This window comes from Helicoverpa armigera, chromosome 13, assembly GCF_030705265.1.
Source record: "Helicoverpa armigera isolate CAAS_96S chromosome 13, ASM3070526v1, whole genome shotgun sequence".
Taxonomy (NCBI): Eukaryota; Metazoa; Arthropoda; class Insecta; order Lepidoptera; family Noctuidae; genus Helicoverpa; species Helicoverpa armigera.
The window spans coordinates 4,621,639-4,754,006 of NC_087132.1; the positions used below are offsets into that span (position 1 = coordinate 4,621,639).

The 132,368-nt window shown below is 34.4% G+C and overlaps 5 protein-coding genes across 7 annotated transcripts; 2 read left to right on the plus strand and 3 right to left on the minus strand.

Annotated features, from left to right (window-relative positions):
- Positions 1-83: 83 nt before the first annotated feature.
- On the minus strand, positions 84-4,586 carry LOC110371656 (uncharacterized). The gene is made up of 2 exons (XM_021328004.3): positions 4,333-4,586; positions 84-602 (listed from the first exon to the last, which is right to left on the minus strand). The coding sequence occupies exons 1-2, from the start codon at positions 4,535-4,537 to the stop codon at positions 331-333; spliced, it is 477 nt and encodes a 158-aa protein (XP_021183679.1). The 5' UTR covers positions 4,538-4,586; the 3' UTR covers positions 84-330.
- A 6,799-nt stretch (positions 4,587-11,385) lies between these two features.
- Positions 11,386-18,725, minus strand: LOC110371653 (protein apnoia). Its single transcript, XM_021328001.3, has 3 exons — positions 18,529-18,725; positions 12,662-12,834; positions 11,386-12,106 (listed from the first exon to the last, which is right to left on the minus strand). Exons 1-3 carry the CDS (start codon positions 18,626-18,628, stop codon positions 11,939-11,941), a joined length of 441 nt encoding a protein of 146 aa, XP_021183676.3. The 5' UTR covers positions 18,629-18,725; the 3' UTR covers positions 11,386-11,938.
- A 6,828-nt stretch (positions 18,726-25,553) lies between these two features.
- On the plus strand, positions 25,554-27,276 carry LOC110371643 (uncharacterized). Its single transcript, XM_021327991.3, has 2 exons — positions 25,554-26,073; positions 26,475-27,276. Exons 1-2 carry the CDS (start codon positions 25,632-25,634, stop codon positions 26,972-26,974), a joined length of 942 nt encoding a protein of 313 aa, XP_021183666.3. The 5' UTR covers positions 25,554-25,631; the 3' UTR covers positions 26,975-27,276.
- Positions 27,277-28,974: 1,698 nt separating this feature from the next.
- LOC110371639 (acyl-CoA Delta-9 desaturase) lies at positions 28,975-54,534 on the minus strand. 2 transcript variants are annotated; one of them, XM_021327985.3, is made up of 8 exons: positions 54,370-54,534; positions 40,264-40,385; positions 35,361-35,473; positions 34,726-34,888; positions 33,088-33,261; positions 32,112-32,297; positions 30,671-30,831; positions 28,975-30,067 (listed from the first exon to the last, which is right to left on the minus strand). In XM_021327985.3, exons 2-8 carry the CDS (start codon positions 40,377-40,379, stop codon positions 29,862-29,864), a joined length of 1,119 nt encoding a protein of 372 aa, XP_021183660.2. In that variant the 5' UTR covers positions 40,380-40,385; positions 54,370-54,534; the 3' UTR covers positions 28,975-29,861. The 2 variants fall into 2 exon arrangements, with proteins under 2 accessions (XP_021183660.2, XP_049696470.2); XM_049840513.2 differs by lacking the exon at positions 54,370-54,534 and adding an exon at positions 47,737-47,860.
- A 16,046-nt stretch (positions 54,535-70,580) lies between these two features.
- LOC110371614 ((11Z)-hexadec-11-enoyl-CoA conjugase) lies at positions 70,581-113,366 on the plus strand. 2 transcript variants are annotated; one of them, XM_049840512.2, is made up of 7 exons: positions 70,581-70,873; positions 93,554-93,862; positions 94,467-94,597; positions 101,551-101,762; positions 104,948-105,133; positions 109,846-110,015; positions 112,461-113,366. In XM_049840512.2, exons 2-7 carry the CDS (start codon positions 93,556-93,558, stop codon positions 112,571-112,573), a joined length of 1,119 nt encoding a protein of 372 aa, XP_049696469.2. In that variant the 5' UTR covers positions 70,581-70,873; positions 93,554-93,555; the 3' UTR covers positions 112,574-113,366. The 2 variants fall into 2 exon arrangements, with proteins under 2 accessions (XP_049696469.2, XP_049696468.2); XM_049840511.2 differs by lacking the exon at positions 70,581-70,873 and adding an exon at positions 93,266-93,421.
- The last annotated feature ends 19,002 nt before the right edge of the window (positions 113,367-132,368 follow it).

A 132,368-nucleotide genomic window follows, 5' to 3' on the forward strand; every position in this document is an offset into this window, starting at 1 on the left:
AACACCTACGTACAGCTTAATAAATATGCAGATAATATTACATAGTAGATACATGAATATTATAATAAACTGACTTTTGACTGAAGTTGAAGTTTTTGATCTGATATCAATAAAAACGAATTTGTTAAAAAAACTTATTCATATCGAACACTATCTGGACTTTTAATAAAATATTAATATGATTTTTTTATATGTTTACAATTAATCATATACCTATTCACATTCGATTTAACTGTACCTACGCGCAATTAACACGTCTAACTGAAAAAACAGCCATTCCTATGTTTTACGCCATTCCAATAAGATTTTCATCTTAATAATCTTGATTTATCAATTTAAGTATGAAGTGTAGTGTTCTATCCCGTTGTCATGGTAACCATAATGTGCACTGGCCATTTCAGCGTCTCTTCCCTTGAAGGAATTGTGATTCTTGAAGGCGTTGATCATTATGAGCGTTAGCGCCAACTTTCCAACCAGGAATGACTTCACCAGCATGAACTTTAGCATGCCCATTACAAGGGGCATAATCGCCGATTGTAGGACGAAAGGCAAAATAAACATCGGTAGGATTCTCTGCATTATATTTTTCTTCTTGCCACGACCTGGAAAAAACAAAAGAACAATTTGAAAAGAGAATAAGTATTCAGTTTTTTTTTCACAGACTGCCAGTAGCTTTATCTAGTTTCCTTTATGAGTACGATAAAGTTTTTATCACTAGAACTGGCTGACTGTTATACCAGAACGATAAACTTTTTAATACATAGAGCCATGTCGCAGTTCTCAGTTTATAAGGCACTTAGGTACTTAGATTTTTAACTTTGTTTGAATATTGGACAAAAACTTGAATTCTAGCTCTTTTTGGATTTAAAATTGCATTTTCGGACATTCCGGTGATTGAAATAAAACTGGATCATCGCCTAACTACGGCTATATGCAGAACAAAAACTACATTTCTAGAGAACTATTGCATTACTTGATACAGAGTGAAAATATGCGAGCACTAGACGCTCGAGTGATTATATTTTTTTCTTTGCTAACCGTTATGATTGTCAGCAAAGTATTGTTTTTATAAATCGAACTCAGCGTTTGAACGATTCTTACAACAAAATAAAGGTTCGTTTTTCTTAAAACTGACATTACTTTGAAAATAGGACGTGAAAATTCATTCTGAACAGTTTTTAAGAAAACTGTAGTTTATATTGTCAAAGTAAACAGCGTTTTTGTCGTCGGTGAATTTGAGCCTTAGTGACATAAAGTTACTTCTGCGTGAGATTATGCAGTTGCACTCAGATTAACTTTCACGATAAAACTGTTCACAGTAAATAAACTGTTATATTTTATTTGAATAATCTCGCAGTTAGAAGCAAATAGTTTTCTCGACAGTTAATTTTATTTCAGTTAAAGAATTGCATTTATTTAAATAAAAATTCGAAGACAAGTTTGAAAGTTTTTATTATATTAATTACCATAGCTTTATTCAAATCGACTAATTTGAAAAATAAAGCATTTACTCAGCTTATAAATAGGTTCATTTATTATAATTTATTAATTATATTTTCTATTCCTTTTTAATTTTGACTTAATACTTACTTATTTGAACTTTAATATTGTAGGTAGGTACCTACTTATTCCATAATTTTTAAAACATTATTAGTCTTTACCGTAGAATTTTTCAAAAGAGAGTTTGTCTTGTTACACATGCATGCCGAGTTTTTTAAGGGAGAGTTTGTTTTTTTACACTTCATGCAAGTGTAGTAAAATAATTAACACCTTTTTATAAATTGACATTCATTTTCATACATTTGTTTATAAATCTTGCTCAAGCAAAATTAATAAAATCATTTCCGATATCCTTTCTCAGACAGTTAAATATAAACCCATTAAAACTTGTGGTCTTCCAAAACCGGTTTTTTCGTACATTGACCGCACTTTCAAGTGCACCAGTTATTTCGGTAACTTCACTATATAATCGAATATTCACATCACTAAGCTATCGATAAACAAAACGCTCTGATTATTACGAATTTGTATGTCGAACGCATTTCACGGTGCTTTCTAGATACGATACTTGAACGGTAAATGCCTATGAATTGATATTACCATTCCGGTAACATTGTCGTTCCTACGATATGTTTAATTTGTCATTGTTCTATATATGCTTATGTCTTTTTATTTCGGTCTGGTACGTGAGGTGTTTTCTTTTCGTTTTTATTTTCACCAAGTTCTTCACGAACCAAAATTACGCTTGGATTGCTTTTTATGATTATGTACTTTACACTTTTGTGCACAGGAAGAAAAATAACAAAATTTTAATTGTTTCAGCTTTACGCATTGTAAATTACTACTAAGAAGTCATTTAAATAAAATTCAGAAAGAAAAAAAAACGAAATTGTCAGAATCCTTTTAAAAGGATGGGGCTAACTTAAAACTGAATCAAGTCGTCTAGACGAAGACGTATTTCGTAGACAAATCCAGGGTTTAATGAATGTCTTAACTGCTATATCTTAATTTGTCAACAGTCAAGCATGTAAATAAATTAATTCGTAGAAATAATCTAAAAATAAGTTAATTTGAATAGCGAAATGTAATAATGAGTCAACGCCACAGCTTAAAATAAATCTTACTTCCCAACAAAAACATCTTATGTAATTGATCGTGGAAAATAACCATTTCTTATTGGTCATATATAACAGTAGATAGCTGCCTAAGTAAATTAATATGTTTATACACTTGATTTTCTTCGCGAATAAAATAACATTAATTACCTACTATGCCGTGTCAGCAATGATTAAGTTTATGCCGTTCATAAAAGCCGTGAAAAAAATATTATTGAAAAGTAATGAAGGATTGACTATCATTCATTTCATCAAAAAACATAGAAATATTATACATATATAGGTAACTACGTTCATAACATTCAACTAAGAATCTTTCTCTCCAAAATATTTGAATTAAGAGTCTCCTACTTTTTGGAAAATCGGTTGAAAATAGGTCTGAACTCCAATGATACTTCTCCTAATCGGAGACTTAGGTAATGGGTACTAATTATTAGCGTATGGTATGTATATCCTTTTGAGGAAAATATGATAAGGTGACATGTTAGCTTATTCTACTATCTTAAATATGCAACACATATTTTCTTAGTACGCAAGGTTCAAAATTAGACAATTCAAAATTAGAAATTAATTGATGAAATTACAAATAATGCATTTCAATTCAAATAATGTGGTTGCAACCAGACTCAAACCTTATGCATCTAATTCGGATCGTCCTCATGTGAAACTACCACCTAAACTCCTAGAGTCGGGTTTGACTTGTTACTTGAATACCAATGTGCCATCTTCAGAGCTGCTCATACCTTCGTCAAGTGACGGAAATTTCAACAGAACCTACTCAGTTATAATCGTGACTATTTTTGTAATGTAATTGTCATATCATATCCTTTAAGTAACTCTTATTTTTGTTGTGGAATTGAGGTGAAAAGCTGAAAATACTTTCTGTTATTATAAAAGTAAAAGTCATATAAACACGGCGGAATATATTTATATGAAATATGGTTCAATAAATAGCTGAAAATGACGAAAACATAAACGACACTTATCCTTAACTGTTGAATTAACTAAGAAAAGTTTCGAAGTAAACAGAGGTTTTACGAAAAACGGACTTTTATGTTGTGCTTACCAAAGTTCGACGACGTTCGAGTTAACGTGTAGGTATTAAATTAAAGATTGTATGCGAGGATCTCTGATAGGTAGATTCGTAGACATTTCTTCTTCTATATGAAGATACGAAGCTAATAAAATGATTGAAGATCATGATAAATGATGAATAGGTAACACGTTTTTGCTAATGGTTTTTGCATAACGCAACACTGTGTGGGTTGTCTAAAAATAATATTCCTTTATGTTAGGCTGTCAATTTTATCGACATTTTATTGAACATCCTTTACAATCATTTATTTTTGTTGCTGTTGCTGTGAAGAATTGATTAAGAATGTACAAGATAAATCTAATTTTCTCTTTGAAGTTCTGCTTTTGTGGATAATTAAGAAAATTATGAAAACCGAAAAACTAACTTACTATTTTACTATCAAACTTGAATTTCTTAATTTTGTATTCAAAGCTTACTTAAGTTTTAAGTTTACAAATGTCTGATTTGTTTTGATGAATATTTTTTGTTAATTTCGACTGATTAGTAAAAGGAGTACCGAATAATAAATAACTGAACATGGACCTCTTTTTAGCCGTTTCATACATGACTTGTATTTTTTTTACTGTTATGCAGGTGTATCTGATACTAATAAAATTACAATAAAAAAATACGATTCCTTACCTTCAACCACGCTCCTGTCAGTATCCAATTCGACGGAAAACAACCGTCCGGAATCATTATCCTTTGGTATGGTCACATAAACACCGTCGTACACCTCAAGCTTTTGGTCGTCCACGTGTTTGGGCACATCATGCGCCAGCGCCGAGCTAGCTACGTGGAACAGCGCGAGAAGGCACAGAATCCGCATCGGGCGCGGTGCGTCCATGCTGCCGGTTGTTTGGCCAGTGCAGCTGAGCAAGCGCGCCCCACTCACCGTACCCCTAAACTGATTTTATTCAACCTCGTCCATGTTTTCCACGATCGCACTCTCGATAATCAATTTCACTTGTTCGTGTAATTAGCTCGAATTTTGTAATTATGTGTACGGGAAGGAAAGTTTTGTTTACGTCGCTCGTTTCATAGCAAAATTATGATCACTGTCACAATTGTTACAATCCAATAAGTAATAATTAGTAGGTGCATTCAATTTCATTCACAAAAAAGTTATACCTACAAGTATGCTATACGTAAGGTCCTGATAAAATGTTTAAAACATAAATATTTCGGTCTCCTTGATACTAGTAGGATTCATTAACAACCGCAAATACATTCCGCACGCCAAAATGACCTCTAAAGTGAATCGTATCGTAAAGTTCTGGGAATAATTTTGAGGATTAATCTCATTTGTAATTTACTGCAATATCCATTAACTTTATTTTGGGAATCGAAAACGGAATTACGTTATTACAGAAAAGTTTTTGGTTACAGAATGCTCAATTGGATCCAGTTTTGGTCAGGCAAAGATTTCCTGTGATTATTTTTTGTTCGGCATTACAGTTGAAAAATAACTAGAGAAAGGACTTTATTGCACAAAAATTAAAAATAAATATAATTTTTCCTTATATCTAAGGGGGAGGCCTATGTTCAGCAGTGGACGTCCTATGGCTGAGATGATGATGAATTTTAGCTAAAGTAAACAAGGTAAATACTCTTTATTGATGCCTAAATACAATATTATGAGACCTAACCCGTCTAGATGTGCAACCGGCGGGTAACGGTGCAAGTGGAGCAGATCGGCAGACCACTTACCGCACTGAAGCGCGAACAAAACTTGATCTGCAATGTTGCCAACTCTTTCTGATCCATTACACTTGTGTTTATGGTTCATATTATCAAACGAGCCCTAAGCTAAACCGTCATGCCGTATATGCAACCGTAGGTCCGCAGACAGTAACTACAGGATCCGTCAAATAACTTTTCCCCTCTAAATAAATAAGTTTGGTCTGTCTTAAAGTTATATGTAGAGAACTGTAACTAAAAGACTTTTTAATTAAGTATTTGGGTAAGTTCTCTATACTGATGTCTAAGTTTACCGCGCAGAGTAGGAGTAACTTTGGAGGGTCCTGCGTGTCTATTTAGCATCCTCGATGTGTCCGCTGACTGGGATGAAGTCATTACATAGCTACAAAAATGAGGAACTGCAAAATATAATATGCAAGGACTCCGATATTAGCCAAAATAAATCTGACATTAGTGAGTACATTCAAAAACTTGTCAGTCTATAGGTGAAAAACTCAAGTAACTGAGAATAGCATAGGAGAAAGCGTCGCCACTTTGTCAAAGTAAGTTAATTACATCATTTATAAGTGGCAAGCGTAAATAAAATGTAAACCATTAAGAATAATACCTAATCTGTGCAAGTGTGAGAGCTACTTTAAAAGCCGCTCAATTGTTTTTACTCGACAGCTTTCAAAATTAGGTATGTACCTAGTCAATGTCAGAATTGGATGATGTAATATTACATTTCAAAGATGTTAAATTAAATCTTCGCTTTGTAATAAAGGCTACTTCAAAGCTCTTACTGAGATTTTGCGTCAATCATTTTGCTAAATTCTGGGGCCTTATATGAAAGTCTTCTTATATTTTATTTCGTTAAGTACCTTTGTCGTTACGTTTTACCAATTTGTTTTGGTTATTTTTCTATTATATATAGGCAAAATCCACTTCAATGTTACTCTCTTTGGCAAAACCTAAGGACTTACCTACAGTTTTATTATTACGAGTTCGATGACTTTTCCAACAAGCAACTAGTTCTGTTAATCCTAAACAAATGCTACAATACCATTATGTAGACTATTGTTCCATAATATTCCTAGTTTTCTTCATAATAGGCGTTAGTTACTGTACTTGTTAAACGGTATAATAACAACAATGGAACACAATAACTGCTACTAGTGTTGCTACGAGTATAGTTAACGTTAACCTGTTTTCCCTCACTTGTCTCACCATACAAGTGGATGACATTTATCTGACATACTCCTACTATTTCTACGAAGTTACACATATTTTTTCTTTCCCACAAAAAAGGAACTGGTATTGTATTGCTTATGGGACAAATAAACATCAATTGTAATATTATTTATTGCGCTCGAAAACTATTGCATACTCGTGTAGATCGCTGGACCTATTATTGTATCTTAATCTTGTTGGTATCCAAGATAATGATGTACAAAATTTACCTACTTAGGAAAATTTATTGACTGTATATAAAAAAGCACCATAATATTGAACTATTTAAGTACACATCAAGAAAACATAGGAGACAATGGAAAAGCACAAATAAATAAAACAAGAATTTGTAAGGGAAGTTCGAGGAATGTTCGGTAAACGAATTCTACTATTTCTTATGGGTGACAAGGTTTTATTTATTTAAGTATTATTCCACTCTGTTCCCGAGAGTCGCTTATTAAAATCTCGCGAATTCGGTCGTATAGGGTGGCAAGCAAACAATTGACAACTGGTTCAAATTAAAACACATTATGTGACACCGCACGATGGGATGCACGGAAAAAACCTGAAAAAACCTAACGTAAATCTGCTAGTGTGAAACCACGGTAATACTCGTAGTTCTTTCTTGAATAGAAATTACAAATGACTTGCAATTAGGTATCACTTGTCTGAAAAAAGTAAATAATGTTTCCCTAAAAAATAAATAAAAAATATACGTATAATATCAATCCAACGCTAAGAGACGTAAAGAAAAATAACCATTTACGAACTGTGTGCCGACCTACTGACCTATGTAAATTTAACAAAAACGAGTTAAGTATATCGAATTTCAAGCTCTTGTGTAATTTGGTCCCTAAAAGAAACGAAAGGCTGAAAAGCTTACAGTGAAATCAAATTATATTTCAAATCAATCACCTGGTGTGTGATTTACTGGAGCTATAGCAGAATGATTGACGTAAAATTATTTTACGCGTCACTCAGTAACCGGAAAATCAATCAACCTCTAGTTTACCGCTGAAATACATGCAATAAGTACTCAACTCTTTTTCTCCGGAATTTATAGCCATGTTACTCTGAACAGAATTTCCGGACTAGTAATTCCTGCTTTTGACACGATCCAACAAACAAACCAACATAAGTAATACTAGCCGATTTCCTACGTTTTATCCTGCGCCCCGTGAGAACTACTGTAGCCAATTTTACTAGGGAAGGCTGTAGCTTTCCAATAGTGAAAGATTTTTTCAAATCGGTTTTATAGTTTCGGGGCCTTTTGGGTACAAACTAACGGAAAAAAAATATCTCCTTATTATATTAGTAAGTATACTCGTACCTACTAGCTAGAGTAAACAGACTCTTCTGCTTTATAATTTTAGTATGGCTGTCTAAGTATGAAAAGATGAGTAAGTACGTAAGTTTTTTAACCGATCTACTGGTAAACGCAGATACTAGATACAGTTAGGTACTTTTAGCAACAGGTTTGATACAGCTATAATATTGTTTGTAGGCGTGGAGCCGGGTGGATACTCCACGTAATGCAAGTAGAGAATGCACATTAATTCAGTCAATAGACCTGTATAAAACTGGTTAGAAACTCTGGGTTAGTTGCCGTCTAGTCTAGATAGATTTTGTACGTATTTGTAGGTGTAAATTCTTACTTACTTACCCTTTGTTTTCATACACATTCTCAAATAGTAAAAGCAAATTAAAGTGCATGTATATTGTTTCAATGTATGTACTTTCTAAGTATATCTTAGACACCATTGACTGTGTTTCGGATGGCACGTTAAACTGTAGGTCCCGGCTGTCATTGAACATCCTTGGCAGTCGTTACGGGTAGTCAGAAGCCAGTAAGTCTGACACCAGTCTAACCAAGGGGTATCGGGTTGCCCGGGTAACTGGGTTGAGGAGGTCAGATAGGCAGTCGCTTCTTGTAAAGCACTGGTACTCGGCTGAATCCGATTAGACCGGAAGCCGACCCCAACATAATTGGGAAAAGGCTCGGAGGATGATGTATATTGTTTCAATAAAATCCTAGGGAAAGTAATTTTTTTGTAAGAATTTTTAGCATCCGGGAAAAACGATAGAGGTAAAAGATTTCCCAAATGAAACCAATATTACGAACAGAGGCAGATAGAATACACTAGGAGTAAAAACACGCAGTTATCCCTATTTCACGCATCGCGTAAAAACTTGATATTCGTATGTATGTCGGATGATACTACAAAACAGTGAAGGTTTGAATCTGACGTTTTGGTGTGTAACAACTTCTAAGAGTAGGTATGTTATGACTGCCAAGTGGCAGGCTTAGCAATAAAGGCAAAATACAATTTAGGGAACTTCTTAACATCTCAGAAACTCATGTAAGTACCTAGGTACCTACTTCGAAACTCAGTCTAATTTAAGCCATACTTTGAACCGTGTCAAGGGAAGATTATCGAGGCGATGAGCTTAATGCATCCACAGAGAATATAAGTTCCTAATACTTAGTAAAAGCTTTTAATCCAGTTTCGATCATCTCGGAAACATTGGTTGACGTTCATTTTTCATTCACGTTCATTCACGTTCTGCGAGTTTTGCTCACCTGATTAAATTCCGCTTAAGATTTATCAAAATTAATTAATTTATGGCACGTGGAATAGCTACTTAATAATATTTTTAGAATTTCGGGGCTCCAAATTTCAAATGGTGAACGCAGGTTCAATGAAATCGGCTAAGCTAAATGTGCGAGGCCTCCCTAGAATTTTGTTTTATATTCGTTGGGCGTATTTGGCTCTGATAGATATGCGGTTACCATAACAAGCAACATACACTAACAACGCCAATATACACTAACACAATGATCTCGTCTCATTCATATCCAAACTTTGTACTCCAACAAAGGCACAAGTCCTATGAAATGCAAACTATAACTATCCGCTACCTCTTCACCAAATAAATACCCGAGTTTCGTTTGTTTTTGATATTGAAACATCAGTTGCGAACTATTTGTTTATGTATAGATCGAGTTCTGTGAATAGTCCTATGGAAACTACAGCTTTGATTGAACTTGATAACAGCGAATCTATCAGTCGTTAGTTTAAACAATTACTTACATAATTAATGCCATATAAGTTTCTCATAACGACCTTGACAACAATTGTCTTTTGTGAAGACATGAATAGATATAATAATGTACCTGCGTCGGATGACATCATGTAAAACGGGGTACCAAAAAAACCCTGTTGGAAAGCTACATTCTTCCCAAGTAACATAGGTTATATTTTATCCCGGCACGGGCAATAGCTTAGGTTAGTAGTAATGGATGCGGGTGAAACCGCGGGAAAACGCCTAGTGTGGAATAAAAGTTATGTTTCAATTTTCATGCCTGGTTCAAATTAATGCATTTCCAGGATCGTTCGGATTTCGGCTTTAATCATTAAATACGTGGTATGCAGATATTCAATGATTACGCTTTCCGATTCGTCGTATTGACATACAATATGGCAGGATATCTACGTTAATACTGTCGAAATGTCGCATCGTCACCAACTCTATATTCATAATTATTTCAATAAGTAACACGTTTTCGAATAAATTAATAATAGGTATCGATAAGTATTTCATTACTACTTAATTGGTTAAACAGAAGACAATGACAGAGTTTACCGATGTGCATCGAGACGAATCGAAATAAAGCATCGCATGTGTGCTGAGAAATTAAGAAATATCTAATTTATTACTTAAAAGCGATAATTTGGCTCTATTAAAGTAGCTATTACGATACACTGACATATTTCGATACAACGATAGCCCGCGGTTTTGGTAATCTTATGTAAGAAAATAGTACTTCCTATATTCATATCTACAGACAATATTTCCGGACACTGCTTTGAACCTATGCACTTCATCAGTGCGTCCTCACCTATTTCGTTATCAATCACAGGTCGAAAAAAAGTAACGTAATAGAGTAGTTTAAGCCAAGGCCTGTCAATGTATAAAATAAAATTACAGTTTTGTCCCGTAGCTTAGTCTCGATTTTTGTTACGTTTAATATGGTCCCTAAAATAAGGAAAGAAAATATCACTTATGTATTATAAATTGCCTATTTTTACAGATTTGAATCAAACTGGATATCATAGATTTTTTGGCTTATTACCTTCGCTATTAATTACATTTTCACGCGAATATACTTTAATTACACATAATTGGAACTGTAACTTAGACATCATGTTTGACGTCTAAGAATTTGGATTAATAACGTGTCATAATAGATCAATATCATTCTTAGCACGACGTAACACGCAATTTTACAGCGAGTATCAGTGAACATTCAACGCAAAAATGTTTGCAAGTCAAGTAAAAAATAAACTGAGTTTAATGTACTGACTTCGCTAAACTGGTTCAGGTTTTAACAGCTTTTACTTTCAAAGCTGTTGTTCTCATTGTCTCTGTGTAAAGCATCCTTTGTACGGTCCTTGTTGACCACAGTTATTTCTGTAGGATAGAGTGCAACGAAATGAAACGGTTTTGTTTATTTGTTGTAATTAAATTAACGTTACACACCCAGTTTTGTCTAGATATCCACCAAGCGTATTACTGTACTACATTCTTTACACCTAACCTACTTCTGAATTGTAATTGTTCCATTCTCAAAAACAACAACAAACAAAAAAAGGACGTGATGTTCTAGAAATTACATGAGAAAGCAGGCCATTATAGTAGCCATTATGTTATGCATGCTATGAGACATGCAGCCATTTTAATTTCATTTCTCGCCTTATGAAAGTACAGTGAAAGAACATCGCATTGCTTGAATCATTTATTGAATAAATACTTAAAATTAGTTTCGATCGTCTATCTTTCACAAAATCTCACAGTTTTCGCGAGAGGCAGACGAAGCTATGACATCGATAAAAGTTAATTACTTTTTTGAGATGAAAGTAAATCTATAAAAATAAATTAATTCTTAAACAATTAAATAAATGCATGTTAAATTAACTGATTCGCTCAGTCGTTGAGGTAGCCGTAGCGATCACTCGATTGGTGGGTTTTCGATTGTGAGTCATCAGGAAACGTGCCATCTAAATTATATAAATCTTTCCAATAAATAAGAAGGAATGGAGCACCGATGTTTATGAGAATGACCTTTGTCGGTCATTAACGAACTATGGCATGTATGGGTAAAACCCAAAGGTCTTACTGACCGGTCATACCGACTTCGGTATTCGACCCAAAACAAAATCGTTTCGCAAATGACAATTATGTTGTGCACAGCATATTTTTGCAAGTTTCTGTGCTCTATATTCCTTCATGACTTTCTTCATACATTCCTAGCAGGCACTGGAGTTATATAGATAATCTAGTCAGAGATAGGGGCGTCGTTGTCAGATCTGGCCCAGGGCGACAGTAGAGGGCCGGGTGCTGGCCAGGGGGCGGGGATGGCGGGCGCTGGCAGCAGCTCAGCCCGAGGGTGTAGGTGAACCAAGGAGGCCGGCGATGCGGCCGATAAGAACAGCCTGGATACAGCCTGGTGAGCAAAATTATCTGATTAGTTAAAGTCTAATTTACTTATTTAAATGTGTTTTCTAACTCAATCACATAGCACGGTTTTATTTTGGTATTTTTAACATAAGTCGAGTGATATAAGCACCGTTTATTTCAAAGCATTGACGCCATAGATATCGAATTTATAAGTAAAATTGTCAATTAAAAAAAGTTTTCTTTAAAAATAAGGAATTGTACTAAATGACGTACAAATTTTTACGATAACAGCAATTTTCCTCTTCCTTTGAGAAATATTTTCATCAAAAATATTTTCAAAGGGAATTTGGTCATTTCCTTTTTGGACTTAACGCTTGTTCCAGAAGGGAGGATTAAAGCATCTTTCTGACATTTGACAACGAAATTAATAAGTGATAGATACTTATATTTAAACGTTTTACCAAGCATTCACACGTCGTCTTTTATTTTTGACCGAAGTCTGATTGAATTTCAATAATTCGCAGATAGAATGTATATGAGATTCTCGACATATTCATAAAACCGCGAATGTATTTTCTAAAATATTGCATAACATGCTTACCTGACTGACAGCCACGATAAGCAGCATTACTCCAATGGCTAAGTTCTTCACAGAGATGACGGCGAGTGCCATCAGGAGTGTGGAGATGACACCCAGAGTGAACATCACGGGTAAGAAGATGAACGACAGGCGTTTGAGAGCATTGTGACCAAACGTACGGCCGACGCTTGTGCCTGAAAAAAACAATTAGTTGGTAAGTACCTCGATTTTCTAGATTACCTACGCTTATATTAAAATATTTACAAATACATAGTTTAAAGAAACAGACTGTCTACTTCTAATATTCAAGCACCAAATCCTCTCTGCTAACCTATGAATTATTGAATTTCAGCGAAACCTAAACATCCCACATGAATAGGATACTCGGCGAATATGTAGTTGTATCAAATTCTGACGTTTCAGTGGTTTCACGGAAAGCTGTCTTGTGTATCTTCATAGGAACCGAGAGTCAAGCAAGAAATACTTTACAAAATTCTTTATAAATTATTCCCTGTTCCTTGCTGCACATTCATTCTTTGCGAAAAATGCAAGCGGAATACAAAATTCTACGTCATAGAATCGGAAGAGTTTTATGCCTTCAGACGTAGACATTTACCTCTTGAAATTGTATTTGTATTTATAGAACGAGTATCGTACAAGTTATAAGTTAGGGACAATTTACGTAACACCTGCTAGCTGTAGGTAACACTAGTTTACAAATTTTTATTTTTTTTATATACCCCTCACAAAATCTATACCAGTACTCTCCGACACCTTTGTACATTCTAAAAGTAACAACATAAAAATTCTATCACGTCACATTTTTTTTCTACCCTCAAATATTGGTTTTTAGGAATCAATCTTAACTACCTATCTTTAGTGTTACCTTACTTGTTTAGTTTAAGAGATATTTTTGTTTAATTCAAATAAAATGTCGCGTAGACAGTGTAAACAAAGTATTGATCGCTTTTGTAAGGTTTCTGGACAATTTAAATTTATATAAAAGAAAACACATATGACAGAATCGTTGAAAATTGCATATCTTCATTATTTCGGATTCCTGTGGCAAATCAAGAAAAAAACTGGACTCACTATGTGTTTTGTGAGAGCTGTAGAATCACTGTACTGTGATAGTCATCCGGCGAAAACATTCACCTGTCATTTGTTACACCAATGTTGTGCAGGGAACCAACTAATCACGAAAATGTCTGTTACTTTTTTGTTACGAAGACTTCGGGTTTTAATAGGAAAACTAAGTCGGGTATTGTGTATGCATATGTCACTGAAAGAGGGGGTGTTTGGCGTCCCAGAAGTACACAAAATCATAAGTGATTTTAAGTTTGATACTCTTTTATCTACGACTGAAAGAGTTGTTTGGAATTCCTTCGAAACTGTTGTTAGAGACTTTTTAAGAAATAAGAAAAGTGAAAAAAATAAAGAGATAGTGAGAGATTCATTACAAAATTATCATAAGATGGGTGTTAACATGTCAAAAGATTCATTTTCTAAATTCCCACTTGGACTTTTTCCCGGAAAACTTAGGAAGCATGAGCGACGTACAAGGAGAGCATTTTCACCAGGATTTGAAGGCTTTTGAAGATCGTCATCAAGGCTATTTGGACGAAAATATGTTGGGAGACCACTCCTGGTCTATATTAAAAGAAACCGGTACCGAAACCTACAAAAAGAAGTGCAAAATCAAATTTTTTTGTTGTTTATGGTCCGTTTTCTCGTGTTTTTTTAAACTAAATATAATTCCAAATGTGGACGTGATAGAATTTTTTAAATATTTTTCCTAGACTACCTATAGATAGATAGATAAAATTCAACAACTTTCATCTGGGGTATAAAAACCGTGTAAACTAGTGTAATTGATACCAACATGTTATTATGCAATTAAGTAAAATCTATATTTAGGTAGGAAGGTTTTCGAATAAGGCAATACATTTCGGAGAACATTTCCTTTCATACTTGGCAGCACCATTCAATTATTACCGGGAAGAGCAGAATTGTGATCCACCTTCGTTATATACATGTCGGCGCGTTGATAACATTAAAGTTATGAGCGGGTAACCCCGAATAGAGTAGTAAGTGTCACGATGAGTGATGGCAGCAGTCATTCTGGTGACAGGTGCCAACTGAATTGTGCACATACTAACCTATTGGCTCGAAATCTCATTCCATCTTACTGATTGTGTGTTTTTGTGAATAAAATGGTGAGGAAACCAAATAATGGAACGGTGGACTACACAAGCGTGCCTTTATTTTTGAATTCCAGTCGTTACAACGCCCGAGATGCAACGTGACAGCCATGACCGCCGCGAGGCTCCTTCTGACGCTCCCACATCAGAAGTGGGATGCAATCCGAATGCCCACATGTGTTAAGGATTGCCCTGCTACGCGTTCAAAAGAGTGAAAAGGCTAGTAGCCAAAAAAAAATGATGTCTGATACGATACTGCTATCACAAGGAAGAATTATGTGTGGAAAACATCTCGTACTGCAACATGATGTTCATGGAGCTGTCTATGTAGAACAAGAAGGTTGTGAACAGATTGGTTTCGGGAGAATTTGCCACGTGAAGATAAACTTCATGTTTTGCAATCCTTATAGTGCCAAATAATTACCCAATAAAAAAATGGAACGTCAATTATTTACAATGGAGTTTTTAGAAGAAGATTTATTAAGAATTTCAGGGAAGGCACAACTATGGTAACCACGTTTATGGTAATGGTATCGGTTTCAATTTTTACAAGTCAAGCTATTTATCGAAGGTATGCTCGAAAATTAACCGATTTTTTCTCATTTTCATATTTCAACAATGGTGATTATTGTGCAATATGGCGACAAAATTACGATCGCGAATGGAGCATCTCAGCAGACTGCGGAGCTTGACGTGTCGTCGTGAGTTTAGAGTATCGGTGCTCGTGCATCTCCGTGGTGCCTGCGAACGTGAAGCCGCTGTACTGCGCGCCATAGCGATGTGCGCATCGTCACGCACTTTGAGTGGAAACCCGGTGAGACCGATCCATTTTTGCTGTATGTTGAGGTTATTTGTCATACGACATTTATAAACTTGAGAGGCAGTTTCAATCGCGTTAAAAATTAAAACCCGAAGTTACAATATTTCAGTTTTTGCGTCATTGATTGATTAAATGTGCATCAGACTATAGATTTTTGGTAACACTTGGCGCTAAGTTGTACCAATGACGGATACCGGGGTGACTTGAAAAAGACCCGTTGGCCTCGTGATGGCATTGGGGTCACCAGGAAGAGACCTGTGTAAAGTCTGCGGTACTGTTGTTTTTATTGTATTAAGCTGTACCTATGATGGGTATCGGGGTGACTTGGAAGAGACTCGTTGACCTGTGTGACGGCATCAGGGTGACCAGGAAGAGACCCGTATACATCGGTGGTACAGTTGGTAACATGTGTCTGATAGCTTGGCTAAGGGAAACCTGTGTGACAGCTACTAGCCTGTCGTGTCATGACTAGCCTGTGTGGCAACGACTAGCCTGTATGGCAATGACTAGCCTGTGTGGCAATAACTAGCCTGTGTGGCAATAACTGGCCTGTGTGGCAATGACTAGCCTGTGTGGCAATACCTGGCCTGTGTGGCAATGACTAGCCTGTGTGGCAATAACTAGCCTGTGTGGCAACGACTATCCTGTGTGGCAACGACTAGCCTGTGTGGCAACGACTAGCCTGTGTGACAATAAGTAGCCTGTGTGGAAATGACTAGCCTGCGTGGCAATGAGTACCTTGCATGGCAATGATTCGCCTCTGTGGCAATGACTAACCTGTGTGGCAGCAAATGGCCCGTGTGGCATTGACTTACGGAAATGTTTGACTTTAGGGAAACATTTTGTTTCGTTTGGACTTCAAACTTGTAACCACTGTAAGTTGTTGTATAACATGAGCAAAGGGAGTTATTTGAGGGGTCAGGGTGACCGAACGGAGTAGACTGTAAGATGAAACGGTACACACGAGGACGTGTGATAATGCAGGACGGCCGTGTCGGCGCGTTGATAACATTAAAGTTATGAGCGGGTAACCCCGAATAAGGTAGTAAGTGTCACGATGAGTGATGGCAGCAGTCATTCTGGTGACAGGTGCCAACTGAATTGTGCACATACTAACCTATTGGCTCGAAATCTCATTCCATCTTACTGATTGTGTGTTTTTGTGAATAAAATGGTGAGGAAACCAAATAATGGAACGGTGGACTACACAAGCGTGCCTTTATTTTTGAATTCCAGTCGTTACAACGCCCGAGATGCAACGTGACAGCCATGACCGCCGCGAGGCTCCTTCTGACGCTCCCACATACATATGTATGCAAGAGAGCAAACTTGACTAACTGTGTAATAATGAAATCCAGCGAATCTTGTAATTCCGAAGAAATCAGATTTATGAAAATATCGATACCTATCGTAATTTCAATCTTTTGACCGCTCTTTAATCTTTTCTGATAGGCACTGCTACCGAAATCTGTCCGAGAAATATTGAAAATAGGGACGCAATTTTTGAGAAGTGGAGAGACGATTTTAAGCTGTTTATTTTTATCTATACATAGATAAATAAATAATATAAACATATTCTTCAGTCGTGAGTATTTTGAATTGAAAACTGATATTAATATAATAAACCTAAAGCTGTTTTAAAGCCGAAAGCTGAAAATCGATCTCAGTGGCGTGCACTTGGAGAGGCCTATGTCCAGCAGGGGACTGCGATAGGCTGATGATGATGATGAAAGCTGTTTTAATAAAATTGCAATAGGATTAAGTACTGTAAAATCAAAAACTACATACGATGCGTTTTTAAGATTTAACCACACACTAAAAAGTATTTATACCTACGTGCATACGTATATATATTCTACACACGTGTCTGTTCTGAAATAAGTAAGAATTGTATCCTTCCTCCATGGAATTGTACAAATCAAATTTCCATTTATCGATTGGATAATGAGTATAGTTGTCTTCAGCTTTTGAAGAACATTCGTGAAAACGTGATGTAAACAAATGTACACGTGTACTTATTACCGGTACCTACTACTTAACTGTTTACATATAAAATTTTCCTTTCTTTGTTTACTTATATCTTCAAACAAATTAGACAGTGTTTTGTTTTGTCGAGGTATTATGAGATTGTTTTCTATAAATATCTGTTTTGATTTATTAATTATTTAGATATTAACATATTTAACTTAGAAGATTACATAAGCCTGCATAACTTGGTAACGAAGTCTAGATATCGAAACTTGTGGTTTAAAAATAGTCTAATAATAACTGTTATTTTCTACATAACTTGAATTTTAATGTTTATTTCATTTAGAAAGTAATATTAACTACTTAATACAAGTTTTGAATTAAGTTTTAAATGATGTAACATTTGAAAGCAAATTAATACTAGGCGATCCTTTGTCAAAAACATCCGTTCGAACGTAATTACTCGGCTGGCCAGTCAGTCCCGTGGCCATCTGATTGATTAATGGGTAATCTTTCCACAGCATTTATGTAAGGGAAGAATTTTCAATTTAATTTAATCAAAACATTTGAGATAAGTGCGTCATGATTTGTTGACCTTTTGGGCTTTTGGGCTTTCATCTTCACAATGTATATAACTGCGACATAAATGTTTTAAGAAAACCATCCATTTATATACCTACAAAGAAAAACTTTATACTCGGGTACTATGTACTCTTACTGTTTCTTACTCATGAGAGGGAACTCTGGCCTTTGTGCACATAACCTAGTGGGAGCTTTTTATCTTCACCATGCCATGGGGCATTGTGTTTTTAATTAAGTACTGCTAATCCTAACATTGATCTCAGATAGTATGCTTAGTAATACTTGTCTGAGGCTCTGATTAATTAAAACATAATTACCTTCGCTAAAGAAATCCTTGGTTTCAACGCTATCACACTGCACTACCGAGACGAACACGACGACGTACGTCAGAGTCAAGAGGGTGAGTTTGTTGCACATTTTGGCTAACACTTAATAATTTCGGAAAAACAATTAGCTGGTGATCTCCAGACGCCTGCTGGTGTATGACTGATTGGCTGCCTGTCTGTATGCCAGGATATAAAGTGTCCTGTCAAAGACAATGGCCGGCGAGACCAAAGAATCACGACAAAAGAAAGCGCAGGACAACGTGACTGCACGGTAGAAATGTCGGCCCAGATATCTACTGCGCCGCTTAAGGACTAATGTCGATTCATTAACGGTGTGTATGCTCCCCTTGGACATTGTTCCGATCGTTATCGAAACAAATGAAAGGTGAAAGTGATGATTGCTTCCTTCTCATCCGTACAGGGTGTGGCTATTCCGACATTGTATTCACGCGCCTAGCTTACGGGAATTTACGTCAATGTTTATGACGCAAAGTAAACAAACAGTCGATATTTATTCTATGTAGACACTAAATAGTAGCATTGTGAATAATTCATGCATTCTTAACTTAATTAACAGTGGAATCCATTCGTTTCATACTTCGCCGTCTACATTTGAACATCTTTGATTTTCATAGCGTGATAAACAATTAAAGTCATAACGCAGACTAATAAAGAGTTCACAAACCCAATTTATATTCGCTCTGAAAACAATGTAAATCAATCAGCCTTGACGTCTCCTGTAAGTTTTGCTTTCATTTCATTGCGAGTCGTGTAAGAATAATTAGCGAAATTATGATATGCGTGTGTGGCGCATAATTAGTGGGCATTAATCAGGAATCTTGTCACGTATAGTAGAGAAATTTATCGTGAGGCAGCGGCGCGCGACACTGTGAGCGCTGCAGTCGCTCGTGTCCGTGACCGCTCGTATGCAAATCATGTACACTATGTTTGGCAATATAGGCCATTTCCTGTCAACACGGCATACCGAAAAAACGACAGCATATCGGACATACACCTAGAATATCGGACCAAAATTAGTGCTTTCACACGCTTCTCATTTCTTGTTGTGACAGATTGTTAACGCTGATTTTATTATTCGAGACGTGGACTTTTCAATTTATTCATGTCTCGGAATCTGTGGCTGTTTACACTGCAGACTTGGTCTTTTATAAATAATTTATACTGTTAATGTAGTTTCATAACAATAGCTATAAATAGTCATAAATAACATGTACTTATCAATCATGACTATTCTATGATCAGAATAGATCTATGAGATCTATTAGTTCTATGAGATAACAGTCGATCATAATTTTTTGCACATACCATCTGGGAAAATAACGTGTCAAACCTCTATTGTTATTTCTCCCGTGACACAATATATGTCACAGAGCTTGGGAAATAAAAATCGAAATCACAATACTGAAAACAATTGACAATCGACGCATTCAGTTCGCAATACCGTTTGCGTTTAATCTAAAAACGCTTTTACTTAAATGCTAAAAACGAGTGTGTTACATCTAATGCATTCCAAGACAATGGTTACGCATCTTGTCTAATAGTTGGCTATTAAAAAACGCTTTATATTGTCAAACGATTATAAAAACGATAAAATCGCGTAACTCTTACATTCTCTAATATTGATTGTTTAGCTTTGATATCAGTCGGCGGCACGCGGCTTCGCTCATAAAAACCGCATAAATTACCTACGGGGCATTTGAATCTATTCAACAATTTAGCCGATATTGAATAGGTATTACTGATGTCTAGACATTGCTTTATTGGCTGCAACTTTCCATTGCAGCGTATTACAATAAAAAAAAACTCTTTTTTTTTGGTTGTGGTTGCTTTCATTTGTAACCGTCAGTCATATAAAGCCACGTAGCGTGTACAGCTGTTCATTGTAGAATACAATTTATATGCACATCCTAGTCAGTAGTCACTAATTAGCTATTTTAAAAATGCTTATGTTTAAGTATCACGCGAATATTACACCGGCGTGACACGAAAAGGCGCATCACGTCTTAAATTGCTGTTGATGGAGACATTAAATACACATTTTGAATAATTAACTGTAGGTAATTCCACGAATATGTTTTTAATTTATTTAATCTAAGTTAAGAATTATAACAGCTGTGCACATGACATTTATAATTGTCTATACTTATTTGTAAGTTTCAGAGGTTTATTATTTAAGCTGCGGGAGGCAAGCGTGCTTATTAACCATTTGACCCCCAATAAAACGCTCTCTAGTTCAAATTATCTTATAAACCCACTTTGCAAAGTATGAAACTTTGTTAGAAAATATTAAATATCGCTTGCGAATTCCTAATAACTAAAATTGACTCTTAAGTTTTGTTCATGGTATGAAAATACATTGCGCGTTCCATCTAAGCACCCACAATTATTCGCGTAGGAGGAAGCTAATGTAGATTAAAACCACTACCGCAGATACAGACTGAACTATGTTCTTATACTTATCTACTCCACATACCCAAACGTCTAATGCTAAGTAATTAATTTGCACACGCTACACTAGTTTGTGAGCAAATGCATTTCTTGTATAAATTAGGTTTATTTATTCTATTTGAATTGTCAACCATCTGTATCTAATTTAATAGTTTAAAGCTGAGAAGTTTGTCTGAGGAACTCATCATCATCCTCCTGCCCTTATCCCAATTTTATTTGGGGTCGGCGCAGCATGTTTTCTTCTTTCATACTCTTCTATCTGCCGTCATCTCACAAGTAACATTCTTTATTGTCTTAGGAAATACTAGTCCAATTTAAATGCACTGTCAGAAATTCCATTTACCAAAGAAATCTTACTTTTTACCCGATTAAATGATGTTATTCCCTCAGGATGCGAGTGTAACCACAAATGGAATCTAGTATGTTACTACACGTTTAGCCACAGTTGCAATGATCAATGTTTGTGAATGAAGTTTCCATTTCCTAGAAATAACTTTGAACAGATGAAGTCTGGTTCCCGTTCTGATTGGTTGCAATAATGTAAAACTACTGAACGGACGAAAAATACTGAAAAATTTTCAGAATGGACGGGTACTAATATTTTCAAAACTAGTTTTTAATTTGCAATTTTGTAGGATGTGTGCTAGGCGATCTGAGGCATTCACTTTTAACTGTGTTGGGGAAGCGATAATCCAACAGTTAAGGCGCCACAGTTAAGTGTGACGGAAGTGTAAACAGACCGAATAACTTTGTGACCGACAATGCGACTGAATACTAAAATTATAATAATGAATGAAGAGGCAGTATAATATATATTTATGCAAAATGGTTTAGGTCTATATTAACATTTTCATATCTTTGATATTTTCTCTAGAGAAATGTTATTATAATATCTTGAAAGGTTATCAATATCTTCTAAAACCTGCCTCCTAATATCCTGAGAACACGTGTTTCGTAGAAGCCGCAATTGCTCCAACTAGGATGTACAAGCGGTCTGTTCTCTGTCAATCCTAAGTATCTAGTAAGGTAAACGCGGGTGAAGTCGTCATGCCCCAATAGTCGTCAATTAATCTTAAAACTTTTATTATTATTTTCTACTGAACTTAAAATGGGTCGGTTTATATATCAACATATTCTTGAAAATATATTGCACAATTTAAATAACAATACGGGGTTTTAACTGTTACGGCTTCTAAGATATGTTATTTGAAACGTGTGTGCCCTAACAAAAACGTTTTTTCGTGAAGTTCAGCTGTCAAAAGTGAAACTCAGCACGTGGTTTTGTGTTTTGATTTGCATAACTCCAGTGGGGTCTGTGGTATGTTTCTTTGTTTAATTAGATAGTTAAGTTTATTTGCTAGCGATGTAATATGCAATTTGGAATACTTTTAACATAGAAGATATATTTTTTTAATGTGACATCTATTGGTACTTCAAAACTCCCATTTGACCCAAAACCCGTCAATTTTACAATTATTATGACGACTACTGGGACATGCTCAAAAGTTGCACCTAAACTCGTCATAATGAGGATATTTTGTGTTTACAGTACAAAATGCGAATAAATAGCTAATATCGGGACTTTTACAAAATTGATAACTGTCTAGAACAAACATATTTTAGGTTTAGACTACATTTGTTCATAAAACTGCGTTTCTTTTAAGCTTTTTCTTAGGGGTAAATTTTACTCTGCTGGTTCTAGATGCACGTACACAGTCATGTTATTCGATTCAATTCATATGTTTCTTAATTTTTAAATCCCCTGTTTTCTATAAGTATGCACTTTCTACGAGTGTTTTTTCAGGTATATGTATATTGGCCGCTGAGGGCCTCCGCCATTCGATTAAGATTTACTGCTTTGGGTACAAGTAGGTCTAGCACTAGCCTTTGTTTCTACTACGCTTGTATTACAATTTGTGGCAAACAAAAATTGACTGTTCTTACACTATGCTTTTTATTCGAAATAACTGCATTTCGTCACGCGTATTGTACCGCGTCTTCCTAACGTGCCTTAATAGCGCCTGTATAAAAATTATGTCATTCAACTAGTTTTGACGCAAAAAAATATTAAAATCAGTTTTAAAGATGACATAGCTTCCATCGCTGTTACTTCTTTGCTTGTCGTATTCGATATTGATGGGTAAAGAGTAATCTTAAGTAAGATTTTTTTATTTAAAATTCTCTGTATTTAGTGATTGCATGATCCTAATTTTAATAGCAGATCATGACTGAAAGAAACTACAAGCAAGAGGGCCTTTTAAAAGTCATACAAACTGTAAATCAAGGGCCCACACACAACATCAGATGCAGCAAAAAAAATTTAAAACGCCCTTTTGAGACAATTTGAATGAAATGGTGACACAAAACCGACGATTATCCCTGTATACACTATAGAAATGAACCCAAGGACAATCTCCGGTTCTGTGCTAAAGTATTGCTAACTATGGAGGAAAACTAAAGCCAGTAAATCTCACACCAGTCTAACCACGGGGTATTGGGTTGCCTGGGTAACTGGGTTGAGGAGGTCAGATAGGCAGTCGCTTCTTGTAAAGTACTGGTACTCAGCTGAATCCGGGTTGACTGGAAGCTGACCCCAACATAGTTGGGAAAAAAGGCTTGGAGGATGATGATGATGAGGAACTATGGCACCTGCCGATGACAATGTATAAAATACATGTTGAAATGGCAGGCCGGAAGATGAAGGCAAGCCAAGAGGCGGAAGACCTATCCCCCGTTATGCTTCACTCCGGCAGGCTGGAGGTGGGGGACAGTATACTCTCCCTGGAGCACTCGGATATATAGCCCCGCGGGGTCGCTACTCCACGTCATCCGCCTCAGATGCCCTGCATGGCTATTATTATTATTATTGGGTTTGAACGGTTAGTTGTACCTAATCATATTTTATTTTTCGATTGATACCTACTGTCTAGTAGACAGTTTAAACTGTCTATAGAGATTTTTGCAAATGGTACTTAGCATGCGCTAAGCAGTTCAGAAGTTTTGATGAATGACAACCTTACCTACATATCTAAGAATGTTAGTAATTATTTCGCGGAAAGCTATATAAATGAATGTGGCTTTTATTTTTTGTGAATACTAATTATTTTATTTTACAATTTAAATATTTTAAAAGTAATTATTTTACTCGTGCTACATTTGCACATGACTGCATCGTTATTATGATTAAGAAATTTAACATACTAGCTTCTGCCAGCGGTTTTACCCACATCCTGTGGGAACTACTTCCCGTACCGGGATAAAAAGTAGCCTATAGCCTTCCTCGATAAATGGGCTATCTAACACTGAAATAAATTTTCAAATCGGACCAGTAGTTCCTGAGTTAGCGCGTTCAAACAAACAAACAAACTCTTCAGCTTTATAATATTAGTATAGATATTTTATACCTAGACTGGTTTTGTGATTCCAGGCGTTTGATAGATAGGAATATAAATTAAAATGCAACCATGTATCTGTTTTATTGAATACCTGCTCTTCTAACAGATATGACCTGCTATTCCAAATAGGAATTTGGTTTTTATCTATCTACCTGCCTAATGTTTCAAAAGCACAAGTATGCTTATCAAATTCAAGCACAAAAAATTTACATAACTTGAACCTTGTGTTCAAGAGCAGAGAGTTTACATTAGCATTAAAAGTTGACGAGTACTGGGAATATTTGACGAGTATCCGTACAAATCAGACGACTATTGGTACAAATCGCCCTTTTTTTACTTTTGCCTTAATAAGTATATAAACCCATCAAAATGATTAAAAAAACATGAGTTACTTAGAATAATGAATAAATACTCTATCACGTCATGCAAAAATTTTCATTTTTTATTGAATATTTAACACACAGTAGCGCTTCAAAGTCAGTGATTTCCGAAATCCGGCGACTATTGGTACGTTTACCTTAATTGTCAGTTGAAACTAAACTAGTTTGTAGCGCGTCGCCGTTGGCGCGGCGGTTTGAAGCTCGGCGTGATCAAAGGACCTGGCTAGAGGTTCAAGGATATATACGTAAGTAGTTTAACTTTTGCATAACTGCGGAAGACTGAAACAACATTATAATATAGTACAATGACATAATATGGTTTAATCAAGTTACGAAATAGTTGTTTACTTCGTGTGTTTACGCTCGATTTAGCCTAAATAAACAAAGTAACCAATATCCATGAAAGGCGGGAAAGTTATATCCAGAGAAAGTGACATTAGATGAATTATTATCAGTAAAGATGATGATCGGCCGTCTAGCACTACGTTAGACCGAGCAAATAAATAATTACGACAACAGTATTGATGGATTATTGGTTAGAAATTTAACGATTTTCGGTTCCCGACTCCTCAGTCAACCTGCTTTTGTTATCTAAGAATGAAAACAACAGCATTACTTCTTTACGAAATAACTTTCGTTTTCTGTCGGATGTACATCACATAAATCATGTTATAGAATGCAACTTCCACCATTCCGGATATGAATCTAACCAAGGAAATCATGGTTAATCCACAATAAAAAAATCACACACATCCAAACTTCGCTTTCGCCGATGCGGCGATGCACTTAGCATTTGGAGCGAGTAGCGAGTAGTGAGGGAACCTGGTTTGGCGTCAGTTGAACCGCAGCGATGCGCCCGCTCACCGCACTGCTAGTACTGGCCGCGAGCCACTGCGCATACGCATACCAGCCGCAAACGCCGCGCGAGCGTCTCGACAACACGTTACATTCATTACTCGGAGAACATTACAACCCCGTACAACGCATATTATCCTGCACATACGTTCTAGGAACCACAAAATGTCTCAGTGCTCTAAGTACGTGGCGTGCAGAACGCGCTATCGCAGCCTACGCCAAAGATCCCGCCACCCGGTTCAACCTGACTGAGGATGTGGAACAGTTCCCATGGCTGAAGTACAGTAACATCTCCGACGAACAGTTATATTCACAGCTCTATGATGATACCAGGAATTTGTTACGGTATCGACCCCTGGACTTGCACTTGATACCCGGTTATAACTTGCATTTGGGCTCTAAAGGCAATGGAACAGTGAACCTTGATATTTATACAAGTAAGTCTTTTCTTTCGAGCTTATTCAATTTGTCAATCAGTTGATTCAATTCCTAATGTAAACATAACCAATGAGGAGCAGGCTTTATGATAAAGAGAAACTGAAATAGTCAAACATCTTTCATTCGATTTAGTAATTTCCGATTCACTTCGATATGTAAAGATTCAAAATTATTATTGGCAATGTTGAGTTGAATGACTTAAATATTATTGACATTAACTTCATAAAAAAATATAGCACCAGCTCATGGTAATTATCATTATATTATAAAAATTATACAACTGGTTCCAAATAATTACATCAATCAAGTCTTTGAAAGTGGACCGATATCGGTACTTTGCATCAATAACGAATTTTAATATAAATTTAAACTTTTTAATATAAATACTTTTCACTTTCAGGTGACAACTCCGAAACAGGCCGAAGCAGCATGAAGAAGTTAAAGAAGTATTTTTACAGATTCGCACCACTTATGTTAGTACCAGGGCTGGTGATGTCAGCTATCTTCCCTTTTATCTTGCCAGGCTTGAAGATGATGACCCTGATGGTCGGAATGATGAACAACATGGCCTTAATGGGTGCTATATTCACCATACTGAGGAACAATGCCTTCAATGACAAGTATGAGCACAAAGTGGTCTATGTCAACAGCGGGTATGACAATGAGAAGTATTTTTCTGCATCAAACGCTGAAGAGCATATACACACGGATCATATAGGAGAACTCTTCGATGATACTAAGCGACCTCTAAGACATGAAGACCATGGCTATGGAGAAGATTTTGACAATATTGAAGAGCTACCGGCTATATCTGTGAACCCAGAATGGTTGAAAGCATACGCCAATGGGAAAATGTTAGCTCTAATAGGGAAGGATCAGCATAATAAGAAAAAACATTAGAATATCAAATTATGTTAAATATTTTCCCTACATAATGATCACTTGCCAGTTTAAAAACTATTTAGTGTAAGGACTGAAGCTTGGAATTTCAATGCTTTAATGTGACGAAGGGCACGTCCAGTAGGTAATTTACTTCAGTTCTTAGGTATTATTTATTTAATTTATATTAGAAAAATAAGCGTTTATGCCAACACAACCATTTTATTAGTCTCGATAACAAGCTCTGTACTGAAATATAATAGTTTAGTGTTCATTATTAATTTAAGCTTTATATTTATTAAAGTTTGCCTCCATTTTAGTTTCAAGAATGTTACTATACAGCAGCTATTAATTCTGGTCACAAGTTAATTATTATATCTTATAATGTTAGCTTAGTAAAGAAAAAAACTCAAATGTCTGGATTTTTAGGGCCCATGTTGTCTTGGAAATAAATGTAAGGGTTTTTTTTTCGTTAACCTATTTTGTTACAGACCTTTATGACCTGGTGTAGTGCTGTTAATTGCCACTTTTTGCTATCTTATTTGTAGCTACATACTTCTAGTCTTTACCACTTGTTAAATTATATTATAGCTAATTTATTTGTTATTATATTTGTTGTGTATCATTTTTGTAAAACCATTTTATCATTTATTTAACCGTATATCAATATTATTAATCACCGAAGGGGTTACCCCGTAATACACAAACGTTACTTAACTCGTAAGTCCTCCTTAAAAGTCTTTTTTTTGTAGCAATTTACGTAAATAACTCAAACTCAAAATGTTTAAATTCAAATTAAGCTGATTAATCAGCACTTTTCGAACGTAAAAACAAAAGACAGCCCTTCACCACTTCCTGTGTTTTTGCTGGGAAGAAGAAACAAACTCCCCAGCAACACATGTCTGTCTATTAGGTTCGTATTAGGTCGTATATAAAAAGTATGGCAAAGACAAAATTCTATTTGAACCGCACATAAAATTGGGTAAAGTTTCAGTATTCGTTCGGCCGTAGGTACCTACATATATGTATTAGAATTCGATTAAGGGCCAGACAAACGACAGCCGTAGGTACGAGGAATTTCCAATATTTGTTTTAATAATCAACTTGTCAAAAGTTAAACGTTTTAGGTCCACAAAGTCAAGGATATTACTTACATGGAATCGTTGGGTAAATATAATTGAGGTCTCTTGTTTCATAATTTAGGGTTGACCTTCAAATAGGTTACAGTTACTGTTTCTATTTGCTCAAAGCAAGTACCTAATGGGTATTCGATGGTTTTAGGTTTTCGACTTTATGTTCTGATCAAATTAATAATAGAGTACTTACGCACACAGAATTGATGGTTACTATGTTGTTAAGAAGCAACTACTGCTTATGTTACTGCGTATTGGCGTGTGTTATACTTAGGTACAAATACTTCGTATCCACAGAATTTTTGAAACAGTTTTATACATTTTTGAAACGATTGAAAAGATGACAACCAGGTTGTATTAAGTATAACTGATTAGTTACAAAACTGTTTCAAAAGTAAGTAACAAGGTAAGGTAACTAATAAGTGAGATTACTTGTATACTTCTGAAGATCGAAACATTCATATCGTTTAATTTTTAATAACAATTATTTATAAGACACTTAATGCCCAATTCAAATTCAATTGCTTTCCAACACAATCTTTGGTGTGGATTACTTACTTACCTATATGTTAGGCCTACTCACAGTTTCACCGCAGTACCGGAATGTATCGATATTTGCTATAATTCTATATCTCACGCAGTCTCCGGCTCTCGTTAGTACTTACTTATCTTGTTTGTTGCTGCCAGTTCTACTCACTTCTCAGCGACCCGCTGTGGCAGGTGCCTAACCGGATAGTTAGGACTTGTAAAGTTTGAAACTTGTAAGAGTTCTATTAAGACTCAGAACTCAAAACGCCCCCTATCTCGAAAATAGTTGAACTCCCAGCATACGTAAGTTTATGTATGAATGAAGGGTATAATTAATAATTTAAATAAAAACAGGAAAAAGACGTTTTACGATTTATTAAAATATTAAAGTTTTTACATTAATATTATGTACTTAATGCCCGCACCCATTTACTTCCATTAACTTTAAGTTACCATTCGAGATTGCGGAGTGCAGGCGTATTTACCCTTACTTAAAGCAATGTCGCAATCCGCATGTTTTGCTACAAAATAAATTAAAACTTAATCAAGTTTGTGTATAGTTTCACTAAGAGCCTGACAAATCTAAAAATAAACGTCGTTTAAAAAAGTTTGTAAAACTATTTCACTTTGAACTTACTTAACTACTAAAATGACGCTATCAGGCTCTTAATAAAGGAATAAATTAAATAATAAATATCTTTAACAGTCACCACAAAACAGAACAAATATCACATACAAAGTGTACGAAATATACTATATACTAACATAGTATTAGATACATAAGTAGATTCAGTCACTTATGAATAATACCTACCCACAAATCTCTCGTGTTTATTATTTACCTTAAATAAACTACCACAAGCCACATCGGCCTAACTTCCTTCTTTTACTAATATACAAGGTGAGAGAGAATGTAATTCTGCTAAGGACATGTCGCATCGTCACAACAAAATCTGGGAAGTTTGTAAATATTGATATGTGCGTACTTAATATTTAAAGTAGTTTTGTATCCACAATTTGTTATTTACAATAATTGGAACTTATTTTGTTTAACTCTTTCATTGGATCCATGTACGAGCAACACAGTCTTATACTTATCTAAAAGTTGAGCAATTTCAGTTAAAGTTAAGTTTTAATTTTTGTTTAAATGTCCTTATTAAAACGTTAACATTCGAATACCAGGAAAGTTTTAGGACATTCATTTCGTAGAGGAGAAAAATTAAAACAAATTCCATTACTAGAGGAACCTATTCAGTTTTTCTGTGAACGATTTCTGCAAATTGTTTCTCTTCTTCGGTCATGTCCGTATCTTCCCAGCCCCACACTGGGTTCTCTGGGTGATAGTGGTCACCCTCTACTTTTCCCTTTGTCCATGGGTGGGAGCCGTCTCCGGTCCTGTTGACTCTCTTTCTGATCATCTCGGCTGACACTGTCTTCAAGTCATACGCGTAACCTGTGAAAGAGATTAACCATTGAATAAGTTTTATGTTTTAAAACATCAAATTCGTGATTGCGTGTAAACATTCACTATATTTTATAATGCTCTGAGTAATAAAACAGTAGGTAGGTGTGGTTATTCTTCTATATTTATAATGGTCGTTAACCGCGTATAGGTCAATAACCTACTATTGTTCTGCCGTTGACACCTGCCAATGCTGATACCCACAGTACCTGAGTTAGGTCTTGTTTGGAGCCTATGTATTTACTAGCTAAATAGCTACATTACCTACATTTTTCAATATAGAAAGCATTTTTAATGTAAATAAGGGACTTTATGCTTTGGATGCACTGACAATTAGTTTATATCAACTAGCCAAACTCACTTGAGTATCAAAATCACTACATAGTACAAAACAAAGTCGCTTTTCCCTTCTGTCTCTATGTCTCTATAGCCCGATGTCTCTTTGTACGCTTAAATCTTCAAAACTACGAAACCGATTTTCATGTGGAAGAACAACATACATTAAATAGTGGGAAAAACTGTTATCCCGTGCGAAGCCGGAGCGGGTCGCTAGTACCTATTAACTAAATCATTTAAGTTTTAAGGCCGCCTTACCGTGCTTAGCAGCGAAGTCAATCAGGGCAGTAGATAGGTTAGTGCTGTAGTCTCCGAGTTCAGCCGCTTTGTAGTCCCACGGGAAGACGTGGTGGTAGTTGTGCCAACCCTCGCCGAACGCACAGATAGCCACCATCTTGTTGTCAGTAGCGCCTATGTTTCTGAAATAGCAATAAGTTACATAGGTTATTGACACGTAAAGTACGGCTTATTTTTATGTAGGCGCTTCTTTGAATTTAATACTTAGAATGTCTAGAGAAATAAGAATTCAGTTTCTGCGAATGATTCTTCTGAAATCGTAGAGGCCTGCGTTACATCTACTTACCTAATGACTACAAAATAGTCATACTTACAAGAATATAGTAGGTAATAGATTACAATGCTGAGCAAATATTGCCTCTGAAGACCTTGATTCACACTTTATGCATAGGGTTTTAGTGTTCAAGCTTCATTAGGTATCAATACAGCAAAATCCGATCCATTAGAGAAAACGATTTACACACAAATCATTACATACAGATTACATTATAATTTTCAGAAGCAATATTCTTAAATTTCACTTTTTTACGGACGATAGGTATCGTGATTATTTATTATATTTTTCATTGCACTTCGCAAGGAACATAAATAATAAAAGTCGATTGTGAAATACTGTAACTGAGTTAATAAATTGACTGAAACACCAGGATGTTGCTAGTTAGTTCGCTGCGTTACATAACAGACAATCACGCGATACATACAACCACTACTCGAAGTGGTTTGCACGTGAGCTGAAATTCATGTGCCAATGGACGTTAATATTGGACTTTCCCGATTTCAAAGTTACGATACAATTTCAGCAGTAAATATTATCCTTGAACAGTACCTACTTATTACTAAATAACTATAAGTTAGATCAAAATCACTTCATCAGTAATTTTAAGAACGAATATTTTTTAACGTTCTTAGAATTTATATCCAAAACGTTAGAAGTAAAAGCATTTCTCGTTATTTGCTAGGTACCAACATTTAACAACACGTGTTAAACGAATTTTAAACTGTACGTACAGTATTAATTTTAAATAATTTTGCACTGTAACTTGATTCTTTGATTTCTAGGAACACACACCGTCGCTCCCGAAATTGTATTTAATAAATTCGTTTACGGATATTTACCAAGTGGGAATACGTACACGGTGTAATTAATTCAATCACAACTTATGACTAATAGTAATGCCTATGGGAATATATACATATGTTATTATGAGAATACGGTATAACATCAAACTATCAAAATTAACTATACAACAAATACTAAAGTTAACAAATATTTTGTTCAATAGGTAATCTGAAGCCAAGTGAGCCGTAACCGGGTCAAGAATTCGTTGCATTTTTTCTCAACTTTCACCGAATGCTCGTACAACTTAATGAAGAAGCAAAAAGTGAAATGTGGGTCACTTACTTATCGTAGGGCCTGTTGCCCCAAATGTGCGCTGCTGAGTTCACGAGCCAAGTGAAGTGAAGGGCTACTGTGTATCTGGTGATGGCTGCGGTATACCATGAGGTCCAGGGGTTCTCGTCCCAGAAGTGGACGGGGATCCACGCCGGGATGATGAAGCAGAGGATTGGCATCACCACGAGATATGTCCTGAAAATTTACGTGGTACTTTAAGTTTTGGGTACTTCTGTGCTGAAAACCGTGTACATTACAATTTACAACTAGCGTGTGTGATAGTTTAGGTAACTTGTAAAGAGAATAACTTTTCGATGCTTATAGAATAGTAGATAACACGTCAGGGTGAGTACTTAAATGAGTATCATGTTATTCTTTACCAGAATTTTAATTTTCCTTTTAAATACTAACATAGGCTCACAATTAATTTAAAACTAAGAGAGTATTTTTTTGATAAAAAGAAATATACTACCCTTAGATATTTAGTCCCTAATTCAGCTCTATTTACAAGTAACGATCTCAAAAGGCCAAAAGGAAATCTAGTATTAACGAAGGCCCATCAGTTGTCTAACTTAGCAGAGCTTTAGAACTTCGTTAGGCGTTGTTTTGAGGCTGGTAATGAGTTAAGACGTCGGTTACGGACCCCTACATAGACGCTAAAAAGAAACAGTTTTAGATTAAGTTTAGTAAAAGATTTTCTGTTATTCTCTTTGTCATGTCATGATGTTAGAAAAAGTAACTTTTATTTTTAGCGTTCAAAATACTGTGCTATATCAACCCTTCAGATTTAAAGACGGATATCATAAAAAAATAAAATTAAAGAAACGGTCAGACAATACAGTTACCTACTACAGACAGACACATGTGTGACAGCAAAAACACATAGGAAGTGGTGAAAGGTGGGTTTTGGGGGCTGTTTTTTGTAAATTTTGACGTTCAGAAAGTGCTGTTTAACAGTTAAGTTAGAGAAATGCTTTGAACTTACTTCTTCTGAAACATAACGATGGGATCTTGCTCCAAGTCGGACATGTCGACGGTGGCGCCCTTCTCGAACACATCCTTGTGTTTACGCACCATCAGCCAGCCGATGTGCGAGAAGAAGAAACCTCGCTTCGCGTTGTGAGGATCCGCATCAGTCTCCGTGAACTTGTGGTGAACTCTGTTAATGTAGATATTTGTCATTAGCTATGACTGTATTCCGGATGACACGTTAAACTGTAGGTCCCGGCTGTCATTGAACATCCTTGGCAGTCATTACGGGTAGTCAGAATCCAATAACACCAGTCTAACCAAGGGGCATTGGGTTGCCTGGGTAACTGGCTTCAGGAGGTCAGATAGGCAATCGCTCATTGTAAAACACTGGTACTCGGCCGCATTCGGTTAGGCTGGAAGCCAACCTCAACATAGTTGGGTAAAGACTTGAGAGATGAGAATTCGTCATTAGCCAATTGATTAATTAACTATAATAACAGTCCATGTTTCTTCAAGATGTTTCACATCACCAAATTATTTGGTGTAGTTATTAGTATTTGGTAGTTTATTGACTGACTTGGAATTGAACCCGCACACTAGTGCAGGATACCAAGAAAAACTTTAAAACAAAAGCTAATAATTGACTTCAAGCAAAAAGTATTCAAATGAAAAGGCATTGTGTTTCACATTTACGGAGTAACAGCACATAACGCTCAATATTAACTTAGCTCACTTCTAGGGAATTTAATATGTATTTATCTAGAAACTAGAATTTACACTGAAAATGAATAAAGGCAGTATTTCAGTATTTGACTAATGTTTGCTTCATCAAAAGCAGAGAATACCTATGTATTTACATTGTTTCGGCACTGTAATGGAATTCTGGGTATTTGACTGATTTATTCCAAAATGCTTTTTATGGGTTCAACATTTATGCAGTTGGTACCAGACGGTATTTTTGTGTCAGTTGATATAAGTTATTTGCATCATTTGAGTGTGTATTCGTGTAATGAAATTCGAAAATAAATCGAAGTTTTCCAATTGTTTAAAATTAACGTGTCAGTAAATTGCGTACATCAAGCAAACAATCAAATATTTCAGTTTTGTAAGTAACATTAGCATATATTATAGCATAAATTATTCTCATCAAACAATTTAAGCAAATTATTACAAACAGGTTGGTGTGTTTCTTGACAGAAATAAGCTAAGCTACTTGACGTAACTGAGAATCCTGATATTCAAAAATTCCCTGTGTTACAAAAGCCGTTCCCTCCTCTTTAAACGATTTAACTAGTCAATTATTCTTCTCGGAATTTCGGCAGCCACTAGACTCGAATTACGCGCGAAAATATCGTAGTGGTGTTCGAAAACGAAAATTTAATTATAGATCAAGGGTTATCTTCAGTGGTTGGATTTCAAAATAATAAAGAGTCTGTAGTTATATTTAATCATTGACAAAAATTAAGGTTTTTTCAATCGTCTTTTTAGTCTTGTAACATTTACTGCCTATTTTTAGGTACCTACATATATGTAGTGTTTTACAGTCGGCAACTAAACATGTTGCAACTTGGTTGTTTTAAATATTCGATGATCTATGACTTTTGTATTGTACAATAAAGTTTCATAATTAGTTCGTTAAAAAAAAACTGACCTGTGATCTCGCACCCATTCGTAGATGTGATTCTGGAAAGCCATGGTCTGCATCAGCGCAAGGAACACTCGCAGTGGCCAGCGCGCCTTGTACGAGCGATGCGCCCACAGTCGGTGGGCCCCGGCCGTCACGCCCATTCCTGACATGATCGCAAACAATAATCCTGAAAATATAAAAGAATACTTTTTTTAGACATGCATTATTTTAAATCCATCTCATATTATATGAACCAGCTCATACCTAATAGGTATTTGGGATCGTATGAAACTTAGAGAAGAATGCAAAGACTGAATGCATATTTCATTTTTTTTAATATAACGAAGAGTGGAACCGGCTTGATTCAATGGATTTGGGGTAATTCAAGAGCATTTTCTGTAGTTTGATAAAAGCAATATTTTGTCCACATTCCACCATTTTAAATACACGTATAAGCTTGGGTAATTCAGCGTGAAAACACTTCTTCTCGTTCAACTGTAATTAACTACAACGACTTTGTTAGTACCTACATAGTTGCTGTTGCTACCCATTGAATCTAGGTAGGTAATTGTAGTTTTATATTCATTGAGCGTCAACTAATAAGATTATTAAAAAGCAATAGCAAAAGCTAGTAGCAAAAAGGATTGATAGTCACTTACCGAACAGAATGGTATACAACTTGACTTTGCCAGTGAACATCAAATATAATCCGTAGACCGCAGAAACGTGTAAGTATACAAACGCTAACACGTTTCTCCACACCACTTGCCACCTGCAATTAAAAAGATTACCATTAATATAACAGTTGCCGTTTTTATTGTTATTATAATTCAGGGTAATTAGATAGGTAACGGTGTGACTTGCAAATGCAATACGGTAATTGCTACATTATTTTTTAATTGGTGTTTCCTTTACTGTTTTTTTTAATGATTTGTGATACTTTCTGGAATTAAAATATATGCATACTTTATTCTGTCTTTAATTTTACTACAACTAAAAATATTATAACGCTCAAGTTAGCACAATAGTGTTAGCTGAAATTAAACTATTATGTTAATAATAAAATTAGTCAAAATTACCTAAATGTTTTTATTTTAAACTGGCTTCCGCCCGCGGCTTCGCCCGCGTGGTAGGTATGTTGATAAAAAGTATCCTATGTTCATTCTAGTACCACCAAAAATATATGTACAAAGTTTCATGATGATCGGTTAAGTACTTTTTGCGATAAACCGTAGCAAACAAACGGACTTTCGCATTTATAATATTAGTAGCATAAGTATTTGTAGACGTTGTATGATAAGGTCCCCTTAGTTGCGCGGTTAAAAAACCGTAGTCCAATTGAAAAGAAAAAGAGCCGGCAAGAAACTCCAACAATATTAGTTTATCACATCGTATATCTTTGTTACCAGTTGTAGATCTGCATTGATATTTTATGAGAGAAATTAGAGAAAGTTGCTGAACACAAAAGGCTGTAAATACACAATTAAACGAATCATAAAACTTCGCTTTCTATTGATTGAAAACTTATCCTTATTATGAGCCTATCTAATAATCTTATCATAAAATGCGAAAGTGAATTTGTTGTATTGTGGAGCTTTCACGCTTAAGAGCGTGTACGTCAACCGCGCGCCATTTGGCCTAAAATGGTACTTTTCAAACCACTGTTTCTCAGTAACTACTTATCCTATAACTATGTTATTTTTTAATAACGCAAGGTAATTTCACTGTCTATATAGTTAATTGAACATAAATTTCAATTTGTGTAGTTTAAATACTTAAAACCCCTATAACGTAACAGATGTTTTATAAAATTCCCGTTCAGCGTCTATTTCGAAGCTTAAATTCATGTGAAAACAGTGGCAAATCTAATAATATTTATTTTTTTACTCATAGACGAAATCCCCATGCCTATAGTTAGTTGAAAACATTTTTTGATTTAGGTCTCTATCTTTCAGAAAAAAATATTTTAACAATGTGAAAAATTGTGAATTTCAAATGCTTTTTTTACCTATCTATCTTACTTAATTTAATATAACAATTATTTACTATAGTAATATAACTCTTTCTTTAAAACATAAACTTTATATTATAATTTAATCTCTCGTTTTTATTTTTTTATAAATTATTTAAAAACTACTATAAAACGCTGCACACGAGTCAACTCAAACCAGACCGCCGCAAGGCTTCACAGAGAGAGGACGTGTCGCTCCGTCACATCGCGTAGGGTGAATAACCTCTGCCGTGGATACCGAGAATAGAGTACATTTCAAGCGCGACCAACAAATCTTGATACATTACTATTTTATTTAAAGCTCAATTTTGAAGCATATTTTTTTTATCGATTGAGTTGAAATTTTGTTTGAATGTTCAGTTTTAATGACAATGTATGATTCTATATCCAATATGGCGGTATACATAAGATGGAGAAAAAAATGTTTTTAATGCATTCCTACGATATGGGTATCAAATGAAAGGGCTTGCTATGAATAACTCGAAAAAAAATGTGTCGCGAGTCTAAATCCAATATGGCGGACTCCTTAGGCTAGAAATCACTTATTGCAAATGTCTGTTACCAATCGAGCTATAATTTTTTTTTTTCATTTTGATGTACCCAAATTTTGACCTTTGATCTCGAATAACTTTTGAAGCATATAGGATAGATAACTTAAAACTTTATATGCAATGGTAAACCCAAGCTCTTCACCAATATTTGGCTTTCCGGCAATTGTTGTTATTTGACCACAATTTTTCGGTCTGGATGGACTGGACCATTCATATAAACAATCAATTTTTCAAATCGGTCCAGGCGTCTTTGAGAAATCGAGAACAATCAAATTGAGAACAATCACAAAACAATCTAATTGAAACCTCCTCCTTTCTTTTTTTGAAATCGGTTAAAATACAGAAACTCTTAACATTGTCATTAATCATCAGTCGACTATTTAGTACTGTTGAAAATTGTATGTAATATACAGAAAGTCCTCAAAACCAAGGTTTTCATAGGTGCCCGATTTTTTTGCAAAGAGTGTAAGTATTAACGACTTATTTTCATGCTTTTATATTTTAGACATCCATAGACTTACACTATTTTCCCGCTATTAACAATTTACTAAATAATATATTTTTTGTTCTACCAATTTCACTCGAAAGGATCAAAATGGTTTGGATCACTATACGTGAAGTATGATAGGCACGCACACAGCCGCGACGCTAGTCTGCGCGGTTTTTTGCGTTGAATTACCTAAAGTTGACATCGCGCGCCGAGCGTACACGCTCTTAAGGCGAGGAAGTGGTCAACAATAATTCCATAACCGGCACGCGCATCTAAGGCGCCAAAAGGGGTCGGAGCGTCTGAGCGGGGCGAGGATAACAATACGCGCGCTAGCTTATAACTAAAAGTCGTAAGCGACAAAATGGTTTTGTAATTTTAATATTTAGAAATGATAATTTAATAAAAATTCCTACTACCATTTTAAAGAGTATGTATATACTCAACTACTAAAAAAGTTAAGAGGCTTAAATCGGTCCCGTTTGCCCATAATATGTGAATCTCTTTTTAAAAAGAGGTATGTTTGATATATTTTTCTCTGTTATAAAAGTTACCTAATCATGTTTCTACAACTAACAAAATAAGGCTTATATCATGAACTTTCAGATAACCAAGTTGTATTTTGATCCGTTTTGTATTTACTGAGAAAAATTGACATCCTTGGCGCCAAAAATTCCAATTCGTCCTCTTAATTAGCTGAACCGATTGAGATGACATTCGGCATGAAGATATGTATAAATTCGGGTCGGTACCATACTGTATCCGAGTAAAGAAAGAAGTTCCGGACGCAGGTAAATAGCTGTAAACTTATAATAGTGACGTTGTTACTAGAAATTGGAAATTTCACGCCAAGCTATGATTACGTTTTTCATGGAATTCATTCAAACAATTCGTCATTGTTTCATGTTTTTTCATGGAATATATATTTTATGAGTGTTCACTTCACTATTGTTTACAAAACTAAATTCAAAGTTGTATTTCTCAAACATATTTAGTGTGCGTTATGTTATTTCCTTTACATTACATTTTCAGGGTAACTTCAAATATGAATTGAGGTTTGTTTTTTCTGAAGCTTTGGTTCATAAACATCGCAGCCTAAAAGACATAATAATTCCATTAAATGCACTCTTAATTAATTATTGTGAAAGTACGGTTTTTTTCAGCAGTAAAGAATAGGAGCTTACTCTACAAAGAATGTACTAATGACATCAAACGGTACGCTCGTTTGATGTGAACTCGTAAGTACATTCTTTTACTTTATTCTCTAAGAATTTACTGGCTAAAAGAAACTGCAGACACTAAATCTCCACCTTTATTGTAACTCGTAATTATGCTTGAAAAAATAAAATATTTGTGAATTATAGTCAATTTAGAAAATGAGGAAATAAACATCTATTTTTTAAATATCTACCTAAATTCAGATATATGTCATTTTCTTCAGAATGTATGGATCCAGATTTTCAGGGAAAATAAAGGGTGATTTTTTTGCTGGTATCTTTTTGGCAACACTGTTTTTTACAGATCACGCGTGAATCGTGTCTTGTGTTATTGTCAAACTTGTTCAGTTTGGTCTATAATTTAATCATGAATCTACTTACGAACGTACAACGCTTGCAAATGATTGAATTTTACTATCAAAATACGTGCTCGGTTAAGAGAGTACATCGCGCACTTCTTCCAATTTATGATTTTTTTTGCCCAAAATGGAAGAATTGGACATGCCTGACATGTGGTTTCAACAAGACGGTGCCACATGCCACACGGCACGCGAAACAATGGCCCAATTGAGAGCCGCCTTCGGTGAATAGTTTTGGGCCCGTCAATTGGCCGCCTAGATCGTGTGATCTAACGCCTTTGGACTATTTCTTGTGGCTTAATGTTAAGGCTCATGTCCATAGGGATAAACCAGCAACGATTGACACACTGGGAGCCAATATTGAAGCTGATATGTTGGAGAGAGTGTGCCGAAATTGGGCCTTGCGAATGGGCCATCTAAACCGGAGCCGCGGCCAGCATTTGCATGAAATCATCTTCAAACATTAAATTATATTGATCGTTCTATCGATTCCAATAAAGATTTCATCAAATTTTTCAGATTTTTTGTGTTTTTTTTTTTGAAAATCAAATCCTATACCTCTTAAAAAATCACCCGTTATAAATAGGAATTAAACTAAAATGATATTTCGTATGGCAGCTAAAAATATTTAAGTGAACTGTATTTTATTTCTTTTCGGACATTTTTAACACAACTAAAGTCAATAAGGGTTGCTGCACGAGTGCATGCGGGCCAAAGTCCACAACCACAAAGCGCTGCCACCGGAGCATTTCCTTTCGTTTTCATCCGATTAAAGGTATTCAGGCGGCCGGCGTCAGCCGTGTTCGGCGAGTCTATTTGTATAAAATGTATGAACTACAGAACATAAGTACGACGTTGTGGCACTCCATCTCCCGAGCCTTTTCCCTTTTTCTAGTTTCAAAATATTGTACGATAATAACATATAACAACCACTTACTCATAATCTCTGTTGGGTTTCCTAGGTTCAGCATATCGGAGATCGTCATGGTCCTGCAGTTTGCTCGACAGCATCGTGTTGGCCAAGAGCAGAGGAGTGCTCGACATCGCCGCCATTCCTCACTGGAAATATGTAAAAGAAATAAAATATTTATCATAAAGAAAACTATAATTATTTACTTTCACTTTAAGGGAAACTAATGAAATAAGGGATGTTAGATGTCCATTGAAATAAAAAAGTAACTTAGAAAAAATATTATTGGAATAGAGATGAAATAACTCACTCCATGAATAAGTTACAACACTGAATCTATGTAAGTAGGTATAGGTACTAAGTGATTGAAAAATAATATTTTTGTTTATTTGTTTGCGTCTCAAGCATAAAAGTGAGCAATAATATCACGCTACACATATGAGTGGCAATATACTTTTCAACTGTAAAATACGTATTTTTATTGATGCTTTCTTGACGAAGTGGATTCAACTGAGGGCCATGATCCAGTTCAAAAGTAATACTTTTAATAAATCTTTGAAGACATATCTATAAATCGGTCGAGTTCTTTTCAATATTCTCGCTGGAAATACTCCAAGTAAAAAATAGAGTTCATAATATTAGTTTATTTTCATCTTAGATTTAGATACATTGTCTGGAGAACATTTGTTGTTGTACCAGAATTAGAAATAAAACAATAAAAATATCTCTTGGTATTTTATAAGTTCCTTTAAAAGTGTAAGCTAGGCTCGAATTGTAGCTAAATTCAATGGTCTTAGCGACGTAGTAGGTTTAAAAATGTGACAAAATAAGTTCGTAATAGACCTACATTTCATGATTTAAGAGTAGTTATGCACTTTATTTTAATAAGTTGTGGCCGTTCGAGTACCTGGAGTAATTATGATAGGTTGTGCTTAAGTTATGTTTTGTTCATAGAAAGTAAGAAGTAAGTTCTCAAGTGTTGCCATCATATTAAGTTGTAAGTGCGTGTAGAAAGCCAACATAATACCTATTTTTTATTGAACACCTCATTACGAAGATTGTGAGGTTGCCATATACCTACACATCATATTTCATATGAGAAAATATTACCTCAGCTGTCACTTTCTCTATTAATATTAATAAAGAACACTTTATAGTTTTTGTAACAATGGAACGTAAATAATTTATAAGCAGTTTGGTACTTGCTATTTAACCTAAGAACTAACATCCATTCTTGCGAAACTAATATCCTCTTCTTTTATTGTTATTTGCTATTGTACCGGTAATATAGAATTTTGAACAAGCTTACGTAAATTGCCTATGTAGGGACTAAAATACAAATTTATCTTAAAAATGGTAGTTACGAAAAGTTAAAAAGAAAATAAGTATCGGTACCACAGTCGGTACTATTCCTCATTTTGATTGTAAGTCGCGATCATGCTTCAGTACAAAGTATAAGTATTCTTTTCAGGAAATAGATAAATACTTATTCATGTATTTACATAGAACAAACACACTTATACCTACTTTTAAACACACTGGCATATACGCACGTGATTATAAAGACATAATGAACCTAGATACTCATTTCCCTTGTGAAAAGGTCTGAATAAGTGCGCTCGCACACGATCAGTTAAAGCGATCCGAACCTTGGCATAGGTCGGGAAATCGATGGCCTTGGCAGGTCATTATTACGTTTGAGTAATAATAGCGAAATAATGCGAAATACGCACGATTATCTAATAAACATCTGCTCATTTTAATATCGATTAATGATAGCACCAACAATTTGGTATTTCATAAATCTTAATTCTGCAATTTGATTTAGAACCTGTGGTAATTGTTCAGTGTATACATTTCAGCCTCAATAGCTTCGTGCCAGGAGTTAACTAATAATTAAAAAAAAATACTATGTTTTTATTTTGATCGAAGTCTTTCCAGTAAAGAGTACTTTGCGAGAAAAGTTTAGAGAAGATATAATGGAACAATGACACCTTTCACGTAACACTCACACAGCGTGTTATAATGATAACAATTGTCTGCATATTTCATGCTTCTTGGGCGGAATGAAAGAGTTGAAGTTACAAAGATCCCTTTATGTAATGACAATTAAACGTATCTAACACATTATGACATAATTATGTTGATTTCACCCGTACATTTCACCGATATACTTCCTTAGTTCTTCGAAAAAATGACGTATTTTGAGGATAAAGTTGAACTCAACAACTGCTACGAGCGGAAGATTTTTTGAGTAGGTAAATAAGCAATCTACAAATATGGAAATGAAAATAATAAAACAAGCAAATACCTTTCCCCTCTTGAACTCCTTTGTTTGTTAAATAGGAAAAAGAAATAACAAAAATATCACTTTCGTAACAAAGGAATACGTACACTGATTCAAATCTATTCCTACCTATATATTTCGGGCTGTTTAGGTATTTTATTTTGTTTTTAACTAGCTTTTATTCCCTATTATGCGTTACTTAGACATATTGTATTAATCTAGGTATTAGAAACGGATTTTTAAATCTTCCTAAATAGATTTTCCATTCTTCAATTTTAAGTGTCCCATATCCATACCGGATCTCCAATTCCCTTTTACCCTTGTAAGGAACCAAGAATTTAACATACAGACATCGGACAGGAATTTAACGTATATACGTTAAATTCCTAACGAATTCTACTGCTGTTTTATCTTATATAAGATAAAACAGCAGTAGAATTCGTCACTTCTGCTTAACCTCTCGAAAAAAAAACAATCATAAACCTTAAATTATTCATAGAAATAACAATTGATGTCTCGACATTCACTATTTTTCTCCAAACAGTTACTTGTTATTAGCGATTCCTTTGATTGCGTTCTCTCACGTCCCACATCGTTCAATGTCATCATGTGATGGGATTTCTCGAGGACGAGTGAGCTCCGGAACCTTTTTGCTACACTCTTGAATCAATTTGTTATAGAAATCTCTTACACGAGTATACTCTTATACGTCCAATTTGTTTTTGTAATAAAAGAATTATTATTAAAAAAACAAAATACCCGACTGCACACTAAAAAAAGAGTAAAACAAGCCCCACAATAATATTGATCAATCAAATGCTAAATATTGATGGAAAGCATCGCAGGCGGGGACCAACAGAGGCTTATTTATAGTCATTTCGGTTGTGCACCATTTAGCAGAATTTTCGTTGGTGGCGGTCAAGGTGGTCCCCGCCTGCGATGCTTTCCATCAATATTTAGCATTTGATTGATCAATATTATTGTGGGGCTTGTTTTACTCTTTTTTTAGTGTGCAGTCGGGTATTTTGTTTTTAATAATAATTCTTTATTTATAACTTTTAGCTGTTTTATTTAACGAAAATGTTGTAGATGTAGAAGACTATGTATATGTAAGTACCATTTTAAATTATTTCGACGACATTTGGCTTTAGATTACGAGTGATGTTACTTATGATTATCGGCTGTATACTCGAGCATATCCCCCTCCGCACCGCGCCGCGCGCCGCATGCCAGGCCACGCCCTATCTTTTTGCTTGCTAACGCATGAGTTGCTTTGCGTTGACGCAGAATTAACATGTTCCCGTGGGAATTTTGAGAAAAAACGTATCCTATATTAATTATTACTCCCGTGATTGAAATGAATCTAATGATACCGCATACATATTTTTTTAAAGGGAAATTTAGAAAAAATATCCCGTGGGACTTTTAGGATAAAATGTATCCTATGACACTCCCGTAATCAAGACAAATCTAACGATACCTCATACATCAAAATCCATCAAGCCGTTTAGGCTACAGGAGGTCACAAAGGAACAGACATACATACATACATACATACTTACATACACTCGAAAAACATTACCCTCCTTCTTTGGCAGTCGGGTAAATACAACTGAATTTTACCCCCGTTTTCCATTAAAAGTAATGTTTGCTTATCTACAATAATTTTCACTTCTATCCGCAGTTATTTTGTTTCACGTTTAGTGAATACGATTTTGGATGAGTTCTTCTTCCAGGGTTAACACATTTTTTGACTATATCTTTTTTATAATAATACATTTAATCATTTACTATTAACTTTCAGGCGCAAAAGCTATACCAACATCTTCACAAATCAATGAGAATATGTATATATAAAACTACAATACCAGAATAAGGAATGCACCTATTATAAAATATCTACAAAATGTGAAAAGTGAAAATGGTATTCACATAATCATCGTTCGATAGGCTAATTGAATGAGACTTTTTATGGCGTCCAATACTGCGGTCCTAATTGAGTAGCCAAAAATTTCACGAAAACCAGTTAACAGGTGCTTATAAGACGTCAATGCCTGTAGTCAGTCACGTATGAAAGCTTGAATGATCTTGAACCGGTGCGTACGCCTCTCTATGTGCCTAATAATTTATACACCATACCGATTATCCAAACAAAAGAGAAACTTCCATAGTGATAGTTTCCTGTTCGCAAGCTTTTGATAGACCGGTATTTTATTAGAGATTAGATATCATGCGAGTCGGTGACGTGCGTCCGACTTTATTATTATTTGTATTTATGTTTTATTACTTTTTACGTCAGTGAGAGTCTTGCTAATTGGCCCAGACGAATTAGTGAAAGAGATATGGTGCATTGATGTAGGCTTAACTAGCGAATCTACTCTGCCACCACTGATAACTTGTAATTTTATATCTTTATGTGCGTCATAATTCAATTTCTATAGGCTTCGAAAGTAAATCCATGGAAATCAGAATGCATTTACAATCATATGCCTACAGGCTCTAAAAAACATATGTTTTTGTAATAAAAACAAGCATATACATTTTCAAAACTTTAGCCTGCACATATTGGGTTTTATCGAAACATTTTTAACGTGACTTCTTAGAATCCTTATCTGCAGCACTAACGTAAACAACAAAAACGTGATCTTGAAATAAAAGCATTCATGTTTATTTCACGGCCATTTAAGCTGCATAGATTTACCTTTTCCAGGGGAAAATTCGATGGGAATTGAATTTTTCCATCAGTCCTTTGCTGGACTTTTTCCGGAACTGATTCAGTTCCAATCGGTCACTAGGATAATTGGGAATTATTCCAACGTCCTTTTTCAGTTGTTTGTCACATGCAGTTGTGTTCCACAGAAATGTCTTTTTTATATCGGCCGTCAATCTTACTTCAGGCAATAGGTTGTATCTAGACTTTGCAAAATTTGATATTTAGTGATACAAATATTTAGCTGTTTCGAGCAATATACTGAACAAGCCGAATAATTAACCTGTAACGAGTGCTTTTTAAGTAATTATAATGCGTTGGTGCTATATATTTATTCGCACCGCGAATCAATTCATTTACGCTGAAAGTCCAACCAATGTATCGGAAATGCTAATTAGCTGTATCTTATATATATATATATATATATAACTTGATGTGATTCGTGTTTTCGTCAGTAATTGCAATTAGTACACAATTGGCACAGATTAATTAATTAGTACTGAGTGTGTTTTGATATTGATCAAATATTATCTGGCCAGCATCATCACATGGATAATATCAGTGATGATCAAAGAAAGGCACTCTAGCGTTAAAAGGAGTATTAGTACACACTTCTCTGAAACTTTTTGATAAACCTGCCAAGTACCTTTTCAAATCTAGACTTGACTTAAACAATTACCAGTAAAGTACTATTGGCACAATGATTGCAAAGAGATATTTTAAACACCACATCATATCGAAATAATGTGATAAGTCAAGACGTAATTACCTTATTCGTTTTACTTTATAACGTGTATGTAACCACCTTGTATTTAGCATGTACGCTATTATTAATACAAATTGCCTTTCATTCTTAATAATAGCTTTAAGAGAAGACATCACTGAATTTCATCTTATGTATGTCTTGTTAACATGAACCCGACCATAACTGATAGATCCACGGACGATTCTGTCTAATTAGGCGTTCTGTTATCTTTGATGCGCGAGAGTGAACACACAATTAATGGCTACGGAATAGGTGTAGCGTATGTACTTGAACCAGATATTATTTTCAATCATCTTGATGATTTGGCTAACAATTTTAAATGTAAATATCAACACTAAATAATGCCAACTAAGAAGTAAATTATTGAATGAGTTAAAATGTGTTCAGTTTTTAAATGTATTTATATTTTCCTTGTTTTATATAAATTATTTAATAAAGTAGGTACCTACTCGTATAATAATTAAATACAGTCAAAGCATCATAATTGCATTAACACATACGTATATAGCAATAAAATTAGACAAAAAAGGACAATAAGTTCCGTGTGAAGACAGAAGACCTACATGGCAACGTCTTGTTTTATGGCTTTGTGTTGTTAATTCCTCGAACACGCCATCTCGAAAGATAAATGTTTATTTTCTAATAGCAAACGACGTTCGAAAGTCATATCATTGAGAAAATGAAGGAAAGGTGACAAGAGCGAACTTTCACAACTGCTTCATAGCAAGTGGCTTTTGACGTGCATTATACCATGTGGTCTGTGTGACTGTGAGTACGTCGCTCGATCGTTGACTAATAACTTAAGATCTGCACAAGCTAAGAGTAATATCAATCAGAAGTTAGAAAATGTAAGTGAACTGAATTTTTTAAATCTTTTAAGGAATTTGGAAAAAAAAATATTTATTTTTTTATTTAGAACGAGGTGTATGGGGTACCTAAAGAGATAAACTAAGTACCTACCGCATTGTAATGAATCGAACAGCGGACAGAAACTATCATTCCTAAGTAAATATTTTTGATGCCTTTAAGAGACCCGTGTGCCGAATTGAACTGAAGTTGTTCAAGTAAATAAAGTATCCGAGCACAGCTTTTTAGGGAATAATCAAACTATCAAACATGATCGGCCTCGTCCCCAAATAAGAGCTTAAGTGGATCCAAAAAAAGATCAGAGGATCTATTTGTCAATTGGCTCTCATAACAGCGTAAAAAGGATGTTTATATTTTTTCGTCTCCTTTAGGCCTTTGCTGACATCCGCTGTTCATTTAAAGGTTTTCACGACCTTATCTTGTTTGCAGGTGTCCAAAGTTAACCTTGAACTAAATACAAACAAACACGCCTTTGAAGCCTGTCAAACAACAAAATACAAAATTCGCAATTTCTGGGAAAGAAAATGAAAATATGATAAATCTGCTGTTTTCTTTGTGAATACTGGTTATTTATGTTGTAAGAACTGACGGACGCAAACGGGTTGGTAAGATGCATGCTTGCAATCTGTGGACTCTATAAGTACTGACCGAGTTTGTAGGGGTGCAGTGGCTATCATTCTAAGTCCTATCGGTAAGAAAATACCTATGTCTGCATTCTTTCTAGCCCTCAGCTACAGTAGTTTGATAGGTGGTAGTGCGATAGGGCTACAATACTGTGGATCCATGTGAACTAAAGTATCATGATAGGTATACCTTTAAATACCAATATGCATCATTCAAAGTGTATTGAATTACCAAATTGTGACCAACCTGCAATTTAAACTGTAGTCTCTAAACCTACTTTCTTGTGGTTCGACCGGTCTATATTATGCACCGTCAGATGACGTCTGTCAGTAAAATTCCACTGGCAATTGACACATAGACACGATTACTTTTGTCTATACACTCCCATCCATAAATTTCGAACACAATGGACATCGTACATCAAGTTTCTTTTATGAATATTCGTTAAAGAGATGTGAAAAGCACACATCGTTTTAAAAAGTTAAGCGGCACGGACATATTTAATGGCACACAGCCGTTGGCAAAACTCATTGACCAAAAAGGTTCGCTAACTTTTACTTGCTCTTACAGCAAAGTAAATAATGGGAACGAAACTTGTTGTGCGCTTGACCTCAAGTTGGCTGCAGTGAATAAGATTGCGTGGAGATCGCCGGACACTTTCACCGGTGCGGGCGCATGACGCGACGTACTTGTGGAACCGGTAGAGAGTGACCACGTGCGAGTCGACCGGCCGGCGTGCCTTCCGAGCTTACAGAGCTCAAAGCTTTATTCAATAAAATGTACGTCAGTTAGCAACTCCGTCTATTTAAGCTATCTATTAAATAGTAGCTATATCCGTTAATTAAAATACTCCATGAAGAGTATACAAGGCCAAACTTGTGAGGGAATGGATGTGAATGGTGCGTAAAAAAGCCTACTGGCCCACATTTTATGGCACAAGTGTTAATAACAAAAAAAAAGATTTGATGAGTGATGATAATAAAAAATGAATTGACATTTTTGTAGAGAAAACTGTTTTCTTTTTACACTCTGTACAATTCGCAAAAATGATGGGCAGAATCCCAGTTTTTTCCTTAAGTTACAAGAGTCACATAACATTTGAAATGTCTATAATAAGTCTAACAAGTAGTTTGAAGTAGGTAGGTAGGTATACATAGAGAATTATTTAATTATTCTTTATTTTATTATTTTTTATTAATGAAGGCCTTCATCAAATGCTATTGTTACAGTATTCCATTCAAAAATACGAAGCTTTATTTAATACATTGAAAGAATTTTTTTTGTGTGTCTATGCCACCGTAGTGACTGTGTAATGTGTAATGGCCTTCTCTATGTTTGTTTTGGCGAGACAAATTGACGCACTTTTGAGATATTATCTTATTCAAATTCGCGGGAGTTCATCTACGGTGATAAAAATGCAAGTTTCGTAATTAAGCACAAAAATATTATTATCGGTAGCAATTTATCAGTAGACAAGCAAACATTTTAACAATTATTGTGTCTATGATCCTTGAATGTGTATATTTTTCTGGCTACTTATTCTCATATTACTTTAGTTGGATTTATAACCTTATAGAGAATTGATATACTTGTTTGTATATTGATGTAATGTAATTAATTATCATGGCTCTGTTAAAACAGCTTACAAGGTAACATTCACTTTTGACATCTAATTTTCTATAGCGAAAGTAGCTGTCACACTGGTAGGTACCCTAAATCCATTTTTAAATAAGAAAGCTTTATCTAGTAAAACTTGCATACAAGTTCAAGTAATTGAATTTGCAAAGAAAATATAAGGATAAAAAATACATCGATGTTAAATTTTATGTTTTGAAATGCATAACATTATAAATTATAATTTCCTGAAGAGCCTTGAAAAATAAAAAAAAAACCTGTTTTACAGCTTAATATGACGATTAATTTTATTTTATTCATATTAAATATAAACTCCTATGACTAAAATAATAAACGGGGTAATATTTTTTATAACTTTTTTGAACACCTTCAAAAATGTATGCCTAACTAACTACCTTTTTCACATACTTCAAATTTTTTGGAAGACTCTACGTCATATTTAAAAACGTCCTACGTCCTAAAAATTATTATGTTAAATTCTAACTTTCAGTTACTTACTCATTTTAGGGTATTAATGACGTTTTTTTTTTTTGCTAGTATATTAAAAAACGTTTTGATAAATGATTCGAAGGCTAAATACGATAATTTCACATTTCGAACAGTGACGTGATGCGGTTCAGCTTTAAACGTAACTTAACCGTAAGTAGATCAGAGATAACTGACCTTGATGGTTACCCTAATCTTAAAAACCGTACACTTTTTACCGTTAATAACACTTGTGTAGCGTAAAATAAGAATCGGAACAATTACAGACCTCTTTTATTGAACATTTTACCTTTCGCGTCCAGTGGGAACTACCAAAACGTAACGGAATGAAATATAGTCTATGGAACTCAGGAAGAAGGAAGAATTTTTCAAAACGATGTAGTTTCGGAGCCTTAAGGGTAAAAACAAAAAAATGTTTCCTCTTTGTTATATTAGTACATATTAAGTGTCTTTTTTCCAAACATGATAAAAGATAAAAATAATAAACAAGCATGCTATTTTTTCATAACCTAGACCTACATATTTTTAGAAGTAATAAAACACTAATTGGATTCATGTTAGCGAAAATAGGTTATTTGTTACAGAGAATAATAAAGGCGAGTACAATAAGCAAACTAATTATAAGGTACAAGTACAACAGATTAGAAACGTTAAAGATTCCTTGAACAACGTTTAAATTTCAAACTAATTATCTGCTAGAACACAGAACGCTGTACGTAGTAATAAACCAATAACTTTAAATAAACGTCAACTATTTTAATTTGAAACCAGAATAAATGTTAAGTCTAATTTTATTACTGTTATTTCTTTTTTTAGCACCGCAAGTGTAAAATATTTATTTCGCAATTGATATCATTCAAGGAGAAAGTTCTGTCTATTTTTAAAACGGTATTAATCGCACTCATTAAGCGATTTCTCTTAGCCTATCGGATTTAAATGATATATTTAATTTCTGTCTGCATAAAACCTGTTATGTATACATATTTAAATACTAGTAAAAAAGTGACGCAGGTACTTCGATGTTATTACTGAATGATTACTAACACCCTACAATTTATACATATGCGTGTAAGATTTGGAAACAATTGGTCAAGTACATATTCGCCGAGTTAGGCAATAAACAAATGAACTGCATTTAGCGCATTTTCACAGTTACGGAGCAATTTTATACACATTACTTTTCGAATAAAATCAATGGTCATTAGAACATGGTTATGTTTGTTTGTGAGGGAAACAGCAATTTCGTTTATGGCTAAAACGTTTAGGACTTGATTTTCCGAATACATATTTTACAGCTGGCGTGGCCTACAAAGTGCTGGTCGTAAAGTTTATTCAAGCAACACAAAGAGGCCGTACCGATGCACTGTTTAGCAACTTTGCTTACCTACACAATGCTTAGAATTACCTAGAATATTCACATATGACGAACTTATTTCTTTAAAGTTAGCGTCTCATCGCAATACTTATAAGAATCGTACTATAATTATGAAAAGAATTGATTTTAAATGTATGTATATTATTTTGTATTTATTTACCTAGTTCTTGGTACTTTAAGTTCAATCATCATTAGGACTTTTTACTCCTTACATATCTTCTTAACAAATGATAGTTTGTTAGTCATAGACAAGGCAGCAAGTGCATCATCCCAAAAGTATTTCAGTATTTTGTTCAACTGCGTTCTTAATGATTCAGATTTCAGTTTAAGGCTTTACCTACTTCACCGCTGTTTAATCTTCACATTTCCCACTGTTCCAATTAAATGGACACGATATAACAACTGACCGAACACCGCCCCACCTCAAAATCATGAATCGAATTAAATTCACTATCGATTCCCGTCTCTTCTTGCACCGTACAGAACACTCAAACAGTACAAAATTAATTCGAATTATAAAATACTTAATTGTAAATGCACACTCATTTGTTTCAAGCCTGACAATGAATAGGATTGAAAGACTGCGTGTGACAATGAAAGCGAAGACTTATAAATTTGCTAGTAGGTATACAATAGGCAAGTATTGTATTTTAACTTTCCAAATTACACTCATTATCTTCAGCGCAATACTACAATGTATTGAGAATAATTGCATTAACTTTACCGGATGAGTGATAGGATCGCATGATATTTCCTAACTCGAGTGCATGGGCTACGAATCAAAAAACCGGCTTGCTACGAAAGTACTACGATTGCTGCGACATTGTATTGTAGTAAATAGGTCAAGGACATATTCATAGCGCTAATTAATAAACTCGTATTAAAAGTATGTAGATAGATTTATCATTAAAAGTCATTGACATGTTCCCAAAGCTTAATTAATATTATATTTTAAAACCAGTTAACACTTCTATACTGTCGTATGCATAGAGAATTTACCGTGCACCAGATTAAAAATGTTGATTTATTACTTGCAGTTTTGTATTAAACAGCTAGAGAACTTCTAAACGGTACCTGTAATCTCTTTTAAAAAGATCGAGATCATTGTGCTTAATTTGAAGAAAGATGATGAATATCGTTAACATACATACATACATACATACGAGTACTTGTGTATGTGCGTAGCTAGTCTCGTTAATCACTAAACCTCAACCGCGGCCCTAGCGGTTAAAATGTAAAAATACTTTTGAATAGTCGTACCTACACTGCAGCACTTTGATTATTCTGAGAGCATGTAATCTTGATACTTGTAAAAAAATAGGAAAAAATATTGAAATTATTCGTTAAAATAAATTAATTTTGACAGCATCTTTTTTTAGTAAAAGTATTTAAAATATACTTTTTTGCCAAGTACATTACCGATTCTAAGAAACATTAATGGTTCATCCGACACCCCAATTATTGTACACGCATTTCGGTCAAAGTTATGACAAAATAATTATGATGACTTTTGCGGTGTCAGTTCATAAAGCGACGAACTTTCACAAAATTATAGTTTTTTTCAATGAACTTGAACTTAAAATTCAATGTCACGATTGCAGAAAAAATCTCCATTTACCTACGAAGAATGGTTTAATGCGAATTACTATTGTATTTTAAAATCGAGTGATTTTAATAAGAAAATATATAGAAATTAAAGAAAAATTTTAAATATTTTTTTTTATATACATACAGTAGAGAACTCAAACTTCTCAGCTGTTAACTCTTAAATCATTTCCTAGACCACTTGGTAAAGTAACGAAGTTAAAATTGCTGCAAGTAAGTGTTAATTATCTGTTACTGGTAAGTTGTCACTGCTGAGCGTTAACTTAGAGGTAGAAAAGCGTCTGATTAGGAGGGATGACGAACAAATTTTCAAGTAAATTATGAAGAAAGTAGGTTGAAAGACGATCATGCATCGTGTCACTAGATGGGTTTTTAATGCTATATGGTTCACATAGGTGAATATGCTTGCCAGTGTAATCATGCCGTTTTTGTATAACTTTCATTGACAATGTATATATCACACTCCATTGGTAGAATAAGATGACATCTAACGATTGTTAATTTAACGACTCTAGGATTGAATCTGAATGAGCAAAAAACAAATGACGCGATTTTATTATTTCAAATAATGAATTTTAATTCATATAATTATTCTATGCATACATCAACTTAATGATATAAAATAATTGAATTCTAAAAATAAGTCTCAAGAAGTGTTAGTCGTAGTACACAAGCGTTTCGTGATAGTTACGGACTAAACATTGCGCCTGCGGTTGCATCGTCATTTATTGTTTTGTTCAGTTGCATCTTCAATGTTGCATTTGCCGGTTCATTGCCATACAACACTTGTAATCCCTGTTGTAAATACTCGTAAGGTACTATCTGGAGTAATCCATAATTTTTGGGCACAAATCAATCTTTGTTTGATCTTGATACTGTCAACTATCAACATTAAAAACTGAATGTAGGTATAAAACAAAATACTTTAGATGATATTTTTACTACATCAAAGAAAATTTATAGTCTCAAGTTTAAAAACTTTCTAGTTTTATCTTAGTATTTGAGTCTTTTTTTCTTTCACCTTTGCAGTTTTTGGGTTAAACTACATAAGTACTACTTATTCGTTAATCTTGCTAGTTAGTACTTACATGTTTAGGCTGCAGTTATTAACTGCTTCGTATTATATCTCATCCACATAAAAATTATGTTGTACAAGTTTTGTTATCCAAACCATCTCCACTTTATTTTGATTATGCATTTTTTTCCAGTGAATAATTGTGATACAAATTTTATTCACGCCATGAACTGTCTATTGCCCGTTGCTGTTACGACCGTGAAAAGTACCGTATATATTTATATTTAGCCTAGTTCATCATACAATGCAGTTTACAAACTTTTTTTAACTGACATTAAAAGCAGGAAAATGTTTTCAAAATATGTATATTTTATTTTCACTCTTCTGATCCCATTATTTGTGTTCTTTATTAATTTTAACACATGAAGTATAACGTACGTGACTTGTTACAGGTATATTGAATTCTACAGTTCAATGGATACGGTACCTACTCTTAAAAGTTGTTCCTGTAAAAACTCTGTGAAAACCAACTTTTGATCATACCATGATTGATTATAAAAATTTAATATGATTTTAATCTTAAGTTATGTATTTATTTTATTTCATTAGATTTTTATTGAAGTAGGTTTCGTTACTGAAAATGGTTTTCACTCTCTCTTTTGTTCCCATGCTACATTGATAAAAATCGTTACAGCTGAATCAATCATAAAAAAATGATGTCTTATTCTCATGGTTTTTTTAGAAAATATTTAAAAGAACTCACCTTACTGAGAAAGTTGATGTGATGTTTGAATCCAGATATGAAAAGCACACACTTTTACTGAATGTCACTATGAGAAAAAAAGCTAATGTAGCTGTTTTTAGGGCATCTAGCACAGAACGCCCGTGACACTGCGCGCAGGTTGGAGCTTTGAGTGGCGCGTGCGCATGCAACTCTTACTTATAGTTTCAGCTGCGCGGTGTAACACTTTCCCCACCTATCTTCATCTCTTTATAAACGTAAGTGATATTCGAATTTCTCTTACGTTTTGGATAAGGAATTCTTTTTAAAACATTATTAATATTATTTTTGAGTTTATCATCTAGTCAAAGATTAATGTATTTTTGCTTCATTCGACTAGTTTTACATGTATGTAGCACATCCATTTTGTATTTTATATTCTGCAGCGTTGGTTCTGCATTAACTACTTCGTAATTCCATACAACAGGAGCAATATAAAAGCAAGTTTAAAAAAGGTTTCAGTATATTTAACTTTCACAATATTTTCATATTTTAAATGAACCGAAAAATCGTACAATAGTATTATTTTGTATCGGAATAAAAGTTCAATGAAGAACTGAGACCGCTTTGACCGAAAATATGAGTATCCACATAATTGTAGCGGGTAAATATGACCGCGGATAATTTGACCACAAAAGTACTCGAACAGTTACCTTTAGACCTTCATTTGGAGTTCGGTTCCATTCCTGGCTTTAAAACGTATGATGACAAGATTACAAAAATGCACTGTTAAAGATACAAGTTTTAACTTCGTTTTCAAAATTATCGATAATACGACGAACATTATTATTTTTATTTTTGGAAGTCATTCTAACAACTTTTGTCAGATAAATAATTGTATTGTTGATTGGATTCCTTAATAAAACTACCAAAAAACTTTTAGGACAGCGTTCTGTGTACCAAACGTTTATCAATACTACTGTGAATACGTACGCGTCATCTGTACGAAATACGATTTTAAATATCATTGTCCTAATGTACACAAATTCAGCATGATAGGCACTCATAATGCTTTCATATGTTTTAATACCTAATTTTATTATGGTAATAACAACTCCGGACTGCGCAATACCAATTATCGATTTTCAATGCACTTTAACGAATTGCATTTGTTAATGAAAAGTGAAATTCGATCAATATTACAAAATTACTGAAAGTCACTATATGGCGTTGTACGTTTTGCGTGAAAAAGTGCGTTCAATGCACGGTCAAACCTCCATGGATGGATTTTTCTAGTTGTCTTTTCATGACAGCGTTTCCTAACGAAAAACAGTGTCTACATAAAAATATATTTTACAATATGATTCACTAAAAATATGTTAGAATATTAATAAATTAGAAGTATTAATAAATCCAAAACTTTACTGGCGTTGCACGAGTTCCACAAATATGTGTTACCCATTAAAAGTTTATAGGTAGGTACTATGTCTACATGGAACCCACAAAATGTTCACTAGTTTTCCTGTAACAAATGTTCCAGTTTTATATTTTCAGCAATTTTATAACTTTGTATCTTTTTTATTCTCACTTTCCTAACTCACACTATTGATATTATTCATCTTATCAACGAGTATGTTTTACTTGATTAATTCTCAGTCATGGGACACTAGGGATTTCAGAACAAAAAGTCATCATTTTAAATAAATTGAGAATTTTTTTAAAGTAAAAAGATTTTTAAATAAAACTCATTGTAGATTTTTGAACTAGGTATTTGCATATTCAAGGCTTGAATTAATTAAAACAATGTGAAGTGACTAATAAGTATGTAATATTTTGCGGATGAGGCCCCAATTCCTTTTGGCTATCTTCAATGACCGCCATGATAAGGAAGAGGCCTGAGCCACATCTGGCTGGCCAAGTTGCTGTCATTAGGTATATGTTGGCCAGTCAAGAAGAAAACTAGTACAGTGGTAGTCACTTTTTGCACAAATTCCACAAAAAAAGGTTACAAAAACTGTGGATTGAATCATATTTGGCAGGCAGGTATAGCAAAAAACTATAAGTAATACCTACAATATTGAAAGAGATCTGCTTTCAAAAATACGTATGTACATATTGGTATCACATATGGGATGATTTATGCAAATCCTTTAGGTATAATGATTTTTAGTTGCGCAATTTTTAAAACATTTTTGATGTTCCTTTTCGAATCATATATATTTTTAAAACTTGGAATAAATCTAGAACAAACGCATACGTGATGCATCAATTTTCTATGATTATAAATAATTGTTATGTGTTTTGTTGCTAATTGTGTACATACAGGTATTTCTTAATTGTTTAAATGCGAAATATTATTCAATAATACCTTCTCGGAATATAATAATAGTCACGTGTCGCCAATTCATTTAATGGATATGTATTTATATTAAATCTTTTATATAAATAAATGTTCCTGCTGTAAAGTTAAAATACACCTTTTTTGTGTTCACAATTCGAATATAAAAGTTACGAAAAACATTTTGATATTGTTTCCGGTAAGTACTACGTAGGTTAAGAACATAAGCAATTGTGTATGTTTACAGCGAACATAATGCTACTTACAGAAATGCATCTTACATGAATACTGCTAAAAAAATTGTGGACCACCTTTTATCCCGTGGAAAATCAATTAAAGTCGAAAGCGGCTTTCAACAGCTTCTTGACTCCTTGTAATGTTACAAAAACAATGTTCTTACAATAACATCGGCCAAACGATCTCAGGGGCTCATGAAACGCCAGACATTTAACTTAAGTATTACCTCTAATCGATTCTATTTAACGAGGTTTATACTCCTACAAACACTCTTAATAATACCTTATTTTCACGAGGAGAAAGCTGCATGAATTGCACTTAGTGTTTTATACATGTGAACACTTCACTTAAGCTAATAAACCTTCGAAGATTAAGTTCCAAATATTCTGTCTGTTGATTTGCTTACTGACTGCCTTATCCCAACTATGTTGTGGTCGGCTTCCATTTTAACCAGATGCAGCGGAGTACCAGTGTTTTACAAGGAGCGACTGCCTCTCTGGCCTCCTCAACCCAGTTACCCCTGGTCAGGTTGATTTGCTGACTAGAAATAGAATTTTGACATTAGCTCCATACAAGCAATGTGTTTCTGTGTGTGTCTGTGTGTGTTCTATCTCTAGTGAATAAAACACGAGATAGATAGAATATTGAGAACGACGGTTAATGTACATATTGTGACAACTTCTACTTGAGTTCCCAACTAGGGAAGTGTAGGTATACAGCTAATTTCGTATGTTCATAAGTAATTAATGAAGTTTCAGGTGCACACGCTTCAACAAATAAATACATTTTAACTTTTTACTATAATGGCTTATTAACTCGCATACTACTCGTATAATAATAATATGTAGTTCTACCAATATTTATGCGAAAGTGTATTGGGATGTAGGTTCTACCAATATTTTAAATGCGAAAGTGTATTAGGATGTAGGCTTAATTATTTTTCATAGTAAATGGAACAAAAGTATACGCAATCATGCATTAGGTCTGAGTAAATTCTCTAATTAATATTCTTGTAATAACAATAATAAGGTAAGCTGTTGCCAAGACGAGGAAAATTTAATGACTTATTTTTTTGTGAACACCTAAACTAAAAAATGCCAGAAAAAAAAACAATTGATGCTAAAGTTAAAATATTGCTGAAATATTGAGATAAAAATATTTAAAATAATTTTTACGAATATTAAATTTTCATATACATAGATGATGATGATTTTCATTTCATATTCCTAAATGTAAATACTGACTCTATATTCGATGGTAAATAAAACAGTTTATGTACATACACATTTATATTTACCTTTTTTTGATAAAAACATTTGTAAACTTACCTAGTTTGAAAAAGCAAATAAAACAAATAAAAAGCGTGTAAAAAGCATCAAATGATTGCAGGATTCAATTAAAACAGCAGATGTACATACAAACATAATAACGAAGGAGATTGAAATTGAAATGGAATTATATTTACTTAGTTTGAAAAACCACTTCGACTGACACTCATTTTCCGTATCATAAATACCTACTTACCTAGTATTTGTAATCGTAAAGATAATTATTTCCCTGCAGTTTCTTTCAATGTGTAGATTTGTATGTCATAAAATACGCTTAATAGAGTCCAAGATTATTACAATTGTTTTTTATTTAATTGGTATTTACAGTGAACGAGTGTCAAAACTGTTACATTCACGTGTTTGCGCTAAATAAATATTATATTCTAATGTATAAATGTGAAAGTAAGACTGTCTGCTGTTACGCTTATACCGTTAAACTTTTGAATGGATTCGGTGGAAAATTATTGGGTGCAAGAGTACTTAGCTTATTCCGTACTAAACAATTCTAGGGTAACCCTTCACAGATAACTGAAATAAGGAAAGCAAGTCGTACTGTCGAAGGACGAAAGCTGTCATCACTTTGAGTTTAGGAAGAAAGGAGAAGAAAAAACCTCATTTATTTTTCTTGCTATGCAATTGTCAAGTCTTGATTGAGTAAAAACCCAACATACCTATGTTTCTTTGAATTGATAGGAATTCAAAGATAAGTATAACAAACAATCTTTGCATTCAAAGAGAAAAAAATAGAGCTTTTTGTTACATTTAAGATATTTCTCATAGCTTTGTATTTGAGTTTCAATAAGGGTGCACTACATTCTGCATATCCTTTTATCGTAAAAGATGTATTTGCCAATACTGAAATTCATGTCTAATAGAATCTCGATATGAAATCTTTTGTGAATTTTCAAAACCCGTTTGGTAAAGGCTGTGGGAATTCAAGAAAAGACAAAATCGCAGAACCTCGTATTATTTCAGTAAATAATGAATAATTATAATTAACATTTAAAATTCACAACTCAAGTTTATTAAAATAAAATTGTTATCTATATTTCAAGTAGGTATTAGGCGTATTTCCGGGGCTACAGGGTTATTTGGAAGAAAGATTTTACATTTTTTCTCTATATTTCAGTAGGTATTAGGCGTATTTCCGGGGCTACAGCGTTATTTAAAGAAGCCAATGCCCTGGACAACGAACTCGAGTTCCTAAACGAACCAAGACAGGTCATTTCCTTCTATTTAACCTACAGTACTGGGGGTTCTTTGATAGTCTTCCCAACTACAAACAAAGTGACCTAGCAGTATTCCCTGACCATTTCTGTAACCCAGACTAACAAACCGTAAAAAATACATTTGTACCACAAACAATTTTAATAACAATTATCTACCATCCTCTGATCTCACGAACACCGATGTGCGTCATAACTCTAGCTGTAAATAGAATGGTCGTTACTTAATTTAAGCTTGGAATGTTACAGTTTTTTTTCTATAACCTGCGCGGATACTCATTGACATAGATCTGATTTACAACCTCTCTGAAAACAATGTCTCGATATCGACTATCGATATAATGTAAGGTAGAGAGAAACGTTAGTGAACCTGAGTCACAGACTTTGAGAACCACAACAAAGGTTGACCCTCTATTCCAGTGGAAAAACGTTGGAAGTCCCATTTCCAATAATAACAGTGAGATTTCCAGGTTAATAATTTTATGATGGAGCTGAATTATTCATGTTCTACAAGAAATAGATTTCAATAGGTTTATACTAGGTACTCCTAGCTCCCAAATGAGTGCATTTTAGCATACTTTCACCTGATTTATCACTTGAACATAGATATAAATTGATTCTACTAATAGCATTATTTCTACATAATTCATGCCAAAACGAGAGACTTAATAAATCTTTGCATCTTGCAAATAGTTGCATATTATAAACATTTCGCTTTTAGGAACAGGTCAGAGCACAGTTAAAACAACATTACAAATAAAAAACTAATATTTTCAGTTATAATGAATTAAAAATAAATTAATGGGAGGTATCATCACTCACTATTGGTTTTTATAATCGATTTTCAAATTTGATCGCAGAAATAGCTTGGTACTATTGGTCTTATTACTAATTTATTAAATGGGGGATTAAACAGTGCTAGTAACAAATAAGTTCCGTAAAGGTTTTACAAAGTAATTTTCTACAATGGTGACTATTAAAGTTTCTAATATACGACGAAAGTCTTGCAATTTATTACAAGTACTAATACTTTAATTGATGTAGTTGGCAACAATGAAATACAGTCTCTTATAAAGCTCTCTTACCAAAGTTAAACGTAACATGCGTAATAACGATTTTTTCCCTCATTTATTAAAATATTTCTTACCAAGCTAACGAACTGAGGCTTGTTTGATAAAATATTTACTTTTAGTACGTAAATAATAAATGAAAAAGGAATTTATTTTTATAATACTATTATAAGCCGTGCCAGTCGTAACATGATAGAATTATTTTACATAGATGACAATGAATCTCACTTTTGTACGGCATAGACAATATCTTGATACATTACCTAACCTCTATTCTTCTATAACTTTGTAGGAAACACCACATATCCTGAGTATTACTTAAAAGTAATGTGCCAGGAACAAATACCACAGAGTACCTACCAGAGAAACACCGGACTGACAGAAATGGACAGTTGGCAAATATTACAAGGAACATATTTATTTGGTCAACTCCTTATGGTCCTTTGTCTGTTTGGCTTTAATCCTCCTTCCTATTTACTTTCGATTGATGCATCTTGTTTTTTTGTTGGATGTTTGTATAAGACTTATTTTCTCTGTGATCCTACAAAAGTAATACCTGTATACTCATAAAGATTTTTGCCTCACAATTCGTTTGAAAGCTTGGCGGCTTATGAACTAATTATAAAATGGAAGGGTGTTTTATACATAGTTAGGTTTTCTCACCGGATTAATGTTTGTTTTCACTTAAGTCCGGATATAAACTAGACTTAATCACTTAATCTTACATAAACCTGTCCTGCTCCAGTTTATAATCTATGCCAATTATAATTAATACTAAGTAGACTTTGTATATCTACAAATTAAAAGGATTGTCTGGTAGGTAAGTAATGAAAAACAAACTTATTTAGGTAAAAGCCATCTGTTTAATCATTCATTTACATTAATAATACGACCTGACCTCATAGGAAGATATCAGTCTGCTGGATTAAGTTTCATGAAACTGTTATTACGTAGGCACGTGTTTATTAATGCTCAAAACTCACTGTGGCCTTTTTGACTGCTTTACCATCATTTGTAAAATATGCTTGCTTAGGTATAGTAAGCCACCATATTATCTTTTATTAGAGTTCTCCAATCTTAGGTATTAAGAAATGCTAAAATGTGTAACAGGATTTACACCGATTATTCTTCTTCTTTCGTGTCGATGACATGTCTTATAGTGAGACTACCTACTTTGTCAGCCCAATGACACAGATAATATAAAATATATCTATGTAAAAGTCTATATTAGTCATTAATGTTTGAGTCAACGTAAACGTATTTTGTACAGGTCTTCTTCTTCTTTAGTCGGTCCCTCACTCGTTGAGGATCGTGACCCCATCTCCTACGCCGACTATTAGCTGTCGCCAGCGTTCTCTGTCCTGTGCCAGCCTGTATGCCTCCTGGAATGGTTTCTGCAGGGTCTTACTGAGCAAATCCGTCCATCGGGTTGGTCTGCGGCCCCGTGGTCTCTTCCCCTGTCTTTTGCCTAATAATATTGATTTTTCAATATTGTCAGGGGGTTTCCGCGCTATGTGTCCGAAATAACGCAGGTATCGCTTTAGGACTATCGTAGATAAGCGTTCTTTAACGTGCAGTAGTTTTAGGATGGATTCGTTTGTACGGAAAGCGGTCCAGGGAATTTGAAGCATTCGACGCCAGCACCACATCTCGAATGCGTTTATTCTGTCCATGTCCACAGCTTTAATTGTCCATGTTTCCGACCCATATAAAAAGATTGAAAATATCAAAGTGCGGACCAGAGATACTTTTGTTTGCCGCCGTATGTTGCTGTCTTTCCATATCTTCCTTAGCTGTGTCATAGCGCTCTTCGATATTGCGATTCTTCGTCTGATTTCTTGTTCACTGGAGGCGTTTGATGTTATAACCGAACCCAGATAGTTAAACTCTTGGACTTTTTCAAAGTTGGAAAGCGCGTTAGATAGGTCGAGTTTGCCAAACCTATCTACAACCATAACTTTGGTTTTACTGCGGTTTATTGACAGCCCTAAATCGCTACTAATATTTTCTACCCGTCGCAAAAGTTCCTCCATCTCGCCGGCTGATTCCGCTAGTAAAGTAGTGTCATCTGCATATCTCAGATTTGCTACACGAACACCGCCTATATTAACTCCGCCTTCCCATCCTTCTAAAGCTTTCCTTAGGATATATTCCCCGTATATGTTGAATAGGATAGGCGATAGGATGCAACCTTGTCTCACACCTTTCAGTAACCTTTCAGTACCTTTGTACAGGTAATATACCTTTATTTTTCACCAATCCGCTTAATTTTTTACCTTTTGAAACTCGGTGACTACAAAGCTTTTGTTCATACAGTGCTTTGACTGAATATTAAAATATGAGTATACACTGAATTCAGCTAACAATGCCTTTCGAAGAGATTTCTACAAGAGGTATTCTGTCGAGCAGAAACGACGTTTGTACGACTTTCAGTTAGTACCCATAAGCAAATTGATCATCATCATCATCATCTAAGCCATAGGAAGTCCACTGCTGAACATAGGCCTTAGATCTCCACATATACCTGTTGGAGGCGACCTGTATCCAGCGTCTTCTGGCGACTTTTATAAGGTCGTCTGTCCACCTTGTTGGTGGTCTCCACTCCAGCACTTTTCGACCCCATCGGTAAATTCATATCAATGTCGAATTTCGACATTATATAACTTATTTATACTATTTCCCACTGCATACTATTTTGTCCTACTACTTTCACATAAGCTGTTTCCCGCGGCTTAGCCCGCATCTCCTGGGAAACTTTTTCCTGTACCCGGATAATGTGCTTATGTTACTCCCAGACCAGCTGTTATGTTAGTCCAGCTATCCAACAGAATTTTTAAAATAGGTTCTCGGACCCTTGAGGTAAAACTTTAGTACCTATAAACTCAAAATGTTTGCTCTTTTTTATATTGGTATAGATTACGTTCAACAGTAGATAGCAACAGGCTGACATGAAGATAATAGAAGGTAAAACTGGGTATAACCGCTAAATATTTGAGAAATTAATTTAATAATTGAGCGCCTGGCGGTAATAAACGAGTAGCTAAACCTATTTGTTTCTTAGCGTACGATAGTAACAACAAACTGACAGGCGCTGTCTGCCAAGAACAATGTTACGGTGCTCTCATATTGAATACTAATCTAATTGTAAACATCTTTATAATACTAAATCAAATCAAGTCAATCAAAAAGCAACAAATTAAGTAACTTTCATCATGTTAGCTAATATCTATGTAGCTCCTTAAAATATCATAAGATTTCATTTAATCATCACAGTAATATAACATTGTAATATATGGCGAAAGTTTGTGAGTGTATCTTTTTTGCTTTTTTGTTACTTAGTTACTCGCTGAATGGATTTCGATGAAAGTTGGCAATAATATAGCTTGCAAATACACCACAGAATATGATATAGGGCAGTTTTATGTGGGTGCGAGAAGTAGCTAGTTCTGTTTTTCTGTAATCCTTATAATAATTATTATTCAATTTATTTCTTTGTATCAGGCATCTAAGGCCCATGTAAAATACTATAACATGGAAGCATATGCTAATACATATTTGTATAAGCAAAGCCGTACATTATAGTAGTATTAGTTTTATGCTGACATCGACGCGCAGCGAAATAAATAAAAACGTGTAATACAGTAATCGAGCAGTAGTTGCATTTCGTTGGTTCTATTGGGCATTTTTTCCGGCCCTTTTCGCCGCGGGTCGATCATTTTTATCATTATTAATTGTGTAATTGAGTGTAAGTGAACAGACAATATAAGACTGTATCATTTCTATCAGTTTATCATTTTTAAATGTACCTTACCCGTACAATATTTTACATAAACGACGTTTATAAATAATAATAAAATACATAGATATAGAACGCATCCGTTATTCAATCTGGTTTGTCAACAAAATCAACAATGTTTTCATTCCACAGGTTTATTTTTACGTAACGTAAAATGCCTAACAATTTATTTGCGCTAACATGATATTATGTAGATATATTGCTAGTGTTAGCTAACAGGCACCAATGGCAATTTTGAATATTGCTGAGAGAATAAATTTAATAAAACCCGCTGAAAATTTTATGTTATATTTAGCTTATGGTTGGCAGTAAAAAATGTTCCTTTTAAGTGCTGTGAAAACTATTTCCCACAAACGGATAAAATAAGCCTTCTTCGATTGAAAGGCTGTCTAACAATTAGACTCATCAGCTTTGTATAATTAAGAACAGATAATCCCACGTTCGTTAATTACTCCTTTACGTTCTATCTGTAACTCCCAGATCTGTAATTCCCTTTTATCTGATACCTAATGAATTAAGGAAACTGGTAGATTAAAACCTGAGAAGAAACGAAGGAGAACAGTACGGAAATTTACTCCGATGCCGATGCGTAGTAGTATGTAGTCAGAAGCCAGTAAGTCTGACACCAGTCTAAGCCAGGGGTATTGGGATGCCCGGGTAACTGGGTTGAAGGGGTCAGATAGGGCAGTCGCTCCATGTAAAGCACTGGTACTCAGCTATATCCGATTAGACTGGAAGCCGATCCCAACATAGTAGGGAAAAAGGCTCGGAGGAAGACTTGAAACCAACGAAATTGTAGCTAGCTTTCCATAACCTACGATGTTTATTGCCTACACTTTGGCGTCTATCAATCTGTAGCGTTATTGCGTATTCCGTCTTGCAATGAAACTTCGCCAGGCAATCAACAGTTGCTGAAGTTTGCAAACTGACTTGTGGCCTTCCAACTATTCAATGTTTATTGCACATGGTATTCTCGGTTAATTAAGATGTACGTTTGGGAATTCATAGATACTTAAAAAAAAAACAAAAGAAGTACGTGAAACCCATCTTGGCAATCGAGTTGTAAGAACTAGCCTCTTTTTACAAAGGACATGGATGCCGACTTCTGTGTTCGGGCAGCTAAAAGGGCTTATTAAATAAAGTCACACAATACAATTTTCGAAGAATATTGTTGATATTGATCGTAAAAAAAAGATGGTCTTCACCGAGAGTAATTCAAAAGAGAGACAGAAACATCTTAGACTTTTAATACAACTGGTTTCAGATATACATATACATATTAAACAAAAAACTTGTTCAACGAGCTTCGATTACCTATAACTTCCAAGAGAGACCTAGAAGTTTAAATTAACCAAAATCTTCTGACAAAGGGAACGCACACAAGGGACCAAGGAGCTCTTAGCTATCGCAAAGGACTTAGGAGAACTGCTCTACTCACAACTTGTTTAGCAATACTTGGAACCTAAAGTATCTGTTGACTTACCGATATTATCAGAAGTGAATAGGTTAAAAGTCAACATATATATCCTTTCATATTGATTTCATAAGAATTTCGCTTTAAAAATACGATTGCTAAGTCACTTCCAATACGCTCCGGTTTTTTTACGTTTGTATACTACTTAATATGGTGTTGATTTGCATTTGTGCCATACTTCAGGAGGAGGACATAAAATACGTAAATAATCCATTGGAATTACAGTAGACGGGAAATAGCTAATATGCACTGCTTTTTTTGTCATTGTAATGTCGTAGTATTTCAGAGTAATCCAATTTCATGAATGAAATTTATGAATAATCGTTGCATACGCAACGATTACACTGCTATACAGTCATTTCGCGGAAGGCATACTTGAAGTAGATTTTGTATAAGACGAGTGTGCTGATAACGGGAAAAATACCAGAATGGTCAAATTGACTCCAGTTTTTGAGATAAACGCTTCTAACATTTTCCATAAAATGCTTCAATAAATGGGCCAAAAGATGTATTCAAAATTTATTTTTATTGTTTACCTTTACAAAAATACACAAAAATAATAATAGTTTGGGGTACCTTTAACTAGAATAAATAAATGAAGATCATGAAAAACTTTTCCTTTGGGATTTTCTCTTATTTACTTTGTTTTGAAAGGAAAAATGCACTTTAACACAAAACAACCGATTTATAACTGATAACTTCAGGGTCTGATAGCTATAAAGTTAAGTTGTTGCAAATAAATCCCTGAAAAAATAACAAACGTAAGTGAAAACAAATCAATGAACTACAATGTTTGTAGGGTAGTTTGAAATTTTCAATTATTTCTTAGTTCCGTTTATCTCAATAACCAGAGTGAATCAAAAATAAATAAGCATGCAGCGTGAAGGTCTAATATGAGTACCTATTAACAAAAACCATTAACAAAATTCCTGCCGCAGATTTTTTTATTTTTTTTTGTATAGCAGTGATTCATAAATTTCATTTAATAAAATGCTTTGTGTGAGGGCGCAGCACGGTTTTAAGGCCAGTAACACACGCGCCAAGTTTAAATATGGCTAGATGACATTGACGGAATTCCAAAAAAAAAAATAATTAAAAAAATTACGTACCAATTTTTTTGTTGATTTGGGTCGAGAATCATCAGCATAATTACGTCCTTGAATATGGCACGGATGCAAATCAACAGCTTGTATAATATGTAGCTGAAGATTTTCTTTGTTACTGGACTAATTTGAAATACTCTTTTTATATTGGTGGACAAAATAGTTTCCACCGGATGCTGGTGAAGCCTCTGTAGGTAATACTTATTATTCCATATTTAAGAAGACACATGAACATCTCATATAATTGAACAAGTTTGGCAGTCGCTACGGATAGTCAGAAACCAGAGTCTGAAAACCGGTCTTAACAAGCGGTATCGAGTTACCCAGGTCACTGAGCTGAGAAAGTTAGATAGATAGTCGCTGCATGTAAAACACTAGCACTCAGCTGCATCCAAATAAGACTGGAAGCCGACCAAAACATAATTTGGGAAAAGGCTAGGCGCATGATGACTTAAAGGAAATTAACAGAACTATTCGTCAGTCCTCGGGAGCTATATAAAATGAAGTTTTCGACATAAACAAATAATGGTTTCCACGACCTTCCTAATAACTTTCGTCTAAAATTCACGGAAAAAGCCGTAACAATACCATCAATAAAGTTTATGATATAGTCATTAGTTTCATAGTTTCGGATTACTCATGCCGTAGGTAAATAACGAACGTGTGTTACTTTTATTGTATGGTTATCCTTGAACCAATGAGTATAATGCACGTGGGAAAGGGTAAAGTAAATATTGGTTATCCTTTCCTTATTATTTTAATGTTAGAAATGGCAAATTACTATCTGTCGCGTTTCCACGACAAAACTATGACACCGATTGAAATGTATGGTAAGCAGATAGTCTGGAGCCTGAGAAGACATTGGCTTTTTATTCCGGTGTAGAAAGCAGTTCCCTTACACGGGTAGAATTGAGGGAAACAGATAGTCTTCTCTTCTGTTTATAAGTACAAATATAGCGCTACACGTGTATACGGTGTAAACCTATAGCTTAAAGTACATCCGACGCGAATCACATAATAAATAGAAAAACATACGGGGATTTATGCGTAAAAGGCACGGAAGGATCAACCTTTCTTCCTTGAATCACGTTCCTTCTTGAGTCCTTTGCTTTTCATAGTCATGTTAACCCTCAAAATAATCTGTTCACCTATCAAACGGTTCTCACAGTGGTAACCGCATTTTAGTATGCCTGATTCAACACATTTCCTTTATCGATGAATAAGAAAGTCATAAAAAACTTGTTTTATATCCCGACAATATGTTGGGGTCAAATAGATAAATGTGCCTATTAAAAATACTCGCATTCCCAAACTGTTTGAACTTTGTAAACAATTGGAACGATTTGGTTTAGCCTGGATTACTTCCAGTAATTTTTATGCAAAAATTCCAACAGTACCTAATCCCCATATCCTGTCCCCAAGTCTTTTTTTTTTTTTTTTTTTATTAGCCTGTGCTGTCCCACTGCTGGGCAAAGTCTTAATAAATCATTTTCTTGTATTGTAATTTTTTTGTAAAAATTAATGTTCGGGTTGTCGACCCTAAACACCCTAACAAATATTTTCCTTCTAAGCTTAGGTATTATTTTCAATTTTTTTTTAAAAGGTTGTCCTCCATAGTATTACAAAAGTTTATCCTCCCCAGTATACTATTTCATTTCAATATGATATAATATAATTTAAAACTTGGTAATTTAGTAAATACTTAGAAAGGAGTTGCTTAGAAAACATATTTTTGTTCTACCCACATTTCACAAAGATTATAAGAAGATATCCTTTATTTTACCTTATTTTCCTCAAAGCGATGTCAAAAACATTTTTGAATAAAAATAAATGTTTACTCATTTTCACTTTTCCCTGAGTGACGGAATCTTGCTCGAAAGATTACAAAATCATCAGCTGTGAAATCAAAAATGTTCAATTCAACGCCTCCTGCATTGGGTTGCCATAAATAAGGAAGACAATTTTTAGACAGTGACAGCCAGTAAATAACTAGGTACAAAAAAACATTTCAAAAATTACACATATTTGTCATCAGTCTATTTTAAAATAAATTCACGGTCTAAGACTTCTAATAATACAATAATAATGTTTGTTTAATTATGCATCTAACTTCTGCCTACATTCGTTTATTATTCACCAGAACGCCGGGACGAAGGAACGACACAGAATCATTTCTTAAAACAATATAAGCATTTATGACATAAGAAATTGACTCCAACTTAACCACATATTGTCCAAGATGCAGACATAATAGTTAAGCAATCGGTGTGTATCACATATGACTCAAGGTACAGGGAAGTTATTAAGGACAAAAAAAAGCAAATTGTCTCGGCTTAGGCTTGTTCACAAACAACTTTAGGAAAGTAGGATACGTAACCTTCTGATCTATCTCAGATTACTATGAACTGGCAGGTAAATAACAATATTTATTTATATCAGTATCACAGTACACTGATTTGTACACAAATGATTATTTTTCCAAGAACGCATTTATATCGTTCTTACACCAATTTTCGTTCTGCAAACGAACATATCAATTGAATCCGAAAACTGAATATAAGAATGAGTTTTTCGTAGAAAGTAAAATACTCGGAAAATATGTATGAGTGCTATTTGTAATTCATATAAGTTTGATCCGTAATTTCTTAACAACTGTATAAGAAGTATGTTTCTAGTATTCAATGTCCAAAGGGAAAAACAAGACCTATCTATCCGCCCGTCAGTCACCAAGGATAGACAGTTATTCACAGATGAACACAACAAAAACAAAAAGAACTGAAAAATAGACTAAAATATATATTTTATATATTTCAGTCGTAATAGGTACCTGTGCTCAGAATTTTGTTGCTGACCGCATGAGTACGAATTCTGTCTTTCGTAAGAGGAAGCCTAAAGATCATTCATTCAAGACATGACCATGAGACACGATTTTCTGATTCAATGACAAGGACAAAATGTTGTATAACGATTGATTAAAAAAACAAAACAACATACATTAGGCACATCAAAGTTGATAAATAGACTACAGTATGATAGGGCGCCAATGGATTTAAATATTCAGCTCAGCGAGAGCTTTCAAAACATTAATGCAAAGCTACGTTCTTCATATGCGATTTGTCGCTCATAAACGTCAAATTCGCGCCGCGTATAGACGGCGATCCACACCAAATATAAAGTGTGTCAAACACGTGCGAGGAAAATTACATAGCGCAAGTAGTGGTGAGCTAGCGAGCGATGAGCTAGCGAGCGACAGCCGGCAAGAGAGCGTCGCGCGTGGGTCGCGCCCCGCTGCCGCCACGATGACGCATCGCGCCGACACTGACGCAACTGACACCAGCTAAAACTACATGTCCCACAATAAAATAATTACTCCACAATTACATAGAAACGAAAAATACATTAATAAATCGAGCGAATTCCCCGAACGTGCTATATTGGTCTGATACCAATAACAGCGTGAAAAGTCAATAACTACACTTTGGCGATAAAATACAGCATTAACACAAACATAAAATAAATTAGAACGACAATACAATGAGTTTGTCATGCACAATAGAAATCCTTCATACGGTTTGAGTTACATTAGCATACGTAACCAGCACAACGAAAATATCTCGAGAATTGTCGTCGGAATGATCGTCCGTGTGCAGTGGAGTAGTGCAGTGTTTGGACGGCCCAGACCCCATCCCATCCGTGGTGCTAAGCCACCAGTCCACCATAGAACGCCGCGCGCGCCGCCTGTATCGCACCACCACACCACGTGCCTATTGCCATACAATTGTGCGCCGATTGTGAAAACGTGAATTAACCTAGCTTTTCGTCGCGCGAAAATCGCCAAGGTCGCTCTAGATTGCACACTTGTAATTTTTAGACAATATCTACTGGTGGTACTGAATCGCTCCAGGGACTTTTGGCTTCGATGCAGTTTTCTGTTCATAGTGAATGTAAATAATCGCAGCGACGCCGCTTTTCAGGTAGTGTGTCAAGGTCATTATGCGTAGGTTTGTTTAAGTTAGTTTTAAGCTTATCTACATTTGTCATTTTTCTTTATTTGCTCAACATTTTGCCGCCAATAAGTAATATTATCATAGAAAAAAAAGCTAACCTATAATGAGCCGAATTTTGTAACCAACATCGTTTAAAATGCCGTTGCGTTTTAGTTGCGGTTCGATTCCTAGTTATAAAAGCGATATTATCTATAGATATCAAAGTTGCGCTTTAATTGGTCGTTGCTATCGGGAGATTATATAGCTTTTATCAGACGTGTGTTATGTATGTGTGGTTTCCACATGAATAGAACTTTGTATCGCAATAAGTTAAGAATCGTTAATGTTAGTCGTTCGTTAACCGCCTTTGGTAAACAGACCCTGTTTGTTTGGTGGAATGTTTCACGTTGTGATTTATTCCAGTTAGTATTACAAATTAATTAGCTTATCTACATGAGTAATGTTTCGTCGAAATCACCAAAAGTGTGGCTTTTAATAGGGACGTGTGGGTATTATGAAATGTTTGTTACAAACCCATTATGAGATAGGAACTTGTTTTGCTTTAGATAAACATTATAACAAAAAAACACACAAGACCCTAAACGGTAGTATGGAATTGAGTACCGAGGGTACACAAAACATTCACACAATACATATTCGTAGGTAATCCTCGAGTATGACGGCATAGTATGTAATAGTTATCTGATACAAGCCTCAAACACGACCAGTTTAACTAACGGCTGTTCGTAGGGCGTGACGCGTCCCAGGGCCATCGGATTCGTTAGAATTTACGCATAAGCATAGTTATTTGATAAGCTTTCTCTTTTCTGTCGCAACGCTCAGTTAACAGATTCTTGTGGGCGATACACTAGAAACTTGTTACTCTTACAAAACTATTCGATCTTTGGATTCTTGATGCGTTTTTTTTTTTGTTCGGTTATTCGGTTCGCTGTGCCAAGAATATTTTGTTTTTGAAGAAGATCATTGAACGTTTTAGATTTATTGTAGAATAGAATTTATATACCTATGTAGTAGATTTCTCATATAGAGGAACTTGATTATTTGGACGAAGAGGGCTTTCTTTAGAATTATCAATTAACACTTTTGAATTGAACTTCCTACTCAGTCAAAAATATATATTTGTCTGTTGATCTTCTGGCTAATGATCACTGAGTGATTAATCAAAAATAAACACATTGACATAATTAGTCACCTCAATTACTAGAAAATAAAAGTAGTGACCATACCATATGGAACTAACAATGCTAGTCATTGTATATAAAGCATACACATTAGAGTAATTGGTTATGCTAATGACATTTTCATATTATTGTACAGATTATAATCGGGTAAATTAGAACATGTGTTTAATCAATTAAAATCACAAATCATTCAAATTATTATCCCATGTACTACGTATTGTAATTGTACGGTAAGTAATCTTAAACTTTGCATAAATTACCGCTCAAATGTTGGACACAACAACAGTTTAGTAGCGTTTACCTTCTTCTCAATAAAACTAGCCTGTTGCCTTTCTCGATACATAAGCTATCTAAGAAATGGTTTTTTAAAATTGGCATATACTTGCATTTTTTGATTCAATATACTTGCATTTTTATCATTCAACTTTTATTCACTCGGATATTTTATTTACACACAGTAACTTGGTCTATAGTTACCTATTCTCAGCATAATACGGGGGAAAATAATATTTGTTTGCTTAGGCCCCAATATTACTTAACCCATTTGCAAAATCTTTTATTTTATCCGGTTACGGTAAGAAGTACCCCCGGGATGTGGATGAAGGCGTGAGAAAGCTAAAAAATTTAAAGTATGCCGTAGAACAAAACATTCATCCGTATTTTTTATAATCATCATCCTCATCCTCCTGTCCTTATCGCAATTTTTTTATTTCGGGTCATCCGTCTATTTCAACAACTCAATATGTTAATCACATAACACAAAGATTTTTTTTGTACATTGTTAACTGTAGATTATAAACTTTATTACGTATTTTGGTGTAATATTTAATGCTTCTACTAATTAATGTGTGGTAGTACACTAATAACAACCATTATTTCAACGTTGTGTATGTATTATGATAACATCGCATCAACAACTGTACGAGAATAATTACTTATAGCAATATTGTTGCGAATAGACCGCGCTGTTGCCATGGCAACAGAAATATAGGATACGAACGTAAGTTTCATGCAAAGGCTAGTTACCGAGTAAACTCGGTGACATCACTTTAGAAATTCATTACTGAAAGTGCTTTTATTTATTTTTGACGATGTAATTTTCCATAATCTCTAGATTGATGCCAAGGTTACTCGAATCCAACATACATACATATACAATTATCAGCACTGTTTTCTTTAAATCGGATTTTGGCTTTTATTCGACATTTTGCTTACGTTTTACGGTAAAATAGATCCATAATAGTTGAAATGTAGCCTCATCGATATGATGACACGTTTGAAACTATAGACCACAGCTAGTTGTTACACAATATTAAAATCAAAAGTTTACGTAATTTGATCATTCTATCATGATTCCATAATGACTCATTTTAAAATATCGGGTGTTAACCGGCTTCTAACTATGAATGTAGGTAATGCACGAGTTTATTACAGAGTAGCCATGAGCGATGTTTACCAAATTGACTTTGGTCACGCATCATTAACCTTTCAATAATATAGACAAGTGCTCTGTTTTTCTACGACGTTTCAAATGTTCAAGAACTTTCGAATGCGGTCAGGAAAGCATTAAATATAATAATAATATGATTTATGTTAATTTAATTGTTTGAATTTAACTGATGAAAAGATTACCATTTTGTTGAAGTCCATACATGGTTCGTAAGCAAACTGTAAGTAGTTGTTAATTTATTTTAACAACTACAGCTTGCTTACGAACCTATTTGGAGCTACAAGTGACTTACCAATACTTCAAGTGGATAAACAAAACACTACTACGCATTCTTGAGACGTCAAATTACTAACTTCAGAGTGCCAAAGTTATTTTGTTAGAATATTGTAAAAGGTAATATACAGAAAATACAAACGTAGCCAGTTACCCATTTGCTTTTGTCACTTAAACATACATACATATAAATAAATTAATGGATCGAAGAAATAAAGGACACGCCTACATAATATTTTCCATTTCTTCGTTCATAAAAAATCGTCAATGTTATTTGTCTTAGTTGCTCTGGAAAATCCCTATCTTTTTTCAAAATTAAACAGAATATTTTCCTTTCGTGTCACTTTCATAAAACATCATTATTGGCCAAATACATTTCACACAGAAGAGCTGTAAATGCCATTATACAAAAAGAATACATATCTAATCATAGTACCTACGCAAATATGTGCCGATACTCATTTTCAACATGCATAGGTAGGTATTCCTATAGGTTTCTATCCCCGTCGAGAGCTTCAACCTACTTTTTATGCATGAAGTGGCCACAGACCATCTAAATGGCACATGACGTCACAATCCTGCCCTCATCGTTAAGTAATACTATTATAATATACTTTCTCCCTCCCCAGTCGTTCTAGCTAGCTCGTTTCGTAGGCCTTGAACGAACGCATTAATATAAATATGACATAATCTAGTCAGTGATGTCATTCCTCAGAAGTTATTAGACATGACACACTAACGCATCTTACAAACACGTGAATGGATATATTTCATCTTTCAAAATCAATTCCTAAAATACTCGAATCTGTATTACATAAATATGTATTTCAGTTTGTAAACATTCGCCAGCAATACAAAAAGAACATTTAAATATCAATGCGAGTGTGCATTCATATTTCAGTTCGTGACTGTTTCTTCGAATATTTAACACATTGGAATTTCAAACTATTTCGATCATAAAATATAGAGCATTTCAATCTAAAGTAGGTACTCGGTTTTAGTAATACAATAAATCTTAGTAAACATAATTCAGTCTTACATGATTACGAAAGGAAAGAAAATTATCTTATCATTTGTTTTCCTACGTCCTCGAGGTTAATTTTCAAACAGTTATAATGTACTATAAACATAGTGTAATTTATAGGGGTATACATTACTAAACTTTATTATAGTTAACATTACTTCGCAGCCCATTCGAATGTAAAGCGCTTGTTGTCAAGTTGTCAAAATAAAATCTTTTATTGAGAGCGATGGATGTTTATACTCACTCAATTGTATACTTCGTGCATGTGTGTAGTATTGAGTCATGTATACTCACGTGTATCCGAGTAGCATAGAGACAGACTGGCTCACAATTACAGCCACGCGTCACATACTTAAGGCCGAATAAATTAGGGAATATACAATTCAAATTATTTTGTCATCTTACTGTGCTACTTACTTCTGTCGCAAGTGTATTTTAATTCTGTTAATATGTTGTCGCGCTCGTACAAATAGTTTGGAGGTCGTTGACATATTTTTTTCTAGCTCCAATAAATACATCACAGGGATTTTTTATGATGTTGAGAGAAGACGTCATATAATTGCTAAACGATTATAAAGGAATACAAATCCGTAAAATACTAATCAAAAATACTTTTCAGTTATCAAATATATTAATAATTGTTCATTCATCTATTGAATTAAACTTGAAATCAAACAACCGATAAAACATTCCTATTGTGGGCTCCCGGGCGGAGTAAGCGCAAACATCGCTAGGGAACTCGCTCCCAGATTATTACTTGTTTGTTCCATTGAATATTCTTGAGCAAATGCTCCGCAACCGTATTTTAGAATGCATTTATGTAATGTGCAAATAATGTTTATTGTGAAAATGTGGCAAACACACCCAGCGTCAGGGAATAACCAAATGGTTCAGATTTCCTCACGAAGTTTTCCTCCAGATTCGTAATTTGTTGAAGTTGTTTCCTTGACTTTTTGCTTCTGAAAATCTTTGCTATTATGTATATTTAATAATACTATTTATTATACATAGTCTACATTATGTCTCACTGACATGACATCACCTCGACTGGATGTTTTCCCCCTAATGGATAGATTTCCTATCTACCTAGCTACCTCGAGAGGCATTGGTAATATTTAATAAATTGAACTTTCCTGCAACGTAATTGTGTACCAAAAATTATTAAATTAGGTACAGTACCAAATATGAATCTCTAAAGAGAGAAACAATGACTGCCTGTTCTATTATTTTCCTAAAATAAACATACCTAATGCCAATTGCCGCTCCAGTGGCGTCATCGTCGAATAGATGAAACCTATACTCCTTCGGAAGGAGTCAGAGTGCTAGGTATCAAGTTTCTACTTATCCCTACTTAAGTTATGACGTCACGTAAAAAGTAAATAGCTCAGTAAATAGGTGGGAATCGAGATTCTTATGATTCTCTGAATTGTGGAATAGATACGGTTCTCCTTGTTTCAAATACCGCGTACTTAACACCAATGAATTTGTGCGCAAACACAATATTGGACTTTGAATTGAATGGTAGAAGAGACCACTCCAATTCATAATCGTATTTTGTGACTCTTTGATGACTTTTTAAGTTAGCCTCTGCCAGGCATTTACGAAAAAATTACGTTTCACCTGACTTTTCTGATAAAAAAACCGGTCCAGCAGAAGTCGCGTATACGTATAAAACGGCCTAAAATACAATTATTTATTTACGGAATCTACGGTCTAAGTCTAAAAAAGCCGTAACAGATGGAATTTCAAGAGTCTACCTGTTGCCGTCATAGTTATTAAGTCCTGTGACTAGTTTTCGACATTATTTCAAACTTTTTTCATTCACGTGACACAATTCATACATGAAATCCAAACTGTTTTTATGGCAGAAACACACGAAAGGCTGTTTAAACACCGCGTCATAGCACGACTAACTGATAATCTCAAAGCCAGTAGAATTAGTTAAATATTAAAGTACTGACAAAGAACACTGACAATGAGGTAACTTTGTAGTAACATTTTTTACCTGCCTAAAATATATTTCATTTTATTTAACCTTATTTTTACTCTAGAGAACAAAAACTTTCATTTTATTTTTCAGTTAATAACAAACTAAAAAGTATTTAAATTATCTGAATTCTTCGTTTACTGAATAAGTAAGTATTCCTAGGGGAATCTGTTTTCTTTGCATCTCCGCTGAGATTCTCTGTGAAAATACTTGGATGTTGATAGGTTCGAAAGTGAGATATCTTACAACAGGATTTTCACTGACTACAGGATACCTAAACTTACGTAAATTAACTTACATTTTTTTAAATTACGTAATAATGTGATCCCTACTACGTATTAGGTATTTAATTTTCGTCGTGTTCCATTTTCTGAGAATCGTACTTAGGGAAAATTTTCTAGCCTCTTTACCTTTTATACTTTATTGGACTTCGACAATCTTATTATTCTACTCCTTGTTAGTACGTAATGGGTGAGTTAGTTTAATGTTTTTTTTTTTTCGTTCTGTGGTTCGAATAAAGTTGACTATACCTACCAATCTATCTATACCTTATCAAAGAATTCAATTCTATCTTTTCTCATATCTTAATGTATCATAAAACCTCATTTTGATTGTATGCACGTGCAAGATAGTCAAAGAGAAAACAAATCCTGTTGCTGTTAAAAACAAAACAATGTAATGTATAGATTCTAGTAACTGGTTAACATAAACATTACTTGAACATAAGCACTTAAACCCCGACAGTTTGATTTATTATTATTATGAGGGCCATTTACGAATACAAACAAGAACAAGAAGGGTATAAGTAAGCAGGTACCCTAAACAGCAAGAATAAGAAGGGCAGGGGAAGGGTATACGTCAGTTTCACTTAGGAACCTATCACGCTATTCGAGGGTAGTCAATTTATCAATACGATACCCTACGTTATTGAGAATGTTGTTATAAGCTGAGATTCCATCAGTCGGCGGCACGTTGCGGTTCTATGACGTCCACCAATGTTTCTTCTGATCTACTCGCTCTAGCAAACCGTTACAAATTGTGTTAAAACATTGCTAAAATTTTCGCGGCATTGTAGCTTTTGTGCCATACATCTCTCGCCGAACGTCTAGGTACATTAAACCTATGAATGATGAATTTTACGTGAATTTAATGTGCGCACTTTTGGTAGAATCTCGTCATAAGATTTTACGAGAACCTTTCAGGTAAATGTAGATGCGTAGTTATCCTGTGACTCATTTGAATACAGTCAAAAACATTAACATTGATAGTGTTATCAGATGTCAGACATATATCAAAAATTTTAAAGGACTTGAAGAATAAAACGAAAAACCTACCTAACGATTTTTACATGTGAAGTTACACTCAAATGAGTCGCCCAAAAAATTATTTAATGATGTATGGGGCACGTAATTTCAGCAGCAGAAGATCAAAGTCATGCTTTTTCCAACAGAAACTTTTCGACATGTAGGAGTGACTCACACTTTTACTCTGTAAAACGATATGACGTGACCTTTGTCAACACACTCCAAATAATTGTTTATATTAATTGTTTGTTTGTTCCATAAACTGTAAGCACAAAATACATAGGTACAGAAGTCAATCTACATACAAAGCGCGTTCGAGTCACGCAGACATAGGTGTCTATGTGTGCGTGTTCACAGACGCGCTGTCTCAAAACAACTCAAAACAGTGCGAGCGCGGCTGTCATTTTCTTGAGATACGCGCGCCACACACAAGGTAAATAAATGTGCACGCGTTGTGATACTAACTGTAATTTGACTGCAATATTTTTAATTTTAATAACAAAAGAAAAAGTAATAATGGAGTAACAAAAAAAGTCGTATTAAATTGTTCAGTGGACGGTTGTTTTAATACAACTATAAACAGTGAACAGTCGTTTTTTTAGTCTGCCGTATTACCTATAGTATGTACCTGCTTTCTCATATTTCGATGGTTCGTTTAATAAACGCAGTTGGTAGGTACCTACAGTTAGGTGGGTAGGTAAGCGCCCCGGCGCGGCGGCACAAAATACATAGGTACAGAAGTCAATCTACATATAAAGCGCGTTCGAGTCACGCAGACATAGGTGTCTATGTGTGCGTGTTCACAGACGCGCTGTCTCAAAACAACTCAAAACAGTGCGAGCGGGGCTGCCGTTTTCTTGAGATACGCGCGTCACACACAAGGTAGATAAATGTGCACGCGTTTTGATACATACCTAACTGTAATTTGACTGTAATATTTTTAATTTTAATAACAAAAGAAAAAGTAATAATGGAGCAACAAAAAAAGTCGTATTATATGTAATTGTTCAGTGGACGGTTGTTTTACTACAACAATAAACAGTGAACTGTCGTTTTTTAGCCTGCCGTATTACCTATAGCACAGATTACTACAGATACTTCACTCAGTAGAAAACTTCCAATACCTATTACGATAATTGCCTACTCCTTCGCGTCAGCAACCACTGTATGCTAAAATGCGCCTAAATGCTCAAGCGTACAGCAGTGATTGCTTCGCACCGCGCGATTCCACAGTAATCGCAGGGCTGCCTCTTCGGTAAAATTAAATTAACATAACTTTTTATCTATGTTATAGAGAACTGTGAATATGTTCTGACTTTTATGTGGCAGTTAAAAATTTTATCATTTATAAAATATTTAACGAACTTAAAAAAAAGGAGGTGATTAGACATAGGTACAGGCCAAACTGAGAAGTTTGACTTGTATGGTTTGTAGGTATGTATGTTTGTGCGCGATAATCTCGCGTTTGGCTAAACCGATATCGATGCGATTTTCAGAAAAGGATTTGTTACATTTAGGAGAACGTTTTAAAATAAGTATAATACTTCTTAGTTTGATGATGATCTTCGGAGATGTTCACTAGAAATGAAAAAAAAAAAGCCTTAAAAAAAGAGAACCGACTTCAAATAAGGCACAAAGCCGTAAGAAATAATTTGTTTTTTTTTTTTTTATGTTGGTGCTAACAGCTGGTAATTACGAATCGAAAAAGCACCGACATCAAAAAATAAATTATTTCTTACGGTTTAGTGTTTTGAAGTCGGTTCTCTTTTTTTAAAGTTTGTTTTATTATTTTTGTAAGTTTGTTTTGTTTTATATACCTATTGGTGCTGACTGTAGAAGAAACCTAGATAAAACATAATTATATACATCAGTGTGTAGGTAAAATAAAAAAATCTTTAAAGTTACAGCACATAAGGCACCACACGGCATCGTAATGCGCTTACGAACGAACAGCAATATTAGAAGTCGGTTAAAAATTGAACGGCGTGCGCGCGCTTCGCTTGTGAAAACCGCAACTGAATTTGATCCGCCGGCGGACCGAGACCGCTCGGCTGGGCGGTAGGCACTTATAGCGCGCAAGTACATGGAGTGACGGAGGCCTGCCTATAGTATGGACCTACTTATTTTCTCATATTTCGATGGTTCTTTTAATAAACGCAGTAGGTAGGTACAGTTAGGTGGGTAGGTAAGCGCCCTGGCGGCCTCTGGCCCAATGCCGTAATAAGTTTTGCTAGTGTCGGCCCAGGCGAACCGCCCAACCTACCCTCAAAGATTATTACTAAGTAGTAGGAGTTGATAATTCATGGCGAGAGTATGTTGTAAGGTAGACGAAATAAACCTCGCAAATCAAGGTTTCTGTAGGTAGAAGCAAGCTTAGATCAGGGACTGTACCAACCCATTACATACAAAAATATTTTTTTTCGCAAGTAAAGAGTAATAAGTAAGTACCTATAAGTATATGTATGAATAACAAAATTATAAATTGCGGTTTCTGAAAAAGTTCGGTATCTCGTTCAAACGAATTTCCGTTGAAAGTGTTTATTAACCTCATGTATGCCACATTAAATATTTTATTATTATTGGTTTATATTTCATTTTTCCTGTTTTATTCTTAACAAGAAATCAAATAATTAGATACGAGTACCACTACCACGTTAGTTTTATGCGCATAAAAAGTTGACGACCCTAGCGCGACCGCCGAGTTTAGGCATGAAAAGTGAAGTACATACATGAGATTGACTTCTGTACCTATGTATTTTGTGGCGGCGGCCTCTGGCCCAATGCCGTAATAAGTTTTGCTAGTGTCGACCCAGGCGAACTTCCCAACCTACCCTCAAAGATTATTACTAGTAGGAGTTGATAATTTTTGTGATCATGGCGAGAGTATGTTGTAAGGTAGACGAAATAAAACTAGCACATCAAGGTTTCTGTAGACAGAAGCAAGCTTAGATCAGGGACTGTACATACCAACCCATTACACACAAAAATATTTTTTTCGCAAGTAAAGAGTAGGGTAAGTATATATTTATGAATAACAGAATTATAAATTGCGGTTTCTAAAAAAGTTTGGTATCTCGTTCAAATGAATTTCCTTTGAAAGTGTTTATTAACCTCTTGTAAGCCACATTAAATATTTTATTATTAGGTTTTGGTTTATATTTCATTTTTCCTGTTTTATTCTCAATAATAAATCAAATAATTAGATACTAGTACCACTACCACGTTAGTTTTATGCGCATAAAAAAGTCGACAGCCCTAGCGCGACCGCCGAGTTTAGGCATGAAAAGTGAAGTACATACATGAGATTGACTTATGTTCCTATTTTGTGCTGTAAGCCATCAACCATTAGTCCGCATGCCTTTACATGAACAAGCAATTTACAATCTTAATTGTGTCGTAAATAAGGTCTATGTTAGATATTTTTAATATAACACAAGTATAAAATATGTCACGTGTAAGTACCTACCTATAATCAAAACATTTGGGACCAAATAAATATTGAACACTGAGACCAAAAATCCTACTTAGAAACTAAATTAATTTGTTACCATTTAAGTGATAATTTGAAACAATGTAGGATGGGTATATCAACACGTAAATGTAGTACATAGACTGAAAACTATTCATAACTAAACCTGTTCATATGAAAGTTGAATTTTGGAGGTGGGAAATTATCAGATACCTCCCTCCCACTGAGCGGGAGGGGACTGGGAAGTGTAACAGTCCTACGATATAGACAACAGTTTGTATCGTAAAGACAGATGTAACGCTTCACCGAAGAGACTGGTAGTCATAGTTGAATGGCGCTAACCTTGCGAGAACATCAAAGATGCATTAAGTAAACATAATCGCAAACATTTACGTGACCTTCCATCATAATTTGAGATCATAGGAATTAGGAAGCGTTTAGTTTCGAGAACGTGTTTCAATTTTAAATTGACGAACGCGAAATCGCTTAAAATTTGCACGTGTTTGAGCATTTCTCTCGATGTTGTCGAAACAGATATTTCCAGGAATTTACTTGGGGTGTAAATTGCACTGCGAAGGATTATTTTAATTTCATCTGCTTTCCGCTTCAACTTTATATTAAACCAGTAATGTATTAACGCGTTATATTTTGTGTAACCATTTACGTATGAATGTGATTTTAAATTAGGTAAATGAGCCACGGATTAAATTGAAATAATCACAAGAAACCCGAAAAATATTATGCTAAAAGCGCTCCGACAAAACGTAAGCATAACTTCTAGGGTTCAGGGCCCTTCGTTCATAAATAAAACATGAAATTCATCGCTTCAGTTACACGCGTTTCATTTCAACTCATCACCTGCACAAGATGCCACTTTCGTTTAAATTAAGTGTCACTTAGCTACGACCATATTTCTTACTAATTCTAGCTTGTTATTATTTACAAAACAAATTCTATTCATTGTTCACTCGTGAACAAAGAGTCTGTTTGAGTTTACTTAAGATATATTCCTTCTCCATTGGGTATTTTTTTAAGAAATATTAGGTAGAACTATTCCAATTTGATCTCAAAATTAAATCAAGCCCGCATTTTAATATGGTAGCTAGCGGGCCCTCGCGACTTCAAGGTCTCAAGGTCTGCTAGGCATAAAGTGGGTCGCTCGTCAAATATACCAACATAATGGAGGAAAATCCACGAGTCTATGCTGAAGTGACGTCACATCTAGCTAACTATAACTCTATGATTCATGTTGAGCTCCAACTGTGCGGTAATGCGCCTCGCTGATAATGTGAAGTGTTTTAAGAGGTAACATTGATTTCTAGGAAATATTCAACATTCGTACAGTATTTATATCTAGTACTGGCTTTCACTACGGTTTCATGTGAATTTTATATTATTGGGTCTCTTAACTATACGCTGCAGCCATGTATCTACAAATATTTCGCATTAACAGTTTCTGAACACTGCTCATTGTTTGCTCAGCATTTAACGTTACAAAAAGGAGGTGCGAACTCTTTTCATAACACATACAAATTATATAAAACTAGCTTTCCGCCCGCGGCTTCGCCCGCGTGGAATTCGGTTATATTGCGGGATGCAATGGCGACACACAGCGCCATCTACAATCCATCCATCAAGCAAACAATATTTTTGTTTTCCCTCGGGAATATCTAAAATATCGGGATAAAAAGTACCCTATTATTTAATCCGGACTTCTAACTTTACGTCTGCAAAATTTCAAAGCAATCGGTTCAGTAGTTACGGCGTGAAAGCGGAACAAACAAACAAACAAACAAACTCACTTTCCGATTTATAATATTACTAGCTTTCCGCCCGCGGCTTCGCCCGCGTGGAATTCGGTTATATTGCGGTATAAATCACAACTATAAGAAAACTTCTCATTCCCACGGAAAAATCTAAGACCTAGAAAAAAAGCACTAAACTAACTAAACCTAACTATTATACAGCTACTGCTTAAAACCTAAAATCTATAAAATACACAATTCAATGTAAAATGGTAGGAACCAAAAAAAGCGAAAATCAGTGAATAAAGATAAAACAGCAAGTAAATGAGTCGAAAAGTGCACCGAATAAGTGTATGAGTGTTAGACACTGCTTCCAGAGCGAGTACAAAAAAAAAATATTTATTTGAAAACACCATTTTTTTTTAGCGGCGTAAAATCATCAAATGAGCCCTCCCGCTGTGGGTTAGCAGCGGTGAGGGAGTGTCAGACTCTTACTGACTAAAATCGTCGTGTTCCGTCCTAGGCCTTTTATATACCAGGGCCGCGGTATCTCTTTCGAACAACCCGCAGCCCCGGCTGGCCCTGGCCCTACTGGGCCCCACTGATTTCAAAACACCTTAAGACTAATTCGCGGCGAACCTTAACACCGCGATATAGAAAAGCACAACGCCATCTATCGAGCTATCGGGAAGCTCGCGATTGAACAATGAGCTACAGGTTAAAGCGCGAGATATCATTGCACTTCTTACGTATCTTAAAAAAAACAACGTCACCACGTTTTAAAAAGCTATCATTCCACTTCTTACGTATTTTAAAAACACATCGTTACCACGTTTTAAAAACACCCAGCGCCATCTATCGCATACCTCAAGAACTAAATAACTTAACTAATACTTATACCAATTAGTAATTCGTTGAATTATAGTTATTTCACGATAAAACAAATTGTACGTCATCCCTCGGGAATTCCTCATTTTCGAGGATTCATTATCGTATCATTTAGCTTATAAATTTATATGTTCATATTCGTTTGCAATATATAAGTAGATGTAAAAAAAACAGTTTAGACGATTAAACAAATTGTACATCATCCCTCGGGAATTCCTCATTTTCGGGGATTCATTATCGTATCATTTAGCTTCTAAATGTCCATGATTATATTCGTTTGCAATATATTACCTTGTTGTAAACGACACACAGCGCCATCTACAATACATCCATCAAGCAAACAATATTTATGTTTTCCCTCGGGAATATCTATTTTTTTTCGGGATAAAAAGTACCCTATTATTTAATCCGGACTTCTAACTTTACGTCTGCAAAATTTCAAAGCAATCGGTTCAGTAGTTACGGCGTGAAAGCGGAACAAACAAACAAACAAACAAACAAACAAACAAACAAACTCACTTTCCGATTTATAATATTAGTAAGGATTAGTAAGGATGTGTTAACTACATGCATAGTCACCATTAATGTATTTCTTCAAGGGATTAGAGTTGCAACCTATAAAATATATTAATTAAACTAAATGAAAGAGGAAGTTACAAAAATGTTAGCCTAATTCATTTTAATCACGTGTAAAGATAAGTATCGTAAACTGCGCTTGCCACAACACGTTTTGATAACAGCTATTTTTGGCACCGAATAATAACGGCTATTATTTTTTAGTTCACAGATAATATAGATAGGTATAGTGATTGCAATTTTTCTTATCCTGATGTTATTACCTCCTGTAGATAGCAGGAAGAGTGTATTCTTCGAATGGATTAAACATGATTTCACTCGCAATTATCGATAATAATCTTTACAAATAATGACACGAGATACAGAGAAATTCATTTTCCTCTATAACAAACATTCAAAACGGGAACAATTTTGAGCCTTCCATTAAAAAAAACGATTCCCCATCGTATGTAAATTATCCAGTTACTTTCATATTCACGATTCAAACATGTTAGTCATAGACAATACTTCAAATCTAATCTGTCTGGTTATTTGTTATGACTATGGTCGATTCAAATGTGTGTTTAATATTTTAGTATGGTATTTGCGAATTCGTTCACTTTCATAATTATTGTTTGTCTGGTTCAAAATAGCTTTTACTACTTGCCTCACGTTTCTGGATTATTCGCCGTTTTAATTACGGAGTTGTTCAATGAGAGTATTTTCATTACCTATTAAGCTTTTTTTGAAACCTTGAAATTATAGTTTGGCATTATTCATCCAATTCTGGTTATTTTAATCTTATCAGTTTGGGAACTAATGAATAGCAGTTGATTTTTTATTTTAATTAAGTAGTCACTTTATTAGTACCTACTCTCCTGGTTTTAATCTTTGCAATTTTCGAAGCAAACACACGGCATTCTCAAAGATTCTCTAATAAGTAAGTAGGTACTAAGCGATCTAGAAAAATGTTGTCATCCTAACTCAAGGGCTTTGTTTGATTTAAACGTACCCTTAGCAGTAACTAATGACTATGGCTGTGCTGTCTATGTTTTATGTCTGTACCTCAGACGTAATCTTCCTCATTTATCACTTCTGATCTTCTGTTTCTTGTTCCTATTAGATGTCGTAATCTCCTTGCGACCTGACAGCCAGCATTTGCCATGCTGCCCTCTCGCAGCCGTAACAATCTGCTTGAATAGAATGACTTTCCTAATTCAATCTTTACACTATCGGTGTAAACATTTTCCTTAAAACCTACATCTATAGGTTTTTAGAAAAACTCGAAAAATTGGCCTGAGAGGTCTGCAATTCAGAAAAGTAGGTAGTCAGAGAGACGGCGGATTGAGGCATTGCCAAAATTCTATCAGTTGTTTTTATTCCGTAGGGGCTATAGATATTTTGAAATAGCTTGTATGAGGCTCGTGTCAAAATTCTATCTTCAGTAATCAAATCAACAGATGAATAAGGAAAGGCCGTAAGAATACCACGTAGACGTGAACTTGACCTTGTCCTCCAACGCTGTAACACTGAAACCTGTCGAGGTCGGCTGAAAAAAATGTTAGTTGGACGTAAAAGAAAACATGCAACTATCCTACTAATATTATAAACGCGAAAGTTTGTATGTATGGATGTATGGATGTTTGTTACTCTTTCACGCAAAAACTTCTGAATGGATTTTAATGAAACTTTACAATAATATAGCTTATACATCAGAATAACACTACAAGGCTACAATTTGTAAACATATTGTTCGAAATACTAAACCTGCGCAGACGAAGTCGCGGGCACCAGCTAGTTACAATTAAACTTTCGCGAAAATATTGCAATTTATTTCAAAACAAAAATAAATAGTATTTTAACTCGTCCTCGCTGGAAAAGCAAACTGAATATTGAAACAGATTTTTTTGTTTATTTATTTACGTGACAATAGTTATTTGTTATACAAGAGTGCAAAGTTGCTTTTTAACCGCGGGCTCAATTTTGATGACCGAGCAAGCGAAGGATTCTAAAATTGAAACACGAGCGTAGCGAGGGTTTCAATAATTAGAATCCTGAGCGATAGCGAGGGAATCAAAAGAGCACAAGGTGAAAAATCTTTGCACTCGAGTGCAACACGTAACTTTTCATCCCACCTCATCGAGGAAATTACTAAATGCAAAAAAACAAAATGGCGCGCACATACGAGTATCAAATTAAAAAGCTGTAGGTACCTATTAAAGTTCATATATTTCAAAACTCACTTTAAAAATGAAACGACGTTAAAAATCTGTGTAAAAACAATAATAAAAAATACTTAATTAATTGAATAATTATTTTAAGCAGTATTTTATTTGGTTAATATGTATTTGTTTGAAAAGTTTTATCGAGATTTTCACAAATGGAGTATTGCACACGATGTTCTAAATTCAAATCACTTTGCCGCTCTAGAGGATAAAAACGACTTTTGCGCTCAGAGTGCTTAGTGCGAGTTTTCGTGAATTTTTTTACGGACTCACATGAGAGCGCGTATACTAAGATTTGTATGCAGTGTTGCCAACTTAGTGGATTTTCCACTAATACTGGTGGTTTAAGTCCCCTATTTAGTGGCGAAATGTTGAAAGTACTGCGGGTCAAGTAGCGAAATGTAAGTTTTGTGGTACAACTTTAAGGAGTTACTATGGACATTTGAAGTCTCACGGAATGTCAAAAAAGCATCTACAAAACAAAAAGGTGAACGACTACTATATAATTATATTAAGTACTCATTCATTGGTCAAATGCGTAACTAAACAATTTGTGAAACTACTACGCCGATTATAATTTGTGAAGGATTCGGATCGGGTCGGATGAATTGCTAAACAGATGTAATGCTTTGTCTGTTTTAATTTTCTATCGTTGCCGAGTTACATCTTTGGATGATTAAATTGTTTTAGGTTACAATAAAATATAAACAATATTTTTTTAGTGGTGAATTTGGTGATTTTAAGTGTGGGATAAATTTTTGTTAGTGGTTTTCTGGTGGTTTTAAAAGTTGACTCTGGTGGTAAGCTTCTACAACTGTTGGCAACACTGTTTGTATGGAACAAAGACAGGTTCCAATTTTTGACACTAGGTGGAGCTGTTTTTGTTCCACACAAATCTTAGTATACGCGCTCTCATGTGAGTCCGTAAAAAAATTCACGAAAACTCGCACTAAGCACTCAGATATCAATGGGTAAAACTACTCTTTCCGAGATGGTGGGATGAAAAATATTTTGTTTAACTGAAATTTATATGTTTCGAAAAACTTGTATAAATACGAGGAAAAAATAATAAATACTATATTCACAATTAGCAACTACCTATATAAATCTAAAAAGGCTACCTTTTTTGAGAAGCAGATTTCAACTTTGTCTTTATTTATAAATCACTTTAGTGCTTTAGAAATTTCATCTCTTTGTTATAATATTAGAGAACATTTCTTTAACGTAATAAAGGGATGAGATGTAGTAAAATGTTTGACTTTGTTAGCCCTTGATTTCTTGAAGTTCTTCATCCAAGGTAGGTTTGATTAAATTTCAGATACAACAATTTGTAACATGTCACTTGTAATCTAAAAAGGAATGTCAATATCAACGGCAAATAAAATAGGGGAAAGAATTCCAAGACTTTATTTATACCCGGTTCTGGCAAAAATAAAAATTTAATTAAACTCTTTCGAGCCGCAATGAAAAAGTAACTCTGAAAATATTTTATTGAAAATGCTTAAGCACTAGGTGGCTACATTTCTTATTTTGTACATACTGAATGAGGTAGACCAAGGTCTTTTCAAGCAACTTTCTCATATTGCGAAAACACACGTTTCTCTTCAGCCATCACAATTACTTTGGACTGATTTATTCGTACTTATATCTATATAAAAATATTGTAGGTAGGTAAATTTTTTTTCTAAAAAATGTAATAACATTTTATTTCACATTATTTTCAATAGAATTTGATCTAGACAACTTCAAAGTATTTATTTAATATCCCAACTTTATCTCAATCAAAGATTTACGGTATCAATATTTCTGACTATTATTTCAACATTTTCATGAGTCGCTAGGTAAGGTTCTAGCCGTAGTCAACTTTTTCGTACTAAATCAATAGAAGTTGAAAAAACAAGACCTTTTCAGTACTTTTACAAACTTGTACAGAATCGACCCTTTAAAACTGTTAGGTACTTATAAATATTCAAGAACAGTAACAGCGCTGAACATTACAACGTATTTTTATAAGTCATGTAAGAACGTTATATTTTTAGACTCCTTGAATAACTACGTAAAAAGAAAGTAGTTTCAGTCGAGTGTAATTTATTTTTGCAAGTATTTTAGGCGACTGGTTTTTTTATTTTTTATATTTTTCTTATTTCATTCAAAGAAATAAGGAAATATTAATTTTGACGTAACAGAACTCTTTAGTACAAAAACATAGCATACTGATAGATCTGACACGCTGTGAAGGTCTGAAATCGGTTGTTACCGTGCCAAAACTATATAATATTATTGTTCACATCTATTCCCTTTCGGAACACCTAAATATTCACACGTGCCTTTCAAGGAATCCATGGAATGTAAATGTAAAGTCTAGACTTTAGGTAAATATTACCTAATAACTAGGTACCTGTAGGGTAATATCTTGAGCACCTATCTAGGATTAAGCCTTATCATGTTACTACTTGATTATACCTCAGTTGGTATATGAAATTCCAGGCTTATATAACATATCTTTAATGTTTGATGATAATACGGTGATCATTAAGATAATGAATATTTGTTATGAAGGATACCTACACACAGGATATTTTTATTTTAAACTGTGCACCTATTACGTAAGTGTAGTTTAGATTTTTATGCTTTTTATTGGTGTATGTTATTATGTGTTTTAAAAGTCGAATTATGATTAGCTTTTTACTAAAAGCAATAATAAATATCGAAACAATTAGCATAGAATTGCATAGACATCAAATACTAATTTCAAGTCCCTACTACATTTTAATGAAAAACTTTTGATAGGGATTTCCATTGAACGGATTCGTTGTAAAACGTAATAAAACTTTGTTGTTTACGCTTATACAAATACGAGATATTTCATAAAAATATGTTTCAGACAGTGATTTAAAATGAAAAACTATTTATTCAAATCATTTATTTAACTTTATATAGTTTTCAAAATTACTTCTTTCTTTGAAGTTTTATTAAAATACCACCTCTTTTTCTGGAGAATTGAAATAAAAATATATTCAAAATATTTTGGCGGGTTGACTGCATCTAGCAATATAATATACTTTTTTCAATAAAATGTGTATGTAAAGAAACCAAAACAACAATTTCTTTTAGGTAGGTACTCTAGAGTCTCATGCTTTGATAGCTCATAACAATAGCGCACACTATCGTGCATGGAGAAAAACAATGGTAATTGTACGTAATTAAAATGCGTGGCTTTACGACCCATTCACAATGTTGCATCACTCACGACATTATTGGCACGGCAATTCAAATGGTTTCGTCCTTAACTGACGTAAATAAGATGCATTCTGATAAAAGATCTGTACCTACAATGTTAAGAAAACATTTTTTTGAGGCATATATTTTTTAAGGCTTTCTTTGGTAATCCATAATTGAGCATAAATAACTTACTGTTTACTAACCTTTTAAAGTATTTGAAGGATCAGACAAAATGTTGAAACGATTTATTTAAATGTTTTAAGAACTTGGAGCAGTTTCAAAGTTCGAAACTCCAACTAAAGGAATCACGAATTAATTTGATAACTGTGTCTCTCGAAAGTCAGCGTCGGATTTCTGATGAACCTTTTCGACAATGACGTAATGCCGAGGAATTTTCATTACTCTCGAAATATTCAACAATTATTGCCAATTTCAGGATTTACATCGTTAGGTAAACCTATTGGCAATCTAAGGTTTATTTTTTTAAGAAAGTAAGTATTTTCATAACGTATGAATTCTACAAACCAAAGGCCAATGTAATCTTAATGTCAAACATTTTGCTAGCGAACGAAAAGTAATATTTAACTAAAAAGAAACATTTACTTACTAAACAACAAAAATGGATTCTGTTTGACCTTTTATAACTGGATCAAATAAAATAAGTAAATACCTAGAAAGACCTTATTATTAAAACACAAAAGAATTTTGATGATCAGAAATCATACAAGCCCGTTTTCCAGGTTAATCTACGGAAAACAAATTGGCCTTTTTTTGGGAAATCTAAACAATTTCAAAATGACAGACGGAAATGATTATTTGTTATTACGTTTCCTAATTTACATTGGAATTCAATTGAGGTATATTTTTAGGACAGAAAGAAACTCCTACACTTCAATGGAAGTTTGGAACAATCAAGTAAAGCATATTCCAAGATTTTCTTGTTGAAATATTTTATCTTGGCGATAAATTGTATGGCATCCTTAGGTCGGCATTGAGATAGTGAACATAAAATAACTACGTAATATTTGTAAAGTATGAGCAAAAGACCTAAAAATGTGGTAGTATTTAGTTGACGAAGTTTAAGTATATGAAAAACGTTTTACTGCAAACCAATAAACAGAAATGTATGTGTACATTTCTCGGCGGCTGCGTTTAATAAAATACTGTATAAAAGAAATTGCTGTCAAGCCTGTGGAATGTGGTTGGTTGATAAATAGTAACATGCTTTAAAAGTAGAATTTAACCACTGTTTTTATGCAAAAATATCTACATATACATTATGTATATTTTATTTTTTACCGAACTATATTCTAAATCAATAAGTATGTGTAAAAACCGGTTAAGTCCAATGAAAAAGACTAAACCAAACACGTAACTTTTATTTTCGTGTAATGACTGTTTCGTTACAACTACGCTACGCTTAAGCTGAGTTCTATTTTTAGCTCTTAACTAGTCATTACGTCATTTTATCTGTTGACAACTCTATTCTATTATTAGCAATAGGCGGTTTATGGATCTCAGCTAATATCTTCTGATACGAATTGTGATAAGCGGATGACAAATCACTAAATACACAATGCGCACATTTTACTACCAACTAGCTATGTTTGTCAGAAATGTATTTCCAAGCTCATGTCTAGTCATAATAATTGGATGAGTGACACATAGAAAATGAACAGACGAACTAGGTATTTTATGTTCATAGATTTGTATTCCGATACCGTCAACTAGACACGCTAACTGCTACATTCAACTAAATTAATCAAATATTAACTTTAACAATAGGCACGTTATAATATCTACATATTTAGGTTAGAAATTTTAGGGACTGGGTAGGTAATTTAGGCAGACCTATCGTATGATCTAAGTCTTAGTGAAGTCTTATCAAAATGCTAGCTTATATTCGTCATTAAGGCTGTGGGTACCTGTAACAATAACAATACTCAAGAAGGAAAATGAATAGCTGAATATTCACTTATAATACCACAAGAGCTTCAAAATTATCGGGTATTTTCCGATAGGTTCGTTGCAAACAAATGAAGGAGTCAAGTTTTTCAGGTTAAAAAATAACGAGCGCGAAGCGCGAGTGATTTTTCCTGGAAAACTTGACGACTTTATTTGTTTGCAAGAACCTGAGGAAATGCCAGAGAATTTTGAAGCTCGTGTGGTATTCGGGGGATTATTTTTCCGTCCCAAATGTCGGCCACAACCTGTCAGTTTGACATAGCAACGACCAGAGAAAATATTCAAAAAATTATCAGTATAATACCATGTAGGTTGTACCACGTGACGTCGAATGGTGCAATTCTATTGGTCGATATTTGGGTCGGAAAAATAATCACCGATGTTTGATATGCACCCTTTAAGTCTAGTTTATTTAAATTTTTTTGTTTAAAATTTATTGATGAAATGCCTGGGTGTTGAGAAACCGGAGGTAACTCAGTCAGTTAGTCACTTTTATTCCGAGGTGTTTTATTCGCCATGTCTCTAGGCTGCCTCATATGTGTTAACACAGGTACGGTAGGTGGGTATGGTGAATAGTCATTCCACCTACTCACTGCTTGTTTCCTCCCAGAGGCCCTTGCTGAAGTAATAGGCATGACATAATGGTAACTTCTAAAATGACTGCATTCATTATCCTCTGTCCTTGAACCGAGAATTTTCTGCCACTAATTTTAGCTTTAATAACAAGACCGTCTGATAAATGATCAGACATAAGAGGCTTACGATAAGAGTTCTGAAGGTACAAATTTTAGTAGAATAATAATTACGAATAGGTAAATGTACACAAAAATATAATAATGAGTAACCGATAATCCTGCAGCGAATGATATATTAAAATGACCAACAGCAAAACAAACATATGCCAGACTATCTTAGATAGCACACAATGACTCATAAAACCGTAGGAAGTGACCAACCTTCATATATTTTATCAAAGTAACACACGTTGCGTCAACATCAATAGGTATAAAATTTTCGGAACACCTGTGTTTACTAATACAGCGATAAGGCAGACACTAACTGATTATCCTAAAGGTTCATATATAAATGATAAAACCGTACGAGTAGTATTTGATGCGTATACATAGATAAATGCTGAACAGCCGTCTAACAAGCAGTTCCAAGTAAACCGTGTATTCGTGTGAAAAATTCGTGAAGCGATTTATTCTTAGGACCCCTTTTGAATAGGTATTTAATTATCAACGCCCGCACCCATTTGAAAAACACAATTTCATTTAATATTTGTTATATAGTGCAATAATTTTACTGTAAAAATATTTTTTAAAAGTTTGATTAAAACGTTTTTTTTTTCTTTCACAGAAATGGCTCCAGCGCAGCAAAACCTCGAAATGTGTGACGAAAACATGCATTCCGAACTAAAAATTCGTCACCCCACATACAAAAATGACAAAGTTGAACAATTCGAGAACAATAACACAGTATTACGGGACAGTGCTAGTGAAGTGAAAAGTGATTCTGATTTTGATCTAAAAAAGTATGAAGCCATGGAGTTTAAGGCACAAATTAGATGGCCGGACCTTACAGTACAAGTTCTCTTGCATTTAGTTTCTATTTACGGACTGTACCTGATGATTAGTAACCAAGTTAAGTTGTTAACCATATTGTTTGGTAAGTTGACAATTCTATTATTTTTCATATTTTAAAAGATGCCTAAATCGTTATAATCAATCAACGTGGTTCATCACGGCACATGTTCTTAGCTAAGCAATTTAAAAATACGAGTTCCTTTTGCGAAACGTGTAACATTTAAAGTAGATTTGTTGTTTCAAGTTTGTTTTTGAGTTAATTCAATAATTTGTTTTGAGTTCAGATAATTAAGAAGCTCTCAACATGGAATTTCTTCAGCTGAGTTGAAAACAATTCCGTGTATTAAATCAATTTTCATATTATGTAAGAATAGAAACGAGTATTACGTTAATTAATGCTTTTCCTAAACAACATCATGTAAATTTTTCAATACAGCTTTTTGAAACATATCTATAGTGGAATTTTCCATTTAAATAAAGTTATATTAATACCTAAATTCAATACCATCAAAAACAACATTTAATAAATGTTCAAAATCTATCACAAAAAAAAATGTGTTTATTCACATTTATTTTGTTACATTTTTATTTTAATTGGGCCTGAAACTGACACCACTATTTCAAAGCATTAGGTAGGTACATTTTATTAAAACGTGTAGAATTTTTAAGTGTTCATGTGGTTTCAGCATTAGGCACTATATACACATCCGGGTTTGGCATCACGGCGGGTGTACATAGGCTGTGGTCACACCGAGCATACCGCGCGAGATTACCTCTGCGGATACTCCTAGCTATACTCTTTACTATTACTGGACAGGTAAGAATCTTTACATTTTGTTTTATTCTTTACTAGACACCAAATGACTGATGAAAGGTGAAGGAAAACATCTCGAGGAAAACCTGGGCTCAAAGGTCTGAAATCAGCAACCCAACCCAAGTTTCATACGTTTGTATTGCCAAATGTCATTGAGATACTAACAGATAGTATCAACTACACACGGATGGTATGTGCAGGTATGTGCGACGAATGACAGATGGAATGTCGATCTAGTAGGCCACAGCTCTATTGCTTAACTGTCTACATAACGCAACCTTTACATCGGATACCAGAAACTTGTGGTTAAATCAGTTTTTCTATATTTATTTAATGTTATTCTATTACGTAATTTGAACATTTCATTTTTTTTAAATTAAATACACCTAATTAGTTTTGTCCCAAAACCGCATCAGACAAGCAGAGATAATTTTGCATTGAAAATAATAGTAAGGATGACAATATCATTTCGTAGAAAAATTACAAAATTGGTTTGGTAGGTCCAAAGTTTGTCAGAGACATCATTTTATATTTTTGAAATATTTGTGCCTAAAAGAATATTTACAAAGAATGACTTAGCACTACATTATCGGTTCCATTAGTTTAACGAAGTATGAATTTTGTCTCGTCCTATTACTCGTAATATCATTTATGGGAATTTTATAAAAAATATATCTGTCTAAATAGAAATACCTACCATGACTTATAAAACATTATAAAATGTCTTTGTTGTTATATTGCCTCGTATAAGCGAAGTCCTCGCTCGGCCTTAAAACTCATACTCGCCCTGCAATTGAATATTTCACGGCCTTTGCAATAATGGATTATTATTAAAACTTGTCAAGAACGATCATAAAATATAACACACTGGTCGGTACTCAACTACATCTGACTGATATAATAAGAATGATTGATGAAGGTCATAAACTAATGCAACCATAAACAAGATGTCATAAAATCCAGGAATCTGGATATAAACCTTAGTGACAGTTCACCACTGATTCAGTGTTAAACTTGCTATTGATTTTAAGGAACTATAGCGTGTTTATGGGAGGACATTATGGCACGCCATAACCTAGGCTGACTAAACCAACCTCGGCTGGCGGACTACACATAAATTTAATTCCCCTCGGCCACCTTCGATAGTTAGTGACTTTTTAATCACAGAGGTCAAGGTCATAGTGGCAAGTATGGTTTTCGGCAAAATGTTTTACGTCAGTGAATGAGTAATTTCAAAGCTACACTTGATAAGCTTTTATGGATTGTACATAAATTTTATGTAGGCCGTTATTAAAATGATTTCCTGTGTAACAGCGCTTTGTTTTGTTTTCAAAATTAATCATAAACACAAATATCTTTCGATACTTCAAACAATATACCCTTTCCATATCGATTTCATCAATTCAATACACCAGTACGTATTACTTACTTTTATTTATTTTCAAAACTTGTAATAGAATAATCGAATAGGTTGGTACTTACATACTGCTATAATATTTGAACATGTTCTATTCTTAACCCCTCTTAAAAGTCCTAGGGTTTTCATTACGTTAATTTATTCAATAAGTGAAGTCGCTGCAAAATATTCCACGGATTAGCATTAGCAGCTGTACCAGTAAAAAGTAAAGAAAACTTCTTATTTTTGTTATTAACAACGCTTTGACCTTTAAAACAAGCAAATAAATGAAAGCATAAAAGCTTGTAAATGTCCTTTGTAGGAAAATGCTTAGCTCTTGTTCAAATCAAAATACTCTGTAATTCAAAGGGACTCATACGAATTACCGAATATTTTGATTTTGATATGAATTGAATTCTATAAACAATATACACACTGTACACACTTCATATATGTTTCGTAACAATTTTAGTCATTATGAAATAAATATGAACTCGATTTATGTACCAATGAAGTATATTTCGACCTAGGTTCTTTGACAAAGTTTTTTAATTATATGTTTTAGTATTACTGTTTACATACCTAGGCAGTTTTAATCTAAACTCAGTAAAGTTTATTGACTTCTCTTAAATTATTTTATTTCATCAAGGGCATAAATATCAATCTAGGCTCTATGAAGTTACATAGTTTTTATCATAATAATTTTCTTTCATCATGAATCGTTGAACTTTAGTTTAGCGAAATATCAATAGAGACTTATTTTTGGTACTGATTATTGACTTGAGCAACTAAACCTACGCTTATTGTTATAAACTAGACAGAACAAGAGAATAAGGACCGAGCAAAGTTTTTAATTAAAACAGTCTTAAAAAGATAGCTCGTGTCTTTCAGACAGTATTTGTGTTCTGATTAATTTAGTAGCTAGAAGCCGACGTTTGAAGTGAAAAAGCACCCAAACCTTCGGCGAAATAAATCACATACAGGATGCTCTGTCTGTTCCGACCCTAACATTTATTTTCCATGCCTATTGTTCACAAAAAAAAATACTTTTTTTGTATGAAGTAAAATTTTCATTTAAGGACTGACGAGATATAACAGTGTGACACAATAATTGCGCAATTAAAATTTGCTAAAAACTGAAAGTACAAACGTTCTACCCTGTATAAACTATAGGTCATGTGTTATCAGACAGACAAGTTAAATTAAACCGTAAGTTGAAAGTTTGGAGCTTTAAAAGTAACGTTTGAATTTAAATGCAAAGGATTTAAAGCTTACGGAAACTAGCAGCCACTTTAATGAATGATTGCTATCTAATCCTAGCTTAGCACCTTACTCGTATGGCCACTGAAAATTGAACTTAAAGCAAATAAAATAGAGACGATTTTACAACAAAATCTTTTTGCATCATTGAGCATGGTATTCGTTTGAGTGATGACCATAGGAAAATTTATACATGTCACGGATCCCACTTACATTGTTATACCCGATAGTAGTGGAATACTACCAGACCCAATTGTAAAGATGATTCATATCACGAAAAAACATAATCTAGTTTATGCTAGTATACATCAACTGGTCGATACATTTGCAGAATTTATAACTTAAACTATGTATTAATTAAGTCAAAACATCTTATACAACAATATATTGAGGCAAACCCTCGAGTAAAGATTAGAATAATACAAGTGTGGCTCACTTTAACATGTAAACAACATATCACTTAGAATACCACCGGACAGGCCACATTAGGGCTAGCAACTTGCTAAGGTTAACCACAGCAGTCCCGAACTACATCGCACGTTGTTTTAAAATATGAAAGCATACCGATACATTCCCCTTGTTCCCGAGGCTATTGTGAACGAATAAAAGCTGTCGGGAGCCATATGTCTCATCTTATTATATTCTACCATCACGTCCCGGCTTTGGTTCGACCAAAGAATGCATTTCGAAGATCACGTGCGTAGTCAAAAGTTTAAACAGACGGTGAATTTTGTTCGAAATCAACACGTCTTTTCATTAAAATAGACGTAGGCGTTTATTTTATTTTGATATCTAATTGTATCTAAGACTTGGTTGTGTAATTAAAATAATAATTAAAATAGTCATCTCCAAATTCTGTATTATTAACGTTTCTCAGTAAATAAGCCTTATTAATGAGTAGTCTCTAGTACTCGTTGACCTGTCATCGTTTTGTAGAAAAAAGTTTTGCTTTTTAAGGCGTTTAACCTAAAGTATTTTTTTTTGCTTTTTAACCTTATTTCTTATGAAGATCCCGTACAATACATAGATACCACAATGTGCCCATAACGTGTTTTATTAGGTCGACGTTCCAAGCCCTTCAGAATTCCATTGTACAATATTGACTAGAAAAAAATCTCGATGGCTACACTAGTACCTATAGAAGAAAAAAGCTTTGAAATGGAAGAAGTGTGGAGGAATAAATTTAGTTTACTCTTGAGTTTTATTTGATTATTATTTTAATATTCAAGTTTGTGTGTATCACATATTCTATTCAGACTTAATTGGAATACATGAGTCTAGCTTTTATTCCAATATACTCGTGAGGTAAAAAAAAACCTAGTACGGTTGCAGTAATAAGTCAACCATTTTTTTAAAGTACTTATTTGTCCTTATTACATATTTAAAATTCATCTGTTGCGTGATCATATTTTTCTTTGGCCAAACACAATGTAGATTAAAAAGCCTGTCTAGGTATTTTTCTTTTGTGGACCGTACAATCAGTAGATACGCTTGGTGAAACTAAACAGCAATTTTCTCCGTAAATAGAAATGATAAAGGCTTTTGTGAACACATAGCGGGTTTATTCCTAGCGACCCTAGTGGTTTACTATTCAAGTATGGTAATTGTGTACTGAACTTTACATTGTGTCATATATCTCGCCAATGCATTGCATACGTATTTCGGACATCAATAGTTAAATATTTTTAGACTTAAATAAGGTTGCTTACAAAATTGACTCTAGGTATAAAAGAAATCCATTTGGCAGTGCCAAAAGAAATTTAATATGGCCGGCGAAATTATTGCTACTTGCATGGAAAATTTTACTCAGCACCGCTTCTAAGAAATTCGTCATGAAAAAAAATCCAATTAATGTAAATAAGAATCAACGAATATGATATTGAATGTTGGACACGCATCATATTATTGTCAATTACATTGAAAATTGTTTAGTACGAATATATTAGTCATTACAGTAGCGACTGTTGTTGGTCGTGGCTGGTAGTGATCATCAAACGGAGTCAATTGGACGCATTGACCCCTCAACGGCCAGCCTTGGCGACAGCATATCATAAAATCAACCACATAACTAGACCAAGAATACAGAAATAGTTTAATGTCTAAATTATGTAGGTATGCAATTATCACTTACGTCACTATTTTTTTTATTTTAAATTAAGAATTTATATTCAGGACTGTAGACGTCAGAGAACTGGATCCGGGTCATGTTTTTTGTAAAATATCAAGGAAATTTTCACCAAATTAAAACATTGCAAAAAACTTTTATTTTTTTAAATATTCATGTTTAAAAGAATACAAGTTTTTTTAAAGATTTTTATTAATCTTTTTCTATCAAGGGAAATTGATGTAGGTACGAAAAAGAATAAGTAATAATAGTTGGCAAAAAAAATATATTTGGTAAATACATCAAGTTTGTATTTTTACTCAAAATATATCATATAGCTGGCTCAAGTCATTATGCTGGTAAAATTAAATTACACACAATCAAACTTAAATACATTTAGATGAGTATTTTTTTATTTATTGTGATAGGAATACTTTCCATTTGTTCAATAAAATATAAAAGTAGATACCTATGTAATTTAAAACCGCTGTTTTGGTGTTTCTATGTGATTTTTAATAGTGATATATAATACTCAATGAGACAAATAAGTAGTCATAAAATAATGGAATAGCCTTGAAATGAATGTTACCCCGATAGATACCACAGATGGGTGTACCAATCGGTATGGCTCGTTTACAATGTTTGTTCTTAGTCAATATTGTATCCTGATAGACACGAGTGTCGTCACTCAACACGTTGAAATTCATATAAAATTCACAAAGTGTTCACAGCCTTCATAAACGAAATATTATTTGATAAAACATTATAGGTATGCTCAGCTGAACTTCCCGAACCCATTATAGTAACTCAATTAATTAAATGCCCGACGGTTATTTGAAATCTTGTAGTCTATGGAGCGAAAGCTGTCCTGCTTGATATTAATTAAAAGGAAAATCCTTCCTAAAATGTGAAATGTTTGGTTAACTCACACGCGTGAGTTTTCGTGAGCGCCTTTACTAAAACCCGTCCTTTTGTTCTATTCATATTTAATAACCCACTAGGGTGCTAGTTAACTTGCATTTAGAAATGCGGTTACTCATATCACTAGTCTAACATATAAGGATTGCGTAGGTTGCCCATACTTACTACGGAAACATATGTACGTTATCCATGCATATTCAAAAATATGTATCTAAGAATATAAAATGTGATACATGAACCTTAACGATGATAAATTAAGCCACAAAAAGAGAAACAGGAAAAATTTACTGTGATAGATTGTTTTTTCTGGTTCGTTCAGACCCGTGTGTAAATAATAGGTAACCATGTACCTATTTTTAAAGATTATAAATATATCCCGAAAGTTATGATGTTGCAAAAAAATCGTATATTAAGAAAAAAATACTATAAACATGGCATTACATTTAAAGACTTCTCGTCTTTTCATTAACAGATTTTTTCAAAGTAGGTATGTAGGTCAATACCTTCTTACGGAGAAATATGTTAGTATCAAAGATCACATCAAATAATTTACGGAATTATTAAATAGAATACAACGAAACATGTTTGCTTTGAAAGGTCGCGTATACCTACTAATAAGAGAATTTCCAGGAACCGATAGTCTTGAAGCAGATGAAATGATATCTTTAGACATTTTAAATGAATACCTACATATTTTCTCTTATAGTTATGAAAACTGCAAAATAAATAAGATAGCTATTCATATATTTTAAAAGGACACCGAACTTTTGCTGAAAGTTTCATAAGGTTTTTAAAGTTTTTTCGTAGATGTATTAAAATCTGGATTTTTTACCATAGACCTATGAGAAAATAAGAATTTTATTTATTTCCGTCTTCATTCAATGCTGATCTCGACTTCGGAATCTACGACTCTCTCTATGTCTATCTACTCCAGTGTAAAAATAAATGCTTTATTTTTATGACGGCAAGCGATATTTCGCATCAGTAAATTCAATGAAATTGGGAATAACCAACACTCGAAGTTCGTAACCAGTCAGTTTGGTTATAAATAGGAAATTGACCTGATTATTTTGTTTTCTTTGCAAAAGCAAAAATCGTAAGTACTATTGGCGGTTACTGTCAAAAAAAAAAGATGGGTTATGTATTCGACTCGTACCGTTTTGAATGCCCTATGTTGACATATGATTTCCGCTCCAAAAAACAAGCTGTAAAAACAACTATCTGATATTTTTTAATGTCCCTGTACTCAACTAACTTTATGAATTTTCGTTTCAGCGTGATATTTACATATGGGCCCTGGACCATAGGGTACATCACAAGTACTCGGAGACGGTGGCAGATCCTCATGATGTCAGGAGAGGTTTCTGGTTCGCCCATGTTGGGTGGCTGGTGCTCACTCCTCATCCTGCAGTGGAGAACAGGCGAATTGCTCTGCGGCCTACCTGTGCAGATTTGCTCGCCGATCCCGTTGTCAGGTTACAGAAAAAGTAAGTTCCTTTCATATAAATAATATAATCATGAAATCTTTTTAAAATATTGAGATGAAAGGCATGTAGATAATTTTTTGGAACTTATTTCCCTAGGGATGCGTATGAAATTATGGACAAAGAGTGTGTAATTTTTTTTCAAAAAGTCAAATCTGCTCTGACCTTTCACAAAATAATCTTTAGATTAAAAATTAAAATATAACCAGTATTTAAATTATTTAAATAAATTATGCATGGTAGACATTTAAAATCAAAAAATGTATTATTAAAATATTTTTTTGAATATTTAAATTTAGTTTGAAGCAAATTAATTTGCTTAAAACTAGGTATATTACTTATAACCACTAATTAGATGGTAAGTCAATCTTGGAACGTGTTGCCTAATTACCTACACGAGATTTGTTTATGACTGCTGTCTGAAAAATACTTGAAAAATTTCTCAAAAATACTTACTTGAAAAATATAAGTTTTTAATTAACAGAGTGACTTAAACTAGAAACGAATTTTACTCTTAATATTAACATGATCCGTTTAAAAATATAGGGAATCTTATTTTATAATAGAAACCGAATATTGTGTCCTATTTAAGCCCGTTATAATTAATCAGATATGCTAACTCGCTATTTCTAAACTCAATTCGGCACAAGTTATTTTAATATTTTATTGTTTTGGCAACCATTAACACTAGCCTGTAGATAATTCAAATAGGTATGTTCTTACCACAAAACAATGCACTGCTTGAAACTTTACTTCTACAACAAAAACTGATGTTCAAAATTCAATTAAGTAAGAATTGATTTATTAATTGAATTTTCAAACTGAAATGAATCCCCTTAAAAAAACATCCAGCAATTATCTGCGTCAGACATAATAAACAATTCACTCTGATATTGAAGATCAGCAACTGCGCAGTGGGGTTCGGTTCGGTGGGGCCGAAATCTCTTTGTTGTAGCAACTTTCACAAAGTAGCCTGGAGTGTAGAAGGTAGATTTTGTCAAAGAGGACGTCCCCGAATGCTTCTAAGCTGCAGTAGTTGTAAAAAATAGCACTTCAGAGGCCTTCAGGCAGATTTGAGACCACTACGGCTGCAGCTTACTCGATACTAGATTTTTTTTTATTGCGACTTGCATAAAAGAAGATTTTTTGATATTGCGAATTAAAACACCTTGAACCCGGAAAATTTCACAAAACATCTATAGGTACTATGTTTTTTTTCGCAAATCCAGGCCATCAGGTACCCGTTGCAGTATGTCATACTTTTGTATACCTACCTACTGTTTCTTTCAAATTACTGAGGTCACTGAACTCCATGGTCGTAGAACACGTGCTTATAAATATGTCCCTGAGCAATAATTAGTAATGATAGTTTCATGTATCAATCAAATTGTCACGTCATTGCAGATGTTTATAAGTCACATACCTACTATAATTTATCAAAGCCGATTCGTAATAATTACCTGCATGGTAAAAAAGTCCCGATTAACTATTATCTACATATCTTAATTATTATCAGATTATTTATTTGTGTTGTAGTTAAAATATTTTACAAATTGATATTATTTTCTCTAAAAATAAATGACACCGCATTCTAGATTACACGCTGTTCCTATTTAGTAGGAATTCTAGACTTTTAGGTCAAATTATTTATAGTATATGTAGTATATTTGCATGGTATGTGTCGTTGTAGAAATATATTTGTTGTATACCTTAAAAATATTCCCCTTTCGCTTCCCAGTTACTCCATCATCGCTAGTATTTCCCCACGGTATTGCTCAACAAAAATGTCTCATTTTTTACTAATGGGTACTCAGAGTTGCTCACAAACAATACACATATCTTCTGCTCTTTGTTAAAATATTACACTCATAAAAGAAAATATTTAGCAAAACCGCCAGCCATATTTCTACGGAAAGTCGTGAGCAAGGCAAACTGACAGGGACCTTATTACCAAATTTATTGGCCAAACCATTCTTATCAGCTAAACCTGGTCGTTTTATTAGTGACTCCAATTAGTTATATATCTCTGGGAAAACATTTAAGGGTTATAAAGTATAAGGAAGTTTTTCAAGTATGAGATTAATTATAATTTATAGAAGACACTTACTAAGTCTAGAGTTATTATTAATGTAGGTACGATCATCTGTTTACGTCTAAAATCTAGCCATTCAAAGTGATAAAAACATCTGAAAACCGTCCTGTATGAAAATTCTCAACTAACGAAGTGAATTGACGGAAAAGACTTCAGTGAGTGACCGCACACAAAATTTCTTGAAAATGCCTGCAACATGCCAGCCTCAAACTAGAATTGAGGAAACGAGCACGCTCGAAAGGTAAAAATGGCAGTTGAAGAAAAACTGTTTGGACTTCCAATTTGCCAGAAAAAATCTTTCCAAATAACTTCCGTAACTTTGACGAAGACTAGTTAAGTGAGTCATTTTGTTGCCTTGACCTACAGCCCAGTAAATATTTAAATACTCAGTAAAACAGGGCATAACTATAAAAATGCGACTAACTCCTAAAGCTAATATTTTTATGTAAATAAAAATGTATGTGTCACCGTAAGATTACAAACATCGTTAGATTACAATCTATCTCGAGAGATTGTAAACTGTCGAATTATTGTGAACCGTAACATCTGATTGCAATTTAACGCATTATTTTTCGCTATATTATAATCTATCGATGAGAAATTGTCAAATTGTCAACTGTCCGAAAGCTCTCCCTGATTGGTCAGTCTTTTTGTAAGATCGACCAATAATCCGTTCTGTTCCCATGGAGTTCCCGTAGAGTTAGGAATGAATTTGTGTTTGAAGACAAACAGTAAATTCTATTCTTCAGACTCGGTATTAAAAAGTTAACAATAGTAAGCCGCTAGCTTAACAATCTGAACTCTTTCAGATGAAGTAAAAAGAAGTAGGTACCCGCATTCAGTCTCAACAAAGTCATTAGTATAATCAAACTTGAGAGTTTTATGGAAAATTCCTAAAAAAGATGGGAAACTTAGTATTACTTTTTTCCGTCTATGAACTAGTCGTCTTCTACTTTAATATAAAACATTGACTTAAAAAAAGAACCGTACCATTTTTATTCCAGGCTGGATAGTTTATTCTAGTTGTTAGCATAGCCGGTCCTTTTTAAAACCACGCCGTCTATAACAGTCTCTTCAAATATTTCTTTTGTTTCAGATTCTTCATTCCATTGTTCGCCTTGCTGAACATTGCTCTTCCCATCTGGGTGCCGTGGTACTGCTGGAGTGAAACCCTGGTGAACAGCTTTGTCATCAGCTTCGTGACCCGGTTCACCATCACGCTGAATATAGCTTTCAGCGTCAATAGTTTCGCTCACATGTGGGGCAACAAGCCTTATGACAGGTATGTACAGACATTGATACTTTTATTATCTAGTAGCAGTTTTCCCATGGTTTTACCTGCGTCCGTGGGAACTACTAACCGTCCATGGATAAAATATAGCCTGTTACTCTGTAGCAGACTAGTTTTCCAACAGTGAAACTATTTTCCGAATTGGTTCAGTAGTTTCTAAGCTTTACAAAAATACAAAAAAAATGTTTCCTCCTTATTGTACTACTATAGAAATATATATTTAATTAAGTTCCTTATACATATACTCGTGTTCCATAAATATAATGTAAAAAGCGACTTTAGGATAACTGGAATATAGTACGTACTTTAACTAACATTGTTTACATCTCAGTCTTTCTAATTAGAATGAACTGTTTCGTGGCGGTGACAAAGATATTGCTAGTTAAGCTGCACTCGCTTACTAAATCCGTTGAAAGTTAGATTTATCTATCCTTATAAAATAAGCGGGGATTTTAATCCAGCGCAGATTGCATGCCTCTAATTTTCATTATAATAGTAGGCTGCAAATTATATAAATAGACTAGGATCTATTTAAACTGAGTAAGTTCAGCGCCTAGAATTATTATGAATGTGTATATTGTAACTCGTGATTTGACTAATAACCTTTTATCTTTATAGCATTGTAGATCACATATATTAAGTGATAAGGTGCATATAAATACAGGCTACACCATCTAATGGGTGAAATATCTCTTAATGACTTAGGATCAAATAATCTCGATCTGTCTTAATATTTCGTGACCGGCTACTGAATCCCAAAGTTATAGTCGTGTCTGGATATTTGTAATAATTTCACACCTTCTGTTTTGACATCCAGTTGTTGAGTACACCTCTTTGTTTATTTTTAATAATATTGTTAACTTTCGATACACAACTCATTCAAAAACGAGAAAATTCCTATCATAATACTGATAGCACTTCTTTCCATGAACTAAATAAGTGAAAAAAATATCACCATTCAATTTGGTATGTTATTGTGATAGAAACCTTTGTATTGTAATGATGTTATTTCCAACGATTTTATTACGGTTTCCATCAATAAGTGTAGGTAGTTCCGATTTAACGACTACATCGTAAACTCAATGTTTTACCTATTTTCCTGAAGACAATACTCTTATTGTTTTCCATAATATTCCTTATGTATTAACACGTTCTTTGTGTTAAGTCGTATAACTAGGTGTAGTTTATGGGCCGTATAACTTAAATCTTGAACATCATAAAAAGTGTATTTACGTGAACATATCATTACTATTTGCTCAATTGACCTCGATGATTGATGGCTACAGGTAGAGGGTTACGTCTGTCTAGTCCTTTACTAAGCTATGTTGGAGTCCGTTTAACTCCGCGGTAACTCCGACAACCAAAATACAATTCTTAGGACTGCTTGTTAGACTCTCTGCCTTTTGACTACCCGTTACGACTGCCAAAGATGTGAAGTAAGAAGAAATGAAAATTGGGAACCAATATAATCTAAAGTGCTGTCTGAAACACGGAGGAGCTCTTCATGCTAACATGGTCACCTATCACACCAAGTTTTGCCTAACTTAATGATCGATAGACCCGTAGGCCTGTTACTAAGCCACGAACTCCTATGACAACGAACGCCATCATACTGTGAGACTCAAAAATCTCGATTCAGGGAAAAGGGTGTGTACGTACAAACTTCTGTCCCAACATTCCCAGAAAATAGGCGTAATGTTTATATTATGCCTATATTATTTACAAGGTCTTTTCCCCCGTTGTTTCTCACAGCTACAGACAGAAAACGATTCAGGTGTTTATCTACCTACATACTAGTGTGTGTGTCTACTTAGCGGAATGAATATCAGCGTAAAACACCCACCTGTATATAAGAGGTAAATGGATTTGTATTGATAGATACGAAGCGTCTACGATACAGGGGAAGTGAACCCGTAGAGCTGTTAATGTGTTCACGTCGATAATGACAAATGTACGACTCACACCTGAAGCGACGTAGCATGATGAAGCATTTTTGACAGATTTTTGCTCAGTCATGTTAAAATCATAAAATTCGCTCGTATTTTCGATATCTACTAGAAGACAAAAATGTACTTAAGATTTCAACGTTATTTTGCCAGTTATGTTTGAGTTTCATTTCTAGGAAACCTATTGCCTTGGTGTGATACTTAATGGGCATATTTCAAAGAAAACATTATAGAAGTAAAGTTATACAAAGTGCCAGTGGCGGCCCTAGGGGTGTGCGAACTGTGCCTTCGCACAGGGCCTCGCGCTTGGGGGGGCCTCGCGCTACTACCCACACTAATATAAAAAAAATATAATTAAAAAATACATATATATCTGGTCCAAGAAAAAAATTATTTTTCTTTATTTATTTCTTATTCATTCTGCGTTTACTTTTTGAGTTCTCAATTTAACAAAAAAATTGGAACACTAACGTAACAAAAACAACTGGCTCTCGATCCAGTCACGGATTCTTTTTATTTGTGCTTAATTCCGAGTTTAATTTGAGAGTCCTTAAACAAACAATTTTAAAAAATTCGCGCTCGCTACGCTCGCGGCTGTTCACTTGTCAGTGCAGTTCATTCTAACATGATTAGAGTACTTATATGTCCCAAAACTCAAAAATTTTCGCGCTCGCCACGCTCGCGGCTGTTCGCTTGTCAGTACCGTTCCTTCTAACATGATTAGAGTACTTTTATGTCCCAAAACTCAAAAATTTACGCGCTCGCTGCGCTCGCGGCTGTTCGCTTGTCAGTACCGTTCATTCTAACATGATCAGAGTACTTTTATGTCCCAAAATTCAAAAATTTTCGCGCTCGCTGCGCTCGCGACTTCACCTTGCACCGTTCTTTAATATACAAGTTTAGGTGCTTTAGTGACCCAAAGCTCAAACATTTTTGCGCTCGCTACGCTTGCGGGTGCTTTATTTTCCACTTCTTTTATTTTTTTCATCCTTTTTTAGCCGAACCTAGAAGGTAGCGCCGCTTGTGAATCCTTTTATTAACAATAAAATAGCTCCTAGCTCACAACAGACTTTTCACTTTGGACAAAGGGCCTCGCATAGACCTGCCGCACGTAGCCTCGCAATGGCTAGGGCCGCCGCTGCAAAGTGCTAAAGTACTTCATGTTTGAGTCCTTTGAAATACCTGCCGAAATGTTAGCTCAGCTACTTTAGTAGGGAGTAATCTGTGGAATGATCTACTTATTCTATCAAAATTTTTCCCCAGTGTTCATGTTCACAAAAATGTTAAGTACAAGCTTGTAATGCAACTACATATACCTAATATTAAGGCATACGTTTGAATTCTACCAACTAACATTGCCCGAGGTGTCAATAGTTATGCAAATATCTTCAAGCAATCCAAAGTTTCGTTTGCTGGCATTCACGTAATAAATGCATTTTACATGAACCATAGTTCTATTGGTCAAAGTTAAATGCGTATTTGGACAAATGAATAAAAACATTGAACATGGAGTAAGGAAGTTTGTAAAGGCCCTTGAAAGGCTTGAAATGCAAATATTTTGAATCGAAATAATACGCATTATGTCCTACCCAGTATTATGTTTACGAGCATATGTATGTTATCATAAATTGTATTTAATGCACTTACTTACAAATTAATAAGAAATGCCGATTTGAAAAGGTATGAAATAAGTGTTCATATAATACATAATTTATGTTACCTAACCAACTGATCTAGCTAGAGGAAGGAAAACACAAGTGCAAAAGTCATGCTTTTATTGGTCACGTGTTATCAAGGAAACACTATTCATATACCTACCTAATTAAAGTTCGGCTAATTGCTTTTGTAGATAGCATTGCATATTGTGTATTTTACTATATTTTGAATTAGTTCTATTACTTACCTACTCTTTGCGTTACTCAAACACTTCCATAACTTTAACTGCGATTTCACACCAGTGGAAACTCGCTCGTAGCAATTCTGGCACTCGAAATAACCAAGCCGAAAATCCCCTTATGTGAAAGAGCTGTTAGTCTTACTTTAGAGGTTTTCTATTGTAGCATAAGTATGACAGGAATAGAATGATGTTTAGAAGTGCTTAAAGTTTGGTGATGTTTCAGTTTTCGCTATTTGTACGTCATATTTTCATGGATATAAAGAATCTAATGAACAGAAGTATTTTACATATTTCATCATCAGTTGGAGACAGTCTATTTCATTTTTATACTTATTTTCAATTAGCTAATCATCTATTTCAACATGAGGAGATTCTGGAAGTATTTTTGGTTAGGAAGTTAACAAAGTTGATTTAATATTATTATCAATAAAGCTAGTGTTTGGAAACAATGCTCAATTAAGCTCTAGCTCTGGGAATTCCTAATAGACTATTTTGGTCTTGATGAAGCCCTTTGTGGGTTTATAGTTCATCTACTAATGCGAAGTGGATTGAAAACTATTTGTCGGAGATACAAAAAAATATGTACCTACATAGCTTTTTTATTGCCTTGTTGAGCAGAGAAAGATTATGGCTGACTAATAATAATCTTAACCTATGTACATCTTTAACTAGCTGGCTTTGTTTAACGTGAGTGTAATTAATCCCAAACAAAATTAAACCCGACCGATGTTTAAAATTTGAAAATCTTACACAATAGTTATTATACCAGTGTTAAAACTTATCAACCATCTTGGGAGATCGCTAGTCTTAATTATCTTAGTAATTTATCATGCTAATGCTAAATCATTTCCTTGGAACAGGTTCATAAAATCCGTGGAGAATAGCCTGGTGAGTCTGGCAGCGCTAGGCGAGGGCTGGCACAACTACCACCACGTGTTCCCGTGGGACTACAGGACGTCGGAGCTCGGCAAACTGAATATTTCCACTGGATTCATCGACTTTTTTGCTCGGATTGGATGGGCTTATGATTGTAAGTTTACAATGTGAGATGCTCGGTATTATTTTTATTAGGTGTGTTCGTGTTTTTCAAAATTTGGGTGCTTAGGTAGGTACTTTACTTCCTTTCGGGACACATTAAGAGTGACTTGAAAAATATTTTGAGACTTTACAGCAGGAATGTTTTATTTTGAGAAGCTACGAAAAACTGACCTAAATCGAATGTCTCTTATAATAAGAATACGGACAAATATTTCATAGAAAAAGCTCGAATATTTATAGGTACATAACTTTTACAAGAAAAAAAAATCATTTTTCTTTTCACAGAATATTTTGAAAGGAAAATATTGATGGAATTACGATCTATTAAATTCGAACGACGTTTGTTTTAAAATTTATATTTTCATGGAATTTCACGGGACGGTTTTCGTTAAGCTTTTCACCCTGTAAACAGTAATATATCGAGTGGATTAACTCACTGCATGATTTATCACTCACTTTCAACTAAAAGCCAATGAAATAAATCTATCTGAAAATCAAAATAAAATCCTAAATTCTGTTGGCCGCTGCTACTAGATAAATGAGTTGATATTAAATAACCGCGCCCCATTATTCTTCGGCAGTAATTGAGGGTAATGGAGAATCAATGAACCTCTGATCTAATAATGTTTTAGATACAGTGTGTGTACTAATTTCTCCTTGTCACATTTTTCGAACGAAGTTTTCTTTTGTGGGTGTTGAGGGTACAAATCGTAAGCTCAGAATGGTGCACCAAATGCGTCAGTAGTATCTCTGCTTCTGATATGAAATTACCTACTATTGAGTATCAATGTGAATGTTTTTTTAGCCTATGTTGTTGAATACCTACTAAATTCAAACTATTGATTTTTGAAAAATAGAAGAGTATAAACATTTCAGAAAAGCAATCTCAACTAATAAAATCGGGTCTTTTTGCAAATAAATATTTAAATCGTTCACATAAGGCAGACCAGACATTTTGAAATGTTAGTCAAAGTGAGTCGACGTCTTAATTAATGAAATGTTTATTTTGAATTAAAAACCCAAAATCAAACTAAACACATTTATTTGTGTACCTATCTAATTTGCTCAGGGAAAATTTTATTAAAGTTGAACTTTTAGGTACTACCTAATTAAAGTATCATAGTCGTAATTAGCTAAATTATCTAAATAATTTAGTTACTAAATGTAGGAGCCTGTTGTTATGCGTATGTTTGTATGCAGTTCTATACACTACGGTTTATTTTTGCGTTGTTTATGCTCTTGCAATCCTTTGCATCGCCCGACCGAGCTAAAATTTCCATCTTATTAGAATCTTCTCTTTTGTTCAACTTACAAGTAGACTCAGAATAAACTTAAATAAACCTTTTGTTGAAAAGGAAAAATAAATTATAACTTTTCTATTCAACTGGTACTTTTATAGATTACAATAATAAAAAATACTGTAGGAATTTGTAACATTATTATAAAAGGAACTTTTCTGAAAAGAGACATAGGTACAATCTTTCTATGAATAAAGCAATTTTACCCTTTACTGACCTCCATAATAATTATATGCTAGACAAAGTTCTTTTAGCAACGGATTATAATGACTCAGTAATTAAGTTCGTCTGCTTTGTGTGGAAATGTCCCGCAGCGTCTTGCTTCAAGTAGAGGGTGCATATACCTACTGCTAATTAAAAAAAATGCAAAGACATTTTTTTTCCGACGTTAAAAATCATCAAATGACCCCTCCCGCTGTGGGTTTGCAGCGGTGAGGGAGTGTCAGACTCTTACTGACTAAAAACCGTCGTGTTCCGTCATAGGCCTTTTATGTAGGTACCAGGGCCGCGGTATCTCTTTCGAACAACCCGCAGCCCCGGCAGACCTTGGCCCTGCTGGGAAAATGCAAAGACTTGACTTCGTAATTAATTTCTTGAAGACGTGTAACATATCCCTTACCATATAAATTAAAGTTTTCACGCTCTTAATCAATAAAGTTTGGTACATATCAAAAGAGGTTGTCAAACTATTTTTTTTAATTTCAATGAGGCTTAAACAGCTCTTTCGAAACTTCGAGCAAGTTGCAGTAGCAAGTTTTGTGAGCTCCATTGTACTATGCACTAATTTGCTCACGCTATAAATAGTCAATATTGTTTAACAAGACCGCTATCCGGTACACTGACAATAATAGCTTTGATACTTCACTGAAGTGTCCAGTTTCAGTTTACAATATTGCGTTACCAGGAATAAAGCAAATATCCCAGGAATTGTTCAATATTCTCTGCAATTGTTGTCCAAAGCTAATTCATTGACAAACATATGTCTCACCCACGGTCATATGTATTTAGAGTAATTACATTTTAATCAGGAATAATACAAATGTGCTTTTGAGTAACGAAAAATGGCGAATTGAATAAATTCTTGTCACCATTAAGAAAAAAATAAGTTGAAACACTAACGTAGCATTTTTTATTTTCAGTAAAAGCTGCAACATACGATATGATATCAAAGCGAGCGCAACGATGTGGCGACGGAACTTTTGGCGAGGATGAAGAGCCTTATCCGACTTCAGAACACTGCCATTCCGAATGAAAATTAATCTCTAACGAACGGATAGTACGAAAAGCCATGTAAAATAATTTTAGACAACATTTCCTCATAATAATGTAGAGAATATGAGTCGTGGAGAATCTGTCGATTTTATTTTTAGTTACTTTACGAAATTGTGTAATTTAATAAGACACCACGTCCTTGGACTGACACCGATATATTCTAGGATCGGTAGAATATGCACTGGGTGCCGGATTAGTGCACGAGGGTGTGTAAATTAATCTATAGATGGAGTTCAGAGAAACACAGTGGAACAACGCTCTTCGCTTTAGTGGACGTAATTGTTGTAACTAAGTTAACACATTACAGAATTACGCTCAAACAAACTTATTTGAACTTTAGAATCACTTGTTTGGATTCATAACACAATTCTCCTGAACAAAAGTTCAAACATTTATGTAACTTTGAGTTGAAGTACAAAACCACTTTCTTTTGGGCGTTGATTGAAGACTTATTTTAAATATGGTTTCAGATTACGAATGGTTGGTGTAACTGAATGGGTGATTATTAGAGAAATAATTTAAAACTAATAAGTACTTACATCATTTCAAAGTTATGTCCCACTATTGTTTATCTAAAAAATCAATGCATACCTACACTTTTAAGCACTTACTTAAATAAATATGTTTGTTATTATTTTGAGATAATAATATATTTTGTTAAAACAACTTTATGTATTTGTTGAAGTCCTTTTACAGTTAGCCCCTGATCTTGGGGCATTTGTTTGTAAGTTATCAACGTTTTGATAAAATAAAATATATTTGAACATGGAAAACTTATTTAATCGATACAAAACCCACCTGAGTGTTACAAAGAGAATGCTTTTACGCTGAACTATTTTCTGTGGTCATCGTAATATACGAGTTTATTGGTGGCAAAAACTGACTGGTGGTGGTGTGACTTAATAATGCCGGCGGGCTCGTATGTAATAAGATATTGGTTAATATGAGGTGAGATCATATTTCAACTTATCGCCGCGCGACATTTTTGTTTGCATTACAAAACTATTGAAGGTGCTTCAAAAGGTATAGCTAAGACTGAGAATAAACAGTAATTTATGCAAGCCTGCTGAGCTGATTAGGAATAAAAACTGCACCAATTTTAGTGACCAGTGTAAAGCATTTTTAATTAAGTTTTGCGTAATTTGAGTATCTTTCTTTACCTAAGTACTTCGTGTAATACTGTGGGAAACAACTACAGCGGTTTTAAACTAGCAACTACTCATTCCTACTGATGATACTTCGAATTACGATACAGTGAGCGTGTACCACCCAGAGAGAAGAATCGAGCGTAACCGCGCGTCAAAACCTACTTGGTGTCAAAGAGATCTAAACAAATAAAAAAATTGGTGTCAAAGAATATTGAAACAAAAATCGAGTCATCTTCCTACGCAAAATATGAATAATAATAAACAATTACGGAGTCGAAATCATTGAATGAAATAATGGAAAAGCTGGATATTATTATTACCTATAACCATTAACTCAAAAGCTTCGTAACTGAAGGGCTATAATGATACGTTTCTGATTGTTGAGTAGTGTCGGGTGCTAATGAGGTATTTCATATTTATGTAGGTAATGATGCTTCATAAATATAGTGATTGGATACGTATGCCTATAAAAGAAACATTCTCGGAATACATAAATATTGGAACCTACAAAGTATTTTTGCGCAGTTATAAAAGAAAATTATAATAATATAGATGTTATAACGTCCATTTATATTTATACTCCATAATTATAGAAAAATACGCCTACAGGTTTAGTCAGAGCAACATGCATCTTACACACAACTTTTTACTGGTCAAAGGATATGCATTGCCATCCAGCGTGGCAATGCAGCCAGCCTTTTGGGCACGATCCCAGCTGACAGCGATGCGGATGAATATTTTGATACCTAGTTTTAATATTTCCCTATTATAGATTAATATTGATTATTATGAATGAATAAAACTTTTTACTACTGAAACTTTTTGTTAGGAGCTCACACAAATGCAACAATATTAATTTTGCTATAACATTTATTTAGGCTCTCATAAAATATCTAAATCTACTATTCTTATAATTTTGGGTATAAATATTAGGTACTCAAAGAAGCCAATACCAGCTTGAAAGTTACTTTAAATATATCTTTTTTATTTTCCCTGAAGCTAAAAATAACTTTTAATCTTAGCTTCCTTTGACATCATCACAATAATTCCAAGTATTTTTATTCGTCTCTGACATTTTTGTTTATTAAGTATACGAAACATATTGGTACTTGATTAAGTATCTACCTGCTTATGGTAAAAAGTAGGTACCACAAAAATTCACAAAAAAGGTTATCACCCAAGTGTGACTAATTTGAGTCATAGTACATAATATTTGCCAATTTTTTGTACGAAACAACACATCATCCTCCGAGCCTTTTTCCCAAACTATGTTGCGGTCGGCTTCCAGTCTAACCGGATTCAGCTGAGTACCAGTGCTTTACAAGAAGCGACTGCCTATCTGACCTCCTCAACCCAGTTACCCGGGCAACCCGATACCCCTTGGTTAGACTGGTGTCAGACTTACTGGCTTCTGACTACCCGTAACGACTGCCAAGGATGTTCAATGACAGCCGGGACCTACAGTTTACCGTGCCATCCGAAACACAGTCATTGGTGTCTAAGATATACTTAGAAAGTACATACAAACTTAGAAAAGTTGCATTGGTACTTGCCTGACCTGGGATCGAACCCGCGCCCTCATACTCGAGAGGTTGGTTCTTTGCCCACTAGGCCACCACGACTTACTTGTACGACTTGTACGAAACAACACACTGTGGACATTTTGATGCTATATCACATGATAATTGATTTATAAGTATTGCAATCGTTTCCTTATATTGCATCACACTAATAATACTACTAGTACCTAAACAAAACTAAACAAAAATAAAACCTTTTATATTCACATTTTAAATCTGATTGCATAAATCTTCTAGCTTTTTTCTTATTTTCAAGATTAAGTAGCAGTGGATAATAATTTGTATTGTATTTAGGTACCTATATTTATTTAGGGAGTTGAGAGATCCATAAAAAAGTGCTAGATTATTGTAGGTAATGAATTTGTCAGTGTACTTGAAAAGCTAATGGATTATTTTTGTTAACTTATTGTGATTGTTGTTAAATAGGTACCGATTTTAATCTATTATATTTGTCAGTCTAATTAAAAAAAATATGAATTTCTAAAATTTGAATTAATTCTTTGCTTTAATCCGCCAAAATAAATCTACCATAATGTTACTATCACTTTTATCAAACCTAATGTTTTACATTTTAAAGAAAGAAACCGGGGTAAACTGTGATAGCTTTGTATTTCATCCCCTTGTCTATGCTCACTCGAGTGTACTGTTTACTGCACAATTATAATTGAAACAGTCTTTAACAATGTTACAAAATAAATATTAAACATGTCGCCACAACTAAGAGCTTTTGTATATTTATAACAAATGTTAAGTATATTATAATTATGTTAAACATTAAGGAGTAATGTTTGAAATGAATAAAAATATAAATTTGAAAATATTGCCTTTAATTTACCCGAATTTGAATAACAAGTTTGCATTTTAAAGTCTGCGTGTAATCTAGTCAAAATGCGACCCGTCTTGTTATATAATATTGCTTTGAGCTGTTTTTCATCTGAATCTATCTAAAAATTGTGTACCTATCCATTACGATTTTCCCGCAGGCATTCAATTTATACGAAAATTTCGCTCCTCTCACTGCTCGAAGGCATTTGGACTGTAAGTGATTCTACTACGATCTGCGATCATTTCTTTCTACAACTAAACTTTTTAAACAGCTGCTGAAATATATTTTACATTTACAAAAAGATGTGTTGTTTTGAAAAATGAAATGCGACTCTTTTGCGGGGTAAAAAAACCCAACGCCTTTGTTGTTCAGATCATGGAATCCGGTGGAAAACACCCTCGTAATTTTCTCCATAGACCACCGACCCTACAAACATAATATAATTCACATAAACGGTTTTCGCAACAACATCATAATTGTAAATATGTGTTACGAAAAATATGAAATCTAGTAGGGCAATTACGACTACCTGTCTTGCGGTAAGTGGGTATTTAGGAATAATGTTCAACCTTCGAGGAAAGACGCAAACCTTACCCAATATGGCTAATTGTCTGACATAATGACGGTTGGATCGCGGTTCAAGATTTTAATCCCCTAACGGAACAAAGGTGGTATTTTTAACTTCATATAGGTAAGTACATTGCACTTATTCCCACTCTAACTGTTTGAGTATCTTCTCGAATACTCGTGCTACTGTAGAAAAATACTAAGTATTACCTACTTCCAGCTTTGCATACACCGAGAATTTCTACAGTAGGTACCTATGCATTTATGCTGTACCGTGTATGCATGCTGACACCACTTGTATGCAAGTAAAGAGTTACCGTTGTAATCAAAGAAATCAATAAACCTGAATTCTGTTAATAAAAAAAAAACAAATGACTGATGAATGCAAAATTTAGCTTCAGCTATGCTAGCACTGACATTTAATTACGATTGTACCGGATCGAGTAACCTACTAAAAATTCAACCTAATCACTATTGTGTGTTAATGGATGGCAAGTACGATTCAATGTATTAACAGTCAACTCTAGAATAATTTCAAATGCACCGGTAGTTCAATAACTTGTGAGGTTAACAGGTTGTAACAGTTCAATGACGATTAATCGAAGGTCAGTTGCTAGAAATATGTAAATGGAAATAGGTACCGAGCAGTGGCGGATTTACAAACTTGCCGCTAGTAGGCCATTCAATTTTTGCCGCCTCTAATGATTGTGAACTTAATGATATTTCTGTCAGTTACTAGATTATTTTTGCAAGCCTCTACGTACCGAAGAGTTTAATGTTAAGTAACAAGTTTATATGTCAGCGACTTTGAAGCGTAAAACCTCTGTAACTTTTAAACGGCTCAATCGATTTTCATCAAACATGTCTAAGAACACTCGCTCGTAAAACACCTGTAGTACAAAAAAAAATTAAATTGAAATCGGTTCATTTGTTCGGGTGCTATGATCCAGTGGCGGCATAGCATCGGGTGGCACCCGGGGCGGAGTAGATACCTATTGAGCACCCCCCAAAAAAAACGACAAATGTAAAAAACTCAAAAATTTTGTACGAAAACAAGTAAAAAAAAACCACCGTAAAGTGAAGTCGCGAGCGAAGCGAGCGCGATTTTTTTTAGTTTTGGGACACAAAAATGCCTACCCAAACAAGAGTGGAAAAAAGCAGTGCAAATAGAAGAAGCCGCGAGCGTAGCGAGCGAAATTTTGATGTTTGGGACGTAATAATACCTAAAGAAATCAGAAAATAGTCAGCGACAAGCGAAAGGCGCGAGCGCAGCGAGCGCGAAATTTTTTGAGTCTTGGAACACAAAAATACTCCAAAAGTTCTCCACCTCATAAACAGCTTAGAAATCGTCAGTGTAGAGCGTCAGTTGGTTTTGCTACTTCGGTGCTTTAACTTTTTGTTAGATTGAGGACTCAAAGAGAGCAGAACAAACCAGGAATGATGAAAAAACCGCGAGCGAAGCGAGCGGATTTTTTATTTTATTTTTATTGAAACGCTATTAGAATATTTTAAAATTCATGATCACGTAAGTACCTAAGTATATATTACAGTTTATTAATTTTGCGTTTATTAATCGTTTATTTATATATGGATTGTGTACTGATATACTCAATTATAAAAAAAAAAACCTGTAAAAAAAATTGCTAAATTTGCCGCCCCTCTAAATCTGCCGCTCTAGGCACTGGCCTACTTGGCCTATTGGTAAATCCGCCACTGGTACCGAGTCTCTAAAACTATGACCAGAGGAGTAAAGTCAGAAGAACAGTGAAGCAATTACACGCAGTTATTAAAAAAAAACGTGCAATTCGCGTCAAATAATTCAGTTTCTCAGAAATTAGAAGCCTCGCGCATGTGCAGTTGTGTTTTGTTTAGATACATTTTCCCTATATTGAAATTACATTCGAACGAATTTTTAACGGTGGGTTGCACTATTTAAAAAAAACGATAACCGGACCATTTTCACGGCTGTTGTAAAGTTAAACCGTGCAACTCACCCTAACTGTATTATATGAATAATAATTAAGTATATGAGACAAAGGTCACCATGGTGCCAGGTCACTGATCTTCAAGATAAAAAAAAATATTTCACGTCCAAAAGTAATCAAAAAGAAAAGACAAAAGGGTCTAACTAACACCTGCAATCATTTGAGGCTATCAGTTGGGGTAAAAATTAACTAAAGCTGGGTCTTAAATTGCAAAACATACCGAAAACTAATTTCTAAACTGGTCTTACCTAAGTATACAAGGTGTTGATTTGCATTTGTGCCATACTTCAGGAGGAGGACATAAAATACGTGAATAATCGATTGGAATTACAGTAGACGGGAAATAGCTAATACGCACTGCTTTTTTTGTCGTAGTATTTCAGAAGTAACCCAATTTTATGAATGAAAATTATGAAGGATCGTTGCGTATGCTTTGTGTTTGCGTTTGTTTGAGGGCACAGCACGATTTTAAGGCCAGTAACACACGCGCCAAGTTTAAAATACGGCTAGATGACATTGAAGGAAATCCGAAAAAAGTAAAAAAAAAATTAGGTACGTACCAATTTTTTTGTTCATTTGGGTCGAGAATCAGTAGCATAATTGCGTCCTTAAATATGGCACGGATGCAAATCAACATAATATCGGATGTAAATAATGTAATACCGCTAAGAAGCTACCTATCACGTTTGGATTAATTTTTGTGTATATTACAGAGTCTGTTACAATAGAGAAATATCTGAGATGTTTAAAATACCTGACGGTGTTTATTATTCCGATTTAATGTTCCAGACGCGTTATGTAAAATCCAAGAAAACATATTTGAGGGCTTTTATTAATGTTTGCTGTCGATGCAATGTTAACAATCTTGGCACATTTTTATGCGCAAAAAAAAATTACATGCAGGAATTACCAATTCACCGTATAGATTACTTTAAAAATATAACATTCAATGTAAATGATGTCCCAATATATATTTGGAGGACATAAAATGCGTGTTTTATAATGAAACACCTCAATACTGAGCTGGAACTTTCACGAAACTCGCATTTCTGATAACGCAGTCATGTTCGCGATAATTCAGCACGCGTGCCAGTTTCGCGATTTTATTTGCAGTCAATGATCCTTTATCATGAACTTGCAAGGCGTTTTCAGTATATTACCTCAGTATTTACGTATCACTAATTAATGAACACGATAAAAATAAGCCAGTAAAATTCATTTCTGTCGATGTCTGTAACATTGAGAAATGATTTCATTTTCAACTTTAATAGTATTTGTTAAATGTCATGCTTTTTAAATTTCTTTAGTAGTGTAATCAAAACTTCAAGCACTAATTTAGTTTTAGGATTTAATTGAAAAAAAAACGTAAGAAAAAATATAATCCACGTTTGTCGACATAAGCTCTGCCTTACAACTTCATTTGCGAATAAAGTTTCATCCCCTATTGCCCGGAATGGGGATTCAAAAATCCGCTTATGGACAGGTTTTTCATATTTCAGAGAAGACTTCCGTGAAAATGGCTACGGCTTTTGTTGTGGGTACTTTCAGAGGAAACAACATGCAATCCGAGATTATTAGTGTATGTCCTTTCACTGGACTATCTGTGTTGACCAGTCTAAAACGGTTTAGTAGTTTTTGCCTGAAAGTTACTGTCGCATTTATAATATTAGTAAGGATTTCAAAAATACAATACAAAACACACAAAAATCCACAAAAACGAGACTTTGACTAATAATAAAAATTATACGTGTACCTAGACGAATTTTTAAGAAAAGATCTTGAAATTCGTTTATCTTGAAACGGGTTCACTTTTGCCCAGTGTGTCCCATGACCAAATTTGTCCGTATTGACCTATATTATCACCTCATGAAAGGATGCGCTCTACTTGCAAGTAACCCTGTATACCTACGTGTAATGTATGTGATCCATCACACGAGTCCTCGAAAGCTTTCGGTCCAACTTGTTCCGTAAATAAACTAGTTAACAAAGTCCTGAGTAATCGATATCCATTCAGAGGCAACGTTAGTTTCTGAACGGTGATTTTAATATTGATCAGGAACTATTTTAGGATCTACTCTTCTACGAAATAGATTTGCAATTTTTTTATATTTTTTTTTCTTTAGAGTTCAATATTAGTCCCGGTAATTTTTATTGGTTTCTTAAGTACCTATTTATATAGTTTTGCCAAAAGCCTTTTTTATGTGTTGGGGGTAAAATTAGCAGACATGTCACCTGATTACTTAGCACTTCAGACCAACTAAGCAAGCGCAATAGTAAACAAACAATTGAAAAACAATAATGGCATGTAGTTCTAAGGTCGTAACTTTAATTGCCACCTGGAAGATGCAATTTGATATCACGCCATAAACTTAAGATGCCTTATAAATGTAACAAAGTAAGTGTAATTTATCAAAACAGGTCGTATATGCAACTGTTTTGAAAGGTCAATCAGGCAACACTATTATGCTGCCTCGTGTCTCGTTTTCTTTAATATGTTGTGTTTACGTTCTGTATTTCAACTGTCGTCGGTAGTGTTTTTTTTATTGTTGGTAAGTGGTTAATATTTTCTTATATCAATCCTGCTAGATGCGTATCTGATATTGTTTTAACATGTGAAGAAAAAATTTATATAAAACGGAAAATGTTACGTTGTCTGATATTTGCGATTGTAGGTAATCATTTCCCATAATATCTAATAAAGCAGCACCATAATATACCTATTGATTTCTCCGTATTATTAATGAATCTTTACGTAATATTATAAAGAGGAAAGTCATACGCCACTTTTATAGGTAGGTACTAACTTTTAATGAGATTCTGTATCACTAAGAATTTATAATTGAAAAGTGAACATTATCTTTGTGAAGCGAGACCAACGACAAGAAAAAGACCTTATGTTCAATTCATGACTAATAAAATAATAAAGATCATTAATAAAGTCGCTTCTATATAGATTTTTGAATTACCAATCTCTGTAGTAAGGCTAAAATAATTTATCTATGTGAAAAGAACAAAGAAAATGAATATGAAAATTGAGATCTTATATATTGGTACTTTTATACATATGTGTTACTTAGAGTTCAGGCATTTAATAACACTACACTTGTTCATCTATTCTATACATATAATAAATCTGTAGAAAAGTAATTTTTGTACATTGAAGAAATTGACAAAAAAAATAGCCAGCATGTTAAAGGATAACTAACAGGACCCATTTCCATCACTTTTGTAATTTTTGTCTGTTTGTCTGTTTGTTCGTTCGGGATTCACGTAAAATCTACGAATTCAATGCAGACAATGCTTATATACAAAAATTCTAAGTAACTTGGGGTATTACTTAGTTTTTGTTTCATCGAAATCGATTCACTCTATCAAAAGATATGATTAATTTTGTGAATTCAAGATGTAAAATATTACGACACGCAATCTGTTTGTCAAAACTGAGCATTTGAATGTTGTACTTATATTAGTTGATCGGCCTATTATTAATCTTTACACAGAAAATCACACCTTTATAAGTAACTTCGGAAGAAAAAAAATATGAAAATTTTGTTTAGCCAAGGTTAAAGTAGCTCCATCTGTGGTAATCTGTGGTAAATAAAATACATCAAATTTGTCAAAGGAGTGAGGTGGTAAATGACAATAAATTACAATACATTCTTTATAGAGGATTATTATTTCAACAGATGGAGTTGTGTATTTTCCGTAATTCACCATATTTAACACGTAGTGTAATTTTTCGATAGACATTTCAATAGTGTTTGTCAGTTTGCCGTGCCACATCAAAATCCAATTATAATTATTACCTTGATGAAAGGAAAATTAATAGTTCTCAGCCAAATTTAAAACGGTGCCATCTAAATTATTTTTTGAACATTATGTCAAAAATGATGACTTTAGTGGAACAACCAATTATCATTTAAAGTTACAGATGGAGTTCATATCAGGATTTTTTCATAAACATAGTTTAGCTTATCTTCCACTAATGTGGTGGCCTTAAAACAAATTACTTTGAGTGAGTAGTATTAAGTAGACCTTAATTATTTTTTCTGATGCAAAATATGTAAACTTAATCCTAGAAACTTAATCCTATCTCTCGCAAGCGCTGCTAAACGTGACGTAGGTAATGTAGGATTCTGTAGCTTTAAAAACCAGCCCAGATACAAAGTGCAGATAAGAAATGGGAGCTGCCTTACCGCGTCTGAAAACGTACAAAGTACGCGTCGCATACCAGAGACATGCTTACTTTCAACTTCCGATCGCAATTAATACACTGTTCACGATTACGAACAGTCTCAGTAAGACCCAAGCCAAGTCTAAAAAAACACCTTTTATATAAAACTACGTTTGATATCATTCAATTACAAAACATAATTGTTCTCTGTTGCAAATCCTATCCTAATCCAGCATGCATTGCAGGTGTGCATTGCACAAAAACCAATGGTATCCTATTCGAGAAGTCAAAAGAGTCGACTTGCCAACGTCAGCTTCTGCGCTAAGCAAGTGTTCTTAATAGTACCATCAGAATTACATTTATCGTTGAATGAGGTGAATAAATTTTCAGAAAGCACAATAACAGTAGGAGCCAAAGCGTATGATCGCTTCATAGAGCTCTGATTGGCCCCAGGTGACCAAGTCAGGTCTGATTTGTTCGTTCATCAGATCTTTGAAAGTGTTTCGGTGGATACTTTCTGTCGTCCTGTGTGACATAAAATATGGTATATGAACGTCCTCCGCAAGAGCGAAATTTTCCCGGTGTGCGGTAGTGACGTGCATACAACACTTATGTTTTTTTTGATTTGCTGGCTCCACCAAGAAATGACAAATTGCGAGCGTACATTTTGAAAATCTTGCCAAAACTGCAGGTTTCAAGTACGAACACATGAAGTGGACTCTCACAGATACGTACATTTTGCCTATTCGTGAACTAATGCAAACATTTCGGTGGAGTCCCGGCTTAGGCCTCCCCCACATTAGGCGTGCGCGATCCTCGGGCGTGTGAGTAGCGCGGGCGCAGCGCGTGCGTCGCGACCGCGCTGCGGGAGCGTCGCGCCCTGCCCTGCGGCATTTGCAGCGCACTCGCGGCGCGCACGCGCCGCTCTCCTTGATGTTTAACTGCTAAGGCGTTTAGCGGGGATAGCGGGGATAGCTAAGTTTGTATGTACTTTCTAAGTATACTTAGACACCAATGGCTGATAAAAAGGTGAAGGAAAACATCTTAAGGAAACCTGGACTATAAAGTCTGAAATTACCAACCCGCATTGAGCAAGCGTGGTGATTAATGCTCAATCATTCTCCATGTGAGAGGAGGCCTGTGCCCAGCAGTGGGACGGTAAAAAAAGGCTGTAACAGTAACAGTAACAGGGGATAGCGGGCGAAGGGGTGAGAACGCAACTCGAGCGCCACGTGCTCGCCGCGAGCGCGTCGCTTGCACTCTTCACACATGCCGCAGGGCAGCAAAACGCGACGTTCCGCAGCGCGCTCGCGACGCCCGCGCTACTCACACGCCCGAGGATCGCAAACGCCTAATGTGGGGTCAGCCTTACCATAGTGAGTAAGTGCACAGAAAATCCCCGTCATACCAGTGTTTCTCCCCAGTAGTGAAACTATCCTACCCTATGCGCCTGCTGATGATGATGACTCATTTTATCATCCATCCAGCTATTCCCCAACTATGTTGGTGTTGGCTTTCAGTCACCGAATCTGTTAGCGTACCAATGTTTTGTTTGGAGCGACTACCTATCTACCTATCTTCAATCCAGTCAACTACACAAGACGATATCCATGGTAAGACTAACAGACTTTCTGGCTTCTGATTAGTCGCAGCAGCTGCAGAAAATGTACAAATGACAGCTTTGTCAGACTCAAAGCATATAGACATAGATTATAGCTGCTTCCTGTGAAAATTACTTACGCACCATACGTAATAATTTTCCAAATTGGCTGACTACCTAGATCCAGAGATATTCACAACGTCACAAACTTTACTTCTTTTGTTTAGATAAATGGTCACACATCCACAACACAACCTTGATCAATGAATCTATGCGACTGCTAATCCTAATTATACTGTCACGTGAAAGAATGCACCTACGGGATAATTAGTATTTTGACTATTCTATATTGCCCACGCAGACGAAGTTGCGGGCAACAGCTAGTTATGAAATAAAATCAGAGTTGAGAATAAATACTTTAATTACTATTCTTCTACAATCGAAATAAGACTACAAGATTATTACTTCTTGATGTCGACGCTTCGAATTCACAATCTCGACTGCCTGAACTTACAATCTACTGAACAAGAAAGCAGCAGTAATCAATACACTTATTGTTTTATTTTTACACAACTTCCTTAAAAATATTCGAAATACATAACAACATACAAACTATTAAAGTATAAATATTTTCAACCCTTTCCACTTATGTACAATTTAATTTAAAAGACTATTCTGGTTGAAAATATTGTAATACCTTTCCCGCCAATATAAAGAAGACACACTTCCTGTATAAATTGACATTTTAAATGCATTTCAACTTCCGGTGAAGATTAAATACAACAATTAATGTGAACATCATTTAAAAATTAATATGCGATTATAATTATATAAAATATATTTCTTATTCTAAATAACATTTTATTTGTTAAAAATTTACAAATCACAACCACAACTTCCGGTAAAAATAAAATACAATAATGATTGTGGGTTGCCAGTATAATAAATTAGTAAAATAAAATGACTTTGTAATTATATTTCTTATTCTAAAATACACTTTTATCTTAGATATTTACAAATCACAACAATTATTTCAAAAGCGTCCCACATGTTTCCAATATACCCTCTTCTACTCTCTCCATACGATATTTTATCAGAATCCGATAATGTTAAAAGTGAAAGCAATAAATGGATAGAATTGCCCACGCATTTCGTACTTGAGTAAGGATCACGAGAATTTAGCTAAGAGCGCGCACATACTACAAACTTTTAGTCGGCCGATAGTTGATTTGGGCTCAAGATTCAGTAAGAAGATAAATGGAAGTACACATGTAACAACGATCAGGCACTTATTTGTAGCGTATCACATCGTTTAAAAACTTTAATTGAATTCACGATTTTATTTAAAAAATCTTACCAACGGACCTACCTACATGCGGCCGACTGTTTTGTCTCCAGTGTGAGCGCAGACTATATAAATGTAGAAAAGAAAGTAGAAACTTTATAAATGTGTTTAAACGCGTTTTGGGTAAGAGGAGTATTTTATTTTGGCACATTCGATCTTTATACATATAAAATGAATGTGAATAATAATTATTTATTCATTAGGCATTTGTTATTCTTTTATTGCGTTCCATAATGTACATAAGGTGGAAACATAAAAAAAGTTGTCATAATTATGGACCCTGATTAAATATTCATGTCATTTATTTGCCACAAGTTTGTCAAGGTGTTACAATAATATATTACTAAGTACAATTGTGGACCCTGTTAGGACACAGTAACATTGGGCATTTGCAGTACGTAATATTTAGATCTCTCATCTAAAGAGAAAACATTTTTTTGATTGTTTGTTTCTACCCTCCGGCTTCGAATACGATTTGAAAAATTCTTTCACAGTTGGAAAACTATACCTACACTCTTCCCGAGTAACATAGGCTATACTTTATCCCGGTACGGACTGTAGTTCGCGGGTGAAACCGCGGGAAAAAGCTACGAATACGCAGGTAGCAACCAATGAGAATAATAATATGTTCATATTACTTATCACCAGAAGCCGACCCCAACGTAGTTTGGGAAAAAGGCTCGGAGGATGATGATTACTTATCACCAGGGTATAGAAGAGATTATTTAGTCCAATACACGTGAGTGGTTTTACCATCAAAGCTGTTCATAAAACCCCTAATAATAAGAGATTGTGTTCTCTCTTGACCTTCCTCTAATTTATGTTTTTTATTCTGCAATAGATAAATTTTGTTGACTTTGTACTGCTTCGTATTTTAGATTTTTTAATTTTCCTTTTTATTTTATATTTAGTCTTTGAGTGGTTTTTGATTTGACAAAAAGTTATTAGAATAAGCGATCTAGTTGTTCACACGTCAGTTGTAAAGATTCAACATGGGATGGATGTGTTTTTCTAATGCCAAAATAAAATTGTAGGTACGTTGAATATTTCAACCTATTGGCTATGTGCGCGACGGTGGCGACGCGTAGCGTTTACAACATTTGCGGAAGCTGTCAAATAATAACCATGTAAACATTATAATTTTCTTTGCGAATATAAATAAAACCAAAGATTAAAATAGTGTTGTTGACATTATTTAAGTGCAATTTATTCAATAGTTTTACTGTAAAATGAATATAATGATAAAAACCGGGTTTGAAACATCCGCATTTGTTTCCAATTTCTGCCGTGTTGTGCGCTGCGGTCGTTATTGTCCGCCGCTACTCGCTTTGCACATAGCCAATACAGTTTCAGTAAACATAGCTAGCCAACAAACAGACAAACGAGCTATGGAGCCGCATACCATTGAAACTCTTTGGCAGGCAAACCATTACAAATCAAATAAAAGGATTACAAATAACGATCAAATTATATTTGTACCTTTTTACTTACCTATCTCAAACTTTTCCAAAATTCACCAATCAATTAACTAGTTTACAAAATGCTCGCTTATCTTGTAGGCACACAATGAAAATGTTTCAAAAAAAAAAACATTGTGTCGGTTGCCAAGGAGGTTTCAAACAACGAGGCATTGAAATGAAACACAAATGGTACTGATAAAAGTAGGTTAACACAACTTCTGTATTAAATTACTTAGCTCAAAGTCAGCATAACTAACATTTGTTTTATTTATTGGTAAGTATAATTGATTTTCAGAACAAATTATTCAAACTTTGTTGAACATAATCAATTTTATTACAACTTACTACTTTACCTATTTATTCAAAACATTAAATAACTTAATGAAAAGTACCTTCGTGAAATGAAATTATTTTAAAATGTTCTGTAGTATAAAACCCAGAACAAATCTAACTTGTAATAAAACAACATTTAAAAAAATACTATGATAATACTTTTCAGAGAAATACGCTGAAACTGCCGTAAGTTATAACAAGTTTTATTTATCTGCGAAGTGGTCATACCGGTACATTGCAAATTAACTTCCAAGGGAACGAATACTGAATAGACTCGGCTTTTCAATTGTCATTCATTATAAGACGGCTGGCAGGAGCTGGATGCGAGCAGCCGAAAATCGATCTCAGTGGCGTGCACTTGGAGAGGCCTATGTCCAGCAGTGGACTGCTATAGGCTGATGATGATGATGATGATCTCGCAGCATTTCTCTACAATGGATGATAGAAGGAACTCGCTTTTGCTTGACAATACTATGCTGCTTTAATTATAATGCTTCCAGACGTAGATATACGTAGGTATACCAATCTAGTGCTAACAACATAAAAATAAAAAATCGCAAAACAGCAACTTTTAAAGTGAAACACACATATCATACTATTTAAGACAATTATAGATAAGGAACTCGAACATTCAATACTCGTTATGTATATTAAGAACAGTAAGAATAATCAAACGACCGTTACATAACCAGTATAAAATGTCACTTTGCGATATTTGAACACATTACCGGTTACTTGAAGATCCACAACAACTACATTAATTTATGCCTAATTTAGAATTTTGTCGTATTGACAATACTTTAGTTTTGTAAGCCCGGTTCTTATCTAGTTTGCATCGTTCGATTTGGTGCGAAAAATTACTAGCGTGAATATATTTCATTTTTCTTCTTTCGTGTCGATGACATGTGTTATAGTGAGACTACACTTTGTCAGCCCAATATGCCGCCCAGCGAGCGATGCGCTCATTAGGTCCTCCTGCGAGCTAGTTTCAGGGCACAGCACACACAATATATTTAATGACAAGACAAAGTAAAACTCTAACCTCCCCACTCAGAGACATTTCATGGTTACTTAAGCCATTCCTTAGTGAAGGATTTGTATGACATTCCGTCACTTAGGAGTGACTTATAATAAGTAATCATTAAATGTCTCTGAGTGTGGAGGTAAAAGCTCTAATCATTAAATGTCTCTGAGTGTGGAAGTAAAAGCTCTAAATTAGAAGCTTTATCCCGATTCACGGTACGCTAGAAAACAAATGATTTCAACATTACTTACAGTATCACACTAATATTATAAAGGCAAGACATTGTCTGTATGACTTATTCACGAGCTGAAATTGCTTTAATGAAACTTGGCACTTGAAAATGAAATGGAATGAAAATTAATGGTATAATGGCCGTTAAAGTATTTATCCAATGCCATATATGGTACGTAAAATCGGCGAATTAAAATAATCAATTAAAATATCTCAGGTGCAATGTAATGGATTTTCCAGTACAACAGGTCTGTTGGAAAAACTGTATTCATAAAATTGATGTGCTTTGTAAGTAAATAAATTAAATTACCTGTGATTTCATATTCATCATTTTTTTTCAGTGTCTAATAAATAAAGAAAGAAAATGCTTTTCATATTCCACTTCTTAAGACCAGTTCTAAGAAATGCAACTAGTTATGAAGCCTATCTGACTTATGTAGTTGAATGGAAAAGTCTGCATTTCCATGAATGTCAAACTCGAGGAAACTGTAGTATTACTCTGCCAAGCACAATTTTCATAAATAAAATTGCTGATTTATATAGTACCTGAATGACATAAATAATCATTTTAAAACCACTCTAAAAGGCAAAGGTCAAATAAGTGTTTTCCTGTTCTATTTTAACTTTGGGCGTTTTCTGTAATTTATGGGCGAATATACCGAATTTATTCTAAAAATAGAAGGGTTTAAGTTCAATAAGTTGACACGGATCAACTGATAAGCTTAATACATGATTACAAAATAATCATGTGGTGTTGACGACAGATGCCGAATGTGTACTTAGAGGTACAATGTAAAAGTAAGTTGGTTTTCAAAAATTATATATAATTATATATATATAATTATTTTTAGGCTAAACGCATTCTTATGATCGCAATTTGGTGATATACAAACAAACTAAAATTAAGATAATAAAACAGCTAGCAGGGAGTTAGGCATCGAAGCACTCCTCCGCCTCGTTGTCCTCCGGAAACGTGCCCAGAAGACTGGGCGCATTGCCACGTTGTATGGCAAATGCTAATTCTTTGTCCAAAGAACAAGCCAGCGTTCTGTTCACGTTCACGACAAGCCAATGTTGGCATATTTCGCTCTTTGCACAGACCGCTTCAAATATCTTTATTACCAAAATTCACACACCTACTTACCCATTTATATTAGTTAACACGTTTAAAACGACTTTATAATTAAATGAATTCAAAACTGAGACTTCCTACAACATTATGAATACGTGGCCGGTTTTCTAATTGTCAATTAACGTACAGTAAATTATGTATTAAAGAAGGAATTCTGCTAAAACATTTATTTTTATTAGAACAAAGGTTATATTTCATACCTACTATGTCTTACTTAATGAAAATATTTTGCTAACACATAATCCAGCAACCGGTTTTTTAATGCTTAAAAGCCTTAATTCAATTTAATATACAAAGGTAAAAAAGTATTTTCACTAAAACAAAAATGATGTCACTACGAATTGCTATGAAAAAGCCTTTCGCCGAGTTTCTCTTCGTGTTGGCAAAATTCACAAAGAGTGATTTAGAAAAAGTAATACCACATCGTTTACTATTGCCATGCGATGAAAGCATTTTTTTAGCTACGAATACATAGCAATTGCTTCACTTCCCCTGAAGCTACACATAAACTACCGCAGTTTTACTTCAGCAATGTATGGCATGTTACTTATGTATGGCATTCAATAGGACTTCGGCAATCGCTAGACATAAAGAGTGACAAAGTGATCGTAGGTGCAACAGGTAGAAAGTACCTACTTTTGTCGATACAATAACCTTATGCACCACGTCCAAGCTTATCAGTCTTCAGAAGCATATTTACCCAATGTACGTATGTATCCTTATTTCTCATCATTCTCTAAAAGAATATGTGTCTCAAGCGCATACACCACGAGACTTTATAGCCCATTATTGGATCAGGAAAAATAATATTGTTTCATTTTCCTATTAGGAAATTATCTGCCTTTGTAGAACTAAGCGATTAATTCCAATGGTCTCGGAATTATCTATATGATAGTAAATTACGTAGTAGTCATCATAATCGTTTCTAATATTATTATTCTTACTGTATTGTTGTGAAGATGCGAAAAATTTAGATATAATAAGTAGATACATTTGTGGTACATTTGCTACTCTCTAAAATATAGCTATACTTATATGTATATGTATACTTAAGATACAGACAACATAAATAAAAAACAGTCGAAATGCATTATGTAAATAAGAATCGAACTTCCTTAATACCTACAAAAACCACATAATGATAAAAATCTGCGATTAAAATATTATTTAATTTATCCTAATACCGATTGACATTCAAAATTACAACAAAACGCAATTATAACAAAATTAACATAATAAAAAATACAGATATTTACAAATAGAAAAACCTGCCCATTTTCACAACGCAAAATAATTCGCTGCCTCGATGTTTCACTGGAAAACTGACTTATTAGCATCTACCTAATCATGTTTTTCTTTATCAAAACCGTCCTATATTTCAAGACAACCATGGACAGTACTGCGATTCTATAAAACTCGATCAACAACTCGCATTTCACTTCGATTCGTAATGTCATTTCATACTTTAGGGGAGGTAGGGGAGGGATGGGCACTTTTTCACAATTTATTGCATAAAGAATCTGATTTTACAGATCATTATCAACTTTTATTGCCATTTCTTATATTCGGCTAGATATAATGAAAGAGCTTTCCTAAAAATTACACTCAGTTTCAACATTACGAGATATTTAAACGGTTTTATTTAGCTCACCCCGTTTGTTTTATTATTTATTCTTGGATCAAATTTAGTAATTCAAATTTCACCCTCTTCCTGTCAACCGATTGGTCTGAAATTTTGTTTACACCTTTAATTAAATCCAATATGGCCGCCGGCACAAAATGGCACAGCCCCCTCAATATGGGTATCAAATGAAAGGGCTACACAAGTAGAATACTGTCAGCAACCCCAGCGGGGCCCAACAGGGCCAAGGCCTGCCTGCACGTCGATTCTATAAAATTCGAACAACAACTCGCATTTCACTTCGCTATTCACTCTCACTTCGCATTCGATTCAGAACGACCTTGATTTTGCATTCTGTAAACATCACCTAATCACTTGCGAAGTGAAGTGAGCTCGACATCGACCAGTGCTGTGCTAGTGACTTCCCCACTCGACAAAATGTCAACCGAGATTAATCAGTTTTTAATTTTATCAGTTTTGACACAGAATTTTAGCTAAATATGAGGTTTTAGTTATAATTTGTTATTGTAAGGAATTTGAGGCAGCTTTTAAGTATAAAATAAACAGAAATCTCTAAATTGTTCGTGCTGCGTGTTTCTCTAATTCGTGCTGTGAATATAATCTATGCTTACCCTACGAAAAAAAATACTGACAGCGCCAATTTGCCTTTCTTGCTGATTTTGAGGAAACCTTATATATTTTTTTACTACGGCCGGATTGTTCAGAGCTTCCACTACTTCATTTATGCA

Excerpts from the sequence above, each read along its gene's own strand:
- LOC110371639 (XM_021327985.3), bottom strand. The coding sequence starts at position 40,379 with ATGGCGGCGATGTCGAGCACTCCTCTGCTCTTGGCCAACACGATGCTG. Across the intron at positions 33,262-34,725 it reads GAATGGGTGCGAGATCACAG|AGTTCACCACAAGTTCACGG; the intron begins GTCAGTTTTTTT and ends CTACATTAACAG. Across the intron at positions 32,298-33,087 it reads ATCGTTATGTTTCAGAAGAA|GACATATCTCGTGGTGATGC; the intron begins GTAAGTTCAAAG and ends GTAAATTTTCAG.
- LOC110371656 (XM_021328004.3), bottom strand. The coding sequence starts at position 4,537 with ATGGACGCACCGCGCCCGATGCGGATTCTGTGCCTTCTCGCGCTGTTC. Across the intron at positions 603-4,332 it reads TGACAGGAGCGTGGTTGAAG|GTCGTGGCAAGAAGAAAAAT; the intron begins GTAAGGAATCGT and ends TGTTTTTTCCAG.
- LOC110371614 (XM_049840512.2), top strand. The coding sequence starts at position 93,556 with ATGGCTCCAGCGCAGCAAAACCTCGAAATGTGTGACGAAAACATGCAT. Across the intron at positions 94,598-101,550 it reads TCTTTACTATTACTGGACAG|CGTGATATTTACATATGGGC; the intron begins GTAAGAATCTTT and ends TTTTCGTTTCAG. Across the intron at positions 101,763-104,947 it reads GTTGTCAGGTTACAGAAAAA|ATTCTTCATTCCATTGTTCG; the intron begins GTAAGTTCCTTT and ends CTTTTGTTTCAG.
- LOC110371653 (XM_021328001.3), bottom strand. The coding sequence starts at position 18,628 with ATGTGCAACAAACTCACCCTCTTGACTCTGACGTACGTCGTCGTGTTC. Across the intron at positions 12,835-18,528 it reads CAAGGATTTCTTTAGCGAAG|GCACAAGCGTCGGCCGTACG; the intron begins GTAATTATGTTT and ends TGTTTTTTTCAG. Across the intron at positions 12,107-12,661 it reads TTATCGTGGCTGTCAGTCAG|GCTGTATCCAGGCTGTTCTT; the intron begins GTAAGCATGTTA and ends TTTGCTCACCAG.
- LOC110371643 (XM_021327991.3), top strand. The coding sequence starts at position 25,632 with ATGCGCCCGCTCACCGCACTGCTAGTACTGGCCGCGAGCCACTGCGCA. Across the intron at positions 26,074-26,474 it reads GAACCTTGATATTTATACAA|GTGACAACTCCGAAACAGGC; the intron begins GTAAGTCTTTTC and ends TTTCACTTTCAG.